The sequence below is a fragment of the Carassius auratus genome, chromosome 1 (genome assembly GCF_003368295.1).
Source record: "Carassius auratus strain Wakin chromosome 1, ASM336829v1, whole genome shotgun sequence".
NCBI classification, from domain to species: Eukaryota; Metazoa; Chordata; class Actinopteri; order Cypriniformes; family Cyprinidae; genus Carassius; species Carassius auratus.
In genome coordinates this window covers 24,828,186-24,966,670 of record NC_039243.1, presented here as the reverse complement: position 1 = coordinate 24,966,670, position 138,485 = coordinate 24,828,186, and the positions used below count along the sequence as shown (strand labels likewise).

The following is a 138,485-nucleotide window of genomic DNA, read 5'->3' as shown; positions in this document are numbered from 1 at the left end:
TTTTAAACATTATATTACTAAGAAATTACTGGGAGATTTAGAGTGAAAACTGATATTTAAATCATTTTATGTAAGTGGTCTGCTGTACTGTTATAAAGATCACATTGATTTACATTACAAGCTATCAGAATTACATCTAACGTTTTGGCCATATAAAATAGTTGCAACAAATTTTTGCTTTTGGGTCTCTAAATAAAACTGAGCTGTTTCTTCCTCCATTTTCTCACTATATCATGAGTAATAAAAGCCAGATGTATCAAATATTATTCTCAACAAAAACTGCTTTTTATGACTTATTTCATTTTAAAAACACACACTGATCGTACTGATGTCTAGGGTTATTCTGCAAAGCATGGCAATTTGACTCATGTGCTACATTCCCCCGACTAGTCCCTCTCTTTATGTGGTCCATGATTTGTATTCTGTAGCAACATGAAAAATGATCAAAAATTTATCTTTTGGGTCAGCTTCTAACGAATTTTCCAGACTTTTAAAATGTACTTTTTAACTTTTAAAATGTACTTTTTAGTAAAGCTTCTGTTTTGAAGAGGAAATATGCTTCTGAAGACCTGTACTTGTAGTCAGGGCTAAGAAACATTTGGTGGAACAAGGCTATAACACACCATCGGTAATGCTCTGTAACCACATCACTTCATCTGTATGGTCTGGTTTGTTTTGGCAGGCATTTATTTTCCGGTGATTACTTGCCAGCAGGGAACTAGCGGGAGCCATTCAGGGCCAGACTGTCATTCTCAGGTCAGTGTGCACCACACCGATTCTGCTGACAGCACTGTTCCCACCATGAGATAATGCCATTCCAAAGAGATCCACTTGTAAGCCTCTCTTTCTGCAGCACAGGTATATAACCAGCAGCTTGCCTTCACTGGGAACGGCGCACATCATTGGGATCTTTGTCTACTGTACCAGCCTCTATCAGCCTCCTCATACCTGCCTTCAGTCCACATCTCCTTGAAAAATTTCCTATTTACAGGTGCAAATAGTCACAACAGGTTGAAAATTTCCAGTCTACTTTTAGCTAATCCAAGCTGCGAATTTCCAAGCCTGACATTATGGATATTGCCATCCAACATCCCTGGTTTAGACGCACCCTGGGCTACCCCACCCGCCTCTTCGACCAGTTCTTTGGAGAAGGCCTGTTCGACTATGACCTTTTTCCCTTCGCTGCCTCAAGTCTCAGCCCTTACCATCGACACTCACTCTTCCGCAGCTTGCTGGACTCCTCCAACGCGGGCTTCTCTGAGGTAATGACCTGCTTCACTGTGAACTGAGAAGATTTAGATTTAGAATCGTAAAATCCCATTGTTGATTCAAGCCCAAACAGGGGTTGCTTATTAAATATATGCATTAAGTCATCTTTTTGACAAAGAGCATATAAAGAATTAGTATCACCTCAAAGTGAAGTATATTGTGGAGGTAAAACTCAAACATTTAATGCTACAAGGTTTCAGAAAATACATTTTAGAGTATTTCCTTACAGACTCCAGGAATTAAATTGCAAATAAGATAAAAAAGAAAAAGAAAAAAGAAAAATAATGCCTAATTTTGACAAAAGACACACCAAAGCCTTAAAGGGAGAAATTAACAAACTGGAGAATGCAACACTGTAAGAGAGAGAGAGAGAGAGAGAGAGAGAGAGAGAGAGAGAGAGAGAGAGAGAGAGAGAGAGAGAGAGAAGTAGAAAAATGTATGGAGAAAATGACCAGTACCCCTTTCTCTTAAGTTTACAGAAAAGAATTAAGAAAGAAATTAAGTAACAGCCTACTATTCACCTAATGTTGAAACAACCAGTGAAATTATAATTTATGAATCATATCCAGCTAGATTTGTTTTTCATTCATTTTGTGGCAATAGTTTCTTTCTTTCTTTTTTTCTGAAATAATATAAAATCCTTATGTATCCTTAGCAGCAAACAACACCACACTGATGAAACTGCATTGTGCCTTTTCTGCAGGTGAGGTCTGACAGAGACAAATTCACAGTGTACCTGGATGTGAAACATTTCTCTCCTGATGAGCTCAATGTCAAGGTGACAGATGACTATGTGGAGATCCAGGGCAGGCATGCAGAAAGACAGGTGAGGTCACAGCTCATTCAGACATTACAGGAAATGTGTTCAATAAGTATGTGTGCAATAAGAAACTTACAATGAAATTAAATTGACCATCCAAATATTCTCATCAGTTGCTATACTGATTTTTCTAATAATGGAAGTAATCTGGTATGTGACCTGTACAGTTGCGAATCATTAAATGATTGAACTCTTGTTTTAATAATGATTTATTTACAGTGCTTTAGCTTGTTTTGCATCACAATGATCAGTGAACAGTGAACTATGTAACAGTATTGCAGTATAATACTTAGGGTAAGTGCTAATAAACTGTGTTTATCCCCATAGTTACTATTTCAGTATTATGAATTTATTTGCATGTTTCAGTAGCATTAAGGGAAGCACAGATGAGGAATACTTGAGCCAATTTCTCTGAATGTTTGTGTCATAGCCTTTTGGTGTCCCTAAAAACAAGTAAAGGGCTTGTGGCTAATCTTTCCAGGGATTTATTGGTAGAGTGTTTTAAAATGACTTGACCTAAAGCTGTTGTTTTGTCTGACCTGATACATGAAATCCTGGTTTGGGCAGTGCTTGTTGAACTGTACTGATACATACACGGCAGTATATGGGCTCAAATCAACACTAATGTAATAAGGATCAAACTAATCTAAATCTAATCTAAAAGTCAAATGTATAATTTCATATTTGTGATAAAAGAGTAAACTGATTTGCCACAAGATTCTGATTTAGTAAAAAAATGAATGGATCATGCAATAGTAATGCATTAACTAACATTAACTATTAACATGGACGTTACTGTAAAATGTTATCAACATGAAAATTGGTATCTAGATTTTGAGGATTTACCTTTACATTGATTATATATAAATATAATTTATATTAATTAAATATGGATTTTATATGCTTGTCTATATAAAACGTTTAAAATAGTACTTGAAAGTGGATTACTAAAATAGGGATTTTATTTAGATTCCTTCCTATTTCTACAAATTTATTCCACAGTATAATAATTTGGCCGATTTTAATCTTTCCTGGAAATATTTCAAAACCTTCCTACCACACTGAGTTTTCCAACAATAGAACAGGCACATCTTCAGGTCAGCTAAGAGCAAATAGTGAATGTTTGCTCAGGTCATGAGGTGAAGAGCTACAGTAGTAATATCTCTGCTGTCTGTACATGATGGGTTTATGAAAATGTACGTAGCCTTTTCCTTAATATTTGTTGTTTGGCTCCTCAGGATGATCACGGCTACATCTCCCGTGAGTTCCGCCGCCGCTACCGTCTGCCTTCTAACGTGGACCAGTCTGCTATCACCTGCACACTGTCTGCTGATGGCCTGCTTACTCTTTATGGACCCAAGACTGGTGGCATAGAGGCTGGTCGTGGAGATCACACCATCCCTGTTACCCGGGAGGACAAGACCAACTCAGGCTCCTCCTCTTAGACGGGTCTCTCCCCACAGCCAGGTGGCGGAATAAAGGTGTGGGTGGGACTCACAGGGGGCTTTCATTTCAGAGGGCATCTAAAGGTGGATTTAAGCAAATCCTCTATTATTTATGATTAAATAAGCCCTTCCTCCCATTTCCACTTTAAAGGATGTCAGTGTATATCTGACTTAATAACTTCTTTCATTAGACTACACTAGCTAATAATCTCCATAATCCACTATGATTGTTTTCAATTTTAATGACACACAGGAAATGGATCAGGATGATTGGCTGAGGGTCTCATTTCTTAATCAAGCCTATACGCTCCTCTCTAGTCAGATTATAAATTGCAAACAGTCTTTGCTCAGATTTTTGACCATCCTGGTGATATAGGCTACAATAAGAGTAATCATTATTTAAAAGTATAATCATTTATTGTATAGGATAAGACAGCTGGAGAACTTATGCTCCAAGAAGCGTTGGAGGGCTTGGTTAATCCAAGGGAGATTCCATCACTAGTCATACCTCGGCCTCCTTCCTCGCCTGTGTCATGACCTCTTTTCTAGACTTCTCTTGTCATTGACTTTTTCTTGTCTTGTAGGGTTTAACCCTGTTCTACTTATTACTGACTCCTCAGGGGTCTACTAAAAGTGATTAAATATAAATAAATAAAGTTGTACCATTAACCATTAAGAAAATCTTGTTTGTTGTATTTTTGCTATGTAATCCTATTCACAACATACATCATACACTGAAAAAAATGGTAACCTAAAAATACTAACATTATTTATACCAGCACATATCACTAGCTAGCTGATTTAAATTTATATTATTGTGGAGATTTTGAATGATGCACATATGTTTACTACTACAAATAAACATAAACAAATAAAGCTACAAATAAGAAAGACATATCCAGATTTTTTATAAAATGGAGAGAACTGGTATCTGAAACAACCCAAAAACGTCCCCTCTCTTTTTCAAACATCTACTCTTTGTGATAGGGACTACCGATGGATTATATGTTGATTGGTTTTCATTCAGTTGGGGCTACTGTTAATATGTGTTTTAGCATAAAATTGTGTTGCCAGTAATCTTTACATATAGAACACATACGGTTATCTACAAAGTATCTAAATTAACTATTATTATTATAAATATTATTTCATATTGCTGTATCAGTATATTAATAATTTATGGGTTAAATTGCTTTTTTTATTTTTTACATTGTATGACTAATGTACTGACAAATAAAGCAAGCATGAGATTTTGTAAAATTGACTTTAAAAAGAAAAAACATTTTAACATGTAAAAAATATGAAGTAAATATGAACAATAAACCTACCCTGAAACCTTACCTTCATCCATGTAATTACCTTAAACTACCCATTACTTTGTTAGGTATATTGTAATTAAATATACTTTTTAATTAACAAATAAATAAATAAATAAAAAAGCAACGCCTAGTTTTTTTTTTGTTTTTTTTTTGTGCCATGAAGTTTATGCTTTGACTAAAACCAAGTTTTTCTTCAGATTACACATTTATGGCTTCCTCTGATATGAATATATTCTTTGTAACAAAAATGCATTGAGTAACTACAGCATGCCTTTGTTCACCTCCCGGAGCCATGTGAGACCGTGCCATGTTTTTTATGGAAGGGCGCTTTTTATTTAACTTCTTTTGGACTGAAGGAATGCATCACCTGCTGACTCCAATGATAAAGTTTGAACGATCAAATAATTTTTTTTATATAACTCTGATAACATTTTTGGGTGAACTAACACTTTAAATTAAATTCTAAACAAGTACATATTGTGAAAATGTATGTATTTGGGGGTCTGCAATACTTCCGTGAATAGACCGATCATAATGAGTATAATTTCTCTAGAGATTCCTTCAAACTTACTTGGCAAGTAGGACAATTTCATATGAGTCATATGGGGGATTGTGTCTCCGTGATTTTCTGGACTCCACAGAAGGACTGTCAAGGGTTTGATCCTCTATTTCCAATTTTTTCAAATGCTCCACCTGTGAGTATTTATATGCTGTAGTCTTAAGATGACAGGCAGCAGAAGCAACAATACAATAAGGAAACAAATAAAACAAATAAATAAAACAATAAGGACAATAAGGAATCTTAAAATCAGAATTAACATTTATACAGGCAAATGCTGTAAACAAGGTTGTGCACCATTCAGAATTGAATTGAGACAGTCTCTTAAATTTGAATTGATCTGGGAAACAGGGCGCTTAATTGAAATTCAAATCTAATTCGAAGTAATATGTAAGGTAGCAGAAATTAATGAAATGTCATTTTTACTAAATACATTTAAAAACTTTGAATGTTGGCTTAAAGCCTTGTTTATCTTGTGTAAGTGACAAATACATACATAGCAGTTTTTTGTGAACCAGAGCGAAAGAATGCTTTATTTGTTTTCAGGATGCATAACGGGTTGGGTTCTTTCGAATTGCAATTCAACAAATTTACGTTCCTGTTAATAAAATTCAAGTTCCTGCAGGGTCTCGATAATTTTATTCAAATTACAGCGAATTTAATATTAAATTCGGAATTTCGCGGAACAACAATGTCCATTACATAGGGTAATTTAAGCCATGTTTGCATATTTTTCCACATTGATGTGTACCATAACTGATCACTGTTACTGAAATAGTTTTTGCTTACATGCGTCCAGAGACTGTCCTTTATGTATAGTATCAATAAAGTCACTATTGATTACTTTTTGCTTAATCTCTCGTAGTGTCCTGACTTCAGCCTCCAGTTTCTCCAAGTCTCGCTTTCTGACTCGGACAAAGCAGTCTGATCCTACATATCCTTTAAACACACAGGACCGTTTTTGTTTACTGTTAGAGGAGGACAAACGTTACAGTTTAACTATAACTATATAATGCACAGCACAGTACCAAACTTCTGAAATTTAATTGAACGTGAGATAGTTAAAAGTTGAACAGTGACCTCGTGTGGTAATTCTGGCGCTTGCGTTTGTCTTGATCATACTTTATTAAAATGCTTTTTTGACAACAGCTATTTGGAAATTCTCTTTTTATTTACAGGAGTAAAGAAATATCAAACAAATAATTAATTAGCTTATTTAGCTGCTAAACACTTTCACAAACTCTTTCATCAACTTAAGCTTCTCAAGAAAAAAAAAAAAAAAAACTTAATCTCGGCGAAAATGGTAACGTTACCTTTCCTGCAGATGACACAGACGAAACATCAGCTGTATTGGTTGTTTTCATCTCTAAAATTGCTAATTTAATAACGTTGGACGAAAGGCCTCTGACATTAAATGTTTAATATTTTGCGCCCTCCACTGCTCAGCGCATAACAAGTCATACTTCACAACCATCCCCCAAATCCACAGTAAGCACAATAATACAATTTAAAAAGGAAAAATAAATATAAGCTTCTTGATAGACTAAAATCATCTCTTCCAAAATTCGTCCTGAAATAAATTCTACAAAAAATGCTCCGTACTGGGCGAAGGTAAAAAAGATAGCTAGATAGATAGCTAGATAGCTAGATAGATAGATTTATAAAATACTTGAAATACATTCATTCATATACACTACATTATGTGATTTAAAACACAGATTGTTCTAATAGTTCTTAAAGAGTTCCTAAAATCCATAGCGGGTTTTTCGTACGTCATTACGTTGTCTGAGCTAAATTTGCTCCCCAGCCCCAGAAGCACTCCAGTCCGGGATTTCCAAAGAACCACTCAAGTTACACTTCGAATGAGTAAGCGCGGGCCGCTCACTTCATTTGCAGTATTCAGTCTCATTGCATTCTTTGTGTGTGTTCTTGGTAGGTGTTATCTGAGCGCACCGCCTTGCTCACCCTGGGGCGTTCGTAAGCCAAATAACTCGAGTTTTCCACGACGCAGCCGAGCTGTTCGACCATGTCTGTAGGAATGGAGCCCGGTTTCTCCAACGACGAGGTGCTGAACACACGTTACCCGCTTCATCGCGCGTGCAGGGATGGAGACGTCGGCGCGCTTTGCTCGCTGCTCCAGCGCTCCTCTAACCAGGCGGAGCTGGCTGCCGAGGACTCGTTTTACGGCTGGACCCCCATTCATTGGGCAGCACACTTCGGGAAGGTAATAGAAGTACACTGATTGCATAGATGTATGTTTTATTCTTCCGTTCTTTCTCTTCCGGAGATAGAGGCGTGTATGTGCACTGGTTTAGGGAGTAACGAGCGTTTAACATTATTAGTCAGGCGTGCTGTCATCAAAAACTGAACTTACAGCATGTGCATATACAAGGACAACTCAAATATCACATCAATATGAAATGAGTTGCCATATCGTTTGCTCGATAAAATATCGGCAGAAAACAGGTCATATCATTCGCAGGGACTGAGTGCAAACTCACAGACCGGGTAAGAGCAGAGATTAATCACTTAATACGTGTTTGAACTGAAGCATTGGGATTTCTGTCTGAGATGAGGCAGACTACAGCGTCAGTGGCACACATGTCGTCTCTTCTGCACTCTTGACGTATGGATGTAACTCGCAAGTTAAGCTTGATTAAAAAGAAATTAAGCCGAGTATAGACGTTTCTGATTGCTTCTTTGATTCTGGATCACATTAACTATTACTTGGAAGAATCAACTTGCGTGGACCTCAGCCAGCGAAGCCCTTGTAACATTAACCCCCCACTTCAGAAAATAATATCCAGGGGGCGTGGTTGGATCCACATCTAGGGGGTGGAGACGGGTAGGTTTAGGGATCAGGTGGGAGGAGTTGGATCCGGATCTTGTATTGTCCAGTGAGGACCATCTCAGCCGCCAGCCCACCGATTCAGTCATTGGCTGGGCGAAGACCAGTAAAACACCACGCGCCAAAACCGCGATTTGAAAATTCAAATCCTCTTGTTAAAATGTTGTTTGTTGTTGTATTGCTGTATATAGACATTAGTAAGGGTAGCACAATATTATTTTTGACAGGAATGCAAACGATTCTTTGAGGCACTGAAGTAGCCCACAAGGTGTCCCAGTGACAGACCTGTCCACACAGATTGACGGCTGGTCCGCCCAATCAAATGTGGAAAAGTCCTGTGCATACGTTATAATTATTGCTCATTCAAGAACATACAAACAACTTGTATGTGTGAACAAGTAAAAGAAAAAATCCAGGTGGATGAGCGAGGATCTTCCATATCTGTCCAAGCGTGCTCCCGCTGTAAAACAGTCCCCGAATGGTGTGTCCGATGTATTGTGCAGTTCTTTAAAACTTACCAATTGTTAAGCTGACTAAATGTCTTTATGGTAAATCAGACAAAAACTTTGTGAAAACTACATAAGCTTGGACCTTTATACAGTGCTTGACATTGTGCCTAAAGTGGATGTGTTTTTGGAAGTTTTGACATACTGTTGACAGCCTTTAATGCTTGTTAAATTATACACATTTTATTGCCATATTGTTTAAATTGTGTAATGTTACATAATGTTGAGATTATTGACCGTTTTGTTGAAGTCGGTTTGTACTTTCGTGGCCATTCAGTGATGAAAAAATATTTTTTTTTTGTCTTGTGTGGACAGTTACTATTGATGTTATTTAAAACGGATTACCTCATTATGTCTCATTGCTGGCATTCATTATGGAAAAATGGAAAAGCTTCAGTGACGTATCTATTTTTAGCATTATTCCTAATGGAAGTTTACAGAGGAACACTCTGAGCAAAGAACTGGTCCTATGAAATGTGGTGTTTTCCACACTTGAACACATTTGTCATTGGTTCAAATTTCTCCAGTTTAGTGTATTTCTGCGTTTTATTCTAAATAAACTTCATGTTCATCATACACGCATACAACGAGCACATCCTGTCTTTCTGCTCTTAACATCTGCTGATTGTGCAATTTTTACTGATATGTTTTGGCCATGAGGAAATTTCAAACAGCCAAACAAAGGTTAAAGGACTTTTTGTTAAAGTGTTTGAGGATTTGGTCTATTTTTCCAGAGTCTGTTTAATGTCAGGAAGGGATAAGCGAGCCAGAGAACAGGGTAACGAGTTGCTGCATGTTTCTCAATATTAAATACAACACAGCTGGTACCTGACGGCAGAGCAGGAAACATGAGCCTCAAATAGCCAGTCAGAGAGATTGGCAGTCTGTCTCTAACTATTTGATTTCACCAATGTTAAATGTGCTGCTATAAACAACAGCTTGAGCTGAAGTAATCAATCCTTATCTCTTAAATTGTTCTGGAATTATTGATGGTTTGTGTTTTGAGCATGATTTCAATTTTATGTAGGGGGAAAAACCAGGCGCTGGTGGAAAGTCATGTCACTAATTTGTTGATTTTATTTTTCTCTCGGTCACAAAACAGCTGGAGTGTGTTACAAGGCTCGTGCAGGTGGGTTGTGAAGTAAATGCACTGACCACACGGTTTGCCCAGACCCCGGCTCACATTGCTGCATTTGGAGGACATCCAGAATGCCTCCTGTGGCTTTTACATACAGGGGCTGAAATAAACAGACAGGTGGGTACACATACAGTAATTGATAATGTTATAGGATTTGTGATGTCATATACCGGTGCTTCTCAGTAAATTAGAATGTCGTGGAAAGTAGGGGTGTCCATGGTTAACCGGTTAACCGATTAACCGTTAAAAATTGTGTAACCGAGTGAAACATTTTGCTCGGTTAAGTGACGTCAATGGCGTGCATTGAATTTAGTTGTAATACATTTTTGCACCACCAGAGACCGCCAGAGCGCTCCCAGACATTTGTAATGTCCACAAGAAGAAGTCATTTTTCTAATATGAAGCGGGCTAATACGAGTGACGGGGCAAAATGCAAGTATTGCAATACAGTGCTTAGATATACTTCAAGTACAACCTCGTTGTTGTAATCTCAACAGCCAACACCCGGGCATCATTAGGCCGGTCAGGACACACTGGATGCGTGGCGAAAGCATCTCAGCTGTGTGGCGTGTCTGTTTTTAATTCGGTTCCCATGTTAACAGGTTAGAGCTTGCCGACTGCCTGCGTGAGACGCGCGGCTCGACGCGTGCATGCTAGAAATAGAACCGACGCCTTGTTGGAAGCGTTTCCAGGCAAAGTATAATAGGAAAATATGTTTATATGTCATTTTGTACAAAAATACATATTAATTCATGACATTTTGATATTTGAAAGTCTATAGGTTGACATAAATTCAGATATAAATGTAATTTAAATAAATAAATAAATAATTATCGCTTTTCAAATATTGTACGTGTCAAACATAGTCATAGTCATAGCCTTATCGAGGCGGCCGCGGAGTCTGCTTGTTACCTTTTGCCTTATACATTTTAGGCTTATTCTCAAATTCAGATTGTGTTAATGGGCGGCATTATTAGGCAGTTTTAATAGGACAATTTGACCGGAGAGATTAAATTTTGTCGGACATTCCTTTTTTTTTCGGCCAATGTCCGGAAATTACTATGGTTATGGTTACTATGGCACACTATGGTTAACCGAGTATTAACCGCTAAGGGCCTCGGTTAACGGTTAATGAAAAACTTGAGAACGTGCAGCCCTAGTGGAAAGGTTCATTTATTTCAGTAATTCATCTCAAATTGTGAAACTTGTGTAACCGTATTTTTCAGACTATAAGTCGCACCTGAGTATAAGTCGCATCAGTCCAAATATACGTCATGATGAGGAACAAAAAAAACATAAGTTGCACCAGACTGTAAGTTGTATTTATTTAGAACTAAGAACCAAGATAAAACATTACCATCTACAGCCGCGAGAGGGCGCTCTATGCTGCTCAGTGTACTACAGGAGCAATGAGCAGCATCTCTGGCAGCATAGAGCGCCCTCTAGCGGCTGTAGACAGTAATGTTTTCTGTTAGTTCATTTCTTTTGGTTCATGTCAAATTAATTTTGATAAATAAGTGGCACCTGACTATAAGTCACAGGACAAGCCAAACTATGAAAAAAGTGCGACTTATAGTCCGGAAAATACGGTATTAAAGTCTTTGGTTCTTTAAATTGTGATAATTTTTTCTCACATTTAACAAAAACCCACCTCAACCAATTAGAACACTTCATAAGACCAATAAAAATTTTTGAGTAAATTTTTGGCCTTCTGGAAAGTATGTTCATTTACTGCACATGTACTCAATACTTGGTTGGGGCTCCTTTTGCTTTAATTAATTAATTTAATTATTGGCGTGGCATGGAGGTGATCAGTTTGTTGCACTGCTGAGGTGGTATGGAATAGGGCTGCACGATATTGGGAAAAAAAGACATTGCGATATTTTATTTTTCTGCGATATATATTGCCATATTTTTTCTTACAAACAAAAATGGGGTGAGCACATTTTAAATGATTTAAACATCGACACCATCGTGTCAATTGATTAATATGCGCGAGGGAGAGAGAGCAAGACAGCGCTCGTGTAGTTTGAAAATGGCTCGCTCTCTCTCGGTCTCTCTCTTCTCTCTCTCTTAATTCAATTCATATTGCTTTATTGGCATGACATACAAAGGTACATATTGCCAAAGCATTGTACATAGCAGAATAGAAACAAACAAAACAAAAATACATATATATTCATAAGAAAAAAAAATTACATGCAAAATAAATCCATATACATTTCTATAAACAGTGATGGTACTTCTAATGTACTCTCTGTCTGTCTCTCTCACGTGCGCGCTCTCTCTGTCTCTCTCTCGCGCGCGCGCTCTCTCTCCCTGTCTCTCTTGCGCGCATTCTCTCTCCCTGTCTCTCTCGCACGCTCTCACTCTCTCTCTCTCTGTCTCTCTCTCTCTGCCCTGTTAAACTTGCATGTGGTTTTCAGTCCTGTCAATGATAAACTTTCACTCTATGATGGTTAAGCTGTGCAATTAATCCGCGAATCACATTCTTCAAGGGCCGGGGAGCAGCTGGCCCGTACAGTTAATGAATAACGGATCAACTACGACAGCCTACATTGCACATCCTGCGATGTGACTATCGTGGATTTGTACATCGTGATATCAATACTTAAACGACACATCTTGCAGCCCTAGTATGGAAGCCCTGGTTTCTTTGACAGTGGCCTTCAGCTCATGCAGCACCATGGTCATTTAACCGACTTTTGGTGCTTTTGGCAGTGTGGGCAGGTGCCAAATCCTGCTGGAAAATGAAATCAGCATCCTCAAAAAGCTGGTCAGCAAACAGAAGCATGAAGTGCTCAAAGATTTCTTGGTAAACGGGTGCAATGACTTTGGTTTTCATAAAACACAATGGACCAACATCAGCAGATGACATTGCACCCCAAATCATCACAGACTGTGGAAACTTAACACTGCATTTCAAGCAACTTGTGCTATGAGCTTCTCCACCCTTCCTCCAGACTCAAGGACATTGGTTTCCAAATGAAATACAAAACTTGCTCTCATCTGAAAAGAGGACTTTTGACCACTGAGCAACAGTCATTTTTTTCTTTTCTTTAGCCCAGGTAGAAAGACACATGACCCCACTGCCTTAAAAGGGACGCTTATAGAATAATACTAACAGGCCTTCCATTTGCTAAAAAATACTAAGCTATCAATCAGATGACAAAGCATTTAGTAGATTGTGTTCAACAGGTTGTTCAGCAAAGTTTTGATCATTTTGGTTATTTAGAGGTATATAAATACGATAGAGTAGGCTTTATAAGGTCAGTGAGTTGAGATTGTATTATTTTGAGGTGAGATATATGTATAACAGCCTTATGACTCTGAATGTTTGCATGGGCTTTTGCAAGAGCATAGTCCCTTAATAATGAGCTGAAATGTTCAGCATTGAAAAGTCTTTTATTCCACCATAGGACATGCTACTGTGTTCTTCTTTAGTCAGTTAATTTATCTATGAGCCCTGAATGTTGATGTTGGTCCTCGAGGGTTGACCACTGTAGTCTGTGATTTAACCCAAAGGGATATTTACCACTTAATAACAGATGAAGGCAAGCAGACAGGTGAAGTAACAGAATGAAAAGTCATCATACTGTCATCAGTTCTCTTGCTGACCAATCGTGTTTGAAGGCCGAAACTAACACTTATAATGCTTTTTACAGTTTTGCTCTTCACTTTGAGAAGCTGGAGTAATTTATTTAAAAACATATATATATATATATATATATATATATATATATATATATATATATATATATATATATATATATATATATATATATATATATATATATATATATATATATACACACACACACACACACACACACGGTATATACGGTACATGTATACATAATACTCATTAATGAATTAATATTAAATATGTGCAGACTGAATGGCTTCTACTCTTATGTGCTCAGGAGTAAATTAAGAAATATTTTTTTGAATATACCCCATTTTGTTACATTTATTTTACTTATGCCTGATAGAGATGCCGTCACCAGCAAAGCAAGATTGTCCAAACCTCTCAGAATGTGCCTTTGCTAAACTGTTGGATAAGGCCTGTCTTGAGTGTTTAATGTCAGGAAGGGAGATTATGTATTATCTCTGTATTATTGCTTTGGTTTGAGAGGAAGTGAACGAGAGATGTCCCTGTTGTATTACTGCAGAAATATAGGTTTGACCTATTTTTGTGGCATTATTTGGGTTATTTAATGGCAAATGAACCTCTGTGCTTTAGTTTATACCCTTTAGGGGGAGCTGTTGTGTTAGTGTGAAGAGTTCAATGTCGTGGATATGATTCACTTGTAGAATATTTGTTTAGATTCCCTACTTTAGATTGATACCAACCAAAGATGCAGAAATAGCCTTTATACAGCTGCTGATTTTATAAGTTTGCCCACTTACAAATAAATGAAGGGAATGTAATTTTTATGGTAAGTTTATTTTAAGGGATAGAGACAGAATATCAACCAAAAAATCCAGTTAAAAAACACATTATATAAAGGTTAGAAATTGATATGCATTTCAGTGAAGAAAATAAGTATTTGATCCCATACCAATCAGCAAGAATTCTGGCTCCCACAGATTGGTAATGTGGAACACAGATTAGTCCTGACACTTTAAGGAGTTACTCCTAATGTCAGTGCGTTTCTACAGTATTTAGTAGTAGCTTATCAGTGATGACTGTCAGTTTATGAAAGTGATGTGCTCTGCATTTAACCCATCCAAAGTGCACACACACAGCAGTGAACACACACACACACACACACACACACACACACAGTGAACACACACCCGGAGCAGTGGGCAGCCATTTTATGCTGCGGCGCCCGGGGAGCAGTTGGGGGTTCGGTGCCTTGCTCAAGGGCACCCTAAGTCGTGGTATTGCCAGCCCAAGATTCAAACCCACAACCCTAGGATTAGGAGTAGGGATGTCAAATTTCGATTATTTCCATGATCGATCGTCGTTTAAATTAACGATCAATTAATCGATTAATCGTTAACCATAATACTGCAAAATGCGTCTATTGTAGGCACGCAGTCAGCGGTATGACAGGATGTGCAAAAGCCACACACACACACAAAACGCTTTCTCACTTGAATTAAAGAGGTTTTAGTCTGAATAAAATGCTAGTAGCAGGATTATAAAATGAATAGATGCGATTATGATCATTTGATAAAATGAAGAGAGCGCGCCATACTTTTGAGGTCATTTTACTTTGTTGACAGTTTCCAATCCCGCACGGAGAACGCTGAACGCGCCTATTTAAATGGTTTTGTAGTGCTCATTGTTGTATTTTAAAGCACAATTGCAATGTTTTCAACTGACATTATTGTATAAAATTATCCGAAATGTGGAGCGCGTGTGACTGCGCTGCACATTAAGTGAACTACATCGGCGCTGCTGCACCAAAACACACTGTTGCTCACATTAATTTGATCCTGCTGGATTCTGTCCTAGAAAATGTCAGATTTTTAAAAATCCGGCATACAGCGCATTAGATCGTGACAGTGCATGCATGCAGACGAGGATGAGCGAGCGCGGCTTTGGCTAGATTTATTTGGAGGTTATTGCTCATGTCTCATTCGGCACAAATCGAAATGTTTCCATATTCGCAATGTATTTGAATGTTAAACTATTATTTATAATGTAAACTAGGCTTGTACTTAAAACGCATTCGCATATAGACGGAAAAGATGATCCTCTTCATATGAGCAAAAACGTCCTTGGCATAACAGCAGAGTGGACCGGTATACTACGGTCTATTTAAACTGACCAGTGTAACCTTTTAAATGTTTAGTTGACTATTTTATTTTGATAATGAACAGACTGCGATGTAAGTTTGAATCGCTAGAATATACGTGTGCAGCAGGCTCCGGGGCGATCGAAACAGCTGAGACATTAAAAAAAATATATATTTTCCGCAAAAGTGTTTACTTTCATTTGTGCACACTCACAATAAAAACAGAAGATTTGTGCTCTTGTAAAATAAAGCAAACAAACAGAATGCGTTGTCATTCTTTTTTTTTTATTGTGAACTTATGGAGCGCCCACACTTCTGTTTTAAATCCGTTAATCTTAATTAGCCTATTTAAGTCAGATATATTTCGCATAGCCTATTTAAAAAAAAAAAAAAACACATGAAAACAAATTATTTTTATGTTGGGCCTATTACTTAGTAGGCTATAAATTTTCCTTAAAGCATCCCATTTTGTCCCAGGGCTTAGAACCTGTGCCCTAGTCAGGTCCATGCAGAAACTTGTGAACAATGCTCGGCGTCACCGTTTAGTGACAGCAGTGATAGCTCCAGGAATGTGTCGGTCACAGCGCCTATTAATCGCTGTTTTGAATCCAGCAATTATTTATTTAGAAATGATAAGATCTGATTATGACAAGTGTGGTATAAAAACTTTGTTTATTAGAGGAATAATAGGTTAACTGGAAAATGTTAGATCGCGACCATGCTTTTGGACCCCATAGTCTTCATTTACGCGGCTTTGTTCTGGTTTGCCGGTTGGTCACGAAATTCCACAAATTCAGTATTAGGCATTGTTTCTTTTCCTAAATCTTCATAGTCTAACCCTCTAATTTCCAAGGTTTATTTTATTATCTTTCGCTTTTAATAACTGTTTTCGCATCTCTTACTGTGGTAAACATGGGAAGGGAAATTAAAGATTTCATGAATTAAGAATTTGTTCGATTTATTAATTTGTTCCCTTATTTCACTTAAATCATGGGTTATTTAGGGAACAAAATTAATGAAACATGGACAATTGCCACATTAATAATTCGTAGGAATGAATTAACAAGTTGTAGGAATGAATAGACTACCTGTCCTGTCACTGTGTCCCGCAGCCCTGCAAAGCGCACGATATAAAACCGTTATCTGATGAAATGATTAGTAACTACATTTCTATTGCATTTAATGTTGAAGAACTTTTATGTTGTTTCTATTTTAATGTACTTTAAAGTTTTAATCACATTAAAAGCTTAATTTGTACATTGTGAATGAATGATGATGCTTTTATATATCGTCATCGTCACTCACAGCCGTTCGCACGTGTTGAGTGAGCATGAGCCGCACGCAGCCCAACATTGAAGCGGTTAACCGACCATCGATAGCCTTAATCGATTGCATCTCTTATCGACAATTAATCGATCATCGATTAATCGTTGACATCCCTAATTAGGAGTCAAACTCTCTAACTACTAGGCCATGACTTCCCCAACTGCAGTCACAAATTATGAGATGCATTATTTTAATGCTTGGCAAAAGAGATGTGTTTTTAATCTAGATTTAAACAGAGAGAGTGTGTCTGAACCCCGAACATTAACATGAAGGCTATTCCAGAGTTTGACAGCCAAATACAAAAAAGCTCTACCTCCTTTAGTGGACTTTGCTATCCTAGGAACTACCAAAAGTCCAGCATTTTGTGACCTTAGGGAGCGTGATGGGTAAGTCTCACCAGGTGTGGCATTAACAACCCCTCCCTCAATGTGGAAGACAAAGGAGGATGTGATGGACTTCAGGAGAAACTACGTTGACCACCCCCCACTGACTATCAACAGCTCGACTGTGGAAAGAGTCAGCAGCATCAAAAAACCTGGGGGTGAGCATCACAGAGGATCTCACCTGGACCACCAACACCATGTAACGGTCCAAGAAGGCACAACAGCACCTTTCTCTGCCGGCTGAAAAGATCAAGTCTCCCTACACCCATCCTCACCACATTCTACAGAGAAACCATAGAGAGTGTGCTGACCAGCTGCATCACTGTCTGGTACGGGAACTGTAGTGCAGCAGACCGCAAGACCTACCAGCGGACAGTGAACACAGCTGCAAAGATCATCAGTGCCCCTCTCTCCTCCATCCTAGACATTTTCCTCACATGATGTTCCAGCAAAGAAAACAGTATCGCGAAGGACCCCACCCATCCCTCCCAGAGTCTCTTCCAGCTCCTATCATCAGGAAGATGGTAATGGAGCATCAGAACCTGCTTCGCCAGACTGCTCAACGGCTTTTTCCCTCAGGCTGTGAGAGCCTTGAACTCAAATCACCCCGCCCTCCTCTGAAACCCCACACAAACCCCATACCTCCTGAAACATTAAATCTTTTCCCCACTGTAGACTCACACATGCTGATGGTTGTTAAAAGCATTTTTAGTGTAAAGAAATGTTCAAGTGATGTTGTGAAAGCCCATCTAAATGTGTGTTTTTCATATGGTTTTAGGATTATGTGGGTGAAGCACCCATTCACAAAGCAGCACGGGCTGGTAACATAGAGTGCATTAATGTCTTGTTGATCCAAGGAGCCAAACCGGAGTAAGTCAATGTCTTACTGTTTTTTTTTTTTTTTTTTTAATTTATTTTTAAATGCATTATTATGTGACTTTATGTAATACTTTATTATGTGAAATCACAGTGTGAAAGAGAATCTCCACAAAAAAAAAACACTCTGCCATAGAGCCTCATTTTGATTTTGACAATCTAGTGAAACCAGGTATTAAAAAAAAAAAATCCAATTCCAAAACACATTTCAGTTCTAATAACAACTGCTAATTGTAGTGTACATCTATTTAAATTTAATTCATTCAGTTAAAGTGATACTCCATCTAAAATGACAATTCTGTCATAATTTTCTCATCCTCATGTCGTTCCAAAGTTCCAGACTTCTGTTCATCTTTGAAGCACAAATGAAGATATGGATATTAAGATATTAATATTTTTGCAGCATTTTTTTCTTTCAAAAATAAAATTTACCAAAATTTAGTAAATAAATACTTAAACATTATTCTAAAGTAAAGAGGGTGAAAAATTTTTTTGGAGGTGGGGGGGGGGGGGGGTGAACTATCACTTTAAAGGGGCTTTCACAGTGGCAGTTTAGTTTGTTCTGCTTTATGTTCTTGGATGCAGCTAGAGTCAGCGGTAGGCTAGCAGAGTACTTTTAGTGGAGTTTTTTCTTAATCTAATGAATGTGTTGATCTAAACCTGTTGTCATTTAGCTTAAAGATGAATTTTGTGTTTAGTGGTTTCATTTTTTGTTAAGATGAAATTCAATCAAAACAAACGCAAATTTCCTCATTTTTTCCCCAAGCAGATCAGAGGTCTCTTACAAATCTTGGCATGCAATGTGGATTCCAATTTAAAAATGTTCTATATGAGAAATAAAGCATCCCAGGGCTCAACATTAAGGATTATTTTTACTGACCCAGTCGCACTGTAGTTGAATTTTTTATTTGCCCAGCAACAAAAAAAATATATATTTTTTTTAATTGTTTTTGACCTATGCAACCTTTTATTCTAATAAACTAACTTATTATGACAGTAGCATTTTAGATACCAGTTTAATTTCACAATTCTAGTTTCCATTTACAGTACCACAGGAAAAAGTACTAGCCTAACTAATATAAAGTAAAAACATAATTATTATTATTATTTAAGGCAGTGACTAATAAAACAGGAATGAATAAACAAATTAACACACATTAATAGGGCTGGGTAAAAAAATATAGATTTCTTGATTTTATTCTATTGCCTTTTTTATTATTATTATATCGATCCTGAAGTCCCAAGAATCGTTTAGTCTAGCCTAGTCAGATAATGAATGGAACATTGTAGCGTCCCTCCCGTCCAATAAATTGCCATAAGCTTTGTCATTTGTTACTTTTGATATGAAACAAGTTCTGTCCATTTTATTACAATATTCAAATATTAAATGCTGTTATGGTGCTGTTTAATGTGGGGTGACAGATCGTTGTGAACTGATAGTCTCCTTTGCTTTAATAGCAGTTCTAGCATGAAATAAACATGAATAAACATCCAGAGACATGTTAAAAGAGAGTACAACTTATAGAAATCCATATCCTGTCTTATGTATTCACGCAATCAGGGTTTCAATCGTGGGAAGACGACGGTATCTTGTAAACAATGTCATGTAACGTCACATTTACCATGGAAAAACACATTCAGTGAACTCATTAGTCTACTAGAAAAAGTAACTCTAGAGACCAAATGAATGGTCGTAGAAATGTAATTGTGTAAGTTAAAGAATTAGGTAACAATAAAACATAAAATATTTCATAGGGCCCTAAACATGTAATGTATGTTAATCTTTTAATAAATTGATGTGAAAATTTTGTGAGATATATATCCTATATCGAGATATATTTTTTGCTCCATATCGCGCAGCCCTACTTGGATTTAAAAAATTGATGAGACTTGAAACAAGTGCAAATTATAAACTTTAATGATGACCCAGCAGTGACAAATCAGTCAACTGTCCCGAGTGTGTTTCACGCTGACCAGGGCCATCGGGCAATCCTTATTGTTGAGCCCTGTATCCATTCATTTCATTTTTTTTTTTTCATCTGTCAAATGAAACCACTCTCGCCTTGACTAGCCAATATTTTGACATGCAAGATTTAATGAATTTTCTGTAATGGATTACTAGAGACCTCTTAGAAATTTCATGACATTTTCCTTTAAATCAAGTAAGTGTATGAGACAATCTTGAAATGAATACAAGTCTTTACTATTAAAAAATATTAAGAAATTAATAAATAAATAAATGCTTTTTGGGAGAATGCTGGTACCAAGTGCCAAGATGGGTGGTGGATGGTTGAGTAATTGTGCATTTGTTTTAAATAGTTTTGCAAGTAACCTTAAGCATGATGCCTTGTGTTTGTGTGTGTTCAATGAGATGTATTGTTTATTAGATTGTCTTGAAGAAATGCCTTTTGGGTCATTCCATGTCAACTCAACAAGAGGTCCCATCTAAAAAAAAAAAAAATGATATTGATATTTTTTTCCTGGTAAAAGAAATACATAAATGAAAGCCAAAATATCATTGGTGAGCAGTAAAAATGAAAATTTTCACATGAAATTTAGAGCCAATTTAGGTGTGGGTAAAAATATATTGTATTCAAGCCGCAACAACTACATTTTAAACCAGGTACATTTTATATACATTTAGTTATTCTATGCAAAGTGACCCACATTTGGATTTCAATGATTGAAAATTGGTAAAATGTAACAATTTGGACATGGAGCTGCATTGAGATCCCCATATCTATGGGTTCGAGCCAAATAGGTCCTTTAAAATGAAGATTTCAAAATAAATTTAGGAGTCAGAATCTATCGAGAAATCTTTAATTACTCGAGTTACGTGCACGCAAACTTTGGAAAAATACAATTTGTAGTACCAAAATCTAAAATGAAATTTAAATATCTTTTTAATATTTGCACGTTATAAGCGTGCAAGTCAGCAGATTTTATTAATAGTCCAACAGTTTCCTAGTACCAACAGTTATCATTTTTACCCACCTGTAATTTGGCTCCAAAATTGTAAATTTGACCGCACTACTAAATAATGTATTGCTGAGTAAATGTACATCTACGACATTTAAAGGCTATGGTGCAGGTTAAACACTACTTTCGATTAATGGGTACGTAAAGCAGTCAAGATATGTATATAAAGTTAGAAATGTCTCCAAAATGGTGTTAAAGTCCAGTTTTTGTAGTTTTTGGTTAGTAACGGTTATTTTTTACGCAATTCGGCGATGACGTCACATGAGGTAGACGTGCTGGAAGGTAGCCCCAGCCTTGCAGCTCAGCAGCTACTAGAACTAGTTCTAGCACTCAGTGACTATGGCGTCTAACTGGGATGAGGAAGAGGTGGAAAGACCCACAGTTAACATTTATGATGGCCCACAGCCATATAATTTCGAACCGTTTAGACGTGACAGGGCGAATGAGGAAATACCGAGAGCCGATGGCAATCAAAGACAAATAAATGCATGGTCAGAGGAGAATGACTGGAGAGTTGGTGAAGTGTCCTGGTGAGTTGCTACCATTTAGAAACGAAGCAATGACCGCTGGAGCTAGTAGTCTGTGAACAGCAGTGCATACAATAACAACTTATTTTGACTTTCAACATTATTTATATGTATTCATGAAAATATTACCAAAATAAAAAATTTGAGCTGGAGAACTTTGTGAATTTTTGTTTATTTGACATGGAATGACCCTTCTGTTTCCAGATTAGCTTAACACTGAAAGTTAACTGAGTCAGAGTTAATTAAGTTAAATAAATTATACAATTTTATTTGTATTTTTTTTATCCGGTAATGCCACATCCAGACTGTTATACTGTTCATAGCCACATCAGTCAGTACATGGCACAGCAAAGATCAACTTGCATCAACAATCTGGAAAACATTATTAATAAACAGGCAAATATCCTTTTGTTGTTAAAAGTTCTGTAATTTTTTTTTATCTTGTTTAGATTGAAATCATTTTCTCAAACATGTTTGTAGTGATTGAAGTATCTCTAGAACAGACTGATTGATATAGAATTCCCCCCCCCCCCAAATTTAGTTGAAACAGGGTCAGATATACCTGGAAATTTGGTGTGAAAATGGCTTTGCACACGTTGGCAAGTTTCTCATCATAAAAGCCAACCATAAAATTAAACCGTTAAAATGTCACTGAAATTAACATGTCATGAACTTAATTGTAAAGCTGAGTTACATATTATTTGTCTTAAGTGTTTTCTGAAAAACATAAAATTCTAACATCTAAAATTTTTAAAATACATCAATTTGTAGACACATTTGTTAGTACACTAAAAGCACTCAATGATTTATCTGCTGATATATCTGTCAAATACAACAATCAGACTGTGACTGATTTCTTTGTTTGATTATGTAATTTAAATGGCCAAGTTCCAGTTAATAGACTCTCAATAGAAAACTAAATCAGACCTATATTATGGAAATTGCCATTATAACAGTGAGTAAGACTTGTTAGAATATTTTTCCATAGTCATGTCCAAACCCTCAATATATAGGCCTAGCATTACAGCAGTGCTTCATTTTGTATCAGTCAAAAATGTTTACCTTATTATTTCAAAATCTGTTTTCGCTAGGGCTGTCAATGTATTAAACAAGTCTAAAGAGATCAAATTTGTTACCATTAAACTGTAATTTGTGAAGAATAACTACATTTTCCCAAGTTGATACAAAAATTATTTCATACTGTGTTCGACTTATAAAGACCGGTTGGAATAATTTTTTTTGCAGGTTTCAGTACCAAAACATACTTTTTAATATATAGGCCATGGCTTTTTAATTGTATTTGCCTTGTTAACAAGCTCCTAACTATCTGAAAATGCAAGAGTTATGAGGAAGTCAGATCTGCACACAGTCTGTCTTTAAGAAAGCTGATCAGGGAATAGATCCCCAAAACACAGGATACTTTAAAGAAGGATGTGTCAGCACTTTATATAGATACGATTCATGAATGTCTGCTTGTTTTTATGCATCTTAGATGTGTACTTGATCATATGTTTGAAATCATCTGAGACCTTTCTGTTTAAAGTAGCATGTTTACAAAAAATTATATTGAAGATCCATTGTGAACCATTACAGAGAAGGAAAATCCCTACACATCTCAATGTTTTGCAGTGGTTGAATTTGAACATGACTTGATTTTCTCAAGTAAGCCCAGAAAAGGGGGGGAAGCATTCCAAAAACTGCTGCCACACGTTCTTCAGCGAACACCCTTACATTGAGTGTTCACACTATCGCTTCCTTCAGTATCTACACACTGGCAATCTGTTGAGGTATTTCTTGTGGTGATTGGTTTTGATTCTAGGAGAACAGTTATGATAGCATTTAGATCTGCATGCTTTGTCTAGTCAGCACTGTCTTGTTACTTATCCTGCAATATTTGTTTTCTCATATGTTCTCAACTAACAATTGACAAGGGGAGGTTCAATAATAAATGGTGATCCTACAATTATCAACTTGAATGTTAGGATTACAAAGAAAATTATGTACCGTATTTTCCGCACTATTAGACGCACTGGATTATAAGGAGCAACTTCAATGAATGGCCTATTTTAGAACTGTTTTCATATATAGGGCGCACCTGATTACAAGGCGCATAGAATAGAAGATACTGCAGTCAAACGTTTGACTGGGTTTGCGTTATGCATTCACTAGATGGAACTGTGTTAAACGGAATGTCAACATTTTGACAGAGCGCCTTGATCCATATATAAAGTGCTCCCGATTATAAGGCGCCCTGCCATTTCTTGAGAAAATTAAAGGCTTTTTTAAGTGCACCTTATAGTTCGGAAAATACGGTATTAAAACGTTAAATGCTTCCAAGGGCAAACAGTGTAAGACCTCTTCATTTTCAATGCCAGAAAATGAATTGTAGCAATATGTCTTTTCTGCTGTAATACCATCTTTATCCAAAACTTCATTATTTGTGCTGAGGTTTCAACCATTAGATATAGCAAATAGCCATAACATTAGTTTTAGTTTGTTTGCAATTAAATGCATCTAGTTTATTTTTGATGTATTTAAAAGCCATTATTTGACAACTTTTGGAAAGAAGTGTTCAATTTGAACATCTTCCGTTCTTTGGAATCATGTAATCTTGACCTAACCTTTTAGAGCATTAATTTAATGAATACTGATAATAGTAACATGTATTTGAAATGGACAAATATGCTTTTGAAAATCAGCTTTTTTTAATAAGCGAGATGAATGGTAACAGTTAAAGGCAAAGCATAATGAACTGATTTAGAAGTGACACAAATTTTATATATTTAAGTTATTTCCATTAGAGGTCGACCGATTTATCAGTTTTACCGATTAATCTGCACCGATAGTTGATTGCTGGAACAATCGGTTATTGACACAAATCCATGCCCATGTTTTCTGCGTTTCGTCCGTTGCTGGAACGGCTGAGAAGGCATCATTCCATCCGAAACGTTTGTCTTTCTGTGGCTCTAATAAAGTCTGTATGCTTCATTTATAGAGCTATAATATAGATCGCTCTTTCCGTTTGCTCTGTTTTTTAAACGCTGAACTTCAAATCTATTGTTCAGTAAAATGTACATAGCCTACCACTACTACTACTAAAATGAAACAAACATTATTTTTTGTAATTAAAAGAAAAATAAAATGTTTCATGCTTTGATTTGATAACGCTAATTTAAATACACACATCATTTTTGAGGGGAAAAATCTTTAGGCTTCTTTAAGAAAAAAAAAAAGATAAATATATTAAGTTGTTTTATGCATTCAAATAATTAGACATGCTAAAACAGAATTTGGTAACAATAAAAAAAAAATATGGTCAGAAAAAACAATCATGTAATTTTTGTTAAACTTTTATTAAACTGATTTGAAAATGTGTAAGTTTCATGATTTTATTTAATTAGACTTACTTTACAATTAATACACTTAAATTTAACTATTAAAAAGGAGTGGAGAAAAATTAAAATGGAAAAAACTGAATCCAGAAAAATGTAATAACATAATTTGGAAATAAATAAAATGGAATTTATTAATATTTTTATTATTACTATTATTACTATTACTACTACTACTATTTTTTTTGTAAATAAAGCGCTTTTTTCAGTATCCATTTTAAAAACGATCAGTTAATTAATCGGTATTGGGCAGTGTGGTCCAACCAAGCTATCAGTATCGTCAAAATCCAACATCGGTCGACCTCTAATTTCCATTAGTGTTGTCAAAATACCAGCAAAATTTTTGCAATTCTCTAAAACATTTTTTAATACTACAGCCAAACACTGATTAGCTTTCTATTTAAATGTGTTAGCAATTCTGATTAATAAATGAGCAAAACCACAAGTAGGAGTGCGAAAATGCTCTATATCAGCACAACTGTGATTCAACTGCAGTTGCAGATGGTGTAACAATGTAACCTGCACTGAAATCACCATCATTAACACAGAGAAATACCAAATACTATTATTAAATGCTACTATTATTTATATAAAATATTACTTACTAATTGATAGTATTTAATAAATGGTAATATATGGTATATGAGTGCTGAACTGGGCCGGCCTGGGGCTCACATCACAGAAAAAGTGCCTATTTGAAAATGTATTTTAAAAATCTTTATATAAATAAATCTGAAGATTAAACCTGCTCTTAAAACTACATTCTGACACACAACAGTAGTATTTGTAAAATTATAGTGGGTTTGCTCCTCCCATAATGCTTATTGGGACAAATGGTGTAAGCAGAGCAATACAAATGTAAAATGCTTATATACTAATAGAATCTCACACGGCTGGAAAGACCTCTCAGCCAATCAGGAGCAGAAGTAACTGTAGTTTAATTGTAAAGTAAATAATAAATTAAAACAATGCAGTGTGGCCTTTGAGTATTCATTTTATTAAGTAAACATTACTTTAAAACAAGTAACACAATAAAGATCAGTTCTGAAGTGGTCCTGAAGTACTAGGGGTCTTATTTATAAATGTTGCATTCGCACAAAATCAACATATAAATTGCGTACACAATTTTTTCAATCACATATTGGGATTTATAAAAAATAAACTTGCAGTAAATATGTAAACACCATAAGAACATTCTAGACCATGTGTATGTACTCTTTTTCCCGGAGTGAGAAAAGTAAAGAAGTAAACAGATTTTTTTTTTTTTTTTTACACATTTACATTAAATATTCCACTCTCATTAATGAAGATAAGCAATAAAATTACATAGTCACAACGCAGAAGTTAAAAAAAAAACATTTAAGTTGGATGCACTTAATCACTTTTGCTGTGGCATGTTATGTTTTAATGACATTTAGGAGACCTATAGGTGCACAATAATTAATTAATCTTAAACTGCAGATATCATGTTATGATCAAATATTTTTAGTGAGAACAATGATCAATGATTCACACTTACTTCGATATTATGGCAGACACTCTGGATTCGGTGGTCGAATGGTCCATTGTCTGGTTTGAATAGGTTCAGTGATAATAGCTTAAATGGACCCCAGCTGCACGGAGGTGTTGATGTCGTGTGAAGGCATCTCCACAACATTATGAAAAATACCACTGTATTAGAAAGATCATTTGCACATTTCCTTTTTAAAGGGGGGGTGAAATGTTCGTTTTCACTCAATATCCTGTTAATCTTGAGTACATATAGAGTAGTACTGCATCCTTCATAAATCCAAAAAGTCTTTTGTTTTATTATATTCATAAGAGAAAGATAGTCTGTACCGATTTTTCCCGGAGAAACACGACCGGCTGGAGGCGTGATGTGTGGGCGGAGCTAAAGAATCACGAGCGCGAATAGGCTTTTGCGTTGAGAGCATGTGGAAGCTGTGACATTACCGTGAGGGAAAACCCATCATCCAAAACAAACCATGGCTTACAGTCAGATTCAGCCGTTTATTTATGATCCAGAATCCGATCCCGAGGCTGAAACTGAACGAGAGCAGCAGCAGCAGCAACGACTCGCTCCGAGCGGGGGCTCGAACCCGAGTCTCCGATGGGAGGGGACGCACTAACAAGGAGGCAGAGATATTTGAAGCAGTTTTACTCACCGCCTGCGGTTCCAACACACGATCGTGACCCTTTTTCCTTGGGATTGCATCATCCCTAAGAAATAAACGATACGCAAATCCGTCGTCAAACTGGGCCTTGTTTGTAAAACAAGCATCTTCGAAATGCAGGGAACAAACACAAACACTTGCACAACTCTGTTGATGCTCTGTAAAAATAAACTCCATCCACTGGTCCCTTAATGCTGTTTTTTTTTGGTAATCTGTGCAACCAAAAACACACTTCTTTTGTGACTTTTCGCGACGCTCTCGCTCTGATCAGTGAAATGTCTGTGCTGCTCAGCCTCGCTATACGGGAGCGCGCGCTCTTCCGGCAGAAGTGCCCTAGGACCCATATAAGGAAATTCCGCTCCATCTAACGTCACACAGAGCCATACTCGGAAAAAAAACTTTCCGAAACTTGTGACAAACCGGAAGGAGTATTTTGGGAACAAAAATACTCCTTCAAACGTACAACTTAATTTTTGAAACTTTGTCCATGTTTAGCATGGGAATCCAACTCTTTAACAGTGCAAAAAACTCAGTATGCATGAAATAGCATTTCACCCCCCGTTTAAACATTTTGTCAGTGACGTGCCACTGCAATAAATATAGGCCTATCTGTTTCCACTAAAATAGCTAAAAGATGTTCACCTTATCAGCAAAACTGCAGAAAATACAATTGATTTGAATTGTTTAAAATAAATAAAATACTATTTGGCCACTGGAAAAGAATGAAAAACTCTTATTTTTAAATATTCATCCGAAAACTATTTTAAACAGTTTAGTTTTTTTAGATATTTTGATATATATATTTTAAAACATAAGGATACTAGATGATTTTAAGCAACAAAAATTGTGTATGCCACAAAAGACATATATAGTCTGAATCTCATATTTCCTTAACGTCTTGTACCTGTGACGGTGTTAAACATGGTGTCACGTGAATGTGCATGGAAATGATATGCAGATGAGGTTATGCATAGTAAAACTGGGCATTTTTAGCTGCATATATATATTGATTTCAGGGAGGAGACGAGGTGGAGATGCACAAACACACAATCTTCCCCTGACTGGGATTTATAAAGGGATCTTTTGCGAAGGTTCTGGCAAACACATGGTTTAATAAATCTGAAAACTTTTGTGCGTATACAAAATTTAGCTTTTGTGCATGCGTGCACTTTTAGGATGAAATCTACAGAGAGTTTTATAAATGAGACCCCAGTCCTTTTATATCTGGCATAGAAATGGTTATTCTTAACTACAGTGCAACAGGTCCCTGCCTTAAGAATTGTCTGGCATTGTCTGACGTTTTCATTTAATGTTTCCTAGAAGATAAAAATATTCAAGTCAAAATACTTGGAAGCATTTAATATTTTATTAGATATAAATGGGATGTTTATGAAGGAATGAGTGAATGTAAGCCAATCATATACTTTTTTTGTTTGTTTTGAAAAGTTGAATTTGTCTTTCTTTATATTTTGAAGCATTGTTATGTATATTTATATTTATTTTCACTGTTTTGTTGTTTTCCATGTAAAACCATTTTGAAAATACAAAGGGAGAGATAGATGGGTTAAACCGAATTCATAAATGAACCAACTACTGACCCAAATGTTATTCCTTCTCATTATTTATTGTGTAGACATTGCAAAAGACAGAAGTGGTCAGACATTTGTTAGATTTGGGGGTGGTTTCCAGATGTTAATTAAGGCCTTGTCTACACGAACACGGGTATTTTCAAAAGTTCAGCTTTTTCTATGCGGTTTCGTCCACACACAAATGCAGTATCAGATCACTGAAACCGAACCTTTTTGAAAACTCCTGCCAGGGTGAAGATTTTCAGAAACACTGATTGCAGTGAAACCGGAGATTTTGGCTTGTGATGTTGAAGTGCACACTGTAATCTCATTTATTTGACATCAGATTGTGCACCGCTATCTCCTTTGTTTACACGAGGCAAGTCTGTAATTGGACAGAATGGCTTTACGGTTAGTGTTTTATCAGCACTTGTTGGATTGGCATGCTCTTGACCGTGTTTTTATAGCATGTTTTTGCGTTTTCAGGAGGAAAAGTTTATTTATTTATTTTTTAAATGGAGGTGAAAGTCTGTTTATAAAAATACCCGTGTACATGTGGACTAAGCATAAAACATGTTTAGGATCAAAAAAGAATCCATAATGATCATAATTCTTAAAAAGGCACTATTCAAAGGCTAGAATCTTTGAATATCAGTGTCACACAGAAGGGGCATAATCTTACATCCATGTGACAAAATGGCAAACATTTGACATTAGAATGTAATATGACTAATAATCTGGTCCAAACATCTTTTATCCATTTACCATGTTGGTTCATGTCTGAATTCTCATCAAGTGCGCACACTGCATTTGGAGATAAATATGCTCTGATTTTTTTTTTTCCTAATGATCAAGGCTTTTCTGTTTTTTTAACTACTTCTTGAAATAAAAATGAACTGCCTTGCCTTCAGTACTTTTAGCATGACAGTTATTCAATAAAAGCATCATGTTGGATAAATAGTATTAAACTTGTATCATTGCTTAATTGTGGTCACAAAAATTATTTGTAAGAGAATTTTTTTTTTTTTCAGAACAGTACTATTTCCTATTGCAGTGTGTGTGTGTGAACAATTAACTTTTTGGCCCTTTCCTAAAACTAGCATAGAGAGTAAAAGGGAAAGTCTTTGAAATGTAACAACATGATTAACATTATAAGTGCTAATTCAATAAGACCCGACTAATCTTTGTTTTTTACCCACTATGCAGCTTGAGGAATGCAAATGGTTTGACTGCAGCAGATTTGGCCCATGCTCAAGGCTTCCATGATTGTGCTCAGCTCCTCTCTAATATGCACAACCAGCTAACTCAGCTAAATGTATTTGCCCATAATGGGACCAACCATTCACACATCCAAGGCTGCAGTCTTCTGAATGGGACAGCCAATAGAAAAAGATTTCTTGATTACACAGAGCCAAACCACGTGAAGAAAGCAAAAACTGAGAGTAAGTCAGTCTTGTAGTGCATTTTAATCACTTGCGTTTGTGCACAAATCAACACAAAATCAAGGAGAAAAAAAAAAATCTGACTACATTGCATGCTTTTCATTCAGGCATGGATTTTTCAGCGAAGACAAACAATGGAATTGGAGAGGAGCTTGAGATTATGAATGTGGAATCAGCTGCTGAAGACCAATCAGGTGGGACTAGACCTTCTCCACCACAGTCTATTGAGTTTGAACATCATGAGGACAGTGTTTCTTTGAGGAACCCCTCTCCCACCCAAAAAATGTTGGAGCCCCCATCTGTGACTTCTGTTCCTGGCCCCTGGCTATGGACAAACTCCTATGCATATTTATGAGGGCCAAGCCATCAACCAGTTCCCTCAGGTTTATCAACAAGCTGTCGATGCAAATTATTCAGCTAGTATATTTGTATTGGACTTTTTCAGGCTGCTGAAATATCTGCAATATAATCATAGTTGGGGTGAGATGTCCATTTTTTTTTTTAGAAGCTGATATTTATTTTCAAAGTATGCACACACTTGACTTAAATAACAGACTTTACCAGTACTGTATTTGCAAAGACACCAGCTAAAATAATACATAAATACATCTACAGAGTTGCTAGTTTTCTTGACTTTATTTCCATTAACTTTTGCAATATTATCTGTATATGGTTATTCTGAACACGTTTTGTAAAATTAGCTTGTTGTAAGCTTAATATTGTACAGAAGGCTTGAACGTAAAAGTTATATTTTATGAATCTCCCAGCCACATATTTCACAATGAAAGCATCAACTGATTTTAGGATATTTCATGTCATATTTACAAGTTAATGAATGCATTGGTTAATATTTTACTATGTAATTGTGCTTCCATCCTCTATTTTAAAGATATTTAGATATTTTGCCTGTAATATGCTTGTTTATTTGAAACACTAAAGCATTTTTTAGGTTATTTGATGGCGTTTCTGATTTAAAAAAAAAAATCTTACTGCTGACTTCTACAATTAGTGTTCAAAGTTCAAACTCTCATTGTGACCATTTGGAAGTGTACTGTGTGTGTGTGTGTGTGTGTGTGTTTGTTCACTTGTAATAGTTGATTCAAAACAAAATTACATTGTACACTTTGAAACATGAGCAAAAAGGTGCTCATATGGAAAATCCAGTTTATCAATCTACAAGAATGTACTGGGTACAAATGTTTTGTATTTCTGGTCTGGCCCAAGTTCATGTGTAATCAAGACCATTTGCTCTTCACATTCTGACGCATGTCTTGTTTTGAATGACAGATGAAGCCATAGCCACAGGTTTGAGGAATGGTCATGGGCAGCAGAACGGTTTTACTGTCAACAGCTTCGCCACAAATGGGCAGTGCAATTCATCCCAATTCAATGGGGTCGAGACCATTCCAGCTGAGTCAAGAATGGACATGTGTGGCTCACTGCACCTCAATGGTAGCCCAAGCAGCTGTGTATCTCACCGGCCTGCATGGGATGCGTTCCTGCCTGACTCCGGTGAACATCTGCGCTATGGACACTACCATGGTTTTGGGGATACGGCAGAGAACCTGGAAGATGCTAACAGCTGTCAGGAGCATAGCACAGTCGTGAAGGTAGAGCAGCATTATGACCAAGAAGTTCTCAGTGCTGTGCAGCTGTTCCATGGATCATAAAGTGAAAATGGTTTCCGTCCATTTAATTACAAAATTGCTGGCAGCACTATCCACCTTAAACTGAAGGGTTATCTTGCACCTTAACGCAGGCTGTTTTGTTTTTGGATTTTCTTTTTGATAAAGGGGACAGTCTTTCTACCAAAGGGGAGAAATTGTATTGGCATTTTGTATCTGAGCTAATGCTGACTCTATTTTATATGTATGTGTTTGACCTCAGCCTAGATATCTGAGTGTATTTCTTTTTTTCCCCCTTAAATGCAATGTTAGAATGTTAAGTAGTGCAAGAAGTTGATTTTTATGTGGATGAACTGAGTTTGTAGTTTTGTGCCAATGAATATTAGCTTTTTGAAAAAGGAGACACTTTTATATGACTGTTTTGTTGTATTTGTTTTTTTTTTTCCTTTGAAGCAACACTTACATGCTGACTATAAAAGTGTTTTGTTTTTTGTTTTCTGAAAAAGAAAGCTTAAGATGTATAACATTCCTTTTCTTTGTTCTAATTAAAAAAATCTAACTCAAAAGAAGCTCATTTCATTGCCACCTGAAGACAATTCTCCTAAATATAGCCAGTTCATGTGAAGTAAAGGTTGATTCATTTTTAAAAAGTAAAAGCAAAGTTTCTCTTTCCTGCATGTACTTCAGTGCACTTTGGCATTAACCCTCAGTTCATCACTGACATACATTTTGTATGCAATGCACTCAGAAAAAGAGACATTCTTTTTTATAGGGTTTAATATGGGAAAGCACACGTGTGTGTGTGAACCAGTACCACAAAACCAGTCATAAGTAGCATGGGTATATGCAACAATAGCCAACAATAAATTGTATGGGTCAAAATTCAATATATTTTTTTTTCATTAGGATGTTTCATTGGAAGTAATGATCATGTTCCATGAAGATATTCTGTAAACTTCCTACTGTAAATATTTAACAAAAAATATATTTATCATGAGTAATGTGCATTGCTAAGGACTTTTTGACAACTTTAAAGGCAATTTTCTAAATATTTAGATTTTTTTGCACCCTCAGATTCCAGATTTTCAAATGGTTGCATAGCCAAACCATACATCAACGGAAAAAGCTTATATGATGACAGCCTACATGTGCAGGATATCTGCATATATGTTCAAAGGTACTTTGTTTTGAAATACATCTCGCAATGTCTGAAAAAAAGACGTGGTGGTACATAAAAGATGGAAAGACTGTTCTGCTGGGAAGCTGATATGCTGATCTATATATGTTTTCTATTATAGATCAATGCGCCCACCTCGGTTTCCTGTCTCATGTATTCATACCATAGGCTGAATAAAAACAGGTTCAAACCATAGACTGTATACAGACGGGTGTCACCTTTCTTCTGCGTCGACCTCGCTTTACTGCAAGGGCCTACTACAACGTCATTAGCCCTCCGCCTGTCACAGATGTGGACGCAGCAATTTTAACCCATGTAACTGGAACGATATACTGAATTCAACAGCATACATATATTAGATGTAATTATAAATGCTTAATCTGTAGATAATTTAAATGGCAAGAGTTATTATTAACAAAGTATCATATATGTTTAATAATGCTCTACCCCCACACATATGACAGTGGTATCGTCTGTTTTCCGTGTTGAAATCCTCCAAGCTGAGCCGAGAAGCAAATTCGAGGAGAGGAACATTGTAAATTTTACAACATACATTTATATCTAACACTTGTTCAGTTTTAGCAATGTCTACTCCAGCAAGAAGGCGACTCATGCGGGATTTTAAAAGGTGAATCAAGAAAACAAAATATCAGGAGCTGTTTTTGTTTTTTTAACCCGGATGTACGTTACCTTTTAAAGACCGGAGAATGAGAATAAACAATTTGAAAGTTATTTGTTTTGTGTTAATTTGAAACGTAACTTGCTAAATCTAATCTGGCTCCCTTATTTGTTTTGATAAAAACACAACAGACTTCAAGCGGATCCTCCAGCTGGAGTTAGCGGTGCTCCGTCAGAAAACAATATCATGGTATGGAATGCAGTGATATTTGGGTAAGCAACGTTACTTATTGTGGACTAAACCGAGTTTAGCAGGTACTTTTCTTGACTAGTCTGCATGTGTGTTTTCAAGCACTGAAACTAAAAACAAAAGATGACGTGGTGGCATTATTGGTTATCCAAATGTGACCCCTTTGCATTCTTGCTTTCACAGGCCAGAAGGAACTCCCTTTGAAGATGGTGAATATAAACATTACTGCTTGAAGTCTAGAAGTTTTAGTATTTCAAGACATGTATTGTGTATTCATGCTTTAAGCTTGTTTTTGTTATAGGTACATTCAAATTGACTGTAGAATTCACAGAAGAATACCCAAACAAACCACCCACAGTCAGATTCATATCAAAAATGTTTCATCCCAATGGTAAGATTTAGTTTTTGGTTTGTCATCATTTGTCATTCATAATCATTAATATGACAGTTTAAAATCGGTCTTCTTGGTATGATGTAAGGGAATGGCTCACCGCAAAATGAATATTTGCTGAAATTGTACTCATCCTCAGGAGATTGCCAGTTCTTAGATGAGTATGTTTCTTCATGGGAACAGATTTGGATAAATTTAGCATTACATCACTTACTTAACCAATGGATCCTCTTCTGTGAATGGGTGCCATCAGAATGAGAGTCTAAACAACTGATAAAAACCCACAATACTCCACAAGTAATGCACACAACTTCAGTCCATAAATTAAAGTCCTCAGAAGTGAAAAACAGTGTGTTTGTTAAAAACAAATCCATCATAAAGATGTTTTACCTTCAAACCTTTGCTTCTGGCCAATGTATTTTATCAATAATATGGCTGCCTCCAGTAAAAAAAAAGTTGTCTCATCTGAATCATGAGAGAAATCTGCACAGATAATGCATCATTTACAAGCAAAAACAGTTATAAAATTATTATGTTGGTGGATTTTGATGTGAGAGGACAACAAGGGATGGACTAGAGGAAGTATTATAATGAAATATGGACTTTTAGTATGAAGCAATGGTTTGAAGTTAACGCCCTGACAGATTTGTTTCTTACAAAAGACTGTTTACTTCACAAGCCCTTAATTGATAGCCTGGAGTTGTGTGAATTATATTGTTATCAATTGTTTGAAGTCGGACTCATTCACTGCAGAGGATCTATTGGTGAACAAGTGATGTCTTACTAAATTTCACCAAATCTGTTCCTATTAAGAAATTAAGAATTTAACAAAACATTTCTCTTTCAATGATACTTCAGTATATGCAGATGGAAGCATATGTCTTGACATCCTACAAAACCGGTGGAGTCCAACTTATGACGTGTCATCCATTCTCACCTCAATCCAGGTAAAACATAACTTTTTACTATTATAAGTATAAATTTAAATCAGAACACCGCTTGATCCGCTTGTTTTCCTGTTGGTTTTCCCCCAGTCTTTGCTTGATGAACCAAACCCTAACAGTCCAGCTAACAGCCAAGCAGCTCAACTTTACCAGGAGAACAAACGGGAGTATGAGAAGCGTGTGTCTGCTATTGTTGAGCAGAGCTGGAGGGACAGCTGACCAGACACTGCAGAGCACAGAACTTTGTGTGATTATAGTTTAGTTGAGTGAATTGTTCAAATGCACTTTAATCTAAATATGTCAATTTTTCCCCTGGAGAACTTGTGCTCAGCCAATATCACCTGGTCATTTTCTATTCAAAAAGTGACACACATGGTGTCAGCCCAGAAACCTGGACAATATGATATCCAAGAGCCTTTTTTTTTCTCAAGAAGAACCAAACTGAATGGAGATGGTGCTGCCTTGCCGTCCTTGAACTGTCCATGCCACAATTGGAACTGATGATCCTGTTATGCTGTTTTTGTGTGTTCTGTTACATGCCTGAAAGTTTTTTTTTTTTCTCTGTTCCACGTGTTATTGATTGCCTTGTGTACTATATTATAATAATACACTTTAACTCTCATGTACAGGATCGGTGTGTATGATTAGTCTACTGACTTTTTGATTGTCCTTTATATGGTCTGGAAAAAAAAAAAAAATGTTTATGGTAGCAGTAACCACAGAAAAAAAAACATTTGTAAAAGCTGCAGTCACAATTTTTTTGGTTGAAAATTATCCAAAATTAGAGATTTAGACTGTACAGAAATTTTAATCTACAGGTAACGTTAATACATACTAAATACACACAGTCACGCTATGCTGATGTTGTTAACATTAACAATTTGAGAACAAAGTATAACAATAATCATTTGCACGGTTTGAAGTGATCTGAACTAAATTTACTCCTAATTGTTAGATTTAATCACCATTGGTAGTACGTTTTATTGTAATCCTTTTAATCTTAGTTGGTCAGAACAAAAGTGACAGACTTTGTTCAAATGACATTTTCTGGTGAAAATTCTTATTTGAGTTATACTTCCAAGATATATGTGATTCTGAAGTGCAGTGAGTATCCACACTGGTCCAGTGACTCACAGCCACACTTAAGCCTGGCTCATACTACAGGATTTTTAGCCCGATTTAGTCCCGATTTCCCCCTCCCGAGAATCGGAGCAAAAATCTTGTTGAGCACCTCAATCTGTCCCGATGTTCGGCGCGTATTATCTGGTAATATGAGGCGTTCATCGATCGAATCTCGCACCTACCAATCTGCTCGCACAAAAATCGGGGCAGCCCCGATTATTATCAAACATGTTTGATATTTAGGATTTAAATTGGGATGATGATGGCTATATGATTACGTCAGTACTTTCACAGCCAATGCGCAAAACAGCTGATGTGCAGCTTCGTTGGATAGTTGAGATGGAGGAGATAACTGTTTCTTGACATTTTGTAGTAACACAACTGCCTGTATAATATGGCAAAAACCCATCAAAACTATAAGGAGAAAGAGAAGCACTGGAGTGAAATCATCTCAGTATGAATGCACTGGGTGAGTGCACAAAGTGCACGCTTAAAAAAATCTGTGACGATCTGCTGCGTGAGATCACGTGAGGCGCTCCCTCTGGCATAATAATCGTATATACAGTGGGGATCGAAAGTTTGGGCACCCCTTGCAGAATCTGAAAATATGAGTAATTTTCAAAAAATAAGAGAGATCATACTAAATGCATGTTATTTTTTATTTAGTACTGTCCTGAGTAAGATATTGTGCATAAAATATTTTAACATTTATTCCACAATACAAAAAAAAAATGCTGAAATTATTAAAATAACCCCACTCAAAAGTTTGGGAACCCTTGGTTCTTTATACTGTGTTCTGTTACCTGATGATCCTCGGCTGTCTTTCTGTTTTGTGATGGTTGTGCATGAGTCCCTTGTTTGTTCTGAACAGTTAAACTGAGCAGCGTTCTTCAGAAAAATCTTTAAGGTCCTGCAGATTCTTCAGTTTTCCAACATCTTTACATATTTGAACCCTTTCCAGCAGTGACTGAATGCTTTTGAGATGCACCTTATCACACTGAGGACATTTGAGGGACTCAAACACAACTATTTAAAAAGATTCAAACATTCACTGATGCTCCAGAAGGAAACAAGATGCATTAAGAGCTGGGGGGTGAAAACTTTTGGAATTTGAAGATCAAGGTAAATTGTACTTAATTTGTGTACCGGGAAACATACAAGTATCTTCTGTTGCTTTCGAAGGGCAGAACTAAATGGAAAAAAAATTATATTTCAACAAAATAAGACAAATTTGGGCATCTTCATTGTGTTCAAAAGTTTTCTTAATGCATCTTGTTTCCTTCTGGAGCATCAGTGAATGTTTGAATCTTTTTAAATAGTTGTGTTTGAGTGCCTCAAATGTCCTCAGTGTGATAAGGTGCATCTCAAAATCATAAAGTCCCTGCTGGAAAGGGTTAAAATATGCAAAGATGCTGGAAAACTGAAGAATCTGCAGGACCTTAAAGATTTTTCTGAAGAACGCTGCTCAGTTTAACTGTTCAGAACAAACAAGGGACTCATGCACAACCATCAAAAAACAGAAAGACAGTTGAGGATCATCAGGTAACAGAACACAGTATTAAGAACCAAGGGTTCCCAAACTTTTGAGTAGGGTTATTTTAATAATTTCAGCATTTTTTTTGTCTTGTGGAATAAATGTTAAAATATTTTATGTACAATATCTTACTCAGGACAGTACTAAATAAAAAATAACATGCATTTAGTATGAGCTCTCTTATTTTTTGAAAATTACTCGCATTTTCACAGATTCTGCAAGGGGTGCCCAAACTTTCGATCCCCACTGTATTACATATATCTAATACATATTACCAGATAATAAAAATAGGGAAATAGTATTATCTTATACATCATTATATATATTATCTTGCAGTGTGTGATGTGCCACGTTGTTAAAATCTTGTAGTGTGTGCATGTTTAATATTTGAGGGAAGATAATCTGCAAAGATTCTCCTCATGTGTGTGCTGCAACCAGATTTCAAAATCGGTTATGATTTTAAAACTCCTGTAGTGTGAGCTCGGCTTTACACCTTGAAACTTTAAATTCATCCGCACTGAAGAGCAGTGCTGATGCACAACCCACGCAAAGATAATAATTTAGCAAATAACTCCAATTACAGAATTAAACAGAGATGGCAAAAAAAGAGGAAAACTTTATAGACTGCGGCTTTAAATGTCTAAGGAGCAGTAAATTTCAAACAGATTTATTTTAAGATTTTTATATGATACACTCATATACTAGCCACATTCTACATGAGATTCACAATTATGTGAAAAATTTTTTTTTATCTGTGCCCCTACATTTTGGACAATACTATTTCCCTTTGGGTTTGTGATTAAGCCCAACACATGAGAAATGGAAACATTAAATTGGACATTCATCATTATCACAACCAAGCATTTCCCATTGGCTCATTCGGATCAATAGGTAGATCAGTAGATGAAGGTTCTCTGTCAGCTATGGCTTTGGAGGTTTTATTCCGCTTCTCCCAGACAATGGTGAGGAGACGTTCTCCCGTGTGTCAATATTATTGTTTTTCTGATGTCTTTCTATGGAACCAATGGATTTCTCTCTTTTCTCTTCTTCCCTTCTCTTGCTGGGAATAACGGAAGGTATGGTAGTAGCTGCCATGCTTTCTTGGGGTTCATGTCGGGTTTCTAGAAGCTCAGTAAGAAGGTCCACTTGCCAGCTACGATTCCCCAACATCTCCACCTGACTAGCAAATTGGATCTTCTCACCACCCAGCTCCTGACTTCGGATAAGGACTCTTTCGAAACAATGCAGCTAGTGCCTTTGCAGAATGGGGTCTTTTTCCTGGCAGTGTTTCTTGTAGGCCTCATCTAACTCTTTGAGCAGGTCTGAAATTACACAGAAAATATATATTGTGAATATAATATAACATTCTGACTTCTATTTGCTATTTTGAAGGGTGTGGTCACATTAGAAAGATTTCACAGTATAAAAAAGATATTTATGAAGCTCAGCTCATACATAAATTATGTTCAATTCAAGCAAGTTTTCTTTTTGTCAAAGCAGTGTATTAGATTAGATTCCAACTGAAATTACTGGATTTCATCTGCAAATAAATTGTCAAACACAAGAGCTTTCTATCCATCCAAGGTCTTGAAGATTAGAAAAAACACAGTAAAGGAATCCATGTGGAAAAAAAAGCCAAAATTAAATCTGTTCAGAAATTTATGCAATCATATCTCTTCAGAAGATTTTGATTAAACCTGATTCATACATTTTTATTTTAAAGTGTTTTATTGACGTTTTTATATGCTTTCAAGTGAAGACTTTTTGGCTCTTGGTGTAGACAACACATTCTATATCCAGTCCATTGCCCCATCAGTTGCTTCAAAGTCACTTTTTTTTAGGGAGTTACCACTGCCACTCTCAAGGTGTGTGTGGCGCCAATATCTGCGGGGAATGCACTCATGGGAGATGTTTCAGTTGGTCATCACCCCTTGACTCCCGTTATATGCAGGGTTTGAGAGGGCTTAGGACTTTCCACCCAGCACGAGTCCCTTCTTGGGACTTAGCGATTGTTTTGGAAAGTCTGACAGGCCATCCTTTTGAGCCATTGAAGTCTTGTTTCAAAGAAGCTGTTGACCCATAAGATGGTTCTTTTGGAGGTTTTATCCTCCCTTAAGAGAGTAGGGGATCTGCAGTGTCTCTCCGTCGGCCCTTTATGTATGGAATTTGACCCAGGACTAGTTAAAGTCTGTTTGCGACCTTGGCCTGATTATGTGCCTTCATGTACTATCAAGCCTCTGCAATTGATCCAGAATGCAGCAGCGAGGGTTGTCTTCAATGAGCCAAAAAAAAGCTCACGTTACTCCTCTCCTCATCAGGTTACACTGGCTACCAGTAGCCGCTCGCATTAAAAATTCAAGGTACTGATGCTTGCCTACAAGACAACCATTGGCACAGCACCAACATACCTAAACTCACTAGTTAAATCTTATGTGCCCTCCAGAAGTTTGCTCTGCAAGTGAACAACGCCTTGTGGTGCCATCCCAAAGAAGTTCAAAATCACTCTCAAGGACCTTTTCCTGGACTGTGCCCAGCTGGTGGAATGACCTCCCAATCTCAATTCGTACAGCTGAGTCTATACTCTTTTTCAAGAAACATCTAAAGACTCATCTTTTTCGCCAGCACTTAACCAACTAATACTAGCACTTTTCATTTCCTTGTCTTTCATATAAAAAAAAAATGAATAAAAAAAAGCACACCCTGGCTATGCGGTCGGTACTAGACTAACTGAGACTTGTCATTGCACTTGTATATTGTTGTTTTCTTGTTGACCTGACTGCTTCTATTGTTCGGGGTCAGATAGTCTGAGTCTCTGCCCAGTGAGGGCACTTAGGATCTATGTCAAACACACAGCTCAGTAGCGTGGATCTGACCAGTTTTTTTGTGTGTTTTGGTGGTAAAAGCAGAGGTTCTGCTGTCACCAAATAGTGAATGTAACACTGGATAGTTGAGGCTATTTCTCTGGGCAATGAGGCGCATGTCTTGACTTCGCCTCTAGTGGTGCCTACTCCTTCTACAAGAGCAGTGACTTCTTTTCAGGCCTCAAATGATCCTCGATGGAAGATGTTTGTGCTTCGGCAGGATGGTCCTCTCCTAATACCTTCATCAAGTTCTACAGTCTGGATGTGAGGTCGGCTCCTGGTTCCCAGATTTTATCTGCTTGAGCAGACACTTTTCTTGGACTTTCAGCTATCTAAACGTACGTCAAGCATTAAAGTATAGCTTTCCCATAGCAATGATGTCATCACTGCATAGAAGTTAACCTAAGAGAGGGAACATCTCAGTTACATATGTAACCTTGGTTCCCTGAATAGGGAATGAGATGCTGCGATGCGGGCCATTCTGTACTTTTGATTGTGCTTCCTTTGTAAACAAGTGGAAATCTGATGAAATAGAGTGCAGAACACTGATAAAGCTCATCCACGTGGGCGTTAGGGGCAGTGCTTAGTGCTATTAGGCAAATAAATTGGCATGATGGTATAAGGGCTTTAGGCTATACGTTTAGCTTTTGTCACACCAAAGGTGTTCCCATAGTGATGATGCCATTCACCACTGCACATATAAATTCAACTCAGATTTGCTCATTTTGATACTGTCTGATGATTCACTTCTTGAAGATTTCTTTGAGAGCTAATATTTGCCTGTTCCTTTTGCACTTTTGCTCCTAATTCATGTTTTATATGACAATATGCTTCCGAAAATGTTTGGTGTAGACTCTACCTTAAACCACAGTAGCCACAAATGTACAGTTGCCTGAGACGTTATGAAATGTTCTTTAACATTATGAACCATAAAATGTAGTCAGTGGTCTGCTATGGTTTATTTTCATAATAGGTAAACACAGGTCACAAGTTAACACGGTGATGCAAAAAATGAGACTTCAATCCTGGTCAGACGGTGGGGTGGTATTTTAGTATGCAAATTTATTCAAAGAATATAGGAAATGAGAATACAACTCATAACTTGCAAACAGATTAGTAAGTATTAAAATCAGCTTCAAATATAGAAAATACAAATCCCAAAATTAATATAGTTTTAAAAGCAATCCATGTATGATGGATGTTGCCCAATTAAAAGTAATACAAAATGCATTATAATATTCAAAAGTAATCAAGATGTTAAAAATAATAATACAAAGTATACAACAATACCCTGCATATCAAAAGTCAAAGGTTGTAATAGTATTCATATAATAACAAATAATATAATAATAATCATATCTGAGATGAATAAAACCTGAGAGAAGTTCAAAGTATTCAAGTGAGCCCGGAATCAAAGATAAAGAAGGTGAGAAAAGACTAAGTCCAGCTAGAAGGGTCTATGCTGAACTCAGTCTGAGCGAGAGAGAGGAAGGAGGGGTTTGCACCTCCTTATGTAGTCTCTTCAAGCAAAGAGTCTCGTGATCCAGAAATGAAGTCATGTCTCAAATAGATAGAAAGACATTGGTCATATGCCTCTGGTCCATATAAAGATACCAGATGAGCCTTGCAGTCCAGTTTAACTTCCACATTTTAGAAGATCAACAGATAGTTGTTGCCTTTGGGTGTTGCTCAGCTAAATGCAGGGTTGCAAAGACCTCAGGAGATATTGTATTGTATAGACCTCAGGCTGTATTGTCTCCCTTATCAAAAACCCACAAGGATCAAAAATAACTCAAAATACAGACGTGTGAAGCCAAAACTCAGACAAACAGCGTCATAAGCGCAAAACATAAACGTTCTGTGAGACTAGATGGAAATCTACATCTTTTTGTTTTTCTATTTCTATATTAATACAGAAGTCTTCTAAAGTCTAAAGTTCAGCTGAGGCCTTCGGAACAGACTGTCCTGTACTTTTAAGCACGTAGCAAATGCACACATGACAGAAGTCAAAAATTGGGTTACACCAGTCCCCCACTCGAGTCTTGACAAAAAGACTCGCACCCAAAATCCTTTCCCTTGAAAATAAGATACATAATAGTCAAAGGTAACAAATACATATGCAGAAAAATAAGTAAGTAAAACATTTCAGATAAGCACTTAATCGTGTAAGCATAAAGGAAATATAAAAGTGAATGAATCTTTTCAGGTAGACTGTAGATACCTCTTTAACCCCAGCCGCGTTAAGTTGACAGGAATTCTTCACCAAGCTGATCAGACGAGGAGCACTAAAAGCATCCGACCCCTGACCTCACCTGGACTTTTGCTGGGTCGAGGACTTACTACAGCATACCCTTCTTTCCATCTCTAAACTTATCATCATACTTTCTCTTCTTAATGGGTAGCTTCTTAAGATATTTGTCCTTATCAGATTGGGGTATCATGTCGCAAATTTCCAAACTTTCGTTGATCTTTTTCAACATCTCGTATCTTTCCTTACCCTTCACCTCTAATTCATACATTTCTTCATCATTGCTGATAGCAATAGGAGTAAAAGAATCTTTTTGATCAATAATCTTGTGAGGCATCTTGATGTAGGGATTTGTAAATCTATATATCAGCTGGTAGATTAAAGCACAAGTCTCTCAGATGATGTAGAGTTAGCGTGCAATGTGATGACGATGCGTCCAGTTCTTGGGATCAAACACTGATGTCCAGCTACGAGCACAGCAACCACTCCCGAATCGTCGATGAGCTGCACTGTTGCAGAAGTCACACCAAAAGGGTCACACTTAGAACCAGTCGTGTGGTAAATGTACGCAGTATAGGTTCCGTATCAGCATGCACTCATACCTGTTTAGTTTTAGAGTAATAGGAACAGAAATATGTGGAAACAAAAAGAACACAAACACAAACACACACACACAAACATATAATGCCAAAGCGAAGCGACAAACATTACATATAACATTTACACACACACACGAACAAGGACACAACAAGACAGATAAAACAACATTAATCACAATTGTTACATGTAAACATTATGGTTTTCAGTTTCATTTCATCATTTTATAAACAAATAAATACATTAGATCCAGGGGAACTCAGCATTGGAAACCTGGAGAGAAGTAAACAATTAATCATTAATCATTGTTCGTCCTTAGCAGCAATTCGTCTGATAGAGCTTACACCTGTTGGACAAATTCAAAGTGAAAACGGTATCATCAACAACCTAAGGAACAGATATGGTGAATTTTGGTTAATTTTGATTCTCTGGAAGCAAGTGAACAATCACTAAATAAATAATCGATAAATGAATCAATCAATTCTTACACTCCTGACATAAGTCAGACCCTCTATCACCTCACAGAGGTTGAAAACAAACATTAATTACAACCTTAATTTTAGAAAGGGTACCCTTAGTCTATAAAAAGAAAATCTATTGTGCATTGAGAGATATTGTTAGTATAAGCAAGCTGTAACAGGGGCTTCACTTGTGCAAGATGCTTCCATCGAGTCAAGCCTGGCTCGATTTCAATGAGTAGAGAGAAAAGTTGGAGTAGTCAGCAACACTGAGTAAGGACCTTCGTACCTGGAAGACATTGGACCTAAATTCCCTATTTCTGAACCATTACTTTGTCCCCCACTTGTACAGGATTTTAGCCGTTAAATTAAATGCAGCAGTCTTTAAGTCTCCCGCAATTTGGACGCTTAGGGCACTGAACGGGCATCCTTAAATGCGCATGATGTGTACCCATGATCAGAGGGTACAAAAATAAAATCTACCTGTCAATGTGTAAAAGGTCCTCGCGGGCGAGGACTGTGGCTAATTGATATCATACCTCTTCATAATCGTGGCTTTGTTTGTAAATGATGGATTTATCTGGACAGTCTGTCCCTCACAGTTTGTAACATCTCTGGTCAAAACCATGTTTGTTGTAACATAGTATTAGTTTTATGAACCCCTTGGTGTGCAATCCTGTGGTATAGATCAATTAATATCTGCTAGGCGGAACACCCTTTTCATTTAGAGCATTAATTCCTTCTTCAGTTAAAATAGCTCCTAACCTTTTTGACAAATTTCATTATCTTCATTTGTGTACAATTTAAATAGAGTTTCTGATCCTGCACAATTTGGATTGAAAATTGCAGTTACCTCTCCAAGTGATGCACCCCTGGCCGCCTCTCTCGCAGCCTTATCAGCTAGCGAGTTTCCTTTTGCCCACCAATCATTGAAAGTACTGTGACCTGTAACCTTGCAAACCGCAACACTGTTAGGTGAAATGTTCTTGCATGTTTCAAGAATTTCTTTAATAATGGTTTGATGACTTATTGGCGTACCGGCGGTGGTCAGATAACCGCGACGTTTCCAGACAGGGCCATAACTCTGCACTACATGATAACTGTAGGCACTGTCAGTAAAAATATTCACATAAATGGAGCTATTTTCGCTTGCAGTTAATTTAAGTGTAAAATTTAAAGCAGCTTTCAAAGCATGCGGTTCAGCGATCTGAGCACTTTCTCCCCGTAGCGACCCTTCAGCCAAGACTTCGCCCATCCTCCCCTCTACTACCGCCCAACCTGTGTAGCGTGTTTCCCTCTCATAAAAGCTGCTGCCATCCACGAACATGTCCATGACATTTGCAAATGTCTAATTTCTGACGAAATGTCCTCTGTCACAAGTAACCACCACAGCACAGTCATGTGCCCTCCCTTCGTTCTCCATCAGGGAGGCAGGGTTCGTCCGGTTATCTGTAACAACAGTAAGCTGAAGACTCATTAGAGCAGTTTCCCACTTAGCCCGTCGCTGATTTGAGATCGATTTCACCTTTGTTTCAGGTAGCAAATGTAAAAAGCGGTGTGGGGTATGTAAAATAGTCTGGTTGTAGCCGACGATGTGCTCAGTGAACTTCAGTGCCCACTCTGCACAGTCCAACGCCATCAAGTATGGCATCTGTCCTTTCATAGAAGAAGGAATCACAATCGAATAATATCCAACAGTTCCAAAACTTTTGTCACCTTTATGCTGTCCCAGCACGCAGTTGTAAGCATTCTGGCCTACATGGGTCCAAATGTGGAGCGGTTTTGTTCATGTAACGCAGGAGAAGAGGCTAGTGCGGATTTGAGAAGAGTGAAAGGCTCAGCCATGTCTGCTGTCCACTCCAGAGGGGAAGCACCCGGAAGGCCTTCCTTAAGAGCCTCTGTTAGAGGTTCAGCCAAATCAGAAAAATCAGGGAAATAAACCCGATTAAAATTAAATAGCCCCATTAATGATCTTAAACCAGTGACTGTGGTTGGCTTCTTTAATTTTGTAATTGTTATGACCCGATCTGGAAAAGGTCTTTTCTCCCTCACGACCAACACTCTGACCTAAAAATGTAATAATGGTTGAAACAGCTGTACTTCCCGTTTGTTCAGGAGGAAGCCAGCCTCTTGAAGTGCTCTCAACAAGAGAGTGAGTACACTCAGATGCTGCACCTTATTTGGAGATGCAAAAAGAATGTCATCACAATATTGAATTATAACGGACGGCGCGCACTATTCTTTTAAAATGGTTGAATGATTGGCAACAATGGGGTTGCTTTGGTGGTCACAGCATTCAATGCGGTATAGTCTATAGTAAGCCTATAGTTATCGTCTGGCTTTCTTACAGGCCACATGTGAATCACATTGAGAGGCACATCTTACCACAATCCCTTTCTCGAGCTGGGTCACAATTTGCCTGTGCCGCTCTCTCTTTCTCTCCGAAGAGGATACTGGAATACTGGAGGAGGTGCAGGACCTGAAACATTCAGAGGTTTAATTCTGCAAAGACCACCATCAAGTTTAGAAGTTGACCACAAATCTGAAAATTTCTCAGAAAAATATTGTATCATTGGAGAGCCAGTAGACTCTTTCTCATTTGCTGTAACAGCTCCAATGTTAAATTTAGGAGTTCAATTTTTCTGACGACTGGGATGGGAACTGGCAAAAATTGACTAACTATTTGATTTAGTTAATAAAATATCTGCTTCCAATTTCTCCAATATATCCATTCCCACTACAGTGCCAACTTGACTTTCTCCAACCCAGAATTGCACCCGAAAGGGTTTGCTTAAGTGTATAAATTATTAAGGGGATTAATTGAGACTGTGAAAAGACTGCCATCAGATAATCCTCGAAGAGTCATGTGTTTATTTGTAAAATGTAAATTAGAGTAGCTAAATAAATATGTAGCTATCCTGATCTCAAGTGCTTTGGTCAGCCTGTGGCATCAGCAGCTTAAGCTGTGCCTGCATGTCGACTTCCTTTTCTCTGCATCACCTCTATTTTCAGAGCGAGGCCGAAGGGGGGGGGGGGGGGGGCTACTTTGGTAGCCGTCGCTGTTGCTGAAAAGAGGAACCTTTTTAAACATTTTTAAAACCCTCGCTCTCCATCTCGCTCAGGGCACCTATTTACGTAGTGGCCTGTTTCCTGACAATTATAACAGGTAATTACAGAGACAGAGGGCGATCCAATCGCATCATCTGCTCTTTTCGTTTGGTCAACAATATCTTGAGCTCTGGTTCCCCACGTGTGCCGTGTGTAACAGTATATGAGATTTCAAATCAACAGCTTCTTTTGTAGCAACAAACTCCTTCAAAGCTCATGTGAAATGCTCAGTATATTTTACAAAGGGCTCGTTAGTGCCCTGTCTGATCAATGTTACATTAGTAAAAATTTGGATTCCTGATCCAATCACATGCTGTACTTCAATACGCAGTTCGTTAAATTAAGTAGCAAAATCATTTGCGGTTGTAATTAGTACAGTTAGATTTCATAATTGGCAGCGTGTTTACAATGCTAGGTAAATCACGCACACCAATAGTTCGATAGACCCCCACTTGGCCACCTGCTTATAACATGGTAACCTGGAATATAATTTCACATATTTGCCCCACTCAGCCTCAGCTCTTCCAAATTGCCAGGAGAAATAACAAACTGTATTCACAATTCTCAGAAATCTGTTACATTTCTGCCAGTTATAAATGTCATCAATTTTAGGAGCTTTGCCTATATCGGCTCTTGGCTCCTTTGTTACAAGATTTTTAATAAATCCCACATATCTTATAGCCTCTCTAGCTGCTTGCGCTAAATTATAAACCTGTACAATTCTACCATTTCTGTCTGTCAAAAGCCCTTTGACTTTCCTTATCCATAAACAACATAAAACACGTGCCTATTTCTTCTGTTCTTTGTGATCAGTAATTTCCTTCAACCTGTTAACTGTCACCCCGTCCCGAATACGGGACGCCTGCGCCGACTACACCACACCACAATCAAATCAAATCCAATCCTGACAAACTATATACCATTGGAAAAGTCCAAGACTCTCAAATATATATTTTACCAATATTCTTGTTAAAAGACTATGTAGGAAAAGTAATAAAATTCATTTATGACAAGAGTACACACTCAGAAATCTACATTACAAAAGAAGACTTCCTCGTTGCCTTTTCTCTATCACATTTCATAAATCATCAGAAGTGATATATCACTTGAAAACATAAAATCTCAAAATTCATCCTTTAAATCCCATTTTAAAATCAGACAATTACATTACCATGTAAATGGCACATCAAAATCATGTTACAAAATATTTTTGGTCATGAATTGTAAAATTTTAGGTTTGTATTATGCAAATTCAAGTCTATCTTCAAAAACGTGAGTGACCGTTAAGGGGTCAACACCCATTCACTCTATCTGCGTGGAACCGAAATCTCTCTAAATCCATCTTTAACCATTTTCTGTCTTATTTCTTCTACATCACATATTCATTTGGAGTTTCTTTTATTTGAACAGGTGCCATTATCTCATGTGCCGACAAATCCAACAGGGAAAAGGTTTATTCAATTCAGATACACTTAATTAAAATTAATTATTTATCTTAACTTATTTTTACTTATCTTTACTTATTTTACTTAATTCCTTTACTTATTTTGCTTAATTTCTACTTATTTTTACTTAATGCACCGTCTGACAATTTATTGATCTAAATTTAGTCGCAAGGTGGGGTTCTGTTTGTGTCGTAAACTGCCAAGTCTAATCCCAGAGACTATATCCAAAAACAAGAGACGGCATTCAGACCCGACCAGCACGCTGTAAGTAAACCCTCACAGCGCGTGTCTCAAAATACTGTTGCATTTTCGGTTTAACCCAAAAGTGCTCGCAATACACCCCCGGTAACCCCGCAGGATGTAAAGCGCAGATATTTATCCACACTACCAGTAACCCTCAATAGTGAACAACACATTTAATGCCGCGGATCGCCGTCTCGTCCCCCAGCGCGCGCTGATTTTTCAAATACGGTTAAACCACCGTCTACGGTTATACCACCGGCTATGACCCAAACTCGTTCTCTTGCTGCAGTCAAGATTAATGAACGAGGTGGGTCCACAGATATATCTCCTAGACCCGGCAGGCAACACCACAGAAGCCCATAAAGAGAAAAAGATGAGCTACTCACCTCTCTTTATTTTGTCTTGCGTTGCATCAAAACTTAATGAAATGAAAACTTCAACGATCCCAGCGGTGCCTCCAAAACTGATGCAAAAAATGAGACTTCAATCCTGGTCAGACGGTGGGGTGGTATTTTAGTATGCAAATTTATTCAAAGAATATAGGAAATGAGAATACAACTCATAACTTGCAAACAGATTAGTAAGTATTAAAATCAGCTTCAAATATAGAAAATACAAATCCCAAAATTAATATAGTTTTAAAAGCAATCCATGTATGATGGATGTTGCCCAATTAAAAGTAATACAAAATGCATTATAATATTCAAAAGTAATCAAGATGTTAAAAATAATAATACAAAGTATACAACAATACCCTGCATATCAAAAGTCAAAGGTTGTAATAGTATTCATATAATAACAAATAATATAATAATAATCATATCTGAGATGAATAAAACCTGAGAGAAGTTCAAAGTATTCAAGTGAGCCCGGAATCAAAGATAAAGAAGGTGAGAAAAGACTAAGTCCAGCTAGAAGGGTCTATGCTGAACTCAGTCTGAGCGAGAGAGAGGAAGGAGGGGTTTGCACCTCCTTATGTAGTCTCTTCAAGCAAAGAGTCTCGTGATCCAGAAATGAAGTCATGTCTCAAATAGATAGAAAGACATTGGTCATATGCCTCTGGTCCATATAAAGATACCAGATGAGCCTTGCAGTCCAGTTTAACTTCCACATTTTAGAAGATCAACAGATAGTTGTTGCCTTTGGGTGTTGCTCAGCTAAATGCAGGGTTGCAAAGACCTCAGGAGATATTGTATTGTATAGACCTCAGGCTGTATTGTCTCCCTTATCAAAAACCCACAAGGATCAAAAATAACTCAAAATACAGACGTGTGAAGCCAAAACTCAGACAAACAGCGTCATAAGCGCAAAACATAAACGTTCTGTGAGACTAGATGGAAATCTACATCTTTTTGTTTTTCTATTTCTATATTAATACAGAAGTCTTCTAAAGTCTAAAGTTCAGCTGAGGCCTTCGGAACAGACTGTCCTGTACTTTTAAGCACGTAGCAAATGCACACATGACAGAAGTCAAAAATTGGGTTACACCACACGGTCACATTTCTTTGAATGAGCAGCTGCACGATGTGGGGCTGAGAGTCCTGTCTTGAATCCAGAGATCTGGAGCTGATATGGTGTAGATCGGTAGCTCGTGGTTATTAACTCTTGCGGCATGGTGTGGCATGCCTTCTTTTAGCGTGTGTTCGGAACTCGTGCCAACACAGACGTACTTTATTTTTTTGTTTATCCTACTTACTTCTGCCGCGAAACAGGCGATCATACTAATAACTTGTAATCCTTACAAGAATATCTGAATCATGCAATGAGCAAGTCTGCGTTTATTAAACACTTAATATCGCATCAGTTTGTGCTTTCAGAATTACAGAGTCTGCTACCGTCGTTCCAGCACATCTGCAGCAGAGACCTGAACCAGGAAGTTGGTCACCAGATAACACGGTAACCAGTTAAACCGTAACACCGGGAAGATTAGGCAAATAGGCTGGTGACGTAGGTCTGCGCGGGTTTCTCAATACAAAGTAAGCTGATTTCAGACTTGCATCCTTGGTAGTTCAGACTTTGTGCATTCGTCCCGGGAGTGTGATGTCTGTGAAGACGCAGGTCCGGTAATTCTGCAAACAGCAGCGCACTTGATAACTTCAGTCAGCCTGCCTTGACTACTGCAATTTCCCTCACTGTATATTTACAATAAAACAAAAAAGGATATGAAATACCACTGCTTCCTTTCATTTTTCATTTAAACATAATAATAGCAGCAGGAATGTACTTAGTTCAGGGATATGTGTATATATACAGTCATTACAAATTAAACTAAATATTATATCAATTGCCTCTTATTTCCGTCGACTGTGAATGACGTCACTTCCCAATGCAAATACGCCGAAAAATGGCCCCACCCCTGTCACTTGATTGACAGGTTTCCGTGTAGACGTTGGAAATTTAAATGCAAAAGGAATTGCGATTCCATTTGAGTTTTGGCAGTTTACATGCACTTTACATGCACAGTGCAGAGAGAGTGAAAAGGCAAATGTGGCAATTAATATTGCTATTTAAATATGACAGGCTCCTAGCTCGTAAGATATGGGAAACACAATTGCAAACAGACTTTGCATTTCCATTTTAAATTTGGCAGACACTGTGCGTTTGCTTTGTTGCGTTGGGTTCTTTTACAAATAAAGACTGTTCCCTTGAGTGTTCATCAAGCCGCTTTATTAACAGGCTGCAACAATAACATTGTGCGTCTCTCCCTCCGCTCATGCAGTACTCCCCCATCTAAATGCCCGTGTTGCCCTCTAGTGGTAACATGTAATATAGATTACACCACATGCTTAAACGAAACTGCAAACGGTAATACACGATTTGCATTTGCGTTTGGATTATGTCACATTTTATGCTTCCACAAATTGAAAACGCAATTGCAAATACAATTTACAATTTGTGTTCAAGATTTACAAAATGTATATAATAAGCGAGTAACGTTACACCATGAATCCATTTTCCAAACCATGTTTTCAGCCTGTCCTGAATCACTAGAGTACACCTATAATAAGTGTTTATATTCTGACTATTTTAGATTGCTTCAGCGGAGTAACCCAGTACCTTTGTAATTCTTCAAATACAATTTGCAATAGGCTCTATGTAGCGGGAATCGTGACGTGTTTCCGACTACACTCTCTACAGGGCTAACAGTTTCCGGTTCTGGATGCAGTCGAGTAAGCGACGCGTATCATAGTCGGTGAACGCGGCAGGTTCAAATCAACGATCGGTGTGAAATTTGGAAAACGGATTATTATATTTATAGGAATCTTAAGGCGGTGGGGCACGACTGTTCCGTGAATGGATCAGAGGTAGGTGGGGGGAAATGGATAATATGGAAGGGAGAGGTGAAGAAAGGGGAGGGTTGGGAAGGGGACAGGAGGGTGATAAACATGATAAAAGAAATAAGAGGATAAGGAGTGATAGTGTTGAGGATTCTGAATGGGATGAGGAAAAACCAGGAAACTTCTCAAGAAGGGAGGAGGGAGATTTATGATGTTGTAATACGGTTTAATGAAAAGAATCGGGGGATTATGAAGAAGGTTAGCCCGTTTGTGATAGGGGAGATTGAGTTTGCAAAAATCCTTAATGATGGGAATTTATTGGTAAGATGTGCTGATGATGGGCAAGTGAAAAAAGCCCTAAACATCAAGGATATAGCAAAGTGTAAGGTGGAAAACACAGGAAGGGTGGAAATGAGGAAAAAAGATGGAAGGGTAGGGGTGATAACGGGGTGCCATTGAGTGTTACAATGGGGGAATTAATGAAGAATATCAAGGGAGCAAAAGTTGTGAATGTCCAAAGGATGAAAACATCAAGAGATGGAGAGGTAAAGGACACAGAAACTGTATCAATAGAATTTGAGGAAGAAATACTGCCAAAAAAAGTATACTTAGGATTCATGAGTTATCCAGTGAGGATGTTTATTCCAAAACCATTAAGGTGTTATAAATGTCAAAGGTTTGGTCACACTGCAATGAACTGTAATAGGCAGAGAAGATGTGCTAGATGTGGAGGGGACCATGATTATGGAAAATGCGGATCAGGGGTACCACCAAAGTGGTGTAATTGTGGAGGAACCCACAATGTGGCATTTAGTGGATGTGAAGTTATGAGACGGGAGATTAACATTCAAAAGGTGAGATTGCAAAAAAGAATAACATATGCAGAAGCTGTCAAGGTTTCAGGGGAAAAAGATAATAAACGGCATGAAGAGGTAGATGTGGAGACACTAGAGCGCAGGCAAAGTAGCTTTGAAGGAGTGTTTGTGAAAAAAACTGATTTAGTTACATTCATAGCAGGAGTTATAAATAGCACGGCAGAAGTAAAATCTAAAAATGACAAAATTCAGTTGGTGGTTAAAGCAGCAGTCAATCACTTGGGATTAACTGGACTGACATGGGAAGAAGTGAGGGAGACCCTTACTAATCAGTCAAGTCAAGAGTCACCATGGGTTGGTTAACAATATTAATGGTTATTATTCTACAATGGAATGCCAGGAGCTTACTGGCTAATGGACAAGAATTTAAACATTTTGAATGAGTTGAATGAGAAACCAGATGTAATTTGCATTCAAGAATCCTGGTTGAAGCCAAATCTAGACTTTGTGATCCATGGGTATACAATAATTAGAAGAGATAGGAATTCTGGGGAGGGGGGAGGAGGGGGGTGTTATATTTATTAAGGCGGGTGTATCATATAGATTATTGGGCAAAGGGGATGATCAAGAGTATATAGTGGTGGAGGTGTGGGAAAGGGGGGAGGGAATTAGTATTATTAATTACTATAACCCATGTAAGAGGTTGGAGCTGGACAAGCTTCTAAGATTACCAGGGCAAGATAGACAAAAAATTATCTGGTGTGCAGATTTTAATGCTTATAGCTCGGTATGGGGAAGTGTACATACATATACTAATGGTAAAATAATTGAAGAATTGATGGAAGAAAGAGAATTGGTGTGCTTAAATGATGGAAGAGGAACTAGAATAAATGTTTCAACAGGGAAAGAGTCTGTATTAGACATAACATTAGTATCTAGTGTGTTGGCTGGAAATATAAATTGGGAAGTGTTGACAGCAACAACAGTGGGAAGTGATCACTACCCTGTCTTGTGCTTAGTGGGTGAGAAATTGGAAGGAGGAACAGAAGATATAATTTCTAGGTGTAATTTTGGTAAAGCTGATTGGGAAAGGTTTAAGAATTTGTGTGATGATGCAATGGTTAAGGTTGAGGTGGCAGGAAGTATAGATGATGTTAACAATCAGATAACCTCTTCAATTATTATGGCAGCAGAGGAAACTATACCTAAGACGAGAAACAGGGCAAATCGAAAATTGGTACCTTGATGGAATGAAGAATATCAACAGGCAGTAAGGGACAGAAATAAAGCGTTCAGGAAGCTTAAAAGAACACATAATGTGCAAAATCTAATACAATACAAGAAGGAACAAGCAATAGTTAGAAGGAAAATTCGCCAAGCGAATGGAGTAGTTGGAAAATTTTCTGTGATGAAATAGGTAGAACTACGCCAGTGGGGGAAGTTTGGGGAATGATTAAAAGAATGGGGGGAGACAGGAGGAAGTGGGAATATCCAGTTATGGTATCTGAAGGAGAAACTGCAATTTCTAATAAGGAGAAGGCTGAGATGATGGCCAAATCATTTACAAGGGTTCATAGTTCAGAAAATCTGTCAGAAGTTGAGAGGAGGAGGAGATCTATAACTTTAAATCAGCATCTTAAAGGGGGGGTGAAATGCTATTTCATTCATACTGAGTTTTTTACACTGTTAAAGAGTTGGATTCCCATGCTAAACATGGACAAAGTTTCAAAAATTAAGTTGTACGTTTGAAGGAGTATTTCTGTTCCAAAAATACTACTGCCGGTTTGTCACAAGTTTCGGAAAGTTCTTTTTGAGTATGGCTCTGTGTGACGTTAGATGGAGCGGAATTTCCTTATATGGGTCCTAAGGCATTTCTGCCGGAAGAGCTCGCGCTCCCGTATAGCAGAGCAATGAGAGTACAACAGACTTCACTGATCAGAGCGAGAGCGTCGCGAAATGTCACAAAAGGAGTGTGTTTTTGGTTGCCAGGGCAAGACAACCCTGCACAAATTACCAAAAGAGAAACAGCATTAAGGGACCAGTGGATGGAGTTTATTTTTACAGAGCATCTACGGAGTTGTGCAAGTGTTTGTGTTTGTTCCCTGCATTTCGAAGATGCTTGTACATACAAGGCCCAGTTTGACGCCAGATTTGCACATCGTTTATTTCTTAAGGATAATGCAGTCCCAACGAAAAAGGGTCACGATCGTGTGTTGGAACCGCATGCGGTGAGTAAAACTGCTTCAAATATCTCTGTGTTATTAACTTAGCTATTCAATTCAATTCAATTCAAGTTTATTTGTATAGCGCTTTTTACAAAACAAATCGTTACAAAGCAACTTTACAGAAAATTATGTTTCTACAATATTTAGTAGTAGCTAGTAGTTTATGCACATTTGACAGGATTTCAGAAAAAATAAAAATAATAATAATAATAATACAAGACGTAGTCAGCTAGACGATGAACTATCAATATTATTAATTAAGTTATTATATGATTCAGTCACACATTTAGCAATAATTGTTAGTTCTGTTTGTTGATTCAGGGTTAGCATCATCTGAGGTCCTCTGAGGGTCAGCATCATCTCTTCTCAGGTGTTCTGGATCCAGACTGTAGCTTGTGTAAATCCTAGTTACCACGGGATGTACAGTATTGTTCAAAATAATAGCAGTACAATGTGACTAACCAGAATAATCAAGGTTTTTAGTATATTTTTTATTGCTACGTGGCAAACAAGTTACCAGTAGGTTCAGTAGATTGTCAGAAAACAAACAAGACCCAGCATTCATGATATGCACGCACATTTCTTGGTTTTGCTTCAGAAACAGCATTTTTGATATCACCCCACAAGTTCTCAATTGGATTAAGGTCTGGAGATTGGGCTGGCCACTCCATAACATTAATTTTGTTGGTTTGGAACCAAGACTTTGCCCGTTTACTAGTGTGTTTTGGGTCATTGTCTTGTTGAAACAACCATTTCAAGGGCATGTCCTCTTCAGCATAGGGCAACATGACCTCTTCAAGTATTTTAACATATGCAAACTGATCCATGATCCCTGGTATGCGATAAATAGGCCCAACACCATAGTAGGAGAAACATGCCCATATCATGATGCTTGCACCTCCATGCTTCACTGTCTTCACTGTGTACTGTGGCTTGAATTCAGAGTTTGGGGGTCGTCTCACAAACTGCCTGTGGCCCTTGGACCCAAAAAGAACAATTTTACTCTCATCAGTCCACAAAATGTTCCACCATTTCTCTTTAGGCCAGTTGATGTGTTCTTTGGCAAATTGTAACCTCTTCTGCACATGCCTTTTTTTTAACAGAGGGACTTTGCGGGGGATTCTTGAAAATAGATTAGCTTCACACAGACGTCTTCTAACTGTCACAGTACTTACAGGTAACTCCAGACTGTCTTTGATCATCCTGGAGGTGATCATTGGCTGAGCCTTTGCCATTCTGGTTATTCTTCTATCCATTTTGATGGTTGTCTTCCGTTTTCTTCCATGTCTCTCTGGTTTTGCTCTCCATTTTAAGGCATTGGAGATCATTTTAGCTGAACAGCCTATCATTTTTTGCACCTCTTTATAGGTTTTCCCCTCTCTAATCAACTTTTTAATCAAAGTACGCTGTTCTTCTGAACAATGTCTTGAACGACCCATTTTCCTCAGCTTGAATGCATGTTCAACAAGTGTTGGCTTCATCCTTAAATAGGGGCCACCTGATTCACACCTGTTTCTTCACAAAATTGATGACCTCAGTGATTGAATGCCACACTGCTATTTTTTTGAACACACCCCTTTCAACTAATTTAACTAATTGCCCAATTGCACAGCCTTAAGAGCGTGCATATCATGAATGCTGGGTCTCATTTGTTTTCTGAGAATCTACTGAACCTACTGGTAACTTGTTTGCCACGTAGCAATAAAAAAATATACGAATAACCTTGATTATTCTGGTTAGTCACATTGTACTGCTATTATTTTGAACAATACTGTAAATCCCGTGGCGAAACATAGAAACAAAATACAGACATCATTAGCATAGCTGCTGATCCAACAAAGTAAAATTAGTTTAACCCAAGCTAATGAATAAAAAAGCACCTTTGATCAGATGCAACTACACTCACAATTTAAAAGATGCATTATTCGAATGCTTGGCGAAAGAGATGTGTTTTTAATCTAGATTTAAACAGAGAGAGTGTGTCTGAACCCCGAACATTATCAGGAAGGCTATTCCAGAGTTTGGGAGCCAAATGTGAGAAAGCTCTACCTCCTTTAGTGGACTTTGCTATCCTAGGAACTACCAAAAGTCCAGCGTTTTGTGACCTTTGGGTGCGTGATGGGTTGTAACGTGGTAGAAGGCTAGTTAGGTACGCTGGAGCTAAACCATTTAGGGCCTTATAGGTAAGTAATGATAATTTGTAACTGATACGGAACTTAATAGGTAGCCAGTGCAGAGACCGTAAAATTGGGGTAATATGATCATATTTTCTTGACCTCGTAAGGACTCTAGCTGCTGCATTTTGGACTACCTGTAGCTTGTTTATTGACGAAGCAGGACAACCACCTAGAAGTGCATTACAATAGTCCAGTCTAGAGGTCATGAATGCATGAACTAGCTTTTCTGCATCAGAAACAGATAACATGTTTCGTAGCTTGGCAATGTTTCTAAGATGGAAGAATGCAGTTTTTGTAACATTGGAAATATGATTTTCAAAAGACAAATTGCTGTCTAATATAACACCCAGATTTCTGACTGTAGAGGAAGTAACAGTACATCCGTCTAGTTGCAGATTGTAATCTACAAGATTCTGTGTAGTGTTTTTTGGTCCAATAATTAGTATCTCTGTCTTATCCGAATTTAATTGGAGAAAATTATTTGTCATCCAATCTTTTAAATTTTTAACACACTCTGTTAGCTTAGATAATTGGGAAGTTTCATCTGGTCTCGTTGAGATATATAGCTGAGTATCATCAGCATAACAGTGGAAGCTAATTCCGTATTTTCTAATAATATTACCAAGGGGCAACATGTATATTGAAAATAGAAGGGGACCTAGGACGGATCCTTGTGGCACTCCATATTTTACTGATGATAAATGAGATGACTCCCCATTTAAGTAAACAAAATGGTAGAGATCGGACAGGTAGGATCTAAACCATCTTAGAGCCTGCCCTTGAATACCTGTATAGTTTTGTAATCGATCTATGAGTATGTCATGATCTATGGTGTCGAACGCAGCACTAAGATCAAGTAAGACTAGAAATGAGATGCAGCCTTGGTCTGACGCAAGGAGCAGGTCATTTGTAATTTTAACAAGTGCAGTTTCTGTGCTATGGTGGGGCCTAAAACCTGACTGAAATTCTTCATACAGATCATTTTTATGTAGGAAGGTGCTCAATTGAGCAGACACAACTTTTTCTAAAATTTTAGAAGTAAATGGAAGATTTGTAATAGGCCTATAATTTGCCAGTACACTAGGATCTAGTTTTGGTTTCTTAATAAGAGGCTTGATAACCGCCAGCTTGAATGGTTTTGGGACGTGTCCTAAAGATAACGACGAGTTTATGATATTGAGAAGCGGTTCTTTGGCTACAGGTAACAGCTTTTTCAGTAATTTAGTGGGTACAGTAATTTAGCTATCAGCGTGTAAGCTCATCAAGTAAACAACGTGCGATGTTGTCATCAAACTGCACTTTCCACATGTACAGCTTAAAAAAAAAAAAAAGACGACAAAGTTGAACTTAGTCATTTTCCAAAACCGCTAAGCAAATATATACAGTTTCAGTACATACCACATAGAGACTGATTGCTGATGCTGCACGTCACGTCACGCCTCCAGCCACTCGTGTTTTTTCCGTGAAAAATCGGTACAGACTATCTTTCTCTTATGAATATAATAAAAATAAAGACTTTTTTGAGTTATGAAGGATGCAGTACTACTCTATAGGTAATCAAGATTAACAGGATATTGAGTGAAAACGAGCATTTCACCCCCCCCCCTTTAATGAAGTGAATAGGAAGGAAGAAACTGGAAGTAAGTTAGATGAGCCATTTACTTTGGCTGAATTTATTAGAGCAATAAAGAGGGCAAAACATACTTCCCCAGGGAAAGATCAAGTGTGTTATTTGATGTTAAAACAGTTAGGGGAAGAATCATTGTTGAAGCTTCTTGAGATATATAATAAAATATGGAAAGAGGGGAAGTTACCAGGTATCTGGAAAGAAGCAATAGTGATACCAATAAGAAAACCGGGGTAAAGATCCAAATAATCCTATTAGTTACAGACCAATAGCGCTCACATCCAATCTATGTAAAATCATGGAAAGGATGATAGCGGATAGACTGACTTATGTCCTTGAAAAAAGAGGAATACTCGCTAAATGTCAAAGTGGATTTAGGAAGGGAAGAAGCACAATTGATTCAGTGGTGAGATTGGAGAATGAAATAAGAAAGGTGCAAGCAAATAGAGAGTCAGTAATTGCAGTATTTTTTGACATAGAAAAAGCCTACGATATGATGCGGAAGGAGGGGTTATTAATCAAATTAAGTAAGATAGGGGTTCAAGGAAGAGTGTTTAATTGGATAAGAGATTTTCTGTTTGGAAGGAAAATACAAATAAGGATTGGGGCAGAATTATCAGATCAATACATAGTTGATAATGGCACACCTCAAGGCAGTGTGATAAGTCCATTACTTTTCATTATTATGATTAATGTCGTATTTGGAACAGTTCCAGAAGGTATAGGAAGTTCTTTGTTCGCAGATGATGGCGCGCTAAGGAAGAAAGGAAGGAATATAGAATATGTTACTAGGAAAATACAGGAAGCAATTGATATAGTGGTGGAGTGGGGGTATAAGTGGGGGTTTAGGTTTTCTATAGAAAAAACTCAGTCAGTCTTGTTTACAAGAAAAATAATTCAGGAAGGACTAAAATTAAGAATGTATGGGAGAGATTTAGAGAAAGTTGGAACTTTTAAATTTCTTGGAATTAATTTGTATTCACGTTTGACGTGGAGCATGTGGTCTTGAGGTGCAGCAAGTATGATGTTCAGAGAGAGATTATGAGGAATAAGTTGAGAGAGATCGAGGTTCAGGACATGACATTAAAAGGGCTATTGAGCACTCAACATAGGGCACAGACCAGAATTCTGATGAGTTTCTTAAGGGACACAGGGGTTTATAATAGAGTGTGAAGAGTCATAGGAGTATTGAGGAAGGTTATAACTATTATTATTATTCCTTTTTTGTTATTATTATTATTATTACTAGTAGTAGTAGTAGTAGTAATATAATTATAATAGAGTAGAATAATGGTGAAGTGTGTGGATGTATATGATTGGGGAGTAGAAGGGAATGGGGTAAATTAATATATGAACATGTTTTCTGATACACAATCCGGAAGCAGAGGGTGGCGGTTATGCACCAATTATGCTGGATGCCAACCGCCGTTAAACATTAAAAAGAAGAAGAAGAAGAAGTTTCCGGTTCCCTCTTTACATTTGACGCTAAACCTCGCGAGATCGTTGGGTATGGCGCGAAACTTAAAAGCGACAAACATTTCCCTCAACATTTCTGGTTGTTACTATATATCGTTTTTGACATCTTCACCATGGAGAAAAAGGTTTTCCGATACCAAAAGCTAATGCGACCTAGATCAGAACATTGTTGTGTGCCGTTGTGCTGGCAAGATACAACTCTACAGTTAGTTTCCATTCATTTCCAGTGGAAGAGGATCTCAGAAAAAAGTGGCTCGTTCAGATCAGGAGAGATGACTTCCAAGTCAACAAATACACAAAGGTGTGTAGCGTTCATTTCAGATCTGATGACTTTATGCTCGTCTGAAACGTCTGAAACGTCTGAATAAAGGTGTTTTCCCTACACTGTTTGAGTGGAACCACTACCAGGAGCAGCCGCCGAGGTTGAGTGTTTGGGAACGTCGAGAGAGACCGCTGACCCCTGATCCTGACTCAGACGCAGAACAGGAAGATATGGACTTCGATGTGGCTGGACATGATTATTGTTCAGTTCCCGAAGCTGCAGCCGTGGACATGGTTCTACATGAAAACGAGGAGTTAAAAAGAGAGATAGAAGATGTACGGAAGCAGTTGGAGCAAACAAAGATGATGCACCGCTTTGGTCTCAGTAGATTTGCTGGGTCCGATGAGGACATTCGCTTTTATACAAGGTAAGATTGTATTGCCTGTGGTAAACATTTGTAATAGTATTGCCACTGTCCTGAAAACACTGGTCCACATTTCTGATAAATATTATTGGAGTTGTATACGATAGCTACACGTAGCCTAGGCAGCCTAAAAGTAGTCTACACTGACAAAATAATAACAACAGCATAATTATAAGTATGAACACCAGCTGTTGTCTTCAACAGCAACCAGAGTTAGTTTAATTATACATAGCAAATTTCATAATTGTCATGTCTCAATATTGCAAGATTGTTGATTCAGTTACTTGTAGTTCAGCATTCCTATTTCCTAAACTTTAAACGTACTACAAAGCCATGTATAAGTATTTTATGCCATGTGAGAACCAATGCACGTTTTTTTTTATTTTTCTTGACAGATTTGCAACATACAACCACCTGATGGCCTTCTGGGAACTGATTGAACCGGCAACTCACAGGATGATTCGTGTCACCAACTCCAAAGTCTTTAAGGAGCCTGGAAACACTGAAAAAAACTCATCGGTTTCAAGAACATCAGACCACTGTAAGCTGCATCATAAGAACCTGGGCCAACTTTCTGTACTTTGTCCTGGGGTCAGTGTGCATTTGGATGCCAAAAGAGAAAGTACGAGCCCATCTGCCAGAAGATTTCCATCAATTTCGAGACACACAGGTTATCCTGGATTGCACAGAGATCCGCTGCCAAACACCTTCCTCTTTGCTACTACAAAGTGAGGTCTTTTCAAATTACAAGTCTCACTGCACCTTCAAAGCTTTAGTAGGAATGGCACCTGATGGTGCAATTACATTTGTTTCTGCACTGTATGCAGCGTCTATTAGTGAGCGGGAGCTGTTCAAACAGTCAGGGATCATTAACCTTCTTACCCCTGACATGGCCATCATGGTGGACAAGGGCTTCTTAATTGATAGCCTGGTGCCATGTAAAATCCACCGGCCTGTTTTCCTGACCAATGGAAAACAAATGTCAGCTGATGAAGTGACACACACTCAAGTCTGTGGCTAGGTCAGGGTACATGTTGAACGTCTTATCCGTCGTGTTAAAGAGCATAAGTTGTTTGACACAATCATTCCCTTGTCAATTTCTGGTAGCATAAACCAACTGTTCACAGTGGCATGTTTGCTTGTGAACTACCAATGTGGACCACTTGTCAAGGCATGGAGCCACTGAGTCTAAAAACTTGATGATGTGCTAGGGTTTGTATAAATATTGTACATATTATTTTGTAAATACTATGGATTTCACACTCTGTTCTGTATTAATACCTCTGATCAACAGACAAAACTCCTTATACATATTTTATTATAATAACACAAAAAAAACAATAAGAACCTAAAGATATAGCATATACATGTGTAATGTAATATAATAGATAGGTATATATTGTATATAATGTGTGTGTGTGTGTGTGTGTGTGTATATATATATATATATATATATATATATATATATATATATACATAATGCTGTATAAAGATAATGTGTGTATATATATATATATATATATACATACTGTAATAAAATAGATAGGTGTATATATACTGTATGAATATAGTGTGTATGTAAATATTGTTTCGTGTAAATGACTATGAATAATACAATAAATATAATGCTGTATAAAGATATGTATATATATATACATGTATATGTAATATAATAGATATAGATAGGTATATGTATTATATTGTATATCTCGTATAAATGTAGTGTATGTGTGTGTGTGTATATATATATATATATATATATATATATATATATATATATATATATATATATATATATAAATAAATATATATATATATATATATATATATATATATATATATATATATATATATATATATATATATATATTATTTGCATAAGATACAATAAACCATAAATAATACTGTACAATAATTTCAGTGTAATTGAATGGACCACCAGTGGTATGTGGCCACACTCACACTTAGACAGTCATTATATCTGAAATGACTTAAACACACAAACACTTCTGTAGGTAGTGGTAAAAAAAAAAAAAGAGAAGATCTCCTTGGTCTCTAATGATACACATTACATCTAAATTTTTGTGTATGTGCTCAACAAGCATGTCCTCCTGCGCACATACCACAAAATCGCACCACTCCAAACCTGTCAGGAGGATCTGACCTTGTACTTGTCAATAGTACTTGGGCTGCCTCCTAAGCTGCAAAGAGCCATCAGACATTTTCAGGTAAGGACAGTCAACGTAACTCTTGATGTTGGGGCATTTAATTTCCAGCAGGCCAAATGGTGGGTTTTCAGAAGGATCAAACACTACTCCATCGGGGGAGCATCCCAGCCATGGAGCATCAGGGTGTATAATGAACCCGCAGGGTGAATAGTTGACATTTTTTAAACTGCAGTACTCTGTCATGGCAACTGGCTTCATATCGATTCCTCTCCTCATGTCCTTCATCATGACAGTCCCCCTCAGAATTCTGTGTGCCAGATTTTCAGCTGATGTATGACAGCGAACATGGCATGCCTCGTGAAAGCGTGTAGATGTAACTCGCATCTTTCTCAGTCGATGCCATTCCTGGCATGAGCTCTGCTCCTGTGTTGCAGCTTCAATCCTGTGGGCCATGTGGAATGACACCTGTAGCGATTTCATATATACATGTTCCTCCTCTGATAACACATTGGCACATGTGGTTGGCTCAAGCCTATAGCATTGGATGGGAAGGGAAGGTTGGGCAGGGGCTTCTGGGATGTTGTTGATTTCCCGCATTTCTGGTGGTTTTTGCTGAAATGAGAGCACACTCCCGGCCTGGACAGCCCCAAAAGCTGACTGAACTAATGGGACTTCCGCTGACCTGGCCATGGTGGTCACCAGAGGTGCAAGCAAAGGGGGAAAGTCCCTTTATACTTCTTCCACTCTCAACGCCTTGTGGTGACATCCCAAAGAAATTCAAAATCACTCTCACGGACCTTTTCCTGGACTGTGCCCAGCTGGTGGAATGACCTCCCAATCTCAATTCGTACAGCTGAGTCTTTACTCATTTTCAAGAAACATCTGAAGACTCATCTTTTTCGCCTGCACTTAACCTACTAACACCAGTACTTTTCCTTTTCTTGTCTTTTTCATTTAATAAAAAAAAAAAAAAAAAAATTATATACACCTGGCTATGCGTTCTATACTAGACTAACTGAGACTTGTCATGGCACTTGTATTCTGTTGTTGTTCTCTTGTTGACCTGACTGCTTCTATTGTTCTCATTTGTAAGTCGCTTTGGATAAAAGCGTCTGCTAAATGATTGAATGTAAATGTAAATGTATTTACAAAAAGTGTTTTCGTAGAAAGGGATCTGAGACTATTTGCCATATTTCTAGAGAGAAGAGCAGCTCCACCCCGGCAGGGATGAAGACCATCTCTTTTAAACAGGTCAGGTCTGACCCAAAAGCTCGTCCAATTGTCTATGAAACCTATGTTATGCTGTGGGCACCACTTAGACATCCAGCCATTGAGTGATGACAATCTGCTATGCACCTAATCACCACGGCAAGCAGGGAGGGGACCAGAGCATATTACAGTGTCTGACATCGTGCTTGCAAGTTCATAGTACTGAGACTGCTCTCCTTAGAGTTACAAATGATCTGCTCTTATCATCTGATCGTGGGTGTATCTCTCTATTAGTTTTATTGGATCTTAGTGCTGCGTTTGACACAATTAACCACAGCATTCTTTTGCATAGACTTGAACACTTTGTTGGCATCAGTGGAAGTGCATTAGCATGGTTTAAATCGTACTTATATGACCGCCATCAGTTCGTAGAAGTGAATGAAGATGTATCATATCGATCACAAGTGCAGTATGGAGTACCTCAAGGCTCAGTACTAGGGCCGCTACTCTTCACGCTTTATATGTTACCCTTGGGAGATTTCATCAGGAAACATGGTGTTAGCTTTCACTGTTATGCTGATGATACTCAGCTCTATATTTCTTCGCGGCCCAGTGAAACACACCAATTTGAAAAACTAATGCAATGCATAGTCGATATAAAAAATTGGATGACGAGTAATTTCTTACTGCTAAATTCAGAAAAAAACAGAGGTGTTAATTATAGGACCTAAAAACTCTGCTTGTAATAACCTAGAACACTGTCTAAGACTTGATGGTTGCTCTGTCAAGCCAAGAAAGCCACGTTTCTAGCATTTGTAAAACTGCATTTTTCCATCTCAAAAATATATCTAAATTACGGCCTATGCTCTCAATGTCAAATGCAGAAAGGTTAATCCATGCATTTATGACCTCAAGGTTAGATTATTGTAATGCTTTATTGGGTGGTTGTTTTGCACGCTTAGTAAACAAACTACAGCTAGTCCAAAATGCAGCAGCAAGAGTTCTTACTAGAACCAGGAAATATGACCATATTAGCCCCGTCCTGTCATCGCTGCACTGGCTCCCTATCAAACATCATATAGATTTTAAAATATTGCTTATTACTTATAAAGCCCTGAATGGTTTAGCACCTCAGTATTTGAATGAGCTCCTTTTACATTATACTCCTCTACGTCCGCTAAGTCTCAAAACTCAGACAATTTGATAATACCTAAAATATCAAAATCAACTGCGGGCGGCAGGTCTTTTTCCTATTTGGCGCCTAAACTCTGGAATAACCTACCTAACATTGTTCGGGAGGCAGACACACTCTTGCAGTTTAAATCTAGATTAAAGAGCCATCTCTTTAACCTGGCATACACATAACATACTAATATGCTTTTAATATCCAAATCCGTTAAAGGATTTTAGGCTGCATTAATTAGGTAAACCGGAACCGGAAACACTTAACATAACATGTACCTTCTACATCATTAGAAGAATGGTATCTACGCTAATATTTGTCTGTTTCTCTCTTATTCCGAGGTCACCGTGGCCACCAGATCCAGTCTGTATTCAGACCAGAGGGTCACTGCAGTCACCCAGATCCAGTTCGTGTCCAGACATGATGGTGGATCAGCACCTAGAAAGGACCTCTACTGCCCTGAAAGACAGTGGAGACCAGGACAACTAGAGCCCCAGATACAGATCCCCTGTAAATACCTTGTCTCAGATGACCACCAGGACAAGACCACAGGAAACAGATGATTCTTCTGCACAATCTGACTTTGCCTGCAGCCTGGAATTTAACTACTGGTTTCGTCTGGTCAGAGGAGAACTGGCCCCCCAACTGAGCCTGGTTTCTCCCAAGGTTTTTTTCTCCATTCTGTCACCAATGGAGTTTCGGTTCCTTGCCGCTGTCGCCTCTGGCTTGCTTAGTTGGGGTCACTTCATCTACAGCGATATTATTGACTTGATTGCAAATAAATGCACAGACACTACTTAAACTGAACAGAGATGACATAACTGAATTCAATGATGATCTGCCTTTAACTATCATTTTGCATTATTGACACACTGTTTTCCAAATGAATGTTGTTCATTGCTTTGACGCAATGTATTTTGTTTAAAGCACTATATAAATAAAGGTGATTGATACTTTCAATTCATGTGGCTTTTCATTTTTCCTCATGGATCTATGACAGACTGCCCTCACGCTGACCTCTCCTGTCACCTTGTTTTTCATTGACACTGTTACGGAAAAAGATGAACATACATTTCTAAACTGGATTACACTCGTTCTTACACTGTGCTAGTTTTTCTGTTTTAATATGGTAGAGTATTGTGAAAGAATATAGCTAACGTTAACAAGTTCAGTCACGTCAGTTTCTAGATTACAATGCAGTAAGATAACTTTAGCTACTTACCCTCATAGTTGTCGATATAGCTGCCGATATACATTTTAAATCCCTTTTCCCGCTTGCTGTTGGGAGCGGCACATGATGTTTTTACAAAATGGTCTATGTCATTTACTGTGAGACGAGGTAAATCCTGAAGACAGCGACTATAAAAGAGAGCCATATCTGTCCGTGTATAAACAGGAAGTAGAACCGGAAGTTGGTAGCCTAGTACACGCGAACCCGGAACTGTGTTGTGCATAGAGCCTATTCCTTTTAAATAAAGTCCGGAATATAATTCCATACCCTAAAGGTCACCGATAAACAAGAAGCAATAGAAGAAGAAAAACTCGCTGCAAAACAGCGGAGAGCGATATCTGTGTGTCAAAAACAGTTTCCTAGTAGTGGAATCAGAGTCAAGAGCTGAACATTTAATTTGATGACACTGAAAAGAAACAGATCGTGTAGACACATCAAGGATATTAGACTATGAACTAATAATTTTAATTCGTCATCAGTCCAAATCAGAAACTACGTTAAAATGTGTAGAGATATTGATCGTCAAGGTTATGTGTCATCTTTTTTTTTACTATTATAATCACCAAATGTAGTAAGATGAAAATTAGACTTTCTAGCACTGATTGCAAATGTAAGACTGCTTAATTCTGGCTTTAGAATCAGGCAGTGGATTCATAATGGTGTTAGGGCAGTAGTGCGGAGAGAAAGTGGATAAAACCAGTTGGCTTTGACACCTGTGTGAAGACTTACAACAGTCTGAGCAAGCAGAAAGAACCTCTGGTTTTGGCACAAGAAAGAATTGCTAACTGGTGAGGCACGTAATGTTAGTGGTCCACAACGTCAGTTGAGGCTTTCTTGCATGTAAAATTAGGAGTTTCTTTCTTTAACAAGTATTTCGGTCTCTTTCAGGTATAACTGTGGACCCACTGTTTATGATCATGCCCATCTCGGTCATGCTTGGTGAGTTTCTTTGCTTGATAAAGTGCTTAACACTCAAACACAACTATTTAAAAAGATTCAAACATTCACTGATGCTCCAGAAGGAAACAAGATGCATTAAAGCTGCAGTAGGTAACTTTCATAAAATTTTTTTTTTTTTTTTTTACATATTTGTTAAACCTGTCATTATACAGTAGAATATGAGACGGATAATCTGTGAAAAAAATCAAGCTCCTCTGGCTCCTCCCAGTGGTCCTATTGCCATTTGCACCGCTCCCGGTTAAGAAACAACCAATCAGAGCTGCGGTCCATAACTTTTTTTTGTGTTCAAGATTTACAAAATGTATATAATAAGCGTGTACACCATGAATCCATTTTCCAAACCATGTTTTCAGCCTGTCCTGAATCACTAGAGTACACCTATAATAAGTGTTTATATTCGGACTATTTTAGATTGCTTCAGCGGAGTAACCCAGTACCTTTGCGATTCTTCATAGACATAAACAGAGAGAAGTAGTTCCGGCTACAATGTTCTTCCGCAAGACGCAAGCAGTTTTGTTTATTAACCGCTAGAGCGTCAAAAGTTACCGACTGCAGCTTTAAGAGCTGGGGGTGAAAACTTTTGAACAAGATGAAGATGGCCAAATTTGTCTTATTTTGTTGAAATATAATTTTTTTCAATTTAGTTCTGCCCTTCGTAAGCAACAGAAGATACTTGTATGTTTCCCGGTACACAAATTAAGTACAATTTACCTTGATCTTCAAATTCCAAAAGTTTTCACCCCCAGCTCCTAATGCATCTTGTTTCCTTCTGGAGCATCAGTGAATGTTTGAATCTTTTTAAATAGTTGTGTTTGAGTCCCTCAAATGTCCTCAGGTCCTTCAGAACAAACAAGGGACTCATGCACAACCATCACAAAACAGAAAGACAGTCGAGGATCATCAGGTAACAGAACACAGTACTAAGAACCAAGGGATCCCAAACTTTTGAGGGGGTTATTTTAATAATTTCAGCTATTTTTTTCTCTTGTGGACTAAATGTTAATATCTTTTATGTACAATATCTTACTCAGGACAGTACTAAATAAAAAATAACATGCATTTAGTATGATCTCTCTTATTTTTTGAAAATTACTCATATTTTCACAGATTCTGCAAGGGGTGCCCAAACTTTCGAGCCCCACTGTATATGTGCTGTGTCATGCCAAGGAGTATGTATCAGTAGGGTTGCAAGTGTTATTCACAGCTATAGTGTGAATAGAAAAGGGGCTATATACAATTATAGGATCACACCTTAGAGTAAATATGTTAATAATTATTAAGCATTTAACTGTGTGAACGTAACCTAGAAGAGCTTATGATGAAAATGCCTTTGTCTGCATGTCCTTTTTGTCTCCACCATCTTTGTTTGGTCAAGGTTGTCTGCTACACAGTCTAGTGTTCGGAAGGCACTAGCTGATGATTTTGACACCCCAAAAGCTGTGGATGCCATTATGAGCCTCATTCACAATGGCAACTGTCAGCTTTAGCCTGTTACTAAGGTAGCATCATAGGGTAAGTCACTGAGGCCTCACATTCTTGTCATTATACAAAACTGTACATCTTAAATTTTACATCTTTAATTAGATATTTTATGTTTATATTTAGACTTAATAGTCAGATAAAAAAAAAAAAAAAAGGTATTTTTGTTTTTGAAGGTTAATTGCCCGAGGTGTCCTGCTGTATTTGGAGCCATGCTGTCCTTTGTCAGGGAAATCATGGGTGTTTTTGGAATTGATCTATTGGACAGAAAGGTGAGGCATCAAACAATACAACTAATGTATGTATATTAATGTTAATGTTAAAATACTTTACCTAATCATAGTGTAATTTAATTTTCAGTAATGACTGAACAGTGGTGTGCGAAGAAAATACTCATGAAAACCATTTTGAAATGCTTATTAGCACTTTCAACTCTGTGGCATAGGAATTTCACAAAACAGCTTTAAGGATGGATGAATAGATTGACGGAACGAAATGAATGAAACCATTTATATTCAAATACATATAAATTAAAATCTCATTATTTCGTATAATACCTGAATATATATATATATATATATATATATATATATATATATATATATATATATATATATATATATATATATATATATATATATATATATATATCCTTTCCTTCTGAACAACATCATTGCATTTTGGAACCGTCGTTATACTAACTCTCATGTGTTGATTGAAATCTGTAATATGTTCTTATATATTTTACTACTTACATGACCATGCAGAACAATTGTCAGACTCCTGTGAGTTGCTTTTAAACACTAACCATTTTTAACTGTTGGCAATAGATATTGGTGATTTCAAGGTACTTTGGTGTTCAATAATAATTTCTGTAATGGTCTGATATAAGATATTGTGAGGAGCACTTCCAGAAGAATCAGCGTCGCCCTGGAAACCCAAAGCAAAACACCTGCACGTCCTTGTCACCGGCTGATCGGTCACAGCTGCTCCCCATCAGCCAGCACATTTAAAAGGAGCACGTTACACTCAGAAGAGGTTCTTGAACTGAATACAACGCTGGCCTAATCCCTCTCTCTTCACTTTGCACGTACCTTTTGTCGAGTGATTCTTCACCCCGTGACAGTGGTGGAGAATGCGGGCAGTACAGTGAGGAATCACTGACAAGATCACCGCCCCAACTCCTAATTTTTTTCCTTTTTTTCCTGTTTCTGTCACCAGCACCACGGAAGGCGGCACGCACGTCCCCACGATGGAGGACATCTTACAACGCCTCGCTGAAGTTAGCATCCGCCAGCAGCAAATAGCGGAACACCTCGCCACTTGCCTGGGCAGGACGGAGGATGAACTCGCCGCCGTCCGGGCAGCCGCGGCCCAGCGTGTTACGCTACCTGAGCCTCGGGCACAAGCCACCCATCTGTTACCTAAGATGACAGCCGATGACGAAGTGGAAGCCTTCCTTCAGGTATTCGAAAACACTGCCCACCGAGAGGGATGGCCAGAGGACGAGTGGGCACGTGCGCTGGCACCCCTCCTCACCGGTGAAGCGCAGAGGGCTTACTTCTCGCTCCCCCTGATGAGTGCCGACAGTTATGTCGAAGTTAAGCGAGAGATTCTGGCGAGGGTGTGCCTCTCCCCTGTAAGTGCTGCCCAGCAGTTCCACGAGTGGGAATACAAGCCCCGGGTGCCAGCCCGTGCCCAGGCAGCCGAACTCAGCCGCATCGCCCAGCAATGGCTGTTGGAAGGAAACCCCACACCACACAGGTAGCGGAACAAGTGGTGGTCGATCGCCTCCTGCGCGCACTACCTCGCGCCCACCGACAGGCCGTCATCATGAGGAACCCACGTGACATCCGGGAACTAGTGGAGGTGATCAAGCTGCAGATGCTGTCCATCCCAGTGGCACCCCCCCCCCCGGAGCAACGCCTGCTCGAAGGCACCGCGCAACCAGTCAGCAGGCCGACAGTTTCCCCACCGTGAAATGAGCCCATGCCAAGTGCCAAACCACCGTCGCCTCCGCGAGCCTGGCTGGCAGGCTGCATCCTTCACCAACGGGTGCCGGCGGGAGCCCCCGAAGCAGACGTGAAGGTGGATGGAAGACGGTTCCGGGCCCTGTTGGACTCAGGCAGTGCGATCACCCTCATCCAGTCACGGCTGTGCGCCCCTCGAAGCGGCCGGAAAAACTTCCTTCCGATTACCTGTGTGCACGGAGACAATCGCCAAGTACCGGCCCGTGAGATGGTCATTTCGTCCCCCCAAGGCACCTGGCCAATGGATGTAGGCCTGGTGAAGGACCTGCCGGTGTCCATACTGCTTGGAAGGGATTGGCCCGGCTTCGAAAAGCTGCTGTCCGCCGCTACTCAGCCTGCCAGCCCCAAGGGGAACCGTCGAAGACCGAGGCGGCCGCCTGGACCCCGCCGCCGACCGGCCCTGCTCGTCTCCAACAGTGGGAGAGAAGGTGAGGCCCCCTCCCAATCTACTAATCTGTTTTATGATGTCTACCAACAGGCCGCTGGAGGGGGTTCTTTCGCCAAGGAACAGCGGGAGGACGACGGACTCAAGCACTGTTGGAGCCAGGTGCGAGTCGTGGATGGAGAGGACATCCTCCCCCGGCCCCACCCTCTCCCACATTTTGTTGTAGAGAATGGCCTACAACAAAAGGGAGGAGAAAAAGTTACTACTATGGACCGAGACCATTCTAGAGCTGGCCCATTCCCACCCCATGGCAGGACACCTTGCAGCAGCCAATACTGCTCAACGCATCCGTGACCGCTTCCATTGGCCGGGCCTGGACGCCGAGGTAAAGCGATTTTGCCAAGCCTGCCCGACCTGTCACGCCACGTCGCCCAGGACTCCTCCCCCCAGCCCGCTTATCCCACTGCCTATCATCGAGGTGCCCTTTGAGCGGATTGGAATGGACATAGTGGGGCCGTTGCCGAAGTCTGCCCATGGGCATGAACACATCCTGGTCATCGTCGACTATGCCACCCGGTACCCAGAAGCAGTCCCCCTGCCGAAGGCCACCGCAAAGTCCATCGCCCAGGAGCTGTTTCTGCTGGCCAGCCGAGTCGGCCTCCCCTCGGAGATCCTGACTGACCAGGGAACCCCCTTCATGTCCCGGCTAATGGCTGACCTCTGCCGGCTGCTGCGGGTGAAGCAGTTGAGGACCACTGTTTATCACCCCCAAACTGATGGCCTCATAGAGAGATTTAACCAGACCCTCAAGCAAATGCTCAGGCGTGTGGCGGCGGAGGACAAGCGGGATTGGGACCTCATGATCCCCTACGTGCTCTTTGGGATCCGCGAAGTTCCCCAGGCCTCAACTGGCTTCACCCCCTTCGAGCTCCTGTTTGGCCGTCAACCCCGGGGCCTCTTGGACGTGGCCCGGGAAGCGTGGAAAGTCCGGGAACACCTCACCAGGGCCCAACAGGCGCAGCAACGTCATTACGACCAGGCAGCCCAACCATGGGAGTTCCAACCGGGAGACCGCGTCATGGTCCTGGTCCCCAGCTCTGCCTGCTAATTTCTGGCCTCCTGGAAGGGACCCTACTCGGTCGTGGAGAGGATTGGACCGGTCACTTACCATCTGAGACAGCCGGGACGACGGGAGGCGGAGCAACTCTACCACATCAACCTCCTAAGGAAATGGGTGGGGACTCGGGACCAAGTAGCTGCCCTGAGCCTCACCGAGCCCGTGGTTGTCGATGTCAACCCCCACCTTTCGGCTGCCCAGAAGACGGAGCTGCAGCACCTGGTCAGTCAGTTCCAGGATGTGTTCTCCTCTCAGCCCGGGCAGACCAACATGCTTCAACACCATATCCGGACGCCCCCAGGAGTCATCGTTAGGCAACGGCCCTACCGAGTCCTGGAGGCTCGTCAGAAGGCTATTGAGGAAGAGGTCCAACAGATGCTAAAGTTGGGGGTAATAGAACCATCCCGGATTCCGTGGTCCAGCCCCATTGTGATGGTCCCAAAGCCGGATGGCACCCTCCGCTTTTGTAACGACTTCCGCCGCCTAAACGAAGTCTCCGAGTTCGCCGGGTACCCCATGCCTCGGGTGGACGAACTTCTGGACCGGCTAGGAAGAGCCCGGTATATCAGCACCCTAGACCTCACCAAGGGCTATTGGCAGGTACCGCTCTCCAAGGCCGCCAAGCCGAAAACCGCCTTCTCCACCCCCAGTGGCCACTGGCAGTACCGGACCCTTCCCTTCGGCTTGCATGGGGGCCCCGCGACATTCCAGCTGATGATGGACATCCTCCTGCCGCCTCACCAAGCTTACGCGGCCGCCTACCTGGATGAGGCGTGGGACGAACATCTGGATCATCTGCGGAGGGTGCTTTCGGGGCTCCGGCGGGCTGGACTTACCGCCAACCCCCGCAAATGCCACCTAGCCCTCTCTGAGGCCAAGTACCTGGGCTACCAAGTCGGCCGAGGACTCATCCGGCCGCAAGACAAGAAAATTGAGGCCATCCATGCCGCACCAAGACCCGAGACAAAGACCCAGGTATGAGCCTTCTTAGGGGTGGCGGGTTATTACTGTTGTTTTATCCCCAACTTCTCCTCTTTAGCCACCCCCCTGACAGACCTGACCAGGAAGGGGCAGCCGGAGAAAGTATGCTGGATGTGACGAGCGCTCCCAGAGGAATCAGCGTCACCCTGGAACCCATCAAAACACCTGCACGTCCTCGTCACCGGCTGATCGGTCACAGCTGCTCCCCAGCAGCCAGCACATTTAAAAGGAGCACATGTTACACTCAGAAGAGGTTCTTGAACCGAATGCAATGCTGGCCTAATCCCTCTCTCTTCGCTTTGCAGAAAGCAGTGAGTGACCGACAGCCCAGCCACTTTGGAGCACGTTTGGACACCCACTTTCACCTTAACTGGCACAGAAGAGCACACGGGAAGCACCGGCCACCAGATAGTGGAGCAGCACCTTTCACCAGGCATCACTGTGACAATAAATCCACCCTCCGGGGCTTTTGATTTCACGTACCTTTTGTCGAGTGATTCTTCACCCCGTGACAATATACATCAGGGTCGGAAATGAATGGGCACTTAAAAATGGCACCAAGGTTTAATGTTTTCATTTTGATATGGTCTTATAATTTTTGCCCACATATTGAAAGTATATGCAAACAAAATGTTCTTTAAAAAGTACATACTGTAAGTCATAAAAGTAATGGAATCGAGTCAAGGCTTATGGAATGACACAATCACTTTATATGTTGAACAGATTTTGAAGGGGACATAACACACAGTTTCTGCCAATCTCATGTTAATCTTGAGTACCTATAGAGTAGTATTGCATCCTTCATATTTCCGAAGAGTCTTTAGTTGGTCAAATTTATAAAAGTCTGATATATCTTTACGCTTCTCTCCAAAAACAGTCAAGCTCCTGGTGTTATTCCATGGGGAAAGACGAAAAAAAAAAAAACTAATCCCTGCATGATTTTAGTAATGTGATACATGTGAAAAAGAAAGATAAACGTTGGGAAATAGGCATATTTTATTTAAGAAATTACTGTATGACATCAACATGCATTTTTTTCATTCTTACAGGTCAATTTCAATAAATTAGAATGTCGAGGAAAAACTTATTTATTTCAGTAATTCAACTCAAGTTGTGAAACTCGTACTAAATAAATTCAATGCACACAGACTGAAGTTTAAGTCTTGGTTCTTTTAATTGTAATGATTTTAGCTCACATTTAACAAAAACCCACAAATTCCCTATCTCAACAAATTATAATATTTCATAAACAAATAGTTTATATTTGTTTATAATATTAAAATATAAGTGCTCAAAGATTTCTTGGCAAACGGTTGCAGTGACTTTGGTTTTCAAAAAACACAATGGACCAACACCAGCAGATGACATTGCACCCCAAATCATCACAGACTGTGGAAACTTAACACTGGACTTAAATTAACTTGGGCTATGAGCTTCTCCACCCTTCATCCAGACTCTAGGACCTTGGTTTCCAAATTAAATACAAAACTTGCTCTCATCTGAAAAAAGGACTTTGGACCAATGGCAACAGTCCATTTCTTCTTCTCCTTAGCACAGGTAAGATGCCTCTGACATTGTCTGTGGTACAGGAGTGGCTTAACAAGAGGAATACGACAACTGTAGCCAAATTCCGTGACACATCTGTGTGTGGTGGCTCATGATGCCTTAACCCTAGTCTCAGTCCATTCCTTGTAAAGTTCACTCAAATTCTTAAATTGATTTTGCTTGACAATCCTCATAAGGCTGTGGTTCTCTCAGTTGGTTGTGCATCTTTTTCTTCCACACTTTTTCGTTCCACTCAACTGTCTTTTAATGAATGGATACAGCACTCTGTGAACAGCTAGCTTATTGGCAATTAATTTTTGTGACTCTTTGTGAAGAGTGTCAACGATTGTCAGAAACCATTTTGAAGGCTCAGGAATCCTTTGCAGGTGTTTTGAGTTGATTAGCTGATTGGCATGTCATCATATTCTAAATTGTTGAGATCGTGAATTTGTGGGTTTTTGTTAAATGTGAGCCAAAGTCATCACAATTAAAAGAACCAAAGACTTAAATTGCTTTAGTCTGTGTGCACTGAATTTATCTAATACATGAGTTTTACAGTTTGAGTTGAATTACTGAAATATGGAAATTTTCCTCAACATTCTAATTTATTGAGAAGCACCTGTAAAGTCACTGCCCCAAGAATGTCCAACTTCAAATAGTTTTTTAAGAACATTTCTTAACACAAATTTAGCTAATGTTTTCTGTTAATTTAAGCATAAACTAAGAAAAGTAAAACTAAACTTTGTGGCAATAATTAAGACCAAACGTTGCATGCTGGCAAAGTTGTTGTGGTGGGGCGGGGTGTGGTGTGGTGTGGTGTGGTGGAGGTGGGGCTTAGGTAGAAGATATTGTCAGATATCAGCGATATTTTTAAGGCTATTATTGATAAGATCATGCAGATTTGCTTTTCTTGTCTTTTTCTTGCAGGACCCTATACATTATCGTACTAAAATAGTTTTAATTATTTAAGTACCACAGTGTCTTCTCCATTGGCAACACACACGATTTGTGTCAATTTGCAAGGAATGTTGCAGGTAGTGGAGAGTGCAAGTGACTTGAATTTTATTTCTTTTTTTGTCTTCACCACCTGGCTACTGTTGTAAAATGTTGAGAGATTCAATCAAAAAGTAATTAACGTATTTTTCGGCTGGAGACGGTAATGTTTTCTATTGGTTCATTTCTCTTGGTTAATTTCTCTCGGTTCATGTCAAATTAATTTTGATAAATAAGTCGCACCTGACTATAAGTTGCAGGACCAGCCAAACTATGAAAAAAGTGCGACTTATAGTCCGGAAAATACGGTAATACAATAGAACAAAATCTAAGAATTCATGTCTGAAATTGCAAGTCTGCAGCCAGACCCTCTTGGACTTATTGATTCTAAATATGGGACACCATACTTGGCCACAAGTCACTTCACTTTTCACTTCATTAGACCTCCCCTTTAAAAATAAGTTTTTAATCACACATACACATTGATCAGTGCACATGCATGTAGCACATCCGATATGGTAAACAATATGTTAGTGTAAGACTAATCTCCAGCACAAGCAGGCGCGTTCTCTAGGCATTCACTAGGCAATCAAGCATTTTACGTAGGCTTGACTTACTCACTGCCATGATACAGCTTGGAAGAGCCAGGACAATTTTAAATTTAACTGCAATTGTGTTTGTCTGAAAGAGGAATGTCAGGTACGCCTAGAGTGCCCTGAGGTTGAGAAAATCTATTAAACTGAAGAGATAGTTTGGAGTTTGGAAATTTGCCGTTTTTATTGTTGAGTATTCTGTAATGTGTGTTAATTTCAAGCAGGCAATGACCAAAAAAATGTCTTCCTTGTAGCCATTTGGCATCATTTTTCTTGATAAAATAAATCACTGCAAAAACTATGTTCCTTAGGAAGTCCATGATTCCTCTGGAGTTTTAAATAATGTGGTAGAGGAGTTGGTGGATTTTCGAAGTAAGGTTTGTAAATTTGCTCTTTCTGTGGAAGATTAAGCTTCACAAAATCCCCAGACTGATTCTGAAATTCAGAAAAGGCATCTACAGCCAGACAGAGTGCCTTTGCTGAAGGTCTGTGATGCCGAAAGGAATAATCTAGCGCCCCTTGGAGTCCACATTAAGGTAAGGTAAAATAAAATTCATGGTTATTATTTAAGCACGGTACACTGTAAAAAAAAAGGCATAGTTAAAAAGTAATAAGAGTTCCTGAGTTTTCATGTGTTAAGTCACCAAACTATATTTATCTACCCACATAATGCACATTTTCCTCTTATAAGACCTTCTAAGAAAGCACATTGCAAGGCTCACTGTGGTTTCCGTTGCTAATTTTTGGTTTTAGTTTCAGGATAGAGGCACAAAATCCACATGGGAAATAACAGGAGGAAGAGAGACGAGGAAGAATGAACAACTTACTGAATCTGGTCCAAACTAGATCTAATAGAACAAAAGGTGTTTGTAGCATCTCAGTGGTGACTATTTTTTTCAAGTTTTTCTTCTCTTCAAATAATTCACAGTTTAACTGATGTAACACCACCAGTAATCATAACCACATCTTGCTTCTGATGATAATGATTGTAATTCTTAATGAAACAACTCTGTTCTTAGTTTAACCTATAATTAAATTCATTTTTGTTAATATTTGTCTCAGTAAAGGACATTAGGACAAGCTTAAGGACATTTCTCAATCACTCTGATACAGAAATGACTGAACTCAAGGATCGTCATTGACATTTTCACAGCGTTTTATGGTGTTTCTGGGAAGACTTGTCCTTTGATATTTGAAGACATTATGAAGAGACTACCCAAAGACCTTGGTCGTACATTTCCTCTTTAAATGGGGAAGGATAAAAATAAAGTATAAATAAAATAAAATGTCAGTATAAAGAAAGATAGAAAGACTGGTAAGTAGACATTGTTGTAATGTAATATTCATAAATAAAAAAATAAATAGGATGGGAACAACACATAAGATGCATTTTTTTTGACGACATATGCATTTTAAATCGGGACTTTTTTGCATTGTGCCATTGGTCTCGAGTTTCCCGTTTTCGTCATTGCTAGAAGTGAACTTTAAGTGTCGAGCAGAACACTGATTTCTTTTTAAAAGGACCGGCGTTATGTCCATGTTTAGCCACGAACAAGTCCATTTCAACCCACCGAAATAACCAAGAAGACCTGCTGATCTGCTCCTTAAAGTGTTTTTTCAATACGAGCCAAAACTAACTACTTCCAAAGGAACTTGGACGGCGCACGTTTTATATGAATTGCGGAGTGGGAAGTCTATTATTTTGAGATATTTGTTTCATCACTGAGTCTTGAACCTTAAACCCATGCCTGCTCCTGGGAAGATGAGAAAGCCCGATATTAAAATCGTAATCTTAGGAGACATGAATGTAGGGAAAACGTCCCTGCTACACAGGTACACAGAGAGAAGCTTTAAGGACACTTCAAGCACAATCGGCGGAGCGTTCTTCTTGAAGCAGTGGGGTCCCTACAACATCTCTATCTGGGATACAGCGGGTGAGATTGATGGATGTCAGTTCAAATGTTGCAATTTGGTAGTTTAGGCTAATACAACAACGGAGAGGCATAAGATGCAGAAACAAGCAGTTAAAAGTGCTGATGGAAAAGTTTAAAGCAATTGTTTCTAGAGAGACTACCAATATTGATAAATATTAATCGCTATAAACATTTACGGTTTCATATATATATATATATATATATATATATATATATATATATATATATATATAATATATATATATATATATAATTTCGTAATATAGTTCGTGATTTTTAGAACGTGATATTTAGATTGGTGCATGAGTTATCCACGTTATTTTGAAATCAAGTGATTTCAACATCAAGACTTGAACCCCCCCCCCCCCTTTTTTTTCTTTTTCGTTTCAAAAGCAGTAAGTGAAAGAAGGAAAGGAAAGGATTACTCTTGACATAGTGCCTCAGTGACTGCAGTTGTCTATTGTTCTTTGCAGGATTTTGCAATCTTGGTAGTTTCAGCAATAATGTGGAAATTTTGACCAGGAATTTTAGCAGTCATTGATAGGAAGCATTCGTGCACAATGTCTGGATTCAAGCAACAGATCCAAATGTGTCAAATGTTGCCTCAAACTTTTAAACTTGTTTTAAAAAGACGTAAAAGATTAAAGCAAAATTATATTTAGCCATTCTAGCTTTTATCTAAACAAGTCGTTAAGGGGAACACGTAATTGTAGCTGATAGTAATGACTTTACTTCATGTCAGAACTGCCGCTGTTTAGACACTGGCTGGATTGTCAGCTGTTGCTGTAGCGCACTGATTTTTGAGCTTATCACATATTGCACATTGAACACACATCTCATTTTAGCTCATAAGGAAAACAAACAACTTCTTTCTTTGAAACTAAAATTAATTTTAAAATGGTCATTAAATTTAGGTGTATTTTTAATTGTTATTAAATTAAGTTTAATTGAAAGCATACAATAATATGAAAAATTGTTGGTATTTAGCTATTTTATTTATATAGATGGAGTAATCTCTTCCACCACTTCAAATGGAATAATTGTACAGAATGTATTTATTAGAGTTTTTATTAGATGTACCCCACCCCCCACCAGAACCCCTCTTAAACCCCATGTATTACTACATGGTTGAAAAACGTATTAAAAATGTATTTACATTTTTTTTTTATCTGTCTCTTTGTTCAATTAGTCATATTGTTTGGAATTTGCTTCTTTATTCTTATTTTTGATAACAAAAATAAAATAAAGTATAACAAAAATAACTATATCAATAGAGTATATAGTGTTCCTGTGGCTCAACTGAAGAGCATTGCACTAGTAACGCAAAAGTTCCCAGAGAATGCACATACTGATAAACAAATAAAAGAATTTATAGCCTGAATGCACTTTTAGTTGCTTTGAATAAAAGCTTCTGCCAAATGTAACAAATATATTGTTACTATGAAACTTTCAAAAATGATATATAGTTTTATCATAATTTACACAAGAAAAAAATGGTTTTCTTTGTTCTGTGAAACACAAAAATTAAGCCTTAATATTACAATCATATTAAATTTTCACATTGCTCTTTTGCATAGAATAAAAGTGATCGGTCTTCTGAAGCTTAAGCCATGTGAGGAACAGAAATTTCACAGCTGAATGTGCACTCCCTCAAAAAATTCCACTGACTCTTATAAACATGTTCAGAAGAAATCATGACCTTGAGATGGGGTTGAAAAAGGAACATTATTTGATTTAAATCTTAGTATGCTAAATGAATAGACTGACCTCAGTGTTCTTACTTCATTAAAGAAATAGGTTACCCAAACATGAAAATGTTACCATTATTTACCTACTCGTATGTTGGTTGAAAGATACGCAGTCATTTATATATATATATATATATATATATATATATATATATATATATATATATATATATTTGATTGTTTTGCATGTCACACAAATAGGAACGTAACATATTCACAAATTGAACTGATCTGTTTTTTTTTTTTTTTTTTTTTTTTTTACTGACTCGTGATCCTGTCACAACAGTTCTCAAGTTGACAGGTCATTGGAGTACAAGATTACTAAATAACAATGAATAATATATATATATATATATATATATATATATATATATATATATATATATATATATATATATATATATGAAGAGTTCAGATGCAAAAACCTCTAAATGCCATCTGAAATTTTCATCTAAAATTAGGAATTTTTTCAGGCTCCTATATTTATGTCCAGTTATTTCACTTTAATAGCCCGGAAAAGGACCTGCACATTGCCATTAAAGTAAAATGACTCAACCTAAGCATAGGAGCTTATTAAAAATTCAAATTTTAGATGAAAATTTCAGATGGCACTTAGAGGTTTTTGCATCTGAACTCTTCATATATATATATATATATATATATATATATATATATATATATATATATATATATATATTCTCACAAAAATGTGATGCAGCAAATCAGCATATTAGAATATTTCTGGAGGACATTAAAGACTAAAGCAATGGTAGCTGAAATTCAGCTTTGCATCAAATGAATAAATTACATAAATAATAATAATAATAATAATAATAATAATAATAATAATAATAAAGAAAACAGTTATTTTAAATTATAAATAATTTTTCTATATTCTTGTTTTTATTTTATTTTTGACCAAATAATTTCAGCCTTGTTGAGCAGAGGAGACTTTGATCAAAAAAGTTCAAACTTGCGAAATTATGGCATTTTTTAAATATTTCTACATTTCTGTGCTTCTTATTTCATCAGGTCGTGAACAGTTCCATGGTCTTGGCTCCATGTATTGTCGTGGTGCTGCAGCGATCATTCTCACGTATGATGTCACAAACTGGCAGAGCTTTGTAGAGCTTGAAGATCGCTTCCTCCCTCTCTCTGACTCAGCCAATAACGACAGCATATTTGCCATTGTGGGCAACAAAGCAGACCTCACTGACCCTAAAGCCCATGTTATGACCCTAGAGGAAGTCAGAGCAGAAGAGGGTAGCGTGCTTCCCCTTCCATCCTTTCCCACAACTCCAGACTTTCCCTTGCACAAGCAGGTGAGTCTGGATGATGCCACAGCACTGTACAACCGCATAATTCACTATAAGGCACTAGAGGGCACCAGCCCACCAGCAGAAAAGATGTGCTTCGAGACAAGTGCTAAGACTGGATTTAATGTAGATGTTATGTTTGAGACACTCTTCGATATGGTGCTGCCATCTATCATTCAAAAACGCTCCCAAAATGAGTCACCGATATTGTATTTGGAAGACTATAACGAAAAGGGTATGAGGAGCAAATTGAGTTGTTGCACATGAAAATATTTGCTTAAGAGTATCTGGGGTCTTGAATATCCATTTATTTATGAACAGTTATTTGAGATGTTACAGAACTGTTTACTGTCACAGTAAATATTGTACATTGTCACAGTGAACATGTGCACATTGTTATCTCTGTTCTGATGGACATGTCAGTATGTGTTTCTTTGACATGGTCTTGTTTTTTACAAATACAGCAGAAAGAATTTGAACTTAAGTTAGTGTTTTGGCCCTCAAGTTACTCAATTGCTTCTGAACACTATAAACAGTTGAGCTTTTTACAAATGTATGTCAAAGATAAGAAATATACATTTAGACTACAGAGCATATATATATATTTATATTTTCTAAGAAAAAATATATATATAAAAAAAACGCTTTACACTGTATAGCATGCATAGTGTCCTGTAATTAAAAAAGTAACACAAGTTGTAGACTTGAACTCATTGACTTGTCAATAAAATTTGAGCTTCTGCAATTATGACACACAAAGACAATTGCAACTAGTTGTCAAATGCTTTATGTATTTTAATTAATTGGTATTTTTGTCCATATTGCAATGGAATGCTATTCAGTTGTGGTTTTGATCAGTATAAATCTCATTCATCATGAAAGGTGTTTTACTGAAGTGTATAATTGCTTCTGGAATCGAATTTCCACTGCTCTTTTTATTTTCAGCCAGAACATGTGAAGATAAGACAAAACGTTCAACCTTTTATCCTGACAGGGGGTGATCTTTGCTTTTGCTGAGAAAGCTGCACATACAGAAGGCAGTGTGCACAATGCAGAAAACAAACCTGTCAGCATTTCCTTTTGGCTTATATGAGAGAATAATGAATACAATATTAATAAGTTGTGTTGAGTGTCATATTCATATGTATTTCCATAAATGTAGCAGCGTGTTTAGGCACCTTGCAAACCATGCAACCCCCAGGACTGGCCCCCAAAACACTAAAAACATCTGAATAAATGTCTATACAGCCACAGTACATATGCAACTATCATATATTTAACCTTACATTTCCAAGGGAATTGTGGGATTGGGTTAAATCTATATTTTTAATAATAATGTTGATCCAGGATCAACAAAAGATGTTGATCCAGGTCAGGATCATGTCTTACTTGGCAAAATCATGGCGACCTCATCCGAATGTGTATGAAGGGGCTGTGAATACAGCCCCTTCATACACATTGTCAGTATGTGTTAAGTAAATCACAAATCGTGAACATAACTGTTCGAGGAAGGCTTAAGACAAAGCAGAATCCTCTGCCAGCTTGCCACTCCCACATCACAGTGAATGGGACTCACGTTAACGCCAATTACCATCACCGTCAGTGTTTTTTGTTTTCAGCAAATCCGTTTTTGGCTAATGAAAATAAAATATATTTTTAATGTCTTTTAAATTGGAATCAGGAGAAATTGAATATGACTAGAAATCCGGAAAAAGACTTTATGGGTCATTTAACGGTTTTGACTCATCCAGTCGATGACAAATTGTACAATCTCTTGTGACCACAAACATAATTATTGGCGGTGTCCTGAATGGAGTTAAGTCTTGCCAACAACTGTTGGCTACAGATCTATGAAGAACGTATAACAATCATGCTTCCCATCACCAAAGAAAGTGGCAAAAGAATCAGTAAGTTGCAAGTCAGCAATGATTCCATCCGGCTGGAAGCCATGCCACAAACCTAGGATATAAACACAGAGGATTTGTTCTAGGACTTGAGAATACTTCAACAGATAATTCCAAAGGGAAAAAATAAACTACACTTCATTTTCTGAAAAGGACTGAAGGAACCTTTCCCAACTGTGAAATTGCACTCAGGATCCTACTGACTATCACAGTAAATGGAATCGAGCGAGCAAAGCTTTTCGAAACTGAAACTAATTAAAAACTATTTGCGAACCTCCATGTAGCAGGATTGACTATGTGGGTTTGCACTTTGGTCAACTGAAAAGGATATTGCATCCAAGATTTTATTGCTTAGTTTGCGGCAAGGAAAGTGATTACCTTATCTGTTCATATGGTGAGTCGACCTGAGTTCAACTCCTATATGAATTATTGTTTTTAGTTAAATCTCTCTCTCTCTTTCTCTTTCTCTCTCTCTCTCTCTCTCTCTCTCTCTCTCTCTCTCTCTCTCTCTCTCTCTCTCTCTCTCTCTCTATATGTTTACATTTATAACACCCCAAGCAGAACTATATACATATAGCATGCTGCACCAAACATATTCATAATAATGTTAACAATAAACCAACTCCAAAATAAATTCTAAATGATTGAGGGCTTAAGGACGTTCCAATTCAGCTCAAGGGTTCTGCCAGAAGTGGGCACTCATGCTCAAAATAATGACTTATTTTCTCAAAGTAGTGAGAAACATTCTTGAAATAATGACTTATTTTCTCTAAATAATGACTTATTTTCTCTTAATAACAACTTATTTTCTCATAATGACTTATTTTCTCGCAATAATGAGAAACTTTCTCGAAATAATGATTTATTTTCTCGTAATAATGACTTATTTTCCAAAAAATAATGATTTGTTTTTCTCACAATGAGAAACTTTCTTGAAATATTGACTTATTTTCTCGAATTAATGACTTATTTTCTTGTAATAATGACTTAGTTCTTCATAATAATTACTTATTTTCTCGTAATAATTACTCAGTTTTCTTAATAATGAGAAACCTTCTCGAATACTGCCGGATTTTCTAGAAATAATGACTTATTTTCTCATAATGACTTATTTTCTTGTAATTATGACTAAATAATAATGACTTAAAAAAATAATAATAATTGACGCATGCAAGAGTGACAGAACACTAGCAACGTGTTGGTCAAAGCCATGCAGTAACAGTGCAAACAATGCTTGTTCTGTAATCTAAAGTGTATAATGCTATAATATGTCATTAAATAACTATTATAAATATAAATAAATTATCTGCATGTAATCTTTTGTCAATTTGTAGCATTTACCAAATTACTCTGCAAGACAATGATAGTTCATAGCTTCAGATATATTTCAGCAAAGAGCCGTTACACATACAAACTTGATGAACAGATGTTCATTTCGATGATTTGTTAGTTTTATTAGCTGTCACTTTCATGCATCACATGCATAAGACCACAATGTTTATTCAGTAGTCCAATCTTATCTTGCTAGCTCAAAGCATAGCTGTTCGTTACCATGTATCTTGCCCAGTTGGTAGATCAGCACCTAGATAGGACCTCTACATCCCTGAAAGACAGCAGAGACCAGGACAACAAGATGAGCCCCAGATACAGATCCCCTGTAAAGACCTTGTCTCAGAAGACCACCGGGACAAGACCACAGGAACCAGTTGAGTCCTCTGCACAATCTGACTTTTCTGCAGCCTGGAAGACTTGAATGCGAGTTGCTCGTACTGCACCTTATATACCCACAGACAGCGGTGTTGGACCTTGGGATGCAAATTCCGCAGACCAAGGTTATCAATGTACCATTGTCTCGTTTTGTTACCACTCGAAGATGATTGGGCTCTCAGGCGAGACCCCCATTCGTCAGTCAATTCTTACATAACGTTTCCGTTCCCTCCTTTAAGGAACGAGGGTTACGTACATAAACTAAATGTTTCCCTTTAAATTAATTTGTTTTTGGCTTGACGTTTATATAGACTAAATACTGTTAAATATAGATGGTTTGTTGTGGAGGGAAGTTTATAAAATAGCCTGTGTTCATAATGTTTATATTTTCCTGTATTTTAGCCTACATTGTTTTTGAATGTAATAATAAAATGCAACATATATTTTTTTCCTCTCAAAACACTTTATACAGGTAGGTTTTTTTTTATCCATGCAGTAAATTTTTTTTTGTTTAAAACATCTGGCCAAAATCTTGTCCCGTACGCCACTGTGTAGGAGGTCTATAATGGGAAATTGGTGTTTATTTATTTCTTCTCATTTAAAAAAGCTTTCTACGGGTCTGTAAAATTGAGAAATGTTGCAATGTCTTGGAGAAATTATCTTGTAGAAGTCTAGAAGAACAATTGCTCAGATCTGAGATATCAAAACTAAACATCAATTTATTTAACACAAAACTTATGTTAAAATAAAAACAAAACAAAACAAAACAAAAACACAGGTCATGAAAAATTAACAGCACGGCAAAGGACAAGGGGTAGCACAGCAAATTGTATTATTCAAACATAAAAAGCTATAAAGTTTTAAATATAAATATAAGCTAATACATTTAAAATGAATTAATTGCAACACTTCTATCAATAGAAGAAAATACAAGTATAAACTAGAAAGGTAAATAGGACTTCTCATTTGAATCCCTAAGAGCAACAAATGTAATGTGACAAAGGAGGCAACACATTGCATTATTAAGTGAAAATATCATATATATCATATATTAATGCATCAATGTCCAATAGGCCAATAAAGTAAACCATCATATTTAGATTTCTAACATACACAGATTTAATTTTAATTTTCTTTTTTTGTTGTTGATCTGAAATTTATTGGATTATGGATTAAACAGAAGATAATTTTATAATATGAAATGTAAATGTAGAGAAAAGAAGAAACTGTTTCCTTGTTTTACACATCTGACCCGTTTAACATCTGTGTGTTATGATCACTATGGAGTTGTCTTTATTAAATGTGATGTGATGATCCAGAGAAAGTAACACTAACGTCTAAAACCTGTAAGTAAAACACAGAAAGTGAAACAAATTTAAAACAAACTGTCAGAAAATGGAAAAAAAAGAGATGTGTAATCATCTCAAAATACATAATTTTAAGGGACATATGGGAATAACTACACTCTTGGTTAATAATAATAATAATACAATTATTATTATATGATTATGATGTTTTTTTTTTTCGTTTTTTTTTTTTGCACAAGATGAATAAAAGGATAGTTCACTAAAAAACTCTATGTATATTTACATGTAAACAAAAGCATACATCTGTTCCTTATTTTAAGTGCTCATGTCTCTTAAGATGCAGTATAATTAATATGGATTATGCTGGATGGACTTTTTAAAGCATTAATGTTTTAGAAGGACAGAAATCAGGTCAGGTCTTAAAATCATAGTCAAGCAGGTTTGGAAAACATGAGGGTTATTATTGACATAATATTCATGTTTGGATAAACTATCCCTGTAAAACTCTGACATGATCTTCTTTACAAAACTGATCAATAGCAATGAAAACCAACCAATTAAATCATGAGAATTTTAATCATCACTACTCACAGAAGTGTCTTCAGTTCATAATCCGTATCATCCTTCAGAGCAGAGAGCAACTTCATTTGTGACTTTCCAAGAAAGTTTCTAGTCAGATCCAGTTTTTGTAGGTGAGAGGGGTTTGATCTCAGAGCTGAAGCCAGAACAGCACAACCTTTATCTGTAACACTACAATCCATCAGCCTGTAGAGAACAATAATACTCTTCACTCTCAGCATATACAGCTCAGATAAGAAGAAACTTAACAATCAAATGAGAGATGATTAACGTACCCATTCTAAGGTGCAAATATGTTTCTGCATGAGTGTGAGGGTGTTAATATCATAAAAAGTAAGTAGTATTTAGTAAAGTATTTTATTTTTCTGTATCATGCCTGTGTGATATGAAAGCAGTTGTGATATGAAATATTCCAATCATCAAATCATGTTCATGCCTTGGACAAGAATCAATATAATTATGTCAGATACTTTGGGAAGAATCTAATGAAGATTAAGACAACATCCCCTTTAGTTATTTGATAGGACACTTTTTTGAGTATAGTTCTTTTTTTTTTTTTTTTTTCATTATTCACCATAAGAGGAAAATTGAGGAGGATTCTGACACATTTAGGCAATCTTACCACAGTGTTTCGAGTTTACAGTGAGGATCCCTCAGTCCATCACATAGCAGATCCACTCCTTTGTCTTGTAGTTTATTTTCAGACAAATTGAGATGTCTTAGGTGTGAGAGGTTTGATCTCAAAGCTGAAGCCAGAGCAGCACAAACTTTATATGTGATGCCACAATTAATCAACCTGTAGAGAACAATGACACTCTTCAGTCTCTCTATGCAGGATATAATAAGCCCAGATAAGCAGGAACTTCACAATCATAAAGAGATTAAACCAGTGCTACTCGCCAAGCTTGGCTCGCCAAGCTTCACTTTGTGGTTCACAAGAGAGTAAAATAATACGATGATATGATCATGCAGTTAATACAGATATTTCATAAAAACATTAAAAACAAAGCAGGGCTATAACATAACCCATAAAAAAAAAAAAAAAAAAAAATCACACCATGTCTACACCAGACGCGAGTGGCAAGATTCGACAAAAGACAACAGAACAATTAGTCTTCATCTTGAGAAAAAAATGCTTAATAGTCTTAGTCACATTTGAGTCTTTCATAGTTTTAGTCTACTTTTAGTCAACGAAAAGTCATTGCATTTTTGAAAACTTTTAGTCATTACTTTAACCATTAAGGGAATCTGTCTCTTGAGACTGACTTCTGGTGTACTTTGAGGAGTTAGTTTGGTGGCCTGAATTAGATGAACGGCAGGGAATGACCAAAAAGAGAAAAAGGCAACGAAGAAGTCTTTTTTTTAACAAAGGTCAAAACTCTTGTTATAATGTAGATTTTTGAGGGTGCACTCTTTTTACATAAATTAATCTATTACTTTTCCTACATAATTTTTTACAAAAAACATTGGTAAAATATGTATTTGGGAGTCTTAGACCTTTCCAACAATATATAGTTTGTCAAGATTAGATAAAATTTCATTGTAATATAGTGAAGTAAATGTAGGCATCCCGTATACGAGACGGGGTGACAGTTAAAGGGTTAATAGACCTTTTCTGTGAAACAGTTTTCCACAGGGTTAGCCCCTTCACCCTGAAGGTGTACGTGGCATCCATAGCTGCATACCACGGCCCATACCACAGTAGTCAGTCATTGGGGATAAACCCATTGGTAACACATTTTCTTCTGTGATGCCTTGAGGCTGAGGCCTGCTTCACACTCTAAAGTCCCATCCTATGATTTGATAATGGTCCTAGAAGCTCTTTGTAAATTAGTGTTGGGCGATACGGTCATTTTTCAAATTGTCATATCGTCAGCCCATGAGATCGACGATACATGTTATTGCGCATGGCTGGAGCAAGAGAGAGACTCTTTGTTCTTGTCATGGCATAACTATTTGGTGTTTTAAACAATGCATATGCGTGAGAGAGAGAACCTATGGAATCACCAATAATCAAAAAATATTAGGGATGCACCGAATATTCAGTCACCGAAAATCTTCAGCCGAAAATGGCCCAAAAGTGCATTTTTGTTTTTTTGCCGAAAGACTTTTATCACCGAAACAATACGGTCAAAATATTGTGATGACGCAAACAGAAACCGCGACCTGCACTAGCATAGCGCAGACCACGAGCTCCCCGCAACTTTCACTTCACACCACTGTGACTTAATAGAGAACAAGAGATCAGCTCCTCTGATGCATCTGTAGCAGATGCTATTCCTTTAATCACAGCATTAATGCCTCTAACCTCTAACAAAAAGGTTGAGACTGACCACAGGTTGAAAACAATGAAATGTAGTGTCCCAAACTAGACAGGGAATTGTAATAAATGCGGAGTGGGTATTCTCGTTCCCTAAGCGCTTCCAAAACAGCATGAGTTCCTGAAGGGGTATGTCACTAGTTTATTCATGTAATTTAATTATTTTGTATAATTGACAGATTTAATTTTATTTTTATCTATTACTTTTAATTGGCTAAGAAATCACTTGGTCAAATAAAAGTAATAGATAAAAATAAAATAATACAGTGCAGGACAGTAACCAATAATTTTTTTATGTCATAATACTTTTTTTCATATAATTTTATGATTAGTGTATGTACTCCATTTTTTTTCACAGAATAAGGCAGAAAATATTTTTTATAGTTTCTATAGGCTGCTGTAATAAATGATATGTCAATTAGAACTGCATTACTTATATACATAATTTATTTATTACCTGGAGATGACTTGAAAAACACACATAAACGTATTTTTGCAATCGTGTATGTTGTCTTTCATGTTTTATCAGTCAAAATGCAATAGCTGAAAGTGATTTTCTGGCAGTGCATGTTATTCCTTCTATAAGTAAATTTTTTTACTTTTTTTTTTTTTGCATGAGAGCAACCTTCGGCTTCAATTATGAATAAAACATACACTGCATGAGTGTTTAGCACTCTATATCCTTCACACTGTCTCATTTTGGATAAGAATGAAATTAATGTCATGGATAGACTATCTTGTTTCCTATAATTTAATTCTAGATTTATTCACACTGGCCCTTGAAAACTTCTATGTGAAAACACTTGATCGAAAAAAGTGTATATATTCTACGCCCATGATAGAGATGATTTATTATATTTTAGAAAGAATAATATATTTTTTATTTTAAATACTTATTTTAAGCAGCAGATGCACTGTGGTCAAGTTAAATCTCTGCCGCTGCACTGCTGAAAACTGAAGAGTGAAATTTCCAACAGTGTCACTGAAGAGGCCAAGCATGTGAGATGGGGGCAACGTTTCATGATTTACAGTAAAAACACCAGTACTTATTATTTTTCAAACGGTAAAAAAAATCATGATTTTGAAAATTTGGTACTTGATATGCTGCTGTTCCAAAGTTCACTGCTATGTGGCAGTGTTACTAAAACTGATGATAAACTGACAAATGTGACAACAGTGGAACAAATTGGATCAAACAGATAACACTAACTCTACACAATAATTGCTGGCGATATAAATTAAGAGAATATTGTGAATATCAATAGCATGTTAATCCTTCTGTGCATTTTTGTACAAGCGCTCTGTGAAGAGCATCACAGGTTTCTATTTACAACATGTTTTTGAAGTGTTCAGCATAGTAGTGTCACAGATAAAGAGAGAGGACCCAAAAGCAGAAGGCAATTTGACAAAGTTTAATGGTGAGACTCAGTTCAGGAAAGGAACACAGGTGGCCGTTTAGGCGGGATAATCCAACAGAAAGTTTCTCGGTATTAAATCCAACAGAAGATAGTCTCAGTCCAAAGGGAACAGAAAGTATCTCAGCAGTAATGCAACAGAAATACACGGTCAGGACGGCAATGGGAAAACCCGTAGCTGGAGGATGGACAGAGCAGAGGTGAGGTAACAATGCAGTTAGTCAGGTACACGTATCAGACCGGACAGGACAGGACAGAGGTAAGAAAGCCGGTAACAGGTACGTAGCATTCGGCAATAATCTGACAAAGAACAGAGGAAAGGGAAGCCTAGAAATAGAGAGTCTAATTAGTTTAAGTTGGTTTTTAAGTTGGTCTGAATCCACTCAACATTGCTGAAAACACTGGAATTAGTTTAAAGGAAGCTCATTGAGTTTAGCTAAACAAGTTTGGGAATTCTTTCATTATAAAAATGATATAAATAAGTCATGCAGTATTGTCTGCTTAATTGATTATAAGGAGCTCTGAGCTTCAATTGGAATGCTCTTTGCTTGCTTTTTATACATAATATACTGCAAACTGAATTTAGCAAAATTTTGCAAAGTTTCTGGATTGACAACCTTATTTAAGTTGTGGATTAAATCAGAAACTTTGTTGATTGAGTGTGATAAGCAATGAACGGGGAAAAAAACTGAAACTTTGTGTCAATATAGAATTGTTCATTAAGACTTACAGAGTAAATGCAAACTAATAGATCTACTGTCATATACAGAAAAGAAAACTCATAGGTGAATTAAACACAGTACTTTAATGAGGAGATTAAGGAGCTCCAAACAAGAAACACAAGAACGTAAGGCAAGTATACTTCTTTCCTCAAGTGTGGTGGACTGCAGAGTGGATCAGAGGAGCAGAATACAAAGGCATACAAGCCTTTTTAAATATTGAGGGAAAAAAACTAGAGTGAAGGGATGTGTTTACAATGTGAGTTAGTGCAGGTACAATGGCAGGAGAAATGGCTAGAAGGAGATGAGATGGAATAGGATCAAGCGGAAAAGTAATAGGGTGACTGGAAAGGATGAGTTTAGAGACTTCTGCTTCAGAGAGTGGAGAGAACGATGAAAATTATTGTATGTTTGCTGGTAGGATATGTTTGATCAGCGCCACAGCGCAAGGTCGCCGCCGGCCCAGCGCCACAGCACAAGATGGTCGCCTGTTCAGCGCCTCTGCACAAGATTACAGCCACAGTTGACCCTCCAGAGTAGAGTCAGGTTCCAGTTGACCCTCCAGACTCGAGTCAGGTTTACGTGGACCCTCCAGAGTTGAGTCAGGTTCCCGTGGACCCTCCAGAGTCGGGTCAGGTTCCTGTTGACCCTCCAGAGTCGGGTCAGATCACCGTTTACACTCCAGAGTTGGGTCAGGTCACCATTTACACTCCAGAGTTGGGTCAGGTCACCGTTTACACTCCAGAGTCGGGTCAAGTCACCAGTGTTCTTCATGGGCAAAGTCAAGTCACCAGTGTTCTTCATGGGCAAAGTCAAGTCACCTAATATCTTCATGAGCAAAGGCAAGTCACCATTGATCTTCATGGGCAAGGGCAAGTCACCAATGATCTTCATGGGCAAAGGCAAGTCACCAGTGTTCTTCTTGGGCAAAGTAAAGTCCCCAGTGTTCTTCATGGGCAATGTCAAGTCACCAACTATCTTCATGGGCAAAGGCAGGTCACCATTGATCTTCATGAGCAAAGTCAGGTCACCAATGATCTTCATGAGCAAAGTCAGGTCACCAATAATCTTCATGAGCAGAGTCAAGTCACCAATGATCTTCATGAGCAGAGTCAAGTCACCATTGATCTTCATGAGCAGAGTCAAGTCACCATTGATCTTCCAGTCTAAACACCACGGATCTACCAGAATCTCTTGACATCTCTGCTAAACTACCAGAGCCTCTCCACGTCTCTGCTGAACTACCAGAGCCTCTCCATGTCTCTGCTGAACTACCAGAGTCTCTCCACATATCTGCTGAACTACCAGAGCCTCTCCACGTCTCTGCTGAACTACCAGAGCCTCTCCTCATCTATGCGGAACTTCCAGAGTCTCGTCACCTCTCAGCCGAACTCTCTGAGTGCTCTACTTATCCTGTCGTTGCCACGGAGGCCACCCTTAATCTGTTCATGTTCTCTGTTCCTAACCAGACTTGCAATCCTGTGTCATCGATCCCACTGTGGTGGTCTTCGGCACCGCCCTGGTGGGCTTCTGTCTCGACCGCACAGATGTGGTGGTCTTCTGCGCTGCTCTGGTGGGCTTCGATCTCGACCGCACAGATGTAGTGGTCTTCTGCGCCGCCCTGGTGGGCTTCTGTCTCGACCGCACAGCTGTGGTGGTCTTCTGCGCCGCCCTGGTGGGCTTCTGTCTCGACCGCACGGCTCTGGTGATGTTCTGTGCTGCCCTGGTGGGCCTTGTATCGACCGCACGGATGTGGTGGTCTTCTGTGCTGCTCTGGTGGGCTTTGGTCTCAACCGCGCTGATGTCGTGGTCTTTCCTGTGCCGCCCTGGTGGGTTTCTGTCTCGATTGCATCGCTCCAGTTACACCTTGCTCCACCCTGGATTCCTGCCCTGTCTGCTCGGCCCTTTGCCCCTGGACTTTCCTTTCTCTTCTGGCCTTGTGTTTTGTTGTTTTGTTTTTGTTTTTTGCACTTCCTGTATCTGTTACCCTCTATTACCTGGCCCTCTGAAACTCCCCCTGGTCCTCCGCCGGTCCACTTCCCTCATGGTCTCCTTGTTTTTTGCACTTCCTGTCTCTGTTTCCCTATATTACCTGGCCCTCCGTCCCTCCCCCTGGTCCTCTGCCGGTCCAGCTCCCTCCTGGTCTCCTTGTTTTTGTTGTTTGCACTTCCTGTTTCTGTTTCCCTCTGTTGCCTGTCCCTCCGTCCCTCCAACAAGCTAAAGACAAAAAGGACTGGACTGCTGCCGAGTGGTCCAAAGTTATGTTCTCTGATGGTCCAAGGTCAACGCAGCCGTATACCAGGAGGTCTTAAAGCCCTTCATGCTTCCTGTTGCTGACCAATTTTATGGAGATGCAGATTTCATTTTCCAACAGGACTTTGCACCTGCACAAAGTGACAAAGCTACCAGTACCTGGTTCAAGGACCATGGTATCCCTGTTCTTAACTGGCCAGCAAACTCGCCTGACCTTAACCCCATAGAAATCTATGGGTTATTGTGAAGAGGAAAATGTGATATGCCAGACCCAACAATGTAGAAGAGCTTTGAAAGCCACTATCAGAGCAACCTGGCCTCTCATAACACCTGAGCAGTTCCACAGACTGATCGACTCCATGCCATGCCACATTACTGCAGTAATTCAGGCAAAAGGAGCCCCAACTAAGTAATGAGTGCTGTACATGCTCATACTTTTCATGTTCATACTTTTCAGTTGGTCAAGATTTCTAAAAATCTTTTCTTTGTATTGGTTTTAAGTAATATTATAATTTTCTGAGATGCTGAATTTGGGATTTTCCTTAGTTGTCAGTTATAATCATCAAAATTAAAAGAAATAAACATTTGAAATATATCAGTCTGTGTGTGTCACGTGTGGCGTTTCAGGAACGAGAAGAGAGAACCATGTGCAGGTATGTATCTTTATTTATAGGGCAAATCCAAAAGAATAAACAGTCCAGGCCGGGTCAAAACCATGAGATCCAAACACAAAAACACACGGGAAAACAGACCCAGGAAAGTACATCCAAACGACATTCAACAAGGACTCCGTAACACAGACTAAGACAGACTGGGTATTAATACACAGAAGGATAATAGGGAAACAGGAGACAGGTGGGGAAACAATCAATTACACAACAAGGAGGAATGTGACCAAATAAGGGAAAGTGAGACCTCTAGTGGACACCCAGTGATACACAGACCAGATGCACTGTGACATAACCCCCCCCCTCTACGGAGCCGCTCCAAGACAAGACAACACAGAGACCAGGAGGGAGGTGGACAGGTGGAGGCTCAGGGGGAGGGACGGAGGGCCGGAAAAGGAAAACATGGGAAACAACACCAGAAATGTAAACATAAAACAGGGATACCAGGAGGGAGGAGGACCGGAGGAGGTTCAGGGGGAGGGAAGGAGGGCCAGACAAACTAAAGGGAACAGACAGAAACATAACAGAACTCAAAAAACACAAAACAGAAGTCCATGAAGGACATGTTGAGGCGTCCACCAGGGCGGAGCAGATGACCACCACAGCCGTGTGGTCAAGGCCAGAGCCCTCCAGGGCGGAGCGGAAGACCACCACGACCTTGTGGTCAAAGTCAGAGTCCTCCAGGGCGGAGCGGACGACCACCACAGCCGTGTGGTCACCGCCAGAGTCCCCCAGGGCGGAGCGGACGACCACCACGTCCTCGTGGTCACCGCCAGAGTCCCCCAGGGCGGAGCAGACGACCACCACGTCCTCGTGGTCACCGCCAGAGTCCCCCAGGGCGGAGCAGAAGACCGCCACGGTCTTGTGGTCACCGCCAGAGCCCCCCAGGGCGGAGCGGACGACCACCACGTCCTTGTGGTCAACATCGGAGTCCCCCAGGATGGAGCAGCCAGCCACCCAGTGACTTGACTTGGCTCTGGAGGGTAACCGGTGACTGGCCCTGGCTCTGGAGGGTAACCGGTGACTGGTCCTGGCTCTGGAACGGTCTCGGGCACCGCCTCGGTCAAGGCATCGGGCACCGCCTCGGTCAAGACATCGGGAGCGACCTCGGACACTGCATCAGGAATGGCATCAAGCACCGCCTTGGTAACGCCCTCGGGAGTGGTCTCGGGCACCGCATCGGACTTGGCCTCGGCCTCCGGACCGCATCGGTCACTGCCTCAGCCTCCAGAACAGCATCGAGCACCACATCGGGAATGACCTCGGGCACCGCCTCGGCATCGGGCACCGCGTCGGGAACTGCATCAGGCACCGCGTCGGGAACTGCATCGGGCACCGCGTCGGGAACTGCATTGGGGAACCGCCTCGGGAACTGCATCGGGCACCGCCTCGGGAATGACCTCGGCCTCGGGAACAGCATCGGGCACCGCCTCGGGAACAGCATCGGGCACAGCCTCGGGAACTGCATCGGGCACCGCCTCGGGAACCGCATCGGGCACCGCCTCGGCCTCCAGAACGGCAACGGACTGTGACTCGGCATCGGGAACAGCATCGGGCACCGCCTCGGGAGCAGCATCAAGCACTGCCTCGGCCTCTCGAACAGCATCGAGCACCTCCTCGGGAACAGCCTCGGCCTCGGGAACAGCATCGGGCACCGCCCCGACCTCCAGAACAGCGTCGGGTTTCGCTTCGACCTCTGGAACAGCATCGGGCCTCGCCTCGCCCTCTGGAACAGCATCTGGCACCGCCCCGACCTCCAGAACAGCGTTGGGTTTCGCTTCGACCTCTGGAACAGCATCGGGCCTCGCCTCGGCCTCTGGAACAACATTGGGCACCGCCTCGGCCTCCGGCACCGCCTCGGCCTCCGGAACAGCATCGGTCACCGCCTCGGCCTCCAAAACCGTATCGGCCACGACCTCGGACACCGCCTCGGTATCGGACACCACCTCGACCTCCAGAACAGCATTGGGCACGGCCTCGGCATCGGGCCCCACTTCGACCTCCAGAACAGCATCGGGCACCGCCTCGACCTCTGGAACAGCATTGGGCACCGCCTCGGCATCTGGAACAGCATCAGGCACCGCCTCGGGAACGGAAACGGTCAACTCGGGAACGTTCTCCAGGCCTTGAGGGATGGTCGACGCCTGTCTCCTCGTCCTCTGCCCTCTATGACGGCGAGTCGGTGGCACCTGTACTGGCAACTCAGGCGTTGAATCAGCCATCTTGTGCTGTGGCTCTGGGTTGGCGGCCAACTTGTGCTGTGGCTCTAAACTGGTGGCCATCTTGGTCTGTGGCTCTAAGCTGGCGGCCATCTTGGTCTGTGGCTCTAAGCTGGCGGCCATCGTGTGCTGTGGCGCTGGGCTGGTGGCCATCTTGTGCTGTGGCGCTGGGCTGGTGGCCATCTTGTGCTGTGGCGCTGGGCTGGTGGCCATCTTGTGCTGTGGCGCTGGCTCAGCGGCCATCTTGAGCTGTGGCGCTGGGTTAACGGCCATCTTGTGCTGAAGCGCTGGCTCAGCAGCCATGACGTGAACCGTCTTGGGAACTTCTAGTATTCTCGATAGCATCTCGAAGTAGTCGAGAAGGGTATCAGCGGCCCTCTTGGGCGTTGGTGTTGAGCTGGCAGCCATCTTGCCCTGTGGGGTGAGGCTGGCTTCCATCTGGCCTCGTGGTGCGGGGTTGGTGGTTACGCACCACAGCGGCGCTGGGTCGGTGGCCATCTTGTGCCGTGCTTCCTCTCGCCCACCTCCTCCTCGACGACCTCCCCTGGTTCCGCGGAAAACCACCAGGCGAGTTCCTTCAAAAACGCCTCTGTCCCGCTCTGTGACTGGGGATGAGGCATGGGCAGACATACCTGCTGGTTCTCTTGGGGACGGAGTCCTTCTGTCACGTGTGGCGTTTCAGGAACGAGAAGAGAGAACCATGTGCAGGTATGTATCTTTATTTATAGGGCAAATCCAAAAGAATAAACAGTCCAGGCCGGGTCAAAACCATGAGATCCAAACACAAAAACACATGGGAAAACAGACCCAGGAAAGTACATCCAAACGACATTCAACAAGGACTCCGTAACACAGACTAAGACAGACTGGGTATTTATACACAGAAGGATAATAGGGAAACAGGAGACAGGTGGGGAAACAATCAATTACACAACAAGGAGGAAGGTGACCAAATAAGGGAAAGTGAGACCTCTAGTGGACACCCAGTGACACACAGACCAGATGCACTGTGACAGTGTGTAATGAATGAATATAATATACAGGTTTCACTTTTTGAATGGAATTAATAAAATAAATCAACTTTTTAATTAATTCTAATTATATGACCAGCACCTGTATATGACACAATTATTGGATCCCCCCCCCCCCCTCTCTCTCTTTCTACACACACACACACACACACACACACACACACACACACACACACACACACACACACACACACACACACACATATATATATATATATATATATATATATATATATATACAGGTACACCTGTTCAATTGCTTGGTGACACAAATTACTAATTAATTAGCCAATCATATGGCAACAACTCAATGCATTTAGGCATCTAGATGGGGAAGACGACTTGCTGAAGTTCAAACGGAGCATCAGAATGGGGAAGAAAGGGGACTTAAGTGACTTTGAAAATGGAATGGTTATTGGTGTCAAACAGGCTGGTTTTCAAAAACTGCTGACCTACTGGGATTTTCATGTACAACGATCTTCTAGGGGGCAGACTGGTTAGAGATGATAGAAAGGGTTACAACCCTTGTCATCATTACAACCAATGTATGCAGAATACCATCTCTGAAAGCATGTAAGGACTAAAGAACCTGAGATACTTTGATCTTCTGAGAAACAGACAATACAAACATACACGAGCATCTTCGAGACACCCCACAGAGTGGAGGAGCAGGAGACCTCCTCCCCTTCTGGCCATTTGTTTCATTATAAATCCCTTCACCCATTCTTCCTTCTACTCAGTCTGCTCAAAATGATTACATGAAAATATCGATGAAAGTGATCTAACACTCATGTCTAGTATCATTGGAAATGTCTCAGTGCAACTGGTACAATGGTCTCAATCTTACAAAAGTAGATTAGAAGATAATACAGATCTGAAGAGTCAAGAGATATCTTGATTGCTGTGATGGGAGTGTCCTTTCCTAGGGCCCTCCATGTAAATTACCCGCTATTCCCATTGAGTTGTAAAACCACCCAGGCTTGGGACCTGAGTTAATGCAAATTCCAATTGTTAGTTTCTGTCTTCATCTCGGGGGATGTTTGTCTTGGTCTGAGGTATTTAAAGGATTGCAGCAAAAGGAATCGGGGCGATTTCTGTAGCCAGAAAGCCTGTAGTGTGTTGTGTGTCTCTTCACTTCATACTATGTATTTTCTAAGGTCAGGTATGCATATTTTACTTTTAGATTCATCTTTGAGAATTTGATGTTTTGTATTGATATGATTTGATGTTGTTTCAATTGGATATGTAATTGGCAAAATACATATCTACCTGACTGTAAATAAATTGTTACATTTTGATTCTATTCTGTCTTACTCTGTAATTATTGACTAGTAGATTACGTTGTATCCTTGTTAGCAACATGAGCACCCAAATGAATGAGTTAATATAAAAAATAGAGTTAACTAGAATAATCAAATGTCAGAAGAATATTAATTAAAAAGGCATACAACCAATTTGCATTTCAACCTAAATTCGAGGTCATACTAAAATGGAGTCAGATTAAATAATAAAATGGAGTCAGATTTGAGTTTAACCTAAAATGAATAACTCTTCGCGCTGAAAGACAGAACACGCAGGAAACCTTCATCCAGCACCGGATACCTTCCTTGGGCCGAGTGTCTGGACCTTACAAAGCACAACATGTCGAACCCTGAAGAAGACGGGCTACAGCAGCAAAAGACCACACCGGGTGCAGTGCCTATCAACTAAGAACAGGAAATGGAGGCTACAATTTGCACAGTCTCACCAAAATTGGATAATAAAAGATTGAAAAAAATGTTGCCTGGTCTGATGAGTCTCGATTTCTCCTGCAACATTCAGATGGTAGGGTCAGAATTTGCTCCAGGCTGCTGCTGGTGGTGTAATATTGTGGGGGATATTTCGTTGGCACACTTTGGGCACATAGTATCAATTGAGCATAGTGTAAACACCACAGCCTACCTGAGTATTGTTGCTGACCATGTCCATCCCTTTATGACAACAGTCTACCCATATTGTGATGGCTTCTTCCAGCAGGATAATGCACCATGTCACAAAGCTCAAATAATCTCAGACTGGATTCTTGAACATGACAATGAGTACACTTTAATCAAATGGCCTCCAACAGTCACCAGATCTCAATCTAATAGAGCAGCTTTGGGATGTGGTGGAACTGGAGATTTGCATCATGTATGTTCAGCCGTTAAATCTGCAGCAACTGCGTGACGCTCTCATGTCAATATGGACCAAAATCTCTGAGGAATATTTCCAACACCTTGTTGAATCTATGCCATGAAGAATTATAGCAGTTCTAAAGGCAAAAGGGGGTCTAACCCGGTACTAGGAAAGGTATATATAATAAAGTGGGTATATATATATATATATATATATATATATATATATATATATATATATATATATATATATATATATATATGCAGTACAGACCAAAAGTTTGGACACACCTTCTCATTCAAAGAGTTTCTTTATTTTCATGACTATGAAAATTGTAGTCACACTGAAGGCACCAAGGGCTATATGACCAAGAATGAGAGTAATGGGGTGCTGCACCAGATGACCTGGCCTCCACAGTCACCGGACCTGAACCCAGTCGAGATGGTTTAGGGGTGAGCTGGACCTCAGTCAGAAGGCAAAAGGGCCAATAAGTGCTAAGCATCTCTCGTGGAACTCCTTCAAGACTGTTGGAAGACCATTTCAGGTGACTCCTCTTGAAGCTCATCAAGAGAATGCCAAGAGTGTGCAAAGCAGTAATCAAAGCAAAAGGTGGCTACTTTGAAGAACCTAGAATATGACATATTTTCAGTTGTTTCACACCTTTTTGTTATGTATATAATTCCATATAAATTCCACGTGTTAATTCATAGTTTTGATGCCTTCAGTGTGAATCTACTAGTTTCATAGTCATGAAAATAAAGAAAACTCTTTGTATATATATATATATATATATATATATATATATATATATATATATATATATATATATATATATATATATATATATATTCAAATCTGATTTTCAAATAAAATAGAGATTAAAGTATCCTATAACTCAGAGGTAACTTATTCATATATGCTATTAGATACAGAAATGCTATTCAGCTAATAGACTCCTTGTCTGGACAGGCATGGCACACATAGACATCAAAGGGTACTTGAGCATCTGCCCCTTTTCTTCCTCGAGAGAAAGTGCCCTTTTTCTGGGGAGTATTTTTTTTTTTTTTTACTTTTATTTTATTTATTTTTTTACAAATAATATATTTATACCCATGTGAGTGTGTGTTTCTGTTTGCACACAACTTTCGCTGTTAAACAAATAAAAAATCTAAATATCAGGTTGGGATGGGTAGTGTTGAGACTCTGTCGAGTTCCTATGCCTTTCGCCCCTCCACTCCGCACAGGCACAGCACAGCAGTGTACCCCACATTGATCAGCAAATACACATCACAGACAGGCAGAGAGCTACAGAAGTGAAGTCCTCCCTCACTTTCCAGTTGTGTTTGTGTTGCTGTGGGGTTGAGTGGTGGTGAACAAAAGACTAAGCTACATGTGGCTAGAATTTACAGCTAATTATCCAATAGTTAATTTGTCTTGCCAACATCCATGACTCAGCTACCATGTAAGTTAGCTAAAGTTTAGCTAAGGCAATAGGAAGTCTGGTAGGTTAGACTAGTGTGTGTTCTTTCACTGCATGGTACAGTTTACTAAAATGCATTTGGAATGATCACACATTTCAAGATAAAGGCTCTTAGAGACATTGCCACAGTTCTTCTGGATTTAGTCTGTCTCAGTTTGTTTTGTTTCTTTATGTTATTTGAGACAGACTGGATGATGGTGAGATCATATCTCTGTTTGGAGCACTGGCTGTTGTCACACTCCTTGTTCAAACAAAAATCTCACTGGATTATAACAATTAATGGCAAAAATACTGGTTGGAAATGTAAACTGATATTTATTACTGACACACTAAAGCAAAATACAGAAATAACTGACTTAAAACCATTTTTTATTTGTGAAAATACTAGTGGCTTAAGAGTCTTGAATAGTACTGTATTTATTTATTTTTTTTTGTCAATATCGCACACCTCTAATTAACATTTTGTTTAGGAAAAAAATGTAAATAACCATGAGAGGTGCCCTTTTTCCCATTTGTGCTCCGGCCACTGTATCTGAAACAACACTTGACTGAAAACTCCTGAACCCAGTGATGTAGTGGGGCCTGGAGAAGTGGGTATACATGTACTTGTAGTGAATGTTACAGACATAATTCACCATTGTTAAGTGTAGTTCTGTACACTGTGTTCTGCATAACTGTTCAGGGATCGTGGTCCCTTTAAATGATCGGAATGCGTGATGACGTAACACGCCGGTCAGCGCCATTATTCTTTTATTCTGTTTTTGCTCAGAAATAAACGACACACGCATTCGTGTGCTCAAAGTGAGAAGTTGTCTCTTGCAAATTACTGCAATTTCCACATACTCTTAATTCATGCATCCATTTTTTAAGTAGCTCAGCAAAGGATGAATGGCCTGTGTTATAAACAGTGACATGTAACACTATTCTTGCAAGTTCTCCAAAAAATTGACCTATTACAGTGTATATATAGTGCAAAAAAATAGTTTAGAAAAGTTAGTTTAAATGTACGATTTGGAGCTGTTTTGAACTTACTGTTTGTACACATTCGTCTACTGTATCCTTAGACTGAAAAGTTTACAGGAGTTTACCGGTTTTAAAAATATCTGACCTCAAAAAATTTTAAGCTATTGCTTTTGTTACTGATTAAAATTAGTCAAATCAGAATTCTAATCAAGAATTAAATATTATTTTACCACATATGTACCTCTCCTGACATGCACTCACGCAGCAGACCAACTCTGCTTGCATTCACTTGATTTGTCGAGATGAGAGGTAATTCACGATGCCCCCTCCTGGGTAGTCTGGTTTTTATAGTGTAATTCCTAATCACCCAGATACTGACTCCTGTGAGAAGTGCTGGTATTATGCTAAAGATTAAAATATAGAAGTGCGGGTAATGTAGCAGTGTGTAGCAGACCAATTAAGGCACTGGTTTAGTTATTAAAGAGTGCTTTGGCTGGCGTCTTTATTCAAAATTCTAGTGTAAGTGGCAGCATCTCTGTCACTGTTGGCTCTCTGACTTTGAAGGGGGACAGAGCAGGCACGGGTGTAGGCACAATCAACAATCATATTTAAAGGGAAGCTGGCACATCCTGGCTGCATCACTGTCTTTACTGGCTGTGTTTAGGGAACATTTGCATTTATTCACATGCGATTTGATTAGCTACTCATATGTGGATTAAGAGATGGGTACCTGCGTATACCCTCCACTACACCACTGCCCGAACCACACGTTTGTGGAGCATTATATTATTACTTTAACAAGATCTGTAAGAAAAAACAAGACTCTCTCTCTCTCTCTCTCTCTCTCTCTCCCTCTTGTGTGTGTGTGGTGCATATTTTGTACTACATATTGTGTCCTACGTCATTGTCAGAGCTATAAACTCTTAATTAATATTTTTTACTAAATAACAATGTGTATAACTCTCAGAGAGATGATTTACCAGAGTATCTCCAGATTACACTGAGGGTCCTCCAGTCCATTAGAGAGCAATTTCACTCCTGATGGTCCTAGTTTATTTCGAGACAAATTCAGGTATCTCAGTTGTGAAGGGTGTGATCTCAGAGCTGAAGCCAGAACGGCACAACCTTTATCTGTGACACCACAATCACTCAACCTGTAATGAATAATGACATTCTTCACTTTCAGTTTTTGTTTTAATTTTGAGAATAATATCACCATTCACAATAGGAGAAAAATTGAGGAGGAAGCTGACACATTTATATAATCTTACCGCAGTGTTTTCATTTTAATATGAGGATCATCCAGTACAGAAGAGATCAGATTAATTCCTAGATCTTTTAGTTTATTTCCAGTTAGGTCCAAATACCTCAGGTGTGAGGGGTTTGATCTTAGAGCTGAAGCCAGAGCAGCACAACCTTCATCTGTCACACCACAATCACTCAACCTTTAGAGAACAATTGACACTTGTCATTCGCTTATTTTAGGATATACAACTCAGATCAAGAGAGACTTGCACTTTAGACTGGACCTAATTTCATTGAGTAGACTATTTTTTCTAAATGGGTGCTTGATAGTGTTAAATTCAATATGAGCATAATAAATATATTTTTTATGCATTATCCAATTATGTTTATATTATCATTAAAGATTGTACAGTACATACAATTGTGTCAGACACCTTGTGAAGCACCTAATTATGATCAAAATAGTATCATCTTTAGTTATCTGACAGGATACTTTTTAGACTTTTCAAATGTTTTATTTTAAATGTATTGTATTATTCTTTAATACCAGTGGGTAAGGAATAAGGATGATACTTTTATTATATACACGCTTACTGCAGTGATTCCAGGTTACAGTGAGGATCCATCAGTCCATCTGAGATCAGTTTCACTCCTGCATCTTGTATCTTATTTCCAGATAAATTCAGGTCTCTCAGGTGTGAGGGGTTTGAGCTTAGAGCTGTAGCCAGACTATCACAACCTTTATCTGTGACACCACACTTACACAATCTGTAAAGAAGAATGAATGTGAGTGATGCACTGACATCAGATGCAGTTAAAGAAAACAATGTGAATACTTTGCAAAATACAAATAATTTATGCACACAGTAACACACGTAACGAATAGTGTTTGAATCCACCTTTCTAGAGTCAACTGTCCCTATTCTTGCTGTATATATTCCTGTATACAAACTTTCCTGGTTGGGTGGTGGATACACCATGGATAAACATTTTTTTTTTTAAATTCCTTTGCATCATATGGCACACTGGATTTTAAATGCATTTGCTTGTATAAAAAGGGTTTTGTCTAAATTTCTAAAATGTTCATTTTTTAGATGCAGCCCATGTTATAGCGAATGAAAAGGAAACTAATGAAAAGGATGATGATGGCTATTGCAATTTTAAAGAGCCAGTAAGATGAAAATTCTAAGCTTCCTATCACTGTTTATAAGTCCTGTACATTAGGTTTAAATCCATCCAAGGTTAAAAAACATTGTCATTTTGTCAAAATATCATTTTAAAATTACCTCAATTCTCAGAGATCCCCAAACGGTTCGCGCGAAGCTGTTCAAAAGATTCAGTTTCCTTAAACCGCACCTTTCGGTAACATACTGTGTTCTGATTGGTCAACTAACATAACCAGTTTGGATGGGTTGTTCCGCACACACCTTCATAGTAAACTATGCGTTAGCATCTGTTTGGGGTAAATTATGTCTTATTCCTCTCATCGCGAAGCAAACAGTAAAATAAAAAAATTGAACAGTCTCGCTGCTTTTTCTTCTGTGTGGGTGTATTCAAGCCGCGCGCTTCAGTTTGAATCTGAATAGCGCGTTCAGCGCGGGGGCGTGGTCACATTGGATATAACGAAGGGAGACATGAAAAACAGACATAGCGTTGTTTTCATATGGATTACTTTATCACAGAATATCTGTTAGCAGCACTTGTTTAGTTTTAAAGTAGACATGCCAAGCTTTCTATAGATATCTCTCTCATGTCTCTTCGTTGAGTATTCACGTAGTTACACTTCATTTTAATTACGTGTTTGTACATGACGATCAGCACAAACAAAGGCTGCAGACAGCACACATACTGATAAGACGCTCGGGAGAAAACAGACACATAACTTCATAATCATACTTCGCGTTGTGATTCGGAGATGCTTGTTGTTCCAAATAAAGTTGGTAATGAACCCTCTTTTATGGCCAAACGCTTTGAAAATCCCGCTGTACTCACCGAGATTACAAAAGCAGTCATCAGTGAAATGTTGTGAACACAACAAAAGGGATTTGTTGTACTGCTCTGGTATTGTGGTGAAAATGAATTTTAGCCATTGGTTCTTCTGATCTTCATTCTTTGGCAGTGAAAATAAAACAAACAGTCTCCTCGACATGATGCTCTCACACCAAACAGAGCGTCTGTGTGGGGGGGGTGGGGCAGGTCAGAGTTCCGTTTCTCCCAACACGGTAGGCGGAGATTATTATGCAAAGTGGTCCTAGTGACGTACATAGAGATGGGCAAAAGATTTGAAATCTATAACGAACTCGTTTCAGCGATTCAGATTCGACTCCTTACTTTAGAAGCCAATAACTTTATAAATCGTGTACTTTTTGGTTTAATTATTTGCACATTGTTTACACAGATGGACAGCTACATCATACACTGTAATACAAGTAATTTTTGATTTCCCATCTGTGTGGCTCTTTAATAGTAATGTTTTTCTGACTACCTCCATATGTGGTTTCTGTAAGTCGATCACAAAATGTTTTAGACCCTACTTACTCCAGTATTTAATGCAGACTTGTGATTGTCTGATACAGGTAATGTTTTGATTGATGACAGTTTTACTTACTGAGCTGATCTGGATTCTTTAATCACAGGCAGCAGTTTCTGAACAACTTCATCTGCTGTATTTTGAGCTCCCATAAATTTTTTTAGATCAAACTTTTCCATCTTCTGCTCTGATGTCAGCAACACAAAAACCAGAGCTGACCACTGTGAAGATAGTTTTATTTGATTTATTTTTCCAGTTCTCAGATAATCCTGGATCTCCTGCATTAGTGAATCATCACCCAGTTCATTCAGACAGTGGAACAGATTAATGCATCTCTCTGGAGAGGGATTCTCCCTGATCTTCTGTTTGATGTATTCAGCTGTTTCCTTTTTATCGTAGGAGCAGCTTCCTGTCTGTGTTATTAGTTCTTGTAAGAGAGTCTGATTAGACTCCAGTGAAAGACCCAGAAGAAAACGCAGGAAAAGGTCCAGATGTCCATTCTTACTCTGTAAAGCCTCATCCACAGCTGTCTGATGTAGGCCAGATAATGAATTATTTTTCATCCAATTTAAGACCTTAGAGAAAACATTTTGTTCGGTGGCTTGGTCGAACACATTTATGTAGTCTGTAAAGGAGAGGTGCACATACAGAGCTGCTAGATGTTCCTGAATGCTCAGATGGACGAAGCAGAAGACCTTCCCCTGATACAAGCCGAATTCCTCTTTGAAGATCTGTGTGCACAATCCTGAGTATACAGATGCTTCAGTCACATCAATGCCACACTCGTTCAGGTCTTCATCATAGAAGATTAAGTTGCCTTTCACAAGCTGCTGAAAAGCCAGTTTTCCCAGTTTGAGGATCATGTCTTCGTCTTTCACTTTCTTCTCATAGTCCTTCTCATGTTTAATGTTTGTCTGAAGGATCAGGAAGTGTGTGTACATTTGAGTAACAGTTTTAGGGATCTCTCCTTTCCATGATTCCACCAACATTCCCTCTAGAACAGTGGCTGAAATCCAGCAGAACACTGGGATGTGACACATGATGTGGAGGCTCCTTGATGACTTCAGGTGTGATATGATTTTGTTGGCCAGACTCTGATCACTGATTCTCTTTCTGAAGTATTCCTCCTTCTTTGGGTCACTGAAGCCTCGTACCTCTGTCACTCGATGGACAAACTCAGAGGGGATGAGATCAGCTGCTGCTGGTCTGGAGGTGATCCAGATAAGAGCAGAGGGCAGCAGATTTCCCTCAATGAGGTTCGTCAGTAGCACATCCACTGTTTCAGATTTACTTAAATCACACAACCTCACATTGCTCTGAAAATCCAGAGACAGACGACACTCATCCAGACCATCAAAGATGAAGAAAACTTTATTTGCATCACTGGATATTTTCATTTCATTTGTTTCAGGAAAAAAATACTTAAGTAGATCTAAAAGACTGAGTTTTGTGTCTTTCATCAAGTTGAGCTCTCTGAAAGGAAGTGGAAATATGAGCTGGATGTCTTGATTTGCTTTCCCTTCACTCCAGTCCACAATAAACTTCTGCACAGAGACTGTTTTTCCAATGCCAGCGACTCCCTTTGTCAGCACAATTCTGATGGGTTTTTCTTGTTCAGGTAAAGGTCTAAAGATGTCATTGCATTTGATTGGTGTGTCCTCTGTTTCTGCTCTCCTGGATTGTGTCTCAATCTGTCTCACCTCATGTTGTTTATTGATCTCGCCACTTTTACTCTCAGTGATGTAGAGCTCTGTGTAGATCTCATTCAGGAAGGTTGGGTTTCCCTGTTTTTCTGTTCCTTCATGCAGACACTGAAACTTCTTCATTAGATTTGATTTGAATGTGCTTTATACCAGTAGAGAGCCATTAAATAAATAAAGATAAATAAATAAATAATGAATCACATAACAGATTACAACATTTAATTAAAGATCTGTCTATCTGTCTGTCTAATTAAACATAAATGTACCTCAGATTAGTTGATGTGTGTCTTCCCTTACATTTTACTGGCTTGTCCATAGACAGGATGCTCTTCATCGAATCACAGCTGGACTCTGGTGGGTTTGATCTATCTCTATACAACAGTCTTAGAACAGAGTACAACATAATAGAGACATTAGTTGTAGATACAATATTTCAGATTAACTCTACATATACAGTGGGGATCGAAAGTTTGGGCACCCCTTGCAGAATCTGTGAAAATATGAGTCATTTTCAAAAAATAAGAGAGATCATACTAAATGCATGTTATTTTTTATTTAGTACTGTCCTGAGTAAGATATTGTACATAAAATATTTTAACATTTATTCCACAAGACAAAAAAAAAAAAAGCTGACATTATTAAAATAACCCGACTCAAAAGTTTGGGAACCCTTGGTTCTTAATACTGTGTTCTGTTACCTGATGATCCTCGGCTGTCTTTCTGTTTTGTGATGGTTGTGCATGAGTCCCTTGTTTGTTCTGAACAGTTAAACTGAGCAGCGTTCTTCAGAAAAATCTTTAAGGTCCTGCAGATTCTTCAGTTTTCCAACATCTTTACATATTTGAACCCTTTCCAGCAGGGACTTTATGATTTTGAGATGCACCTTATCACACTGAGGACATTTGAGGGACTCAAACACAACTATTTAAAAAAGATTCAAACATTCACTGATGCTCCAGAAGGAAACAAGATGCATTAAGAGCTGGGGGGTGAAAACTTTTGGAATTTGAAGTTCAAGGTAAATTGTACTTAATTTGTGTACCGGGAAACATACAAGTATCTTCTGTTGCTTACAAAGGGCAGAACTAAATGGAAAAAAAATTATATTTCAAGAAAATAAGACAAATTTGGCCATCTTCATTGTGTTCAAAAGTTTTCACCCCCAGCTCTTAATGCATCTTGTTTCCTTCTGGAGCATCAGTGAATGTTTGAATCTTTTTAAATATTTGTGTTTGAGTCCCTCAAATGTCCTCAGTGGATAAGGTGTATCTCAAAATCATAAAGTCACTGCTGGAAAGGGTTCAAATATGCAAAAATACTGGAAAACTGAAGAATCTGCAGGACCTTAAAGATTTTTCTGAAGAACGCTGCTCAGTTTAACTGTTCAGAACAAACAAGGGACTCATGCACAACCATCACAAAACAGAAAGACAGTTGTGGATCATCAGGTAACAGCACACAGTATTAAGAACCAAGGGTTCCCAAACTTTTGAGTAGGGTTATTTTAATAATTTCAGCATTTTTTTTGTCTTGTGGACTAAATGTTAATATCTTTTATGCACAATATCTTACTCAGGACAGTACTAAATAAAAAATAACATGCATTTAGTATGATCTCTCTTATTTTTTGAAAATTACTCATATTTTCACAGATTCAGCAAGGGGTGCCCAAACTTTCGAACCTCACTGTAGATTGTAGATTACTTTCACATATGAAATCTTTCTGTCTATCTATTTGTCTGCAGATTTAGACAAAAATATTGTATAGAATAGAGTATCTAAGTTTCTATCTATTTAGATAGAAATGCTGCACCTCAGATCAGTTGATGCTTGTCTTCCCTTAAATTTTATTGGCTTGCCCATAGACTGGTCGCTCTTCATGGACAAACAGTCTGTCTCTGATTTGTTTGATCTGTCTCTGTGCAACAGACTTAAAAAAAGTACAACAGAATAAAGACATTAGTAATAGACACAATGATTTGGATAGATTTTTACTAAAGGTTACTTTCACAAAGGAAATCTGTCTATCTATCTAGACATAAATGTTGTACCTCGTATCAGTTGATGTGTGTCTTCCTTCAAATTTTATTGGCTTGCCCATAGACTGGTCACTCTTCATGGACAAACAGCTGGCCTCTGGTGGGTTGGATCTCTCTCTGTGCAAAATACTTAGAATAACTACTGACTTGCTCTTATTATTGTTTTATTGTTCACATTCCTATATTACTACAACTACACCTTAGTGCTGCTTTTGTTTATAGTGACCACAACATTTCTTTTTGGAGAGGCCCAAACATTATGTTGGCAATAGGTGAATGACATTGGCATGGTTTAAATCACATTTATCTGACCGTTATCACTTTGTAGCAGTAAATGAGTACCCCAAGTCTCAGTACTAGGACCTTTGCTTTTCACCCTATACATTCTACCGTTGGGAGGTATCAGTAAGAAACATGAAAAAAAAAACTCAGCAGAAAAGTGGACCTCGAGGGCCAGAGTTGAGAAGCCTTGAGTATACATGATTAATTAATGTTGATTTATTAAATTGCCAATATCATACCTTTTTTTTGAGTTTCTAATAATAATAATAATAATGATAATAATAATAATGATTCATTACATTTATATAGTGCTTTTCTAGGCACTCAAAGCGCTTTACATTGTCAGAGGGTATCTCCTCATCCACTACCAGTTTGCAGCATCCACCTGGATGATGCGACGGCAGCCATAGTGCGCCAGAATGCCCACCACACACCAGCTTACTGATGGAGAGGAGAGAGAGTGAAGAAGCCAATCAGCAGATATGGGGATCGTTAGGAGGCTATGATGGTCAGAGGCCAATGGGTGAATTTAGCCAGGATGCCGAGGACACACCCCTACTCTTTTCGAAAGACATCCTGGGATTTTTTATGACCACAGAGAGTCAGGACCTCGGTTTGATGTCTCATCCGAAGGACGGTGCTTGTTGACAGTATAGTGTCCCCATCACTACACTGGGGCACTAGGACCCAAACAGACCACAGGGTGAGCACCCCCTGCTGGCCTGAATAGCACCTCTTCCAGCAGCAACCTAATTTACTATCCAGCTACAGACCAGCCTCAGCCCTGCTTAGCTTCAGTGGGAAACCGGTCTTGTGCTCCAGGGTGATATGGCTGCTGGCCATACTGTTTTGCTAATATTCTACAATAGGTTTACATGCATGCAAGGTCAAAAAATTATTTCCTTTTCTCAAAGTATGCATTTAATATAACCACATTTTTAAGCGATTCTCATATGATTAGTAAAATTCAAAGATTCAGTCTCTATAAACCAATCCTTTCTGTGAGCCTACTATGATCTGATTGGTCACATGACCCAGTCTGTTGTGATTGGTCCAAAGCCACCTTTCCACTGAACATGAAATTCAGACATGACTGTCGCATCTCTCCCTCTAGTCGAACTGGTCGTGCAGCAACTGTCACCTCGGCATACTGACCATGGTAAAATTTATAATTTTAATGAATATAATTAATATTAATGCATCAACACAAATTAAATGACCCCCCAAAATAAAATTTATCGGGCTAATCAATGTAAATAATTATTTAAGAATTATTTCTGCCATGATTATTTTATTATAACATAATTTCACAGAAATATATTTATTTCTATCATGAGAGCATGGTAATGGACATGACAATATTAATGTATTTGGTCTTGGTGGAGTAGATCTGCTACGCTGCTGCTGCTGTTGGTTATTGCTGTATTTGTAGATTATTGATGCAGCTGCAAGCAAGTACAGGAACTTGCTACTGCCAATACATAAGGCAGAATGGTGCTGTGAGTATTTAAGACATACTGCTGTTGCACAAATAGCATATAAAATAACCCGTAGCAGATCTAGATAGGTAGAGCTGGGGAAGGTGGAGGGTTTCAGAGGAACTCTGAAAGTGCACTGCAATGCTAAGCAAACCTATTTTCTGATAAAGACAGCAATGTTGTACCTCAGATTAGTTGTTGTGTGTCCTCCCTTAAATTTTATTGGCTTGCCCATAGACTGGTCACTCTTCATGGACACACAGCTGGGCTCCGATGGGTTTGATCTATCTCTTTGACTTAAAAAGAAGAACAATAGAATATGTATATTAGTAACTTTAGTACTTTCATCTATCTATCTATCTATCTATCTATCTATCTATCTATCTATCTATCTATCTATCTATCTATCTATCTATCTATCTATCTATCTATCGTGCAGCACCTCAGATCAGTTGATGTTTGTCTTTCCTTAAATTTTATTGGCTTGCCCATAGACTGGTTGCTCTTCATGGACACACAGCTGGCCTCTGGAGGGTTTGATCTCCCTCTGTGAAAAATACTTATTTTAGAGTACAATAGAATAGAGAAATTAGAAACGGAGATGATAAATTGTCTCTCTAGGTTAGACATTTGATCTCTCCTTGTACAAAAAACAAAACAAAAACAACAACAACAACAACAACAACAAAACCTAGAGTACAATGGAATAGATACATTTGATTATCTGAACTTACCTTAGATCAGTCGATGTTTGTCTTCCTTTAAATTTTATTGGCTTGCCCATAGACTGGTCACTCTTCATGGACACACAGCTGGACTCTGATGGGTTTGATCTCTCTCCATGCAACATACTTACAACACAATTGAATAGAGACACTAGTAATAGATCCAGAATTCAAGAATTCAGATGTAGATAAACTTCATATAGGGAATCTAAAAATCTGGCAACCAAGACAACTAAGCTGAAAGTTGAATGGTGTGTTTGGCAGCACCAGTTCGTATATGCGTTCCAGGTTTTCAAGGATGTATGGGAACCCTATATCTGTATGTCTGTCTATCTATATCACCAACTTAAATTACCAAAAATAACCATGGCAAATATCACCCTACACTGTTAAAAGGCATACAGTGAAAGATCATATCAAGACACTGATGTACCTGCATCCTGAAGGAAAATCTCTGTTGTCGATTCTTTGTGTGTTCTCCATAAATAATTTAGTCTTCACAGAGTTGTATAGGTAAGGTTATGAGACATAAAAAATAATTTATTACATTTTTGTAAATTGATTTAAATATCCCTTTGGAAAAATACGTTTATTCAAGTGTGCTATTACTATACTTCTTTTAACTAAAAATAGGAAGTTATGCTTTTAGTTAACTTTTTATGTACTTATCAGAAATGGGATTTATGTACTCCTCAGAAATTTACTTTAAATGACATTTAAGAATACTTGACTTGTACTTACAAAAATTCTAAATATGTTTGAACTTTACTCCTAGAATCCGTGTTTTCTTTATTATATGGTAGAGGGCGTTAGTATGCATCTTCTGCACAGAATTTCCAATAAAACACAAGTGAAGAAGAAAAAAACAACAACAATAGATATTAACACATGTAATCTCACATGAACATCTGACATGAAACAGCATCAAAACTGTAACTTTATGGAATAAAATGTCCACTGATAAAGAGGTAATAATTACAGTAAAGCTTTGGGGTGTCTACGTTTTGATTATCATTCTGAATGTCTTATTTCAGCTTTGTGTTCAAAATGTTATTTCTTAATTTTTTTTTTATGAAACTTACCCACATTAAAGTGTTAAAAAAGAATGCATGAAGCTAGAATAAAATGTTTTTGTTTACAAGCAGATACCCTGTTCTTTCTTTGGATTTTTTGTATGTTCAAATATTCATATAACAAAATATATACAAACTCAAACCTAAAAAGGGACATAGTAGTTGTCACAATCATTAGCTGGAGTGCCCATAAACTCCAATAAAGGGCACTCCACTCAGGACTCTGGCATTTTTTGTTTCCATCCCCTTTTTCGAACTCCGTTCCGACCTCTGCTTGTTACTATTACTGATTCTGGATATCCCCTGACATACCTGATGCTGTTTTCTCATCTCTGCCTGTTTAGACCATTCTCTTTAATAAACCATAGCATATGGATCCGACCGTCTCTGACTCCTTCTTACAAAAGACTTCGCCATATCAGGATCCAGCAGACCGGTATCCTCTCGTTACTGAGATATGTTCCCACCCCTATGTCAGAGTTTCACCTACCCAGCACAAACGTGGACCCAGTAGACCAGCTATTGCATCTTCATCTGTTGAGGAGTTTGTTCACCGGTTCTGTGAGTTGTCTTATCAAGTACCGTTTCATGATGAGGTTTTGTTCAAGGACTTGTTCCATTTTGGACTCAGTGAACCAGTTAAATCAATGTTACCTGGAGGGGAGTTTATCTGTAGTTTTAGAGACATTATGGACTATGCTCTCTTGTCAGTCATGGTGCCACTGCACAAGTTTTGTACCAGCGCCTCTGTACAAGATGGCCACCAGCCCAGCGCCACTGCACAAGAGGGCCGCCAGCCCAGCTACACTGCACAAGAGGGCCGCTAGTCCAGCGACACTGCACAAGAGGGCCACCAGCCCAGAGCCACTGCACAAGATGGCAGCCACAGTTGATCTTCCAGAGTCAAGTCAGGTCTCCATTGATCCTCCAGAGTCAAGTCAGGTCCCCGTTGATCTTCCAGGGTCAGGCCAGGTCCCCGTTGATCTTCCAGGGGCAGGTCAGGTCCCATTGATATTCCAGGGTCAGGTCAAGTCACTATAACTCCTAAAATGTGTCAAGTGAAACCACAGTTAAACCTCATGAGTCAAGTCAAGTCTCCGTTGATCTTCCTGAACAAAGTCGTCACCGTTGATCTTTATGAGCCCAATCAAATCACTACCAATCTTATAGAACTTCATTACATCTCAATAGATCTTCCAGAGCTTCATCATACCACAAGAGATCATCCAGAGCCTTGTCACGTCTCAGCTGAATTCCCAGAGCCTTGTCACATCCTGTCTGTTGCATCCAGCAATGTTCTCTCAGCCTGTTGTGTTGCTGTCAAGCAGACTGTTACCACTGTGGAACCACCTGAGGTAGCGGCAACTGCTGCAGAACCTTTGGAGGTGTCCTATCCTGTCATGGCCACGGAGGCCATCCATGAACTCCCCGCCTGTCCCGTCATGGCTATGGAGGCCGTCTATCAACTCTTGTTCATTCCTTTCATGGCTATGGAGGCTATCTGTGAACTTTGTACCTGCCTTTTCACAGCCACATGAATCTGTTTATGTTATCCGTTCCAGTCCCACCTAATCAGACTTGCTCTCTTGTGCCATTGAATCCATTGTGGTGGTCCTCTGCTCTGCCCCGGTGGCCTTCTGTCTCATCTGCTCGGCTGTGGTAGTCCTCAGGCTACAGAAGCACTTACCAGATGGCAGCAAAGTGAAAAGATGGTTACTGGGGTGGGTGGAGTCTTTGATGATTTTAGCAGCTCTGCTTCTGCAGTGTTTGAGGTAGATGTCCTGCAGAGAGGGGAGAGCAGATCCTGAAATGCGCTCAGCCAAGTGCACAACTCTCTGCAGGGCTTTGCAGTATTGACTGGAGCTGTTCCCATACCACTGAGATACACTGAGTCAATACCCTTTCTATAGCCCCTGAATAGAAAGTTTTCGAAATTGCTGGTGAGACCCTGAATTCCTCAGCTGTTGCAGATGGTACAGTCTTTGCCTGGCTTTATTAACCTGTGTTTGAATGTGAGTAGTCCAAGTCAGGTCCTCTGAGATGTTTACACCAAGGTACTTGAAGCTGCTCACCCTCTCCACAGGGATCCCGCTGATCATAAGAGGTGTATAGGGCTGCTGCTATCTCTTCCTGAAGTCCACAATCAGTTCTTTAGTTTTGCTTACATTCTGAGAGAGACAGTTGTCCTGGCACTATGATGTTAATTTCTCTACCTCATCCAAGTATTCAGTCTCATTATTGTTGTGAATGAGGCTCAGAACCACAGTATAATCAGCAAATTTGATTATACGTAGATGTGGAGCTGTGCGAAGACACGCAGTCATGTGTGTAGAAAGAGTAGAGCAGGGGACTCAGGACACAGCCCTGTGGGGCTCCTACGTTCAGGGTGATGGAGCTGGAGGTGTACTGATCTAGTTTCACCACTTGAGGTCTGAAGGTGAGGAAATAAAGAATCCAGTTGCAAAGTGAAGAATTCAGGCCAAGGTCTATGAGTTTAGAAGCTAGCTTTAAGGGGACTATAGTATTAAAAGCTGAGTTATAGTCAATAAATAACAGCCTTACAGGTACGTAGTTCCTGTTATTGTTGTCAATGTGTGTGAGAGAAGAGTGCAGGATGTGAGAGATGGCATCATCAGTGGATCTGTTTGGGCGATAGGCAAACTGAAGAGGGTCCAAATTATCCGTATGGAGGAGCAGTTGACGTTTTTTACCAGTCCCTCAAAGACTTTCGTGACTATTGATATTGATAGTCATTCAGACAAGCGGGTTTATTGTTCTTAGGCACAGGGAAGATGACAGATTTTTTGAATGAGATGGGAACCACCTCGTCCACCAACACAGTGATCACATGATGATCGCTGCTCTGACTGCTGCTTCCTGACGCGCTGATCGGCAGACTCGCACTGCTTAGATTGCTTTCAAAGCAGCCGTTGAAGTGTTTAGCTCGTCAACCAGCGACGGATCTGCTCTCATCTCTGCAGAGGATTTGTTTCCAAAGGCATAGATGGTCCTTAGTCCTTGCCACATGCGTTGGGAATCAATTAGCTGGAAATGTGACTCTATGCATTCCCTGTATCTGTGTTTGGCGGCTCTTACTGCACGTCAGAGAGCATAGCACAATGCTTTGTACTCGCTCATGTTTTTCTGACAGAAGACTGGCGTTGTAAGCAGCAGTGCTTGGTTTACTGCTGCACGGATTGATCTGTCCACCCACCGTTTCTGATTTGAGAATGTCCTTAGCTCTAATTAGCGGAACACAATAGTTATTGTATTCCGTAGCCTGTTCGGCTAGTGTGTTTACAAAGCTTAATGCTACATCCGTGAACTCACTGACGTCAGATGATCTTGCACGAAACATGTCCCAGTCTACGTCATCAAGAGCAGCCTGTAGCATTGCTTCTGATTGGGCGGACCATCGCGTCACCACCCTCTGGACTGGGGGATCTTGAACGAGCCTTTGTTTATATTCCAGTGTGAGGAAAATGGTGGCAAGATTTGCCGAAAGCTGGTAGTGAATGAGCTTTGTAGGAATTTTTAAACTGAGTGTAGCAATGATACAGTGTATTCGGTCCTCTGGTTGGACAGGATAAATGTTGATTAAAAATTAGGCATAACTTGCCTGAGTTTGGCTTTATTAAAGTCCCCAGCGATAAAAATAACAGCAGCAGGATATTTGTGGATGTTACCTCTGAGCCCAGACAAAGCCAAACCGGTGTCTGCTTGTGGTGGGATGTAAACAGCAGTTATGATGATCGATAAAAACTCCCGTGGCAGATAGATTGGGTGGCAAATGATGGATAAATGTTCCAGATGAGGCGAGCAGGAGCGCGACAGAGTGGAGATATTCCTGGGGTCACACCATTTCTTGTTAATCATGAAACACACTCCTCCACCTTTGGATTTCCCGGCCTCGGCTGTCCTGTTCATCCGTTAAACAGAGAAGTTTTCAGACGGCGTTACAGCAGCGTCCGGGACCAAGGGCGTGAGCCATGTTTCAGACAAACAAAGGATGTTACAGTCCCTAATATCCCGTTGGAAATTTATCCTGGCTGTTAGATCGTCCATCTTATACTCCAGAGACTGGACATTGGTGAGCAGAATGCTCTGTAGAGGAGGGCTGTGTGCTCTTTTCCTCAGTCTGTTGCGAATCCCAGCACGTTTCCCGCGGTGCTTCTTGGTCGGTCACCTCGGGTGGTTATTCAGGTTTAGAGCATGTGGAAGCCACTCCTTGGGCTATGTCACGATCATTATCCGGAGTGCCCATAAACTCCAATAGAGGGCACTCCACTCCGGACTCACGTTTTGCCATTTCTAAGCATTTCCCCTGTGTTTGTTCCTTCCGTGTCTTATATTGGATTGTTTATACTTCTGATTCTCTGCTTCCTGTCCTGACCTCTGCTTGTTACTGTTACTGATTCTGGATATCCCTGACATACCTGACGCCGTTCCTGATTACTGCCTCTCCGACCATTCTAATAATAAAGTTCTGCATATGGATCCGAACGTGTCTAACTCTCATCATAACAGTAATACTTAAAATATGATGTTAAGTTCACTTAAAGAAAACTTATGAGTATACTTGCAGTATAAAAGTACAAAGTATTTAATTACATGTGAATTATCAGTATATCTATAAGTTCACTTTTAGTATAATTGTAGTACAAACTACAAATAGAAAACTAGTTAAAACTAGTTGTGTACTCAAAGTTTGTTACTGTTATAATTAAAAGTATACTTTTATATACTAGAAAGTGGGCCAATTTAGTCTCAAAGAGTATTGAAACAGTACACTTACAAGTATACTACTAGTACACTGATATTTGTATACTTGCTACATAAAGTATACTTAAAAATATACTTGAACTTTACTTAAGAATACTTAGTAAAATAAACTTGAAATATACTACTTAGGGGTAGTATTTATGAGGAAAAAATAATGCAAGTTTTGAGACTTTGAGTGTCTTGGCATGCACTTTGGACTTGCACTTTTATAGCAGTGATTACAGCATGTAAAGCAAAATGGAAGAGAGGCATAAAGAGTCTTAAGGCCTTAAGACTCACTCTCACCTTAACCAAAAACAAGGCTATAAAATATATTCTCAGAATATTCGTTGTTCCCCACCAAGCAGCCCTAGTCCTGCATTAGCAAATAAAAATAATATACAACTTTGATTTTAATTATCTTATTTAACTGCAAAATGGCGCAGATGAAATCTGTTTTAACTTAATTCTGGAAATTTGCAATCCTGATTTTCACATTTCAGAAACGGTATGATAGTGATGATTACCTCCTTCAGTAAACAGTAAATCAATTTTGTATGTTCTTGTGGGAAAGAATGACTTTCTCTAGAGGACAAGTTTGTGAATTAATAATGTTACAATTAGAAATGTTCAGAAATGATCGATGCAAGCTAAAAGTTCTCCTTGCAGTGATCTGAGGAATCGTTGGTCGTTGGGAGCCATTGTTTGTCTTGGGTATAGAATTTGCTATAAACTTTATATAAGCCTACATACTCTTAGCATTTTATAACTTTTTAAACAAAATGTGTCAGTGTAGTTTAGTATGCATACACACACACACACACACACACACACACACACTTAAAAATGTGGTGAGAAAGTTACCTGTGTATATATGCAATGTCTTCTGTTTTTCCACACATTTCTGCTACTCCTACAGACAAGTGTGTTAAACTTTCCTCTTATCTCTTACGGTGTAAGGAAACAGATGAGTGCGTATAGTTCAAGAGTTCAATTTGAAACCCTGGAATAAGTCACTCTCATAAAGCTCATTCAAATTTAGTAGTTGTAGTAAGCTGTCGATAAGTTCAAACCATTTGCTTGGACACATGGAAACTGAAAACCAAGGGACAGAAACTAGTGTTAAAATAATGATCACTTAGAGACATTTAACAAAACAGAATAAAGGTATTTTGTGTCGTATTTCTTAGTTGTATTGCGTGAGTCCCAACAGCCACACACATCCGTAAAATCTTCTAAGTCTTGCATTTATTCAACCCACCCACAGTGCCCCCTTCTGGACAGGAACAGTACTCAGAGTCTAAACCATGTAACATTGTTATGTAGTACATATTAGTTTCACTACATAGATTATCCCACATCTCCCCTTTTAACAGAAACAATAATAAAAACACAATGGTATATTTTCCTTAGTAGACATCGCTTAGAGAACAACTCAACAATGAGCAAAAAACAATATCTTTTGTAAAGATGAACATTACCTGAAAAACTGTTCATTCCAGCCTACGAAAAGTTATGAAAACACATCATCAACACATGTATATATATTTTTTATACATACAGGTCCTTCTCAAAAAATAGCATATTGTGATAAAAGTTCATTATTTTCCATAATGTAATGATAAAAATTTAACTTTCATATATTTTAGATTCATTGCACACCAACTGAAATATTTTAGGTCTTTTATTGTTTTAATACTGATGATTTTGGCATACAGCTCATGAAAACCCCAAATTCCTATCTCAAAAAATTAGCATTTTAGCACATTTTCAACCAATAAAAGAAAAGTGTTTTTAATACAAAAAAAGTCAACCTTCAAATAATTATGTTCAGTTATGCACTCAATACTTGGTCGGGAATCCTTTTGCAGAAATGACTGCTTCAATGCGGCATGGCATGGAGGCAATCAGCCTGTGGCACTGCTGAGGTGTTATGGAGGTCCAGGATGCTTCGATAGCGGCCTTAAGCTCACCTAGAGTGTTGGGTCTTGCGTCTATCAACTTTCTCTTCACAATATCCCACAGATTCTCTATTGGGTTCAGGTCAGGAGAGTTGGCAGGCCAATTGAGCACAGTAATACCATGGTCAGTAAACCATTTACCAGTGGTTTTGGCACTGTGAGCAGGTGCCAGGTCGTGTTGAAAAACAAAATCTTCATCTCCATAAAGCTTTTCAGCAGATGGAAGCATGAAGTGCTCCAAAATCTCCTTATAGCTAGCTGCATTGACCCTGCCCTTGATAAAACACAGTGGACCAACACCAGCAGCTGACATGGCACCCCAGACCATCACTGACTGTGGGTACTTGACACTGGACTTCAGGCATTTTGGCATTTCCTTCTCCCCAGTCTTCCTCCAGACTCTGGCACCTTGATTTCCGAATGACATGCAAAATTTGCTTTCATCCGAAAAAAAGTACTTTGGACCACTGAGCAACAGTCCAGTGCTCTGTAGCCCATTTCCTGCACACGACTGTGCACAGTGGCTCTGGATGTTTCTACTCCAGACTCAGTCCACCGCTTCCGCAGGTCCCCCAAGGTCTGGAATCGGTCCTTCTCCACAATCTTCCTCAGGGTCCGGTCACCTCTTCTCGTTGTGCAGCGTTTTTTGCCACACTTTTTCCTTCCCACAGACTTCCCACTGAGGTGCCTTGATACAGCACTTTGGGAACCACAGGGCTTCATGATTAACGTTCCAAAATTTCTTACCCTCTCGCTTGAGGGTGTCAATGATGGCCTTCTGGACAGCAGTCAGGTCGGCAGTCTTACCCATGATTGCCTCAGGAATCTTTTGCAGGTGTTTAGAGTTAATGAGAGTTACTGACAGAATATGTTTGGGGTGCCAGTGCATTTTGTGTCTCTATACTGTTCTTGGACAACTGGGAACCAGCATGGGTGTCACACCCACCCTCCTTTACATCCATAGGATAGAGGAAATGTCGGTTCCTACGTACAGTTCCATTGGGCACCTCAACCTGGTAAGAACGGGGTGTTGGATGTTCCCCCACCACAGTTCCAGTTACCTTTTGATCTGTGACCCACACCTTATCACCAGGTGAGAGTTTATTCAGGTCATGCACTCTATGCCGTTTGTTGAAATATCTCGTATCTGCACTTCTTTTCTCTCTCTCTCGAACACTAATGGCAGTGCCATCAGGTAATAAAGGGTCCAGGAGTCTTGGGAGGGTTGGTACCGTAGTAGGAAGATGGCGTCCCATGAGCAACTGGGCTGGGCTGTACCCATTGCGAAGTGGAGTTGACCTATATGACAGTAAAGCAAGGTAGGGGGTCATGCTTTTTTTAAGGAGGTTTTTACGGTCTCAGCTTTCCGTTGCTGCGTGGATGCTTTGGGCTACTGGTGACGTCTGAATCCATAAGCACCTGCGAACTCTGAGAAAGTACTGGATGAAAACTGTGGCCCATTATCACTCACTAATTTCTCCGGGATGCCGTGGTGTGCGTGGTGAGCTGGTGAGTGAAAGATTTGCCACCTCAACATAACGTGAATGGTAATCCACAACTAAAAGATAAGTTTTCCCATTCAAGACAAACAGATCTGTCCCTTGCTTTTGCCAGGGCCTCTCAGGGAGATCCGATGGGATCAAGAGTTCAATGTGATTAGTGCGCTCTTTAATGCAAGCATGACATTTCAGAACCAGCTCGTTCAACTGTTGGCTAAGTCCCGGCCACCACATACTTTGCTGTGCACGTGCTCTGCACTTAACTACACCTTGATGCCCTTCGTGGAGTCTGTCGAGGACATCATTTCGCAATGCAGAGGGAATGACGAGTCTTGTTCCTTTCAGAAGAAGGCCGTCATGAACAGATAGGTAAGCTCGCTCGGACCAGTAAAGCCTCTCAGTCCCTGTACAACAACCTGACTCAGGCCATCCATCCTGACACATTTTCATGACATTTGAGCAAACACTGTCTGATCTGGGGTGTTCTCTCAGGTTGTCCAGGAAAGATTGACTTGCTGGGAGATGCTCCACAATGCTGTCCACATAAATGTTAGTGCTCTCCATAAACTCGTTGTCCATGATTTCTTTATGAGCAGGTAGCGGAGCATGTGACAGAGTGTCGGCAGTCCATAAGCTCTTTCCAGGAACATGAGAAATCTTGTATTAATAGCACTCAGTCTCAGTCAGTCTCATACGGACAGGGATGGGTAGTATTTCAGATACATGTATTTAAAATACGTATTTGAAATACTATTTTGTATTTTGTATTTTAAAGCCTTTGGAAAAAATCTAATGTAATTGTATTTAAATACATTTAAGACGAGTATTTTAGTATTTTCAAAATACTCAAAATACTTTGAGCCAGTCAACCTCTTTATCAGGGTGCTGTTTTCATGCATCAACTAGTTCAGACCAGACACGAATCCCCCCCCAAACCCCAACATTCATCCACGTGAGCCGCAGCTGTACAACCCAGCCTTGGATCGGCAACTTTTCTGGAATAAAGTGAGGATGTGCTACTTGTTGATTAAAGTAGCTTCTCAAATGTGTTTGAATTATTAACGTTACTGCATGTTAGGGATGGGTGATATATCATATGACATTATCGTAGATTCGTAGCGATGGTATAAATTGTGAATTGATAGAACTTTTTCTAAATCTTTTACATAGGACTTTCCGCTTTTTAGCTTTGTGCAGTTGAAGCCTTGTTTATACTTTCGCAATTCGCATGGCTCTACGCCATGAACCTGCTTACTGCGTGCGCTCCTCAGTAAACCTACAAGGCTTTTATGCTTGACGTGCTCTCTGTTGTATATTTCTGTGAAACGACAGAGGCCGACTCTGATTAATTGTTCTCCAAACCACGAAAAAGCAGCGATGAGAGGAAGTAGTTTGCCAAATAATTTGTCAAACATCTCTTATACTGTCTATTTCAAACACTCGTCTCATGAGAAGTTTGTGAATAAATGGATTTCTTCACATGTAAACCGATTAGGTTGTGGGTCATTTTGATGACACATGTGAAAAGTTTTTTAGTACACTTCTTAAACCCTAACCAAATAATCAAGTTAAAACCAGTAAACTTGAAATTGTGACTTGTTTTGTTCTAATGTCACATATTAATATGATAACATATGTACAACACTAAATTGAACAATACTGTGTTATATATGTTTTTTTATTTCATTAATTATTTTATTTCAATTAACGATTGTATTAAACACCTACCATTACTTTATTCATTATTTCTGCTATGCTGGCTCATTTTGTAAATGTAATCATTTTAAATTTTACAAACATGGTGCTTTATGAAAATGTAACTGGACACATTTCCAAATTGTGATTGTGTTTACCCATCTATACAAATGTTTGTTTATGTAGAGATTAAATAATTAGGTTAATCATTGTCTGTCTACATCAGTTTAGTGTAGTGATTGTGTGCATTTGTGAGGACAATGATGAAAGATACACCACACTTTTAGTTTTATGTTCACCAAAAAAATTGTGCCAAATGATTTCTAATTAAAAAAATATATATATTTTAGATAAACTTATGTATATAGAAACAAATAAACTTTAAATTAAACAAATATAAAAGTTACTATACTACTTGCGTAAAAAAAAAGCATCAAAAGAGTTTTGAAATTCAGTTTTTGCTGTGGTATCAAAACTGATATTGATAATTGTGAAACCATGCCATATATTGTTACTGTAAAGTAAAATGTAGAAAAAATTTAGATTTTGGTCATATCACCCATCGAAATTCCATCAACTAGTTCAACTGGGCGGGTTAGGTCAGCAATATTGGATGGCAGATACTTTAAGATTGTGAAACAAACAGAACTGGGCCACATTGGAACGCCAGTCTGTCACATTGGCTTTTAATGATGGTGATAAAACATAATAAAAGTTAGTTTTTGTAGTTTTTTGTAGTTTTTGTAGTTTTTTATTTCTTACACTGCAGGGGAACGAAAGAGGTATATAAAATTAAAACGAAAGTTTCTAAGCAGTTGCACACATCTAAATGCTTTTTGGCATTCAGAATAGGCCTAATAGGGATACCTGCACTGAATCTTCAATTTCACATGTATTTTGAGTATTTTCAAAATACAAAATACTGGATTTGTATTTAAATACATTTTTCCACACAGTATTTTGTATTTGTATTTAAATACATTTTTCCACACAGTATTTTGTATTTGTATTTTAAATACATTTCCATGTATTTATGCCCATCTCTGCATACGGAAACGCTGGATGCGGGGAGGTAGGGCATCCAAGTCCTGGTCACCAAGGAGAATCAACAGAGGTTTGTGATCGGTTTCCATATCAAAATGGTGACCAATCAAAAAGTCATGAAATCTCTCACATGCCCAGGTCAGCCCAAGGGCCTCCTTTTCCACTTGTGCGTATCTTTGCTCAATAGGAGTAAGACACCGTGACGCGAAGGCAACAGGTCTCCAATTGACACCGTCTTTTTGCTTGCAGGACCGCTCCCAGTCCATATGAGGATGCATCTGCAGATACTTTGAGTTGCTTTGCTTGTTTGCATCGTACAAGGCCAGCACTGGAGCAGATGAAAAGTCTTCTTTCAAGTTTTTAAAAGCTTTAACATGTTATTCCCCCCAGAACCAACAGTTATTTCTTGGACAGGAGACCTCTGAGTGGTTTATCTTTTTCTGCCAGATGGGGAATGAATTTTCCAAGCTGGTTGACCATACCAAGAAAACTACTCAGCTCACTGATGTTTGTTGGCTCTGGCATCTCCTGGACCGCTGCGGTCTTGGCAGGGTCTGGTTGCACTCCTCTGCCTGAGATAATGTGGCCAAGAAACTTGACTACGTTAGTGACAAAGCACATTTGTCTAAGTTAAGGGTGAAGCCAGCATTTTTCATCCTTTGGAGCACTGCGTGAAGGTGCACATCATGCTCCTCTTGAGAACGTCCCCACACCAGCACATCGTCCATGTGGCAGACCACACCATCCAGGCCCTCAGTGACTTCAGTTACCATACAATTTTGGAAGTTCTCAGGTGCTGATGCCATACCGAAGGGCAAACGATTAAAGAAATACCGCCCAAACAGAGTGATAAAAGTCGTCAACTTGGCAGACTGTTTTGCTAGAGGTATATGTTCCTAAAAATGTACATCAGCTCTGTTCACTTCTTGGATTGTTGTCGTGGTACATGAAATTCATTCCAAATTTTGCTACAGTTGTAGAACCATTGCATGCTTGCATCAGACAAGGTTCTGAGTTCAGCTGGTCAGATGAGGCTCAGAAGAGTTTCAGTACTGTAAAGAAGTTGTTACTCCAAAGCCCTGCTTTAGCATTGTTTGACCCTAACTTGCCTATTGGTGTTTCATCGGATGCATCAGATTATGGACTTTGTGCTGTATTCTCTCAAATTCTTGAAAACAACACAGAGCACATTGTTTCATTTGCTTCAAGAACATTGTCTACTGCGGAACGCAAATATTCAATGATTGAAAAAAGGAAGCCTTAGTATGTGTCTGGGCTGTTGAAAAATGGAGAACTTACCTCTGGGGTCGAAAATTTCTTCTACGTACGGATCATCAGGCCTTGACAGTGCTCCTCACCTCTAAAGCCACAGATTGCGCTGGAATAAGGGATCGCACGTTGGGCAAAGCAACTCTTGTGTTTTAACTAAGAGGTGATTTATTATCCTGGCTCTCAGAACCAGGTTGCTGATTATCTTTCACGCCTACCCTTGCCTGCTTCTGTTGAGGATTTTTCCGATACTGAGCCGGAGTTTGTTGCATTTTTGTCTTCTGAAATGTTTGCTGTGTCTCCAACTGAATTTTCTCTTGCTTCTGCATCATGCTCAGAAATGACTGCATTACGTGCTGAGATTGTTCGGGGATGGCCCTCTTCATCAGCTTCTGTGGGGGTTGTTCTACGTCCATATTTTCAAATACGTCATGAACTTGCTGTGCAAAAGGACTATGTGTGTAGAGGGTCACATCTTGTAGATCCTGTTGGATTGCGACGTGTTTTGGTGAATCTTGCCCATGAAGGTCATCAAGGAATAGTGCGTATGAAACAGCGCATTCGTGAACTTTACTGGTGGCCTGGTATTGATTGCTTGGTTAAGGAACAGATCAAGAATTGTGAAGTTTGCTTGTCTTCTGATAAGGTTACAACTGTTCGTGCTGCACCCTTACAACCTGTACCTTTTCCAATTATGCCATGGGAAAAAGTGGCTGTTGACATTGTTCGCCCATTTGAAACCGCTACCTGGGATTGTCTGTACATTATGACACTGATTGACTATCATAGTTAGTGGCCAGAAGTGGCATTCACTTCTTAAATCACAAGTAAAAATGTGATCAACTTCTTGACGTCAGTTTTCAGCAGATTTGGAAATCCTCATTACATTGTATCTGACAATGGATGTCAGTCAGTGGAGTTTGCTGCATTTCTGAAAGATCGAGACATTCAACACATACATACGTCGTGTATCATCCAGCTGCAAATGGAGCTATTGAGCGATTCCATCGAGTACTTAAGCGTTCTATTCAAACTGCTATTCTGTCTGGAAAGCCACGGAAATCAAAAGTGACAGACTTTCTTCAAATTTACCGTGCTACTCCCCATGCTGTTACTGGATGGTCTCCTTCTGAGTTACTCTGTGGTAGAAAATTGCGCACTTGTCTAAATGTTCTCCCTCTTCCTATAACTGGTAAGGATCCTGCTGTGAGTCAGAAAGTGGCATTGTCTCAAAAGAAGATGAAAACATACACAGACCTCAAACGAAGAGCCTGTACCCCAGAGTTCAAACCTGGAGACTGGGTGCGTATAAAAATTCCAGTTCATGTTCCAAAAGGACATCCTAGATTCTCAAAGCCTTTAAAAATTGTGTATCAACTTGGTCCATGCACTTACCAGTTATCAGATGGAAAAAAACTGGCATGCATCTCATTTTTCTTAATTTTCCAACTTGTGCACCTCTGGAAAATGCCATTGAGAGTGAACTGGTGTCCTTGCCCCTCCAGTCTGTTCCTTCCTCTATGGTGTTGCCTAAAAATGAACTTGTGAACTTGCCTAATCGAATTGTTTCTCCATCTGTTCCTGTAAGGTCTTCATCACGAGTGAAACACCCTAGTTTTGAACGTGCTCTTGCATAAATTACGTTTTTCTTCACAACAAAGAACGTGTGAAAACCCTCTTTCACTGCGTCGTAACGCTCACTGTTTTAGTTCGTCAAATTTAGCCCCTTCAAAATGTCATCCGCTTCATCACGCATTTGATTCGCTTGCGTGGAAGTATGGAGATTACTGGCCAGACGGATACGTTCGAACCTTCGGATCCATTTATCCCATTCGGTATGTTTGGAGAAGTTAAATGGCTCCGGTGGCTGGATGCTGAACGTAGCACAAGGCCTCGGCGTGGGCGGCTCTCTCCCCCCGGTAGCTGCATCACCATGAGCAGGTTGTCCTCCTGCAGCTTGTTCCATGACTTTGAGACTTTCTGTTTATAAAAAACTTCACTCTCCCTTGAAACAAAACTTCTTCCGCAAGCTTATTTGGGTATCCTACTCTGACACCATGTCATATTTCTAAGTTTTATTGTGTGAGTCCCAACAGCCACACACATTCGTAAACTCTTCTAAGTCTCGCATTTATTCAACCCACCCACAGTGCCCCCTTCTGAACAGGAATAGTACTCAGAGTCCAAACCATGTAACATTGTTATGTAGTACACATTAGTTTCACTACATAGATTATCCCACATTTTGTTTATCATTACAGAGTTTGTATTGTAGAAATATATATTTAAGTTTGAGTGGGGGAAAATTCCCCCCTACTGTTTTTTTTTTTTTTTTCAAAATAACAATTAGATAAAAAAAGAAAAAGAAAAGGTGAAGTCTTGGCCTAGCGGTTAGAAAGTTTGACTCCTAACCCTAGGGTTGTGGGTTTGAATCTCAGACTGGCAATACCACAACGTAGGTGCCCTTGAGCAAGGCATTGTGCTCCCTGGCAGCCCCAGCATAAATGGCTGCCCACTGCTGTGTGTGTGTGTACTTTGGATGGGTTAAATGCAGAGCACAAATTCTGAGTATGGGTCATCATACTTGGCTGAATGTATTTTAACTTTCACTTTTTTTTTCCTTCTTTAATTTTTGTTGTAACTACGGACTACGTTTTTGACAAGAGTGATGTAGAGGTTTTACCTATTAGGTTTTAAACTAAATAATGGCAATTGGCCAATCAGAGCCAATGCAAAGTCCAAAAGTATTAATTGTATAATAAAACCTAGCAGTTAAAATGCCTCTGTAGTTGAAATAAAGAACAAAAAAAATAAACATATATAATATCACACAATGATTAGCACGTATGCATGATTGCAAATGTAACATTTTATACAGCAGTCCAACAGACAAGAAATATTTAAATAAATCATTCATTAAACAGACCATCACCAACTGGTGGTTTAAGTGTCATATTTAGTTATCCATGACATTTACATTACATTTACATTTATTAATTTAGCAAATGAATTTAGAAAACACACAAACATTCATTCAAACAGCGACAGAAAAAAGTGATGTTATTAACGAGGGTGAATGGAGTCCCAAGTGTCTAGCGTTAGGGTGGTGGCTGATGTGCAACTTGGCCTGTATGCCCAGGAGTTTCCAGACTTCCTGCATGATTTCAGCAGTGAAATGTGTTCCGCGGTCAGAGTTGACTTTCAGCGGCAGTCCAAATCTTGAAAAGATATGGTTCATTAGGAGGCAGGCTGTAGTTTGAGCTGTATCATTGGGAGCGGGAAGGCACTCTACCCATTTGGTGAATTCACAGACGACAGTGAGGCTGCCTTTATTTGGTGCACACCTAAATAAAACAATCTCAAAAGGGAGTTGTTTCCACTTTATCATTAAACTCGCAGAGTGTTTTATCTATACATTTATGTCAATAAATATATACATACATTACTGCTCCCACTGAAGATAGGAGAAGGGAAAATGGAGCGGAAGGGAAAACAATACTGGCAATAGGAGATTTTGAAAACAAAATGTATTAAAAATAAAAGAAAGAGAAAAGAAAAGAAAAATCTAATTAATGTAAACTGAAAAGTAAATAAACTAAATTTTAATTATTGTCGTCTCTTTATTTAAAACAAATGAACGATGAAGTTCCTCATTATTTATTTAAAAGAAATGAGACTGACAGTGTGATCCAAGCGTTAATAGTAATTACAATGCAAAGGAACTGCCCATGATGGTATAGAATGAGAGAGAAAACAAATGAAAATTGGAAATAAACCATAAAACAGGGTAAATAAATAAAGTAACATAAAGGAATACAAATAAATTAGAAAAATAAATTACAAAAGTGAAAAAAAATTAGAATGGCTGATCTAATTGGTAACTGGTTTACTTAACTTTGAAGGTCATGATTTCCTATTACACAATTGAAGAGCTATTGCCAATAGAATGCTTAGGGTATTGGTGATTGCGATTATATTTAACTCTAGTTAATTGTAGATTCGTCACAAATTAAATACTTCTGAGTCATCCTTTAATGGGGAGAGGGAGGTGAAAAAGAGTCAAACGTAAGATGGAAATGTTCAGAGATTGTTAGAGTGGAGATGTGAAAAGGTTAAATGATTTCAACACTGCTACAAAACACACTGCATCCAGTTTCAGCAAGCCACGCCAATGCTTGCCCTAACCTACGAGGCTAATGGCTTTAGCATAGACTTCTGTGAACACCTGAGTTGTTTACAACAGTGCGCGCATGCATCAGACTCGAACACCTGTAGAGTTTCCCGAGTAACAGTATCTTAACTTCATCAAGCGAGTCGATACAAACATGTACATTAGTTAGCTACTCTAATGTCAACCTTGGGAGACAGCTTAGTTGATTTAACATTGGAACACACAATAATTAATCAATCTAGCTAGCTATAACAAGGCCTTTTAGGAAGAAAGTGCGGGATTTTCTCCACAATAAAATATAAGATTAATAAGGGAATTAAGATCAATATAACTCAAAGGGGATTGAATTACAGTAAATAAGAACCAAATTAGTATGCAAATTATTCAGAATTAATATTTAACACTTTATCAACTATTCGTCCACCGATAAGTTGAGGTTAGGGTATTTGATCAATTCTGGACAAAATATTATCCCATGGCCTACGGTAATCATATCATGAAATTATGATAACTGATTATGAGCAAGGTAACAGAATCTACAGTTTAAGGCAGTAACCAGAATTAGGTTTCAACCAGAATTAGGAGATATTGTGTAGTTGCATTTGGATGCTCCTGTGGGCACGTTGCTGGAAGTTGTTAGAGACAGAATCTCTGGCGCTGATTGGTTGGCAGTCGGTCGATGACGTTTTCTGAGGGACAGCACTCGATGGTGAGTGGTTGGATGGCTTTGCCGGGTGGCACTTCGTTTGCGAGACTTCCTGGATTGCGGGTTACTATGCAACAGAGTTTTGCCTGTGCAGGCATGCTAAACTTCTGTCTCCTGACTGAGAGGTTCAAAAAGCACAGATCTAGAAAAGAACACAACACCCCATCCTTCCTCGGAACAGTGAAGTACCGGCTGTAGGACCCGGACTCTGCAACCCAAGGAGGGACCACCTCGATGGTCCCCGTCCTCAGAGAGAGTTTACTTCTGTTCCATTACCAGGGCCTGCTTGGGGCCCACCAGAACTGGATTCTGTGGCCTCTCACTACAGTGTGCAGGACCCACTGAGACTCATTTGGCAGTAGTTTTGCTGCAAAATAGTCTACTAAGGGAATCAGCCTCTGAAGACTGATCTCTGGTTGCATCAGAGCAATTAGCTCGGTGCCCTGAAGCAGCACAATGGCAGGAGACGGCCGAACTAGCTGCTCTGAAAACCTCCCAGGAGGTCGCGAGCCTCTTGCGCGATTGCAACTGCAAGATCGCATGCATGGACACACACCTCGGAGAGTGCTTGGCGAGAGAGCATTCAGCAGCAGCAGTGAGCTGTCTCAGAGGACGAAGAAACCGTGGCTCTGGTTTCCAAGCCTCAAGAACGAGCTCTAGATCTAGTGAACAAGGGTGGAGATAGGACGAGCCGTCTTCAACCTGTTCACCAGTTCATGTGTGATTCCCGCTATTGCGGTTGCCGCCGTGCCTCAGCACCAGCGAGACCACGACCGCAAGATCGCATGCACGGACACACTCCTCGGAGTGTTAAGAGCGGAGCGCTTAACCCCTTACTAGTAACCCCCCTTTTTTGGCATGGAGACCGAAATTACATACCCAAAATAAAAAGGTTTCTGCTCATGATTCTTTCTGACTAGATACATGATCAACCTTTGTTCACAAAGCTGACACTTTAAAGTTTACTGTTCAGGAATCAGAATCACTCAGACTGTTATGATAATAGAGATATATAAGCTCAAACATAAAAACAAAAATAAAAATATTAAAAACATATGTTTTAAATGTATTTAAAAAAATGTTGATGTAGGAAATGAGTTTGAAAACAAAGTGTAGCTAAGGCCACAAGTCTTCCAAGACTTCATAAAAAATTTCATAATCGAATCTGTAAAACTGTGAATTTTATGAAATATTTTCTAAGGCCATGTCATGTGTGTTTTTAGAGAAGGCTAATCAGATTGATTTATGGCCCTTGTCATCTCTGTAAGATCTCACATGTAAACACTGCTGTGCTCTTTGTGTATGTTTCATTGTTGAAAACTGCCCGAATCATGATTGTATTGTTCTCACCAAACGGTTCTTTCACACCTCCGCCAAGTATGACACATTATCCGCATTATTCTTTTATCATTATTCTTTTGTTTTTATTCCACCTTTATTAGCCTTGATTGTGGTTTTTCAGGCTTTACAAAGCAACAAAGCAGCGATCTCACTTCAGTCTCTCTTTGCATTTAGCCCTTATTTATCAAAAGTCTTACTATAAAAATACAACAAAACATTTTCTTACGACCTTACGTGAATTATTGAGACAAAAATGCATTATGAAGAAGAAAAGCACCTGCTATTAGTAGCATTGGTGCTAACGTTAGCATCAAGCTACATCTGACAATTTATGAAATTATTAGTACACTTTTACTCAAAACTCACTTTAAACCCCGATCGAGTGTTTATAATAACTTCCTTTAGCGATCAGGGGTGGAATTTGGTCATTTACTGTTGTAAAAATATGTTATTTGTAGCCTTTTTCATCGCTGCACAAGTTAGCATTTCCGATGTACATTTTCGATTTTTTTTATAAAAACGCCCCAGATCTCAAGAAATTCTCATACCAAGCTTTACTATCGTAATCGCGGGTTTATTATTCGGATATTTTGTGTGTACAGAGGTGTTTCAGTGTTGTTTTGGCCAGATAACTACCAGGAAGTGTGCAGGAAGCATGTGACACGATGTGGCGGTGTCCATATATGACACTGTAAGATTGACGTTTGAAAGACCCAATCAGAGTCTGAGTCACACACCGCACGAGCTGTGACTACTGCACGCACACACAGATCGCTGGGAGAGGCTGTTTATCATCTGATCGCGTAAATCCGTGGAAAATGAATAGAAATGACGATTCTGTCTGAAGAAATATGAAGTAAACATCAGTAAATATATCCATATATCTCCGCAGATATGCATCTTTGGTCTGTAAATCCTTATTGACGCTGTTCAGTGAGTCTATGTGAACACAAATAAACCGCTCTTGACGTGACTGAATATGAGTGAGTTATGAATTTCTATTCAAAATGTGGCATAATACGGATTTATTATTTTGCACTCCTGACATAAATCACTAAATATCTGTCACTGCAACAATGTTTTATCAAAATATTGGTCAAATATCGAAGCTTGAGTCTTTAAACTTTCCATTGATGCACAGTTTGTCCAGATGAAGTAAGACAGTGATGTTTAATGTGCTGTGAAAGTGAAACAATAATAAACTGGGGCCGTCAGCGATGTTTGCACGCAAAGGGGTTAACATCGAGAAAAGCACAATCAGCCCCACGAGAGCTGACTGGGCGAGCTCCAATCTTCATTAATGCTGCTTATGTTAGGCATAATATGCTTGTGTGACTGGTGCTTGTGCAACTGGCAAGCTCATCAACACCTTTCCACATCAATCTCCTCAGAGAAAGACAGGCAGCGCGCCGCGCCCTCTCATTGGGGAGAAAGTACCGCAAACGTGGGCTTCCGACCACCGAGAGCGGGCGCCGGATCTGGTGGCTAAGAAAGAAGATAGGGACTTGCCCATCTTACATTCCTTTCAGCAGATCCGAAAGCGAATCCCGCGATCACAACCACCACTCTGCCTCGGCGAAAGCGGGGCTGGCACCGCGAGAAACACCAGTGAAAGCTCTCTCCTCAAAGAGAGCCTTCTGAGACACTGCGCGCTTCACTCTCAAGCAGACAACACACAAGCTGCGTCCCTACCCTTTTTTTTTTTTTGGCAGGGAAAATACACAGCCTGAACAGGCCTGCTCTTGCCCAAAACTTCTCTTGATCGAAGCTTTGACAATGGGGTTTATCAGTGGATAAACAAAACTAAAATAAGACTCACAAACAGATAGTGACTGACACACACACAGAGCGCTTGCTGAAGACACAAGGCTGATTACCGGCTTCGCCGCTAATGCTTTTATGCTTCCTGGTCTCTGACGTCAGCCGCCTATGACGTCTCGCCCTTCCATTGGACTGATTATACACGTTATTCAGATACGTCATGCTGGACGCGTTCCCCATTCATTCTTGACGCAGCGTCTCGTTCCTGAAGAGGAACGAGTCTTTTTTCTATACCTCAGACTTTACTTTAGTTGCTGGTGCAACCAAAACGTAATCGCCAGAGGCAAACCTCCATTACACCTACTCGGCATCCATTTTCGCATCTTTCTCGCTCTAATGGAAACATGACTGCTCGTTTACCTCGCAAACTAAAGCGCAAGCCCGAGCCTGGCCCGAGCCCATGTAAGATAATATAAATTAAGCCCAAACCCGAACAAACCCATCGGGTCCGTGCAAAGATCTTCAGCTCTAGTTGCCATTGTGCTATTGCATTGTGGGCAAGTGAGAAATGTTAAATAAAGCAACATGGTAAAACGATGAAAATGACTTGATTTGACTTTCAATTCCTTTTACATTCTCCAATGTATTAACATTAACATTTTTCATAACTTAATGTAGGATGTTTCTGTACATAAATGTAAGCACTGTGGCATTATTAATGCAATATTTAGAAAATGTACTATTGTACTCTTGATACTCAAGTACTTTTAAAAACAAGTACTTCAGAACTTTTACTTAAGCAGACATCTGACTGTAGTACTTTAACTTGTCCTTGAGTAAAATTTAGCAAGGGGTATAGGTACTTTTACTCAAGTAATGAAGCTGTGTATCTGTGTGGAAGGCAGCAGAACAGCTTTCCCTGTCTGATCTGTCGGAATACTGATCCAAATCATTAGTAGTTCCTTTAGAATAATTTGGAAAGACTTGAGTCATTACTAGTGGGTTACCATGATCTTCACTTTAGAATTAATTATACATTATGTATAATAGCTCTTAGTAGTTCTCCAGGATATTTGAAAAAATAGTGATCAGATAATAGTGAACTACCACTTTAAACTGAGCGCTATTACTTAATCGTTAATCAGAGTTTCTTGTTAGTTAGTAATAGTAGTTACTTATTTTATTAGTATCACGATCATTAGCTTGATTGCCCATAAACTCCAATAGTGGGCACTCCACATTTAGGACCCTGGCATTTTTGTTTCCATCAACCACCAGATGTCACCATATCATCACTTGGACACTAGTACCTTTCATACTGTTGCACCACACCCAAACTACATTTCCCATGAGTCACTACATCACAAATCACCTTGCCACACCTGCACCTCATTTACACACACATAAAAGCAGCACAATCACTCTAAGTCTGTGCGAAGGCCTCTCAGAATCTTGCAGCTTTTCAGGCGACTGGTCAGGTATGGATATGACAAGCCTATTATTAGCCCTCAAGCAGGGCACTGGATCACTTGAGGACTATGGACAAGAGTACTTAGACCTCACTTATTTCTCTGATCTGCCGGATTTTGTGCATATTGATTTTATTTTATTTTTTTGTGTGATGAGCTAAATGAACTGCTAAAGTCACGACTAATCAGTGAGGCTCCCCACTCATCTCTTGGTCAGTTTATGGACTATGCATTGCTGATTGTTGGCTCCACATTCACTGTGGGTGTCACGGAGGCACATGACACTGGGCTCACTCACGTCATTGCTGCCATTCCAGAGCCGCTGCACAAGATGGCCGCAAGCCCTGCACCACTGCACAAGATGGCTGCTAGCCCAGCTAAGTCAGGTCCCCATCGACTTTACAGAGTCAGGCCAGGTCCCCGTTGACTTTCCAGAGTCTAGTCAAGTCACCATTGACCGTCCAGAGTTAGTTCAAGTAACCATTAACACACATGAGTCAAGTAAATCCACAGTTAAACTTCATGAGTCAAGTCAGGTCCCCGTAGATCAGGTCCCTATTGATTTCTCGGAGTCTAGTCAAGTCACCGTTTACCATCCAGAGTCAGGTCAAGTCATTAACACCCATGAGTCAAGTAAATCCACAGTGAAATATCATGAGTCAAGTCACGGTTGATCTTCCTGAACAAAGTCAAGTCACGGTTGATCTTCCTGAACAAAGTCAAGTCACGGTTGATCTTCCTGAACAAAGTCAAGTCACGGTTGATCTTCCTGAAAAAAGGCAAGTCACAGTTGATCTTCCTGAACCCAGTCAAATCACCATGGATCTACCACAGCCTCGTCACATCTCAGCTGAACTTCCAGAGCCTCGTCGCGTCTCAGCTGAACTTCCAGAGCCTCGTCGCATCTCAGCTGAACTTCCAGAGCCTCGTCACATTTTTATTTTTTCAGTTTCAGTTCCACCTAAACAGACTTGCTGACTGTGCCATCGACTCCGCAGTAGGGGTCCTCTGCTACGCCCTGGTGGGCTTCTGTCTCACCTGCTTGACTGTGGTGGACCTCTGCTCCACCCTGGTGGGATTCTGTCCCATCTGCTTGACTGTGCTGGTTCTCCAGCCATTCCATTTCCACATGGACCTGGACCTCCGTCCCTCCCCTTGTTCTGCCTCCACTCCACTGCCCTCCAAGACTGCATAGAGCATCTGGAAGCCCCTCTGTGTGGAGGGGCTATGTCATTAGCTGGAGTGCCCATAAACTCCAATAGTGGGCACTCCACTCAGGACTCAGGCATTTTTGTTTCCATCGACCACCAGATGTCACCATATCATCACTTGGACACTAGTACCTTTCATACTGTTGCACCACACCGGAACTACATTTCCCATGAGTCACTACATCACAAATCACCTTGCCACACCTGCACCTCATTCATCAGCCAATTTCCTTGCCACACCTGCACCTCATTTACACACATATAAGCAGCACAATGATTCTGGATATCCCTGACATAACCGATGCCGTTCCTGATTACTGCCTGTCTGACCATTCTTATAATAAAGTTCTGCATTTGGATCTGAACATCTCTGACTCAGTGTAACAATTAGTGCATTCGTTTTTTTTTGTTCCAGTGCAGTTATTCATTAACGACAGATCAGTATTCTAAAGAGTTACTGAAAAAATTAAAAATAAAAAAATCACCTTTAAAAGAGCCTGTGAGAGCCAATTTACATTTAAAAGAAGCTGTGAGAGCCTTGTGTTATTTTACCTGCCACTGGTTTAGCAGAGCTGAGGATTAATCACTTATGTTCTAATCTTTCTTCTGTCAAAAATACATATTCATGGATGCTCTTCAAGCTCCCAGACAATTTAATTTCACTGGTCTGCCTCAGACTGACATTCACATTTTTCTAGATACCTCTTAAAAAGCTTATTTTTGCCTTTCACCCACACTGAGACGTGTTTTGTGTGTGTGCTGAGTTTTTTTGAAAACACTGCCCCAAGTGGATAAGCTTGAAAACGCTGACTTCCTGTTGGAGAATAGACTGTGAAAAGAAAAGTCTAATGCATGTTCAGTCATGTAAACCCAAAACAATCAAGACGGGCCCCTTTTTGTTTACCAGCATTGTTGTGCCTGCTTTCCACTTTCATAGTGTTGTGGAAGAGAAATGTTATATTAAATTCATGCAAATGTATTCTCAAATAGCATCCTCACTGTTCATTCAAATCAACTCGTAAAGTGCAGAGAATAAAATTGGTATACTTCTTTTACTTATTTTTTTATCATCAGAAGTTTATTTATTTATTATTATTATTATTTTATTCAAGAATAAAAAAGCTGTTACTTAAAGACTAAAAAGAAAAAGACTAAAGTTCTCTTTGAGGAACTGTAACACTGAACAACATTTTAAAGGGGTCATTCAAATTCCTGTTGAGGTCATTTTTGGCAAAACAGCTCATATGACAAAAAGACTGATGGAAATGAATATCAAATCCCTCAAAATGAGTATCATCTCTTTGATTTCCTGTCTGCTTAGAGCATGAACCTGAGCGGATAAAGGTAAAGGAGTGAACAATTAACTCAAGTCAAATGTATTTGTATAGCACTTTCACAATTAACATAGTGTTTTTAAGCAGATTTATTGTCATACAGTTATGACTATAATTCCTTAAAGGAAGAGTTCAAATGTACTCACTCTCAGGCCTTCCGAGATGTAGACAAGTTTGTTCCTTCATGGGAACAGGTTTGGAGAAATTTAGCATTACATTACTTTAAATACATAGAATAATATTTGTAATACATAGAATAAATTAACAGAGAAATACTGTTTAAATAGTATTTTATCTTGCGACCGGTATGCTGATGTGCAGAACACATGGCAAGCTTTACTGACTGCAGAAATCTTTGCAGATTTTTTTAA

At 39.1% G+C, this 138,485-nt stretch overlaps 5 protein-coding genes across 6 annotated transcripts; 4 read left to right on the top strand and 1 right to left on the bottom strand.

The window, feature by feature from the left end:
- Nucleotides 1–876: 876 nt before the first annotated feature.
- Nucleotides 877–4,210, top strand: LOC113058390 (alpha-crystallin A chain-like). Its single transcript, XM_026226635.1, has 3 exons — nucleotides 877–1,262; nucleotides 1,973–2,095; nucleotides 3,328–4,210. The coding sequence occupies exons 1-3, from the start codon at nucleotides 1,071–1,073 to the stop codon at nucleotides 3,532–3,534; spliced, it is 522 nt and encodes a 173-aa protein (XP_026082420.1). The 5' UTR covers nucleotides 877–1,070; the 3' UTR covers nucleotides 3,535–4,210.
- Nucleotides 4,211–7,180: 2,970 nt separating this feature from the next.
- On the top strand, nucleotides 7,181–32,512 carry LOC113105449 (ankyrin repeat domain-containing protein 10-like). Of its 2 annotated transcripts, none has more exons than XR_003292361.1 (6): nucleotides 7,181–7,636; nucleotides 9,869–10,021; nucleotides 18,142–18,233; nucleotides 30,086–30,321; nucleotides 30,429–30,801; nucleotides 31,609–31,766. XR_003292361.1 is itself a non-coding variant. In XM_026266523.1 (6 exons), the coding sequence occupies exons 1-6, from the start codon at nucleotides 7,439–7,441 to the stop codon at nucleotides 31,989–31,991; spliced, it is 1,149 nt and encodes a 382-aa protein (XP_026122308.1). In that variant the 5' UTR covers nucleotides 7,193–7,438; the 3' UTR covers nucleotides 31,992–32,512. The 2 variants fall into 2 exon arrangements, 1 of the variants encoding a protein (XP_026122308.1); XM_026266523.1 differs by having other exon boundaries at nucleotides 7,193–7,636; nucleotides 30,429–30,515; nucleotides 31,609–32,512.
- Nucleotides 32,513–33,400: 888 nt separating this feature from the next.
- LOC113105440 (ubiquitin-conjugating enzyme E2 A-like) lies at nucleotides 33,401–35,957 on the top strand. The gene is made up of 6 exons (XM_026266511.1): nucleotides 33,401–33,751; nucleotides 33,934–34,014; nucleotides 34,175–34,200; nucleotides 34,293–34,382; nucleotides 35,241–35,329; nucleotides 35,417–35,957. Exons 1-6 carry the CDS (start codon nucleotides 33,708–33,710, stop codon nucleotides 35,543–35,545), a joined length of 459 nt encoding a protein of 152 aa, XP_026122296.1. The 5' UTR covers nucleotides 33,401–33,707; the 3' UTR covers nucleotides 35,546–35,957.
- A 42,610-nt stretch (nucleotides 35,958–78,567) lies between these two features.
- On the top strand, nucleotides 78,568–83,353 carry LOC113105433 (ras-related protein Rab-20). The gene is made up of 2 exons (XM_026266498.1): nucleotides 78,568–79,034; nucleotides 81,815–83,353. The coding sequence occupies exons 1-2, from the start codon at nucleotides 78,845–78,847 to the stop codon at nucleotides 82,363–82,365; spliced, it is 741 nt and encodes a 246-aa protein (XP_026122283.1). The 5' UTR covers nucleotides 78,568–78,844; the 3' UTR covers nucleotides 82,366–83,353.
- Nucleotides 83,354–86,498: 3,145 nt separating this feature from the next.
- Nucleotides 86,499–119,592, bottom strand: LOC113105424 (NACHT, LRR and PYD domains-containing protein 3-like). The gene is made up of 15 exons (XM_026266486.1): nucleotides 119,518–119,592; nucleotides 113,253–113,642; nucleotides 112,829–112,945; nucleotides 112,537–112,641; nucleotides 112,280–112,390; nucleotides 110,347–110,451; nucleotides 110,109–110,225; nucleotides 108,562–108,678; nucleotides 106,671–108,437; nucleotides 104,657–104,830; nucleotides 104,089–104,262; nucleotides 103,798–103,971; nucleotides 88,218–88,391; nucleotides 87,608–87,781; nucleotides 86,499–87,053 (listed from the first exon to the last, which is right to left on the bottom strand). Exons 2-15 carry the CDS (start codon nucleotides 113,300–113,302, stop codon nucleotides 87,047–87,049), a joined length of 3,366 nt encoding a protein of 1,121 aa, XP_026122271.1. The 5' UTR covers nucleotides 113,303–113,642; nucleotides 119,518–119,592; the 3' UTR covers nucleotides 86,499–87,046.
- Nucleotides 119,593–138,485: the final 18,893 nt, after the last annotated feature.

What these genes read in the sequence shown, in the direction of transcription:
- LOC113058390 (XM_026226635.1), top strand. Translation starts at nt 1,071, where the DNA reads ATGGATATTGCCATCCAACATCCCTGGTTTAGACGCACCCTGGGCTAC. An exon ending in CCAACGCGGGCTTCTCTGAG is followed by an intron (nt 1,263 to 1,972) that starts GTAATGACCTGC and finishes CCTTTTCTGCAG; the next exon opens with GTGAGGTCTGACAGAGACAA. An exon ending in GCAGGCATGCAGAAAGACAG is followed by an intron (nt 2,096 to 3,327) that starts GTGAGGTCACAG and finishes TTGGCTCCTCAG; the next exon opens with GATGATCACGGCTACATCTC.
- LOC113105449 (XM_026266523.1), top strand. Translation starts at nt 7,439, where the DNA reads ATGTCTGTAGGAATGGAGCCCGGTTTCTCCAACGACGAGGTGCTGAAC. An exon ending in GGGCAGCACACTTCGGGAAG is followed by an intron (nt 7,637 to 9,868) that starts GTAATAGAAGTA and finishes GTCACAAAACAG; the next exon opens with CTGGAGTGTGTTACAAGGCT. An exon ending in GAAGAAAGCAAAAACTGAGA is followed by an intron (nt 30,322 to 30,428) that starts GTAAGTCAGTCT and finishes CTTTTCATTCAG; the next exon opens with GCATGGATTTTTCAGCGAAG.
- LOC113105440 (XM_026266511.1), top strand. Translation starts at nt 33,708, where the DNA reads ATGTCTACTCCAGCAAGAAGGCGACTCATGCGGGATTTTAAAAG. An exon ending in CTCATGCGGGATTTTAAAAG is followed by an intron (nt 33,752 to 33,933) that starts GTGAATCAAGAA and finishes AAAACACAACAG; the next exon opens with ACTTCAAGCGGATCCTCCAG. An exon ending in TGGAATGCAGTGATATTTGG is followed by an intron (nt 34,015 to 34,174) that starts GTAAGCAACGTT and finishes TTGCTTTCACAG; the next exon opens with GCCAGAAGGAACTCCCTTTG.
- LOC113105433 (XM_026266498.1), top strand. Translation starts at nt 78,845, where the DNA reads ATGCCTGCTCCTGGGAAGATGAGAAAGCCCGATATTAAAATCGTAATC. An exon ending in CTCTATCTGGGATACAGCGG is followed by an intron (nt 79,035 to 81,814) that starts GTGAGATTGATG and finishes TTATTTCATCAG; the next exon opens with GTCGTGAACAGTTCCATGGT.
- LOC113105424 (XM_026266486.1), bottom strand. Translation starts at nt 113,302, where the DNA reads ATGGAGAACACACAAAGAATCGACAACAGAGATTTTCCTTCAGGATGC. An exon ending in CAAACATCAACTGATCTGAG is followed by an intron (nt 112,391 to 112,536) that starts GTGCTGCACGAT and finishes CTTCTTTTTAAG; the next exon opens with TCAAAGAGATAGATCAAACC. An exon ending in CACACATCAACTAATCTGAG is followed by an intron (nt 108,438 to 108,561) that starts GTACATTTATGT and finishes ACTGGTATAAAG; the next exon opens with CACATTCAAATCAAATCTAA.